At 39.5% G+C, this 141,387-nt stretch overlaps 5 protein-coding genes across 12 annotated transcripts; all 5 read right to left on the minus strand.

Annotated features, from left to right (window-relative positions):
• Positions 1-24,642: 24,642 nt before the first annotated feature.
• Positions 24,643-44,547, minus strand: zdhhc18a (zinc finger DHHC-type palmitoyltransferase 18a). 2 transcript variants are annotated; one of them, XM_057834459.1, is made up of 10 exons: positions 43,933-44,547; positions 43,698-43,858; positions 43,383-43,532; positions 41,499-41,636; positions 41,352-41,403; positions 37,304-37,406; positions 37,108-37,220; positions 35,668-35,767; positions 30,629-30,699; positions 29,948-30,096 (listed from the first exon to the last, which is right to left on the minus strand). In XM_057834459.1, exons 1-9 carry the CDS (start codon positions 44,166-44,168, stop codon positions 30,658-30,660), a joined length of 1,095 nt encoding a protein of 364 aa, XP_057690442.1. In that variant the 5' UTR covers positions 44,169-44,547; the 3' UTR covers positions 29,948-30,096; positions 30,629-30,657. The 2 variants fall into 2 exon arrangements, with proteins under 2 accessions (XP_057690441.1, XP_057690442.1); XM_057834458.1 differs by lacking the exon at positions 30,629-30,699 and having other exon boundaries at positions 24,643-30,096.
• Positions 44,548-49,086: 4,539 nt separating this feature from the next.
• pigv (phosphatidylinositol glycan anchor biosynthesis, class V) lies at positions 49,087-58,649 on the minus strand. Its single transcript, XM_057835455.1, has 3 exons — positions 58,432-58,649; positions 57,086-58,252; positions 49,087-50,332 (listed from the first exon to the last, which is right to left on the minus strand). Exons 1-3 carry the CDS (start codon positions 58,495-58,497, stop codon positions 50,045-50,047), a joined length of 1,521 nt encoding a protein of 506 aa, XP_057691438.1. The 5' UTR covers positions 58,498-58,649; the 3' UTR covers positions 49,087-50,044.
• A 988-nt stretch (positions 58,650-59,637) lies between these two features.
• Positions 59,638-96,528, minus strand: arid1aa (AT-rich interaction domain 1Aa). Of its 7 annotated transcripts, none has more exons than XM_057834250.1 (20): positions 95,294-96,528; positions 90,119-90,334; positions 89,485-90,048; positions 89,311-89,406; positions 88,711-88,951; positions 84,857-84,946; positions 84,612-84,782; positions 83,423-83,711; positions 83,194-83,339; positions 83,017-83,102; positions 81,577-81,786; positions 81,290-81,494; positions 81,024-81,159; positions 80,762-80,928; positions 80,492-80,669; positions 79,915-80,040; positions 74,584-74,680; positions 73,634-74,471; positions 72,753-72,883; positions 59,638-62,694 (listed from the first exon to the last, which is right to left on the minus strand). In XM_057834250.1, exons 1-20 carry the CDS (start codon positions 96,188-96,190, stop codon positions 60,853-60,855), a joined length of 6,726 nt encoding a protein of 2,241 aa, XP_057690233.1. In that variant the 5' UTR covers positions 96,191-96,528; the 3' UTR covers positions 59,638-60,852. The 7 variants fall into 7 exon arrangements, with proteins under 7 accessions (XP_057690233.1, XP_057690230.1, XP_057690229.1 ...); XM_057834247.1 differs by having other exon boundaries at positions 89,302-89,406; XM_057834246.1 differs by having other exon boundaries at positions 80,762-80,931; positions 89,302-89,406.
• An 883-nt stretch (positions 96,529-97,411) lies between these two features.
• Positions 97,412-110,704, minus strand: gpn2 (GPN-loop GTPase 2). The gene is made up of 5 exons (XM_057834251.1): positions 110,092-110,704; positions 107,655-107,811; positions 106,680-106,840; positions 101,087-101,217; positions 97,412-98,268 (listed from the first exon to the last, which is right to left on the minus strand). The coding sequence occupies exons 1-5, from the start codon at positions 110,509-110,511 to the stop codon at positions 98,196-98,198; spliced, it is 942 nt and encodes a 313-aa protein (XP_057690234.1). The 5' UTR covers positions 110,512-110,704; the 3' UTR covers positions 97,412-98,195.
• Positions 110,705-113,638: 2,934 nt separating this feature from the next.
• gpatch3 (G patch domain containing 3) lies at positions 113,639-127,254 on the minus strand. The gene is made up of 7 exons (XM_057834333.1): positions 126,810-127,254; positions 124,213-124,664; positions 117,306-117,480; positions 114,420-114,479; positions 114,188-114,309; positions 113,972-114,099; positions 113,639-113,891 (listed from the first exon to the last, which is right to left on the minus strand). The coding sequence occupies exons 1-7, from the start codon at positions 127,237-127,239 to the stop codon at positions 113,708-113,710; spliced, it is 1,551 nt and encodes a 516-aa protein (XP_057690316.1). The 5' UTR covers positions 127,240-127,254; the 3' UTR covers positions 113,639-113,707.
• Positions 127,255-141,387: the final 14,133 nt, after the last annotated feature.

Raw genomic sequence — 141,387 nt, forward strand, 5'->3', positions numbered from 1 at the left:
GAGTGAGTGACTACGTGATCGGATCCGGACAGCTCTATAAAATACTGCATTTGACTATTCATTTTGTATTAGGAAAAAAAAATCCACGATGGACTGAGGGCCTGAAGTTTGAAGCGCGAAGTAGCGAGGGATCACTGGATAGATGATCCGCACGTCTCATTTTCACGCCGTTAAAGTTAAAAAGAAGTTTACAATATATTGATAAGCTGCTATTGTTAGATAACTTACCAGTAGTTCGCTAATTTGTCAGCGTCACTAATCTGGGTAAACTATTGCGAGCATTCTGAATAAAATACTGAAATCTGGCACTTCCACATCATTGCATTCAGTTTTTTTTGTTGTTTTGTATTACGCATTAGGTATTAATAAAATAATTATACGAAGGTAGTTAAACTTTGTTTTAATATATTTCAAAAGTTTGCCTCAAACGGGTACTTGTGGAAGAAGTAGCTCTCCATTTCAAAAAGGTTGGTGGCCCTTGCACGAAACTAATGAAACAAGAGTCACTGGATCCTCTGTTTTTATCCCTGAGTTGACATCCTGTCTGATCCACGACAAGTGACACTGTGAGTCTAGTAGGTGGGGTGAGGTTTCTCGTATTTAAACACACCCTAGACAAATTGGCCATTTAACTGTTCCTGTCTCAAGCAAGGAAAACATTTGGAAATTCTCAGGCACTGAGCACAGCGCAATGAAGAGACTGATTTTGTCCTTTCCGTCATCTTCAGTTTGTCATGGGGAGGATTGAAAATGTGTTCCTTCAAAACCTATTATTAAAACAATTCTAACGCCGCATGTCATGTTTCCTCATTAGCACAGCACATACATGTTATACACGAAGGACAAGTTGCATCTAATCCAATTACAGTACTTCCGGCATTGCAATATAGCCTTACAAATTTGTCTAGCAGTCCCTTCAGCCATAGTACCTGTGGCACCAAAAGCAGGTTGAGCTGACCACTCCGCCAGGGACATCCGGACCTACTGTATGCCTGCTGTCTTATCACATGCAGAGAAGGTGTGATAAGGGCTCCGTTTACTTTTACGGGCTGCCCCAGATGATAAATCTATCGGAGAGTGGAGAGAGCTTGCGTAAGCAGGACGCGGTACTGACGTCAGGAATGGCTGCTTGATTAATTACAGTAGTGCTCAGCATTGTGTTTACAACAAAGCACAAAACTAGCCCTGGGTTCAGTCCAAACCAGTGCAGTGAAGTTAAACCTGTCATTAGTAAAGCAAATCATTCGCATTTTCAAAGGCATTGTCTTCCCACACATTTCACATTGGATGCCTGAGTTCATCCTGTTTGTAATTTTGCCCATTTTGCCCAAAACCTTCAGGTTAACCACATAGCCTTTTCTTAAATAATTTCATTAAGGAGATGTGAAAAAACTGAGTTTAAAGCAACACTTTGTAGCTTTTCAGTTTGGGTCGATTTTAGCGATGCCGGTGGACAAAAGCGGTAGTGGTTTTCCTTTAGGAAGACCCATGAGGACCAGCATACACCCGCACAGTGTCGTAAAATCATCAATCAATCAAAAATCAATCTCCTGGTCACCTGAAGATGGGTTAAACAACATTTCTGTTTCCAACAGCTGTGTGAAGGATGAATAGTAATAAGGAAATGAATCCAGTTGTGTCTAAACAATAGCATATGACGATTAGCAAACGTGTGGCTTAGAGTTGCTAACCCGCCGCCCATCAACCGAACTCGTCACGCCAGCGAGTGAAAGCCGGCCCAGTGTTTATTCTGTACGTCCTGGTAGCCTCCCTTTTTTTCTCCTCAGACAAAACTTTTTGTCTCTTTTGTTGCTCTGCCAACTTTGCAGAATTTGCGCGAAAGTGTTCGCATCGACTTTCATCTTTATAATGAATGGAGAAAGGGGGAAGTGACGTATGTCGTAAAGCAGTCAGCACATTTGTAGTTTATTTTGTGAGGCAGGGTTCCTGCCACCCTCTTCAAAGTTAATTAGTGCCGGTGAAAGCAATACAGGAACCCTCAAGATATAAAAGGGGTGTAATTCAACAAGTTGTCAGTCGACATATTATGACAAATGTTCTGAAAATATTTTATAAAGGTTGAAAACCTAGTGTTGCTTTAAAGTGCCTATGAGAGCAAAACGCATGTTTATTTCATATTTAGAGTGGTATTTTATGCTCCTGAATAAAATGGACGACTTGGACGTGTGTGGAAGCGATCGATGAAAATGAGTGACTTCCTGGATTGAGGAGGAATGCAGTGTGACGTCACCCGGGTCAGCATCTCACATTACAGCATTGCTTTATAGCATGCAGATGGATTTTTTTTCAGCTGATTTTGCGGATAAATTTTGTTTATTTTTCGCATCACACTAGCCAAATGTGCTGCAGGGTTTTGTTGCTGCACCATGGAGAGGCGTGTGAGCCTTTTTGGGTTTCAAAAAGTTCCCGTTCCTAAGAGATTGGCCAAAACAAGTCCGACAACTGTGGGACCATTGGACTTAAAAGGAAGTGATAAAACATCGTGCTTTGTATTATGTCAAAAACTGGGATCATGGCACACGTTTTAATTAATAGGGGGCTTGCATGTTGTGGCTGATTGTCCACCGAGAAGGCCACACGACCGAAGACCGGTAGCTTGTCGCACACCCTCCTCGGTCCGCTTCGCGTGCCGGTCAGGAGAGCGCTATACTCGGCTTATGCTTATACGGCTCTCCATATCGTCCAGACTTCCAGCCCCCTCTGCCCTCCTCGTGTGCCCAGCAATAGACCACTATCCTCGGGTTGGGCTTGGGCAGCTATGTGCTCCTCCGACGTCGGCCGGTTTGCCTGGTGGTCATTATCCAGCTGCTACCCCGGCAAATGAGCTCTCCTGCCCGCAGCAGGGGAACGACGAGCTGTAACTTGCTCACCAACAGGGGGTTGCCGATCGGTGAAGACAATTGACAACCCCCTGCCGTGTGACTTGATCCAGGGTAGTTTTTTTGTGATTTTTCACTTGCGAGAATAAGACTTGGAAACGCCGCTTGGTCCGGTTAGCATGTCAGCTAGCTGTCACGCCTCCTGGTTTGTTTATGCTCTCCGAAGAAGGGGCAGGGAAATGACAAAAGCCAGACTAACACCAGTGACAGAAAATCGGGAGGTGCAAGAAGTTGACAGTTTTGACCATTTTTTATTTATTTATTTATTTTTCATATTCCATTTAGCACAAGACTGTTATTTGTCATGACCATACCATTTATTTAGCAATTGGGGAAAATACTTAGATAAAAAGAATATCCTGTAAAAATATTGGAGAGATTGAAACAATGACATTTTGCTGCTCTCTTCGTCATTTTTTCCTCGTTCTGAATAATTCCCCCCAAATGGGCTGAATTCTAAATCAGATGAAATAGTAACCCTGTCAACGTTATCCTTCAGCTGGGGACGCTAAAGCGCTATAATGACAGGCAGGGCTAAACGGCAGATTAAAAGACTAATTTCTCATCATCTGAGCTTTGTCAAATTGTTGTATATAGTCGAATCGTCTCAAAATATGATTCTAATTCACATAATAATGCTATTTAAGATTTTTTTATGCTGTCACAGGCACATAAATGTCAATCTTAAATGTGCTGTTGTTTTCATAAAGCATTTTGTGCATGAGTTTAAAATATACTTCATTTGCTGAGGACACACAGATCTTCATATTTCAAGTGATTTTTTTTTAGAGCATTGTGTACAGTCCCGGTCATCACTTGGTGAGATGGGATAAGTTATTGCATAGTTGATGTGATCTGAAGCTCAACGGTCAAATATAGTGTTGGACTATTATGTAACACCAGTTCATTTTACTCGCTCAAAGGACAGGGGGTTAAGCGATGGTGAATGGTGACCCGATTATAGAACAAACAAAAATGTCATGCAAATAGCAGTCTCGCAAGATAGGAAATTCCTTCAGAAGTTGCGATCAAATTCACAATAAATCAACTCTCTGGTTTTCATTCGGCACATCAGAAGAGTGAGGAGATTGTGGCTGTGTGTCAAGCCCATATTTTATCCATGTGAAATGTCTCTTTATTTCCCCCTGGAAGCCAAAAAGCCAAGCACACATGTGGACGAATGAGTTATAGGGGAGGCTGTGTCGAAGACAGGAATGTATAGCCTCGCTCATAAAACTCCTTAACTCGCGCTCGCTTTGGCTAGGAGGTTCTTACTTGAACGGATTCCTTAACGGGAGCTCAAATCATTCGATACGACCATCTCATAATGACTCTGAATGCACCCGTATAAGTGTTTCTACACACAAATCCTACACAAAAGAAAACAAACCCCACATTGCTTTACTTTTCACTCTACATGCCTCTGTATATGACCCCTCTAGACAGCTAACCACAAGCACAGGCACCTTGCCAAGAATATCATTAAAAAGTAAAAATAAAATAGACAGAGATCTGCCATTTTCCCAACACGTGACCTCGATGTGGGACGTTGAATATGAAAGACTTCCAGAAGCGGTGTGCTGGCTGCTTTCAACCTCTGCAGAGTTTACCAGAAGTGAGAGGGAACCCCTATTTAGCAGGGAGCTCTGGTTTCCTTCCCAGAAATCCTGCACCCCGCTGCCCTTCTGACGCCGGGAGCTTAAACTCCAAGCCCGAGTCACACACAGGGGCCACTCAAATCAGTGGGATGTTTCCAGATAAATTCCCTCAGAAGCCATATCTGTTAAAATCATCCCAGGGCAGGTTGACTTTAAATGGTTTTAAGGCCAGAGGCGCATTTTTCCAACCTCAGTCTTACCATCATCCAAGTGAATGTCCAATAATTTTTTTAATTATTTATATATATATATATATACATGCAGTATATGTATATGTACTGTATATGTATATATATGCACTACAGTACACTTTGCAGCACATTTCTCAGGCCATTATCTATATTTTGTATATCTCCTCTCCTGGAGGGCCTCTAGGGAAATTTGTCAGCTGCATCTGGATGCCATTATGTGCTTCATGCAGGGTTTCACCTAACTTTCAGCAAAAAAACAAAACAAAAAAAAAACAGTATTTATATAATGCATTTCCATAATGTTGATGTGAACTGCACATAGTAATGATTATGAAAGAAAGATTAAGTACACAACAGACAGAAATGTATTACAACAGAACATAGACTTCATAAAGTATTGACGGGACATGGGGCCGATAAATAGGGGGCCTGCATTGTTGGGTTGGTGAGGCCATCAAAGCTGAGCGAGTGGAATCAAAAACAAAGAGCTTTTTATCGTTCCCCGAATTCTTTATAGATATGGGCGGAAAACAGTCTCGATTCTTGGTTAAAAAGCCAACAAAACGTGCAGTTAATTTTTTTTCCGTAAAATATCAAAGTACAATGCTAGTCTGTTTGTGAATGTAGCTAGTGGCCGCCTTGTGTAAACAGAGCTTTTCCGGTGAAATTTTTTGTGAATAAATGCTTTCATCCCCGAGTTCTTTATAGATATGGACATAAAACAGTATCGATTCTTGGTTAAATGCAAAAAAAAAAAAAAAAAAAAGTGCAGTTAGTGTTTATTTTACGTAAATATTGCGACCTATGATGCCAAAGCAGTAATGGCTAATTTCTCACATTGATTTTTTTCACGTTTCAAAATGCATGCATGGTACGAAAAATATAATAATTACCTTGAATCCTCGAACAAATCACTCCTGAGACATTCCTTCCTGTTTGTATGTGGTACAGCTATTGTATTTTTTCAAAAGAAATCCGGCGTTAGATCATTGTGTGCGTGTGTTTGTGAACAGCTACTTTTGATGTGGGCGGCCCCCTATTTGAAGGCGAGGCACAGTGCATGACCGATCTGACCCGTCAATACCATTATGAAGTCTATGAACAGACATTAATTTTAAAAACAATTTTTGAAATACGTTATCTATACAAGGTGTGTCATTTATATATACAAGCATATCAAATCAACAGAATCCTCCATCTGGTCACCTGCCGCTCACTCTCATTTTGTCGTCGTCCGGTAATAGACTTTTGTAACGAAGTGCATCCGAATCATTTGTGCTTGCAAGTGAACATTAAACATGTCCCTCAGGAAAATGGCAAACGAAGACAATGGTGCGAAAAAGAAAAGAATGCTCGGAATTGAAACAAACCAAGAAATTATCTTCTGGAAAAAAAAAAAAAAAAATGTAAAGAGTATAAACTTGGCTGGCTCGCACTTTTGTTACATCACTAGAAGATTCCAGCCCTCACGGTAAGTGCTTGTATATAAATAACATTGTTTTTATACTTTTAATTTCTTTTTTACATGATTTAGCCCTAAAAATGTCTTGAAATATTATTTAAGGGTAACATGGGGGGTCATGGGAAGTGTTGCCACATTAACTAGCATTCAATCATTTCTAGTGGAGAAAATACATTTATGATACAAGCACATTCACCTTACGAGTATGATCGTGGAATGGATTGTGCTTGTATTATGAGGGTCCACTGTTTGAACATACAGTTGTGGTCAAAAGTTTACATACACTTGTGAAGAACATAATGTCATGGCTCTCTTAAGTTTCCAGTTATTTCTACAACTCTGATTTTTCTCTGATAGAGTGATTGGAACAGATACTTCTTTGTCACAAAAAATATTCATGAAGTTTGGTTCTTTTATGACTTTATTATGGGTGAACCGAAAAAAGTGATCAAATCTGCTGGGTCAAAAATATACATACAGCAGCGCTAATATATGGTACTATGTCCCTTGGCCATTTTCACTTCAATTAGTTACTTTTCAAACACAGTAAATTGTAAATTAATTTCATTATAATTTTAAAAAGTAATTGATTCAATTGAATTCAAGTAACTACCCCAACAGATCTCAAAGCACCGCTGTATTTTATTATAGGAGGCAAAAGGCGGTTTGTCATTAGTTCAGAAGACTCATGCAGTGTCAAGCAGGTTTGACTTTCACAAGCAGCGAAGAAAAGAGGAACACATGGCCAAAATCTGCTGTGAGTTACCATCCAAGCGGCGAGGCTTAGAATAGCAGCTGCAGCTCAGATGCCCGACATCATGTTACAGAGTAAGGAAAGAAATACACTCATACATACAGTACTGTATGTACACACATAGAATTTTACTGTACATTTGATGTATTTTTTGGTCAGATATGATGACTTTCTGCCATTAATTTCCTTTTCACTAACAAAATCCTTATGGAACATTATTCTTCTGTTGAAAAACAATATAGCACGCAAAAAGTCAAATCAGTGTTATGTCTGGTCATGTCCTTACAGTGACTCAGCATCAATCAGCTATCTCCCGGTCACCCCGTCCCATCTCTCTTTCCCTTCCTGCTCTCATTTTATTGTCATTGCTACATAAACCTAAGCCAGATCCAAGTGTCTGAAGTCCGACGTCCTTTAATGCCCATTGCATAACCACACTCCTTACCAAACCAAGTGTTTACCATTTTTTTAATCACAGCACTAAGGTGGTGCAAGCACAAGTACAGTGTATTTAATACCAGAAGAAACATAAAAGGGTGTAGTGGTGTTACCAGGATGTGGGTGGGCATTAGTCTTACCTGGGGGGGGGGGGGGGGGGGGGGGGGGGGGGGCAAAAAAAAAAAAAAAACGTAGGTCGAAATCCAGCGCAGGGCTACTGCACCTTACAAACATGTTTTGTTTTCTCCTTGAGATAACTGTTGTTGTGATTTGGTCTAAACAAATAAAAGATGATTTTGACAAAGAACCAGGGGTGAAAGTGGGCCAGAACTGTCAGGAACACAGTTCCGGTATAAGATTCAGGGCCCTGCGTTCCGGTATAAGATTAAGGGCAGGAATGCTGTTCTGATACACGGTGCTTTGATTCCGAAAATATGACGTCAGCTGTCAAAACGCTATGTTTAAAAAATAAAAAAAAATGCTAAGCTGCCACACATGCATTTCATCTCCAAGAAGAAAACAATATACCAACATCAGATTTACATACACAACTGTTAACAACAAGCATAATAAAGTGCTTGTGTAGCGTAATCCGTTTCCACCAATATTTATTATTTATTTTATTCCACGGACGGCATGGAGGTTTCCCCAGCTGCTGCATCTTAGTCTGACTATGATGAGTCACGCCAATGTGCGAATGCACGCAGCAAAGCAAAACGGCTGGACTCATTTATCCGTTCAGTTGGCTGACATACTGACATGTGATCAGCGGAGATAGTTAGCTCTGATTGGTTCCAATGTGGATGTTCTCTGGAACAGCAAAAAAAAAAAAAAAAAAGGTTGTTGAATTGATGCGACAAAAAAAGGGCAATGCAACATAAAATGGATCAAATCTTTAAAAGCAGGGAAAGAGTTGAGGAGGATTATTTATCATATTTAGTTTTATAATATTTAGTTTTATTTGCTTTGATGGGAATGTTCAGAAAATCTTAGCTGTCAATGTGCACTTTGGACTAATATTTGTTCATTTATGTTAGGCTACTTATTCATTCCCTTATAGTTTAAAAAAGTCAATGTTTGCGCGATCTTCAAAATATATTCCATTTCACTCTGCATAATATAAGTCATTTGTACCTATTTTTCTGAACGTATGTTACTAACATCTTATTTTTTAAAAAGTATATGTTTACATTAACTTCAATTTTAATATACATCCTATGTTCTTAAGTAGTTAAAATTGAGATTTGGCATTTAGTATGTGAGGAAATGAGGGAAAATAAAAATTAGGAGATGGAGGTTGGGGTTATAGCTGTTTTTTTTTTTGTTAACTTTTATTTTGCTGATCGTTGAAAAAAATACCATTTTGAATGAAAATCAGTTTTTGTATGTGTTATAAAAATAACTGTGCCAAAACAGTTTTCTTTGCATTTCAGCCGTGGTAGTGACGGGATCTGTCGTTCACTTGAGTAAACGAATCCATTCCGGATCGTTCAGTAAAAAGATTCGTTCAAACGAATCGTTCAACGAATCGTTCGCCCCCCTCATCTCCCTCCCCGCCCAAATGAATCGTTCGGTTAGTGAACGGGAAGTGACGTTGCCGAACGAATCACCAAAGACCGCTTCGCAGTATAACTGAACGGGAAGTGACATTCTTGGTCCCTCCCTCTCTCTTGCACACAGGCTCCTCATTGACCGCTCGTCGTAGTTTCAGTAATGAGTGACAGGCAATATCATTCTGCTTTCACAGACAGCCTCGTCTCCCTCCCGCTGCTGCAAAAGCGAGGGAGAACTTCCGCGTCGTCTGTCCTAGTTTAATGGGATCAAAGTCATGGCTCGTGCTTGCATTTCGATTGAGGACACGGTTAAACATTTTCCTTTTGTGGGGGGAGCGGGGGGTTGGGGTCGGGGGCGCACGGACTTTCTTTAGCATGTTCTTAATCACATTTACAATGCTGCTGCTACCAGCCAACGCAGCATGCTTGCTGTCACGAAAATAAAAATAAATCGAAAGTTTAATTTCTAAATATGGAACGACCAACACATCATATTTACCTCTCGCTCTGTTGTATTTTTGTTTTTATGCTCATCACTATTATTTTTAGTTACTATTGTTAAAACTATAAGTGTAAATAGCTAGTTGTCGAATGTGCTGCTCTGAAATAAAGACAATACTACATTTTGATATTTGACAGTTTAATTGCAAACCAGTATTAAGATGATCATATTTAATTTTTGCACTAATAAATAAAATAATAAATAAAATAATCCGGTCAACTCCCCTGTCGTCCCCGCATCTCAGATCGTCAAATGCTGACGAGAAATGATTGCTTGCTCTTTACGATGTCGCCTTTCTACCCTCATTAGTCTGTTAAGAAAAATGTAGACATATTGCGACATCTCCCGTGCCCGCGTGCGTTGTTTTGGGGCGCTCGAGTAGCGCATGATGGACGGATTGACATAATTTGTCAAATCAACCAACACACTCTGACACGAAAAATAAAATAAAATAAAACACTCGGAAAAAATTGACATGTATATACAGTTTCATTGCAAATCAGTATTATGGTGATCGTATTGAATTTTTGCACTGGTATTAATAAATAAAATAATCCGGTCAGCTCCCCTGTCGTCCCCGCATCTCAGATCGTCAAATGCTGACGAGAAATAATTGTTTGCTCTTTACGATATCGCCTTTCTACTCTCATTAGTCTGTTAAGAAAAATGTAGACATATTGCGACATCTCCCGTGTCCATGTGCGTTGTTTTGGGGCGCTTGAGTACCACATGATGGACGGATTGACATAATTTGTCAAACCAACCAACACCTGACACGAAAAAAAAAATAAAACACTTGGAAAAAATGGACATGTATATACCGTTTCATTGCAAATCAGTATTATGGTGATCATACTAAATATTCTTTTTTTCTGTGCACATATGAGGTAAATATCGCTGCCATGAAGCCTCCTTATGGTGACAGTTCTTTGCCCCCTTCATTGCCGTCACGCAACCGCAGCTCAGCTTTTGCTTGCCTCGTAGCTACCCGTGTTTTAAATTACTGTAAATTTGATAGTATGTCGTAATAGGTAGTCACGAGTCTGTTGAAAAAAGTAGTACACTAAACCATGCTCGCTAGATTTGTGTGGTGTTTTTGTCTTTTTGAGCTGCATTTGATAGGCTCCACGTTAACAAATACTGTATGTGACAAAGTCCTTTCCTTTCATTTTTTGATTCGTTCACCGCATTGTCATTACTGAAAAGTCAAGTTAGCAGCAAGCTAGGTCAGGAACCGGAGGACCGAGTCACTGAACGGGAAGTGACAAAATTCAGTCTTGCCCCCCTGCCTGCACGCTGGCTGCTCATTGGCCACACGTGGAAGTGAGTGACATACGCCCTGATTCTGTTTCCGGTCCCTCCCCTGCCCGCGATGAGACTGGCGTCTGATTGGTCGTGTGCGATGTCAGAAGACGCTGCCGCTTGCTCAACGCCCTCCCACGCAGTGAACAAGCACCAACTTCATAGAACGAATCAGTGCAGATGGTGATTAGTTCGGTCTCGTTCACCCAAACAATTCGTTCAAAAAGAACGAATCGTTCGCGACCGATACAACACTAAGCCGTAGTAGGATCGGGAGCAAAAAAACATGATCGAAACAACCCTAATTAAATTAAACCCAGATTTCCATTCTCCATGTCAAACAGCTGACCAGGACAGGTTTAATGAAAATAAATAAATAAATAAAAATTCTATATTAAAATAGGATTACACAGATGTGGATTATAATTATTCAATCTAAACGTTATTTGCTTTTGGCGACATTTAAAAGTTCCTGTTAGTTGGTTCTTGAGTTATTCAAGTGTGTCTACAAATTGACATTAAGGAGTAATGAGGTGAGTAAAATGACCACCCATTTTTGATGGTGAATACTCACATGAGTATGTATTGCTAAACGACCTTTAGTAACAGGGAGTCAAATATTTGAGGATGTGAACTACTTATCACTACTATATAGGACAACAAGATTTTTACTAGGGAGTAATTGTCCATCCATCCATTTTCAACACCACTTTCCAGGTCAGGGTCATGGGGTGCTGGAGCCTATCCCATCTGAATTGGAGCGAGAGGCTGACTACACCTAAGACTGGTCACCAGTCACACATAAGGATCACACAGAGACAGACAACCATTCACACTCACAATCATGCCACCACTGAGTGGGACTCAAATCAGGCAAATGTACCGCTACACTATCAGCGACTGGAAGTACCGTGATTTTCGGACTATAAGCGGCTACTTTTTTCCCTCCGTTTGAATCCTGCGGCTTATAGTCCAGTGCGGCTAAATTGTTAATTTATTTGGGTTAATAGGTAACAATTTATCTGATAGCGGCATCATTAGACTGTCATAACACCGTCATAATTATGACATGACACTGTCATAAGCATCAATGAGTGCTCATCAATAAGTGTCATCCAGCAAATTTGGACACTAACTCACTTTATTTCCAGTTCGGAACCTTTACATCCATTCAAAAGTGAGATAATTTGCCTGATGACACGAAATGACATTATTGCTAATGATAGTGTCAGTCCTAATTATGATGCCGCTGTCAAATACAGTGTTACCGGTTAATATCTTTTGGTATAAATATCCTATAATACAGTGAGGACAGCCGCGGTTTATAGTCCGGTGCGCCTTATAGTCCGAAACTTCCGGTAGTTGGAAACTGAGCAAAAGGATTTTATATTCTAATTGCCTCAATAAATATTTTTATGTTGTCTATTGTTCAACCCATCAGTACCACCATAAGAAGACCGCCACAGCCACCCAAAAGCTTTACAGAGTGAGAAAAAACAGAAAGCCAGCTCTGAGAAGTCGGATTTCTGACATGATGTAAAAAAAGGAAAATATCTGGCCTTCAGAGAGTTTGTAACTATAGGACTAAGTAAATTTGATGACCAGGCTGAGAGTTTTACATCATGGCATTTGAACTTTTCAAATGCCACACAAGGATTACCGTAAACTGCCAGTGAAGACCTAGACCTGGTCATTAAGTGGCTGGGAAAAGACCATGTTAAAAGAATCCAAGATCCAGAAGCAGCTCTGCATCTGTGCTGGACAAGACTTCAAGAGATTTTTTCTAAACCCAAAGTGACAGCGAGCGCTCTGTTCAAGCAGCTACGTAGATGGCTGCCCCATAGACACGTCCATCTTCTCAAACCCATGTGATCCCAAAAACCCACACTCACCAAAAGGTTTGTACTGAACATTTTGGAGACATTTGTATCCATAGCCAATGTTACTGGGCTGACAAAAATATTTGCTAATTCACATCAATCACATGTCACTATTTTACTAGAAAATACTTTTTACGTGTTCTTTCAAACAAAGTGCCAAAAATTAACATGAGCAGCATGAAAACATTCTCATGCAATTTCTCCAGAAATTTTCTAGTTCAGTAGAGATATCCATTTACATAAAGTGGGCCACCATATAAATATGGCCAGAAATATGCAACGTTTGCCTAAGACCTGGATCTCCAGTGTGTTATAGTCAGGGAAGTCACAAACATGCAGCAAGCAAGTTGCAGTCAGTTAAAGGCCTGGCAAAGCATCAACAGGGACCAAAAACACAATTTGTTGAAGTCCATGGACTCTAGATCTTTTCTGAACTTAAAGTGTATATGATACGAAAAAGCATGTTTATTTTATATTACACGCAATATTTTATGCTCCTGAATGAAATAGACCGCTTGGCTGTGTGCGGATTCAATTGATATGTTTACTCAACTTTTTGAATCCTATGCCATGCAAATGAGTGACTTCCGTTCAGTCTCAGATTGATGAAGAAGCCGGATGCAACATCAGTGGATAAGTGCTTTACCGTGCGGCAACATTACTTTTGCTTGAAGTTCTGTGGATTTTGTGGAGTTTTCCTTTTACAGTGGTATGAAAAAGTATCAACCTTTTGGGATTTCTCACATTTCTGCATAAAATTACCATCAAATGTGATCTGATCATTGACAAAATCACACAGATGAAAATACAATGTCTGCTTTAACTAAAACTACCCAAATATTTATAGGTTTTCATATTTTAGTGAGGATTGCATGCAAACAATGACAGAAGGGGGAAAAATAAGTAAGTGAACCCTCTGCCTAAGGAGATTTAAAGAGCAATTAAAACTAATTTTTACCAAACATTTTAAACCAGGTGTGTGCCCAATCACTGATGAGTTGTTTATAGCTGCCCTGCCCACTATAAAACACACACCTGGTAAGAAATGTCTTGAGGAGAAGCATTGTTTGATGTGCATCATGGCTCGGTCAAAAGAGCTGTCTGAAGACCTGCGATCAAGGATTGTTGATTTGTATAAAGCTGGGAAAGGATACAAAACCATCTCTAAAAGTCTGGATGTTCATCGATCGACAGCCAGAGAAGTTGTCTACAAATGGAGAGAGTTTGGCACTGTTGCTTCTTTCCCAAGGAGTGGCCGTCCACCAAAGATGACGCCAAGAGTTCAGCGCAGAATAATCAGAGAGGTAAAAAAGAACCATAGAGTGTCTGATAAAGACTTACAGAAATCACTGGCAGAGTCCAATCACTCTGTGCACACATGAACTACAGTGCTGGCCAAAAGTAATAGCACCCCTGCATTTCTGTCAGATAATGCTCAATTTCTCCCAGAAAATGACTGCAATTACAAATGCTTTGGTAGTAATGCCTTCATTTATTTTGTTTGCAATCAAAAAACACAATAGAGAATGGGGGAAAAAATTCAATCATGATCATTTTACACAAAACTCCAAATATGAGCCGGATAAAAGTATTGGCACCCTTTGAAAAATCAAGTGATGCATCTATAATTTGTGTAATAAACAGTACCTGTTACTTACCTGTGGCACATACAGGTGGTGGCAATAACTAAATCAGACTTGCAGCCAGTTAATATTGATTAAAGTTGACTCATCCTCTGTCCTGTGTCCTTGAGTGTACCGCATTGAGCATGAAGAAAAGAAAGAAGACCAAAGCACTGTCTGAGGACTTGAGAAGCAAAATTGTGAAGAAGCATGGGAAAACTCAAGGCTGCAAGTCCATCTCCAAAGACCTGAATGTTCCTGTATCTACCGTGAGCAGTGTCATCAATAAGTTTAAAGCCCATGGCACTGTGGCTAACCTCCCTAGATGTGGACAGAAAAGAAAAATTCATAAAAGATTTCAATGAAAGATTGTGCAGATAATGGATAAAGAACCTCATCTAACATCCAAACAAGTTCAATGTGTCCTGCAGTCCGAGGGTACAACAGTGTCAACCCGTACTATCAGTCAGCGATTGAATGAAAAGGGACTCTACGGTAGGATATCCAGGAAGACCCCACTTCTGACCCAGAAACATAAAAAAGTCAGGCTAGAGTTTGCCAAAATTTACCTGAGAAAGCCAAAATTGTTTTGGAAGAATGCTCAAAACAGACAAAAGTAGGGCTTTTTGGGAAAAGACATCAGCATAGAGTTTACAGAAAAAAAAAAAGGCCTTCAAAGAAAAGAAAACAGTCCCCAAAGTCAAACATGGCGGAGGTTCCCTGATGTTTTGTGGTTGCTTTGCTGCCTCTGGCACTGGACTGCTTGACCGTGTGCATGGCATTATGAAGTCTGAAGACTACCAATAAATTTTGCAGAATAATGTAGGGCCCAGTGTGAGAAAGCTGGGTCTCCCCCCTCCTGGGTCATGGCTCTTCCACCACGACAACGACCCAAAACACACTTCAAAAAGCACTCAAAAATGGTTTGAGGGAAAGCACTGGAGATTTCTAGAGTGGCCAGCAATGAGTCCGGACCTGAATCCCATATAACCCTTGTGGAGAGATCTGAAAATGGCAGTTTGGAGAAGGCACCCTTCAAACATCAGAGACCTTGAGCAGTTGGCCAAAGAAGAATGGTCCAAAATTCTAGCAGAGCATTGTAAGAAACTCATTGATGGATACCGGAAGCAGCTGTTTGCAGTTATTTTGTCTAAAGGTTGGGTGCCAATACTTTTGTCCGGTCCATTTTTGGAGTTCTGCGTAAAATTATAATGATTTTTTTTTTTTTTTTAATTCCCTTTTGTGTTTTTCCATTATAAGCAAATAAATGAAGATATTAATACCAAAGCATTTGTAATTGCAATTATTTTCTGGGAGAAATTGAGCATTACCTAACAGAATTGCAGAGGTACCAATACTTTTTGGCCTGCACTGTGTACAGTATGTAAAACTAGGTTTGCTGGAAATTCTGCGGCAGTCTGTCGGACAGTTGAAGCTAAAAAGAGGATGGGTGCTGCAACAAGACAATGATCCCAAACACAGAAATAAATCAACTTCAGAATGGTTTCAGAAGAACAAAATACACATTCTGGAGTGGTCCAGTCAAAGTCTAGACTTGAGATGCTGTGGCATGACCTAAAGAAAGTGTTTCATGCCAAACATCCCAGGAATCTGACTGAACTGTAGCAGTTTTGTAGAGAACAATGGGCCAAAATTAGTCCTGATCGATGCACCAGACTGATCTGCAGTTACAGAAAGCGTATGGTTGAAGTTATTACTTATTTTTCCACCATCTGTCATTGTTTTCATATTTTAATGAGGATATTATGCAAACCTATAAATGTTTGGGTGTTTTTAGTTAAAGCAGACCGTTTTTTTCATCTGTGTGATTTTGACAAAGATCAGATCACATTTGATGGTGATTTTATGCAGAAATGTGAGAAATTCAAAAGGTTCAGATACTTTTTCATACCACTGTATTTTTTGTGTGATGCCACCCCGATGTGCTGCAGGCTTTTGTCGTTACACCAGGGAGACTAGCGTGAGCCTTTTATGGTTCCTTAAAGATCCTGCTCACTGCAAAGAATGGGCAAAACAAGTCAGACAATCGAGCGACCATTGGACGGAAGGACAGGCAGTCGTAGTGAGTGAGGTAAGTGTTTTATATTATGTCAAATACTGGGAACATGTCACACTTTTAAATAAGGAGGTGGGTTGCATTTTGTGGGTGACCATGCTCGCCACCAAATGCTTGCCCGTGAAGGCGAGCTCTCCAGCCGTGCCCGCCTTCATCGGCAGACATCCATGGCGTGTGACAATGAGTCAATGAGCTCGCTCGCCGCTGGACTCCGTCCGGTATGTCCACCAAGAGCGCTCTATTTTCGGCTTGGGCTTGCGTTGTCCCTATAGTTCATGGAACTTTTTCCTTTGAGGGCCACATAACTTTTCCCTTCTCTGATGAGGGGCCGGGGTCAATTTTTAACAAAAAAATGTGTGACGATTGCAGGAGTGCCTAAATGTAAAAATGTATTGTTTTTCAGAAAGCCACAATCACACAAGCCACAATAACCCTTGCCGGATTCTTCACGGAACAAAAGCAAATAAAATAAAAATAATAAAAATATAATATAATATAATAATACAATATAGTATAACTAGTGCTGTCAATATTATCGCGTTAAAGCGCGGTAATTAATTTTTTTAATTAATCACGTTAAAATATTTGACGCATTTGACGCACATGCCCCGCTCAGATTAAAAAGACAGCACAGTGTCATGTCCATTTGTTACTTGTGTTTTTGGTGTTTTGTCGCCCTCTGCTGGCGCTTGGGAGCGACTGATTTTATGGGTTTCAGCACCATGAGCATTGTGTAATTATTGACATCAACAATGGTGAGCTACTAGTTTATTTTTTGTTTGAAAATTTTACAGATTTTATTAAAACGAAAAAATTAAGAGGGGTTTTAATATAAAATTTCTATAACTTGTACTAACATTTATCTTTTAAGAACTGCAAGTCTTTCTATCCATGGATCGCTTTAACAGAATGTTAATAATGTTCATGCCATCTTGATTTATTTTATAATAAACAGATACAGTACTTATGTACAGTATGTTGAATGTACATATCCGTCTTGTGTCTTATCTTTCCATTCCAACAATAATTTACAGAAAAATATGGCATATATTATAGATGATTTGAATTGCGATTAATTACGATTATTTTTAAGCTGTGATTGACTTGATTAAAAATGTTAATCGTTTGACAGCCCTAAATATAATATAATATAACACTATTAATCAAACAGATAAGAACCAAACAACCCTCACTGGGTTCTTCACAGAAAAAGCCAGAAAATAAATAACACAAGTAAAAAAAACAATTTCTTTTTTTTTAATTGTTCAGGGGGCCGGACCAAATGTGGAGGCGGGCCGTATCCGGTCCGCGGGTCGTAGTTTGGGGACCCCTGCTATAGTTGAATCGTCTCAATGTATAATTTCAATTCCAATAGGAATGGTATTTAAGATTTTTCATATCATATATAGTTCACATGATCACATTTAGGTTTTTCTATCTAAATACATATGTTGCTGTTATGAAGGCATGCATTAAATTAATGTAACATGACAATCAAATGTGAAAGGTGTAGGTGAACCTAAGTGAACCAACTAATCCACCTAGACCTGAAAGGTTTAAGTTTTTGTTTGGACACAGTTCCAACAAAAACAGTTAATTACATACATGTGACATTTTAATTCCCTTGCTGTCACAGCACAAGCCCATACACATAACTTTTTATTGTGTGAGCGAATCAAAAAAGCATTCTCACACTTGTGCTCAGAAGGAAGCAATGCTAAACATTCATCTTTTTTGTCTGTAGTCAAAACAAGTTATAGTTACAGTTTGCTTGCATACATTTTATTGTTGCAGAAGAGTAGCATGTTATTTGGTTGTACAGAAATGCAACATTGACAAACATTAACCTCTTGTTAAATGTTAGCTACTAGATTCCACAGCTTCCCATTTCAGTGGAAGGGATTGCTGATTCCTTCCACTTAAGCTGAACTAGCAACGGGCTCACTGCACAGCACAGAGACACTTGACACACTTGATGTTACACAGCATAAAGTGATGCAGAATAACTTGTGAGTCTTAGTTTTTTTTTCTGCAAATGCACATACGAGACCAGGACAAATGTGTTTTCTGACTAAGAATGAACATATTAACTTGGATTTTTCCAAGAGATGGTCAGATGTATTGAATAACTTAATTTAATTTGAACATTTCTCTTTTCCAAATAAAGTCAGTAAAGCTTATGGGATTTCTCTGAAAGAGTACCCTGAGTGATTATTCCACAGTGTGGAGTAAGTTAAGCATGTGATTGTTTTCTTTCACGATCGGCTTGAAACAATAATAAATATGCATAGACTTCATAATGATATTCATCACATTCGCCACCTTGAAGTAGGGGGCCATCCTACACTCCGCTTCTGTCAGTCGAAGTCTGTCGCAGTTATTTAACACATGCAGCGATCCAATGCCGGATTTAGTTTGAAAAAAGTATGAAAGCTGTACAGCATAAAAACAGGAAGGATTGTCTCAGGAGTGATTTGTTCGAGGATTCAAATTAATTCTTATATTTTTCGCATCATGCATGCATTTTGAAACGTTGTGAAAAAAATCAATGGGAGAAATTAACCGCTACGCTACGCATTGGCATCATAATTCACAATATTTACGTAAAATAAATGCTAACTGCCAGTTTGTTTTTTTTTTTTTTTTGCTTTTAACCAAGAATCGAGACTGTTTTACATCCATATCTATAAAGAATTCAGGGATTTAAGCATTTATTCCCAAAAATTTCAACGTAAAAAGCTCTTTGTTGTGTTAAGGCGGCCCCAGTTGCTTAAAGAATAGCAGCACATTCGACATATTTGCGTAAAATAAATGCTAACTGCCCGTTTTTTTGCTTTTAACCAAGAATCGAGACTGTTTTACGTCCATATCTATAAAGAATTCAGGGATTTAAGCATTTATTCCCAAAAATTTCAACGTAAAAAGCTCTTTGTTGTGTTAAGGCGGCCCCAGTTGCTTAAAGACTAGCAGCATATTCGACATATTTACGTAAAAATAAAAGCTAACTGCCAGTTTGTTTTTTTGCTCTTAACCAAGAACTGAGACTGTTTTACGTCCATATCCATAACAAATTCAGGGATTTAAGCATTTATTCCCAATAAGTTCAACATAAAAAGCTCTTTGTTGTGATAAGACGGCACCACATTGGCTTAAAGACTAGCAGCACATTCAGCATATTTACGTAAAATAAATGCTAACTACCCGTTATATTGTATTTTTTGCTTTTAACCAAGAATCGAGACTGTTTTACGTGCATATCTATGAAGAAGTCAGGGATTTGAACATTCTTCACAATAATTTTCAAGGTAAAAAGCTCTTTGTCTGTGTTTTTGTCTGTGAGATAGGCCCCCTATTAATCGGCCCCGCATCCCGTGTCTCGTCAATATCATAATGAAGTCTATGAAATATGTTCAATATTAACTATCCTTTTATGTGTGGTTAACACAAAGTTGCTTCCACAAATTTTCTGCTTATTTTCGTGCCAATATGGAAGACATGTGAACGCATGCTGCTTCTCACGGACCATTCCAGAAGGGTACATGTGACATTTTGACAGCTGTAAGGACACCTGTGTCAAAAAAATTTTGATGATAATAAAAAGGGAAAAAATCTTGAAAAGATGGTTTATGAAGAAAGAAGACATCTTGTAGGTGTGCGAGTGAGATGTGTGGATTCTTCTGCTCTGAAATACTTTGAGTGAAGGGCGTAGGTTTGCATAGGGACGGTAGGGTCATTACATTAGCAACTTTTTAGGATGCTCAAATTGTCCCCACCAACTTTTAAGCGACCTTATTTGCATTATATATTGAGTTCAGGTATATAGGTGATTTAGATTGTCTTCCCATATTTTGCAAGGAAAGAATTGACCCTGCCATTACTAACGAATTCTTTTCATTATGTTCAGACTTACATTTATCCCTTTTCACTTGCTGAATGTGACAGTAAATTTTTTCCCCTCATACACACGTTTGATTGGCTGATGACTTGCCCCCCCTCTCCCATAGCCACACACACATGCAGTCACAGCCCTGACAGAAATACAACATGTCGACAACATGCCACCTCCTCTGCCCCCTTCAAAGAGGAAGGATATGAGAAGTTTTTGTTTTTTTTTCCGGCCAGCAGCAGTCACTGTAGGTATTGTAAAAATGTGAAGGTGGGGAACACACTCCTAATTTTGCTACTGAAAGTACGACCTGCATCATAGTTAGCATAACATTAAACTTCGTGAATTTGCTGACCTGCGAAACTCGAGTAGGAAGCTGCTAAGAAAGGTGTCCTCCTGTAAGTGTTTTCTACTGTTAGCGTTAATTAAAACTTAGAAATTTAGAGAACCGAGGTTTACCCCCTTCTCCCCAATTTTCATTTTTATTTTATTAATGTGGTTTTAAACCAGCCCAAAGGAGCTTTTTTTTTTTTGTTAAGTCTGGCTGTGCTTTTGAACAAAGGCAGTAGTGTTTTACCCGAAGGAAGGCTCCATTTTTGTTATTCCCTAAGACATTTTTTTCCCCTCATTTCTTTATTTAGACAGACCATGTTGAGTGGCAAATGTTTATTTTTTATTTTTGCTTTTCTGGATAGTTAAGAGATTATTAACAAGTTGGTATTTATTGTGTATGTTATATAACATATGTTCAAATATTGCTATTTAAATTTACCAATAAAATCCAGACATTTATGCTGGAAGTTATCAAAAATGTTTCTATAGTAGTTAAAAAAAAAAATGTACATGCAGGTTATGCTGTTATATCGTCCCTACCAATGTTGATACCAAACCTACGCCCTTTCTTTGAGTGTCCCCACGGATGTGGAATGCAGCAAAGTCTGCTTCTCCCAACATACAAATTATCCTTGCTATAGAATCTTATTTGGACAGATTTATGATCCATATTCTATACCACTTGTCATACTGTAAGTTAAAGGCACGAGTCACATCGGGTGAGATAGAGTTTATCCTTGCTGACTTTGGACAAGAGGTTATTTAAATTCTGTACTGGCCAGCAAATCACGGCACGTTTGTTTGCAATTTTGGCCCCACAGTCAAAATGGTTTGGACATCCATCGTCGTCAGCGGCACCAAATGATTTAAGAGTGAGTCAGAAAATCCCCATTGAAGGTGTGGTCCAAAAAAACACAAGTAATCCACTGATTAAAACTGAGTATGATTATCTTTTGTCTAGGAAAGCAGAATTTTTTCAAAATTTGATTACAGTGCACAGCCGTAACCAATGTCTTGAATCGAGTCACGAAAAAGTGTGAGAGACTGAAATCATGTCTGCATGTCCCTTAGAATTGTGGATCTAAAGTGGCAAAGCTCAGCACTTATTCTAAGCCAAAATGTCTGCCTGATCTAAGCTCTTCTTTGGTATAAAAAGTCATCTTATTTTAACTTTCAGCGCACCCTCTTATTCTGAAAGTTGGCCACTGTCCGGCTGACTGGGTGGCCTTTTCTGTCTCCAGTTGAGGTAAAGAGCACGACACACTTTAGCAAGCGAACAATCACCTGTGGCTGCATCAAAAGGCAACTTTCTGTCATGTTTGGAGAAGTCTTTGTCAATCCTCTAGCAAACTATTTGTATTCCTCTTGGCAACAGAGGGCCCTGCTTCACAATACAACACAGCTGTTGAGTCTATGAAGCTTTGGCATTTTCCCTATGAAAGGAACTAAGCCTGAATTTGTGCATCTGTTTGATGTTTGGCTATGATATAGTGCTTGCCAAACGGGCAAGACTTACCATGGACTCTTCTGAAGTGGTCGTATAAGTAACGTTTTACAGAAATCCATGGAGATGATCAGATTTAAGATCCGTGTCCACAGAGTCTAAAGGAGCCTGGTAGCCATAAAATGTGGTTTGAATGCTGTTGACATGTAAGTGGCTTTGCGTTGCCCATGGGTATGTCTAATATGATATGGTTTTGGGTGCAAAAGCTAACAGAAATGTAAGAACAAGTTCTGTATACTGCAATTTAATTCCCACAATTATGTAAGAGAAACAATATATGGCGGAACACACAGACAAGACTGATAAAGCAGTTTCTGCTCTGGCACTCCTCTTTAAAGGAAACTGCTGTATTTTAAGCCAAAACAACTGTTGTGTTTGATAGAAAAATATGTCTATATGCTGCCATAGCAGATTCATGGCGCATTAAGCCCCCGAACTTTTTTTAATTTGTCCGTTTTACCCTGGAAACCCCCGTTTAGACGCCGCGCGAACCGCTTTTGTTTCAACCCAGCCATAAAACGAAGGTAATTAATTATATTATTCAAAACGTCTGTCATTTTTAGCTCAGAATCATTAATTGATTTCTAATATTTCTTTTTAAAAAAAACCACACAACTTTAAAAAATTATTCACTCGCATATTTTACACTTAAACAAATGATGTCACAATAAAAAAAATGGCGTCTGTAAAAAAGTCACAAAAAGTCCCAGATATCTACCTCATAACTATCGCTTAATTGTATTTTTTTTCTTACTGTCGCATTTTTCCCCCGATATGTTAGATAAATAATTGACCCAAACACAGAAAACTTGAAAAAAATAAAAGTTTAAAAGGGTAAATATATGAAAAAGAACATCTCGACCACTCCTTGATGTCTGCGATTTCTGCATCGCGACCCTTGTTATATTACCATGTTTCACCCATAAAATCCCCCAAAAATCTTGACACTCGGTGATACATGCTACATGGAGTTTTTGGATAGAAAAAAGGTAAGTTGGCGATAATATCTCGTTAAAGTCATGGCGTCTGTAATTCTGCTCTCTCGTGCTCGCACCTCCAGATGGGGTTTTGCTGTTTAAATATTTCAATGTCTCACCACCCACAACATCTAGTCATTAATTGATTGCATAACTGCATAACTTATTTTAACCTGCCAAAATATGTAATAGTTTGGAACAATGTGAGTCCTTCACGCCAACATAATCAGGGAATGGTTTGCAACCCACAACAGAATGGTAATGAAGTTCCTACCACTATCCACCCCATTCCTCAATCCTATAGAAGATTTTTTCTCCACATGGAGGTGGCAAGTGTATGATCGCCAGCCTCACAATCAGATGACTCTCCCTGATGCCATGAATGTAGCATGCAGTGACATCACAGCAGATGCCTACAGAGGCTGTGTAGGGCATTCAAGATGATTATCTCCATGCTGTATAGTTGGAGAGGACATCCACTGTGACGTGGATGAAAATTTGTGGCCAAACAGAGGAAAGTCTAGATATGTAGAAAGAATAGGTGAATAATCCTGACAGCATTTGAAGTTTATTTGTGCTGATTGTCTTATGTTCACGTTCATGTGTAATTTTGCTTTTGTTATGTTTCATTGTGATTCTCAATGCTGTCTTTTGCTTTCTGTATTGCAATGCCATGGTCGAAAAAGGTTGTAAAAACAGTAAGTGTAAACTAAATCTTGTCCAGTCTCTTGCAATCAATCTCCCACACACAAAGGTGTAACTTGCAATTTTTATCAAAACTTATGTACACAATCTTCAGCATCAGAGCCTTCCACTGAGAGCATGACTAAGCAATTTGACCGTCTTGTCTGTACACAATGAAACAAGGACTTGTCGTTCTGACAGCACCGACATGTTCATTGACACAAAATTTTTATTTTCGAGCGATAAAGTATTTTGCACAGAAAACTGGCTTTTGCAGGTAATCCATGTTTTGCTATTTGTGTGACGTGAGGATTAAACAAGTAGTTTTGAGAATTTCAATGCAGATCTGAGAAACATACCAAAGCAATTGAGAAAAACTGTAAACCTTGACCTGAGCCCCCCGCTATCCAGCCATCAGTACCCTCAGCTTCCAGACAAATTTTTCCTCAGTTTTTCAAACTGGGTAATTACAGAGTGATGGGTCTCTTAAAGCATAACTGGGCACAGAATAAACACTGGGACATTGGGTATCTTGCCAAGCAAAACCAGTTGTGTTATTGAAATACTGTCTGTTGAATTGTGTATGGCAACTCCCAAAGAAATTTTCAAACACTGCTAGTTTATCTGTTGTGCTGAAGTTGACCACGAGATGTTTTATGTTGCATATACTGTATCTCAGCAACACTCTCAAACACATTCCTCACCTGTCTTCCAGTGTAGCTTTAGGGCGCCTGTAATCCACATCGTGAGATCACACATCACACGCATTCTGAACACGTGTGTTCAACATGCGCCTCCTCCATTGTTTCCATGAGGCCAAGTATCACTGATTTACTGTCACCGCAATTGGAAAAACTCATTCTGAGGAAAGGAGAGGAACAAAGAGGAGCAACACAAATCAAAAAAAGTGATTGTTTTATTAACAACTGTTAGTGCTTAACAGTTACATCGTCAGTCAGACAAAATCTATGTTCAGGTTTATAAAATATATATATAGAATATCAAAGGCCTTTTGGTCTACTTCTTAGAACTGCTGTCTAATCATACTGCGCCATTCTTGAGCAAACTCTGGCCCCTAGTGGCGAAAACTAAATATTACCATCTAGTGTGACAGGTTTGGACGAGAAACTGGGTATAGCCTAGGCTGGTCACTAGCCAATAGCAGATAACAAACCAGTGATTTTTAAATTCACACTCATGGACAATATAAATTCCTCAATGATCACACATGCCTTTTATGTAATGTGGGAGGAATATAAGCCATGCAAGCACAAGAAGAACATGCAAAATCGACGCAAGACCAGAGCCAACATTCAAACTCGAAAGCAGAATTGCAATGCCGATGTGCTAAGAACATAAGTACAAAGACATTAAAATGACTGGTGCAGCGACCTCAGCCACATTCCAAACATATCTCTGCTTCAAAACTATCAAACGCTTTAACCACAAACACTCATGTCAGTTTTTTATGACGCCAATTGCCCAGAGCCAAATGAAACACAGGTTTTAAAATAGCTCTCTGAGGCTCGGCAGAATATTAAATACTAAAGAAATTAACATTTGTTTTTGATTGAAATTCAATACGACTTTAACGCAAAATACAGTCAGCTTAAGTTGAAAGGGAAACGTGCTTGATGGCTGCAATGAGCTAAGCGTTTATAGAATGATATTCACTTTCAGCAGCCTAACTCCAAAACATTTTTTTACACCAAAAAAAGTATTCTACATGGACACATTTAGCCAAATAAAGAATTCATTCCCAGAGAGCAAGTAACCAACAAGTAACGAATAAAGAAAAAAATGTAAACTGGCTTACGTATTGCATTGTTACTCTGTCTTTGGCGCATTGGAACTCCTTCACTGAATCTCATTCATAGACCCCTTATCCAGTCCATCACAAAACATATATAGTTTAGACAAACTATTGACATACTCTGATTCACTTTGAACAATTTAGTCCTCAAATGACAAACACAATAGCATTTTGGACCTGTAACAGAAAGCCAGAATAAGTCTTACATGGGTATACAGTGCTGGCCAAAAGTATTGTCACCCCTGCAATTCTGTCAGATAATGCTCAATTTCTCCCAGAAAATGACTGCTATTACAAATGCATTGGTAGTAATATCTTCATTTATTTTGCTTGCAATGAAAAACACAAAAGAGAATGAAAAAAAATTCATGATCATTTTACACAAAACTCCAAAAATGGGCCAGATAAAAGTATTGGCACAGTCAGCCTAATACTTGGTAGCACAACCTTTACACAAAAAAACTGCGAACAACCGCTTCCGGTATCCATCAATGACTTTCTTACAATGCTCTGCTGGAATTTTAGACCATACTTCTTTGGCCAACTGCTCCAGGTCTCAGATTTCAAGAGTGCCTTCTCCAAACTGCCATTTTCAGATCTTGCCATAAGTGTTCTATGGGGTTCAGGTCTGGACTCATTGCTGGCCACTTTAGAAGTCTCCAGTGCTTTCTAACCATTTTCTCATGCTTTTTGAAGTGTGTTTTGTCATTGTCCTGTTGGAAGACCCATGACCTCTGAGGGAGACACAGCTTTCTCACAATGGGCCCTACAATATGCTGCAAAATTTGTTGGTAGTCCTCAGACTTCATAATACCATGCACACAGTCAAACAGTACAGTGCCTGAGGAAGCAAAACAACCCCAAAAACATCAAGGGAACCTCCTCCATATTTGACTGTGGGGACCGTGTTCTTATCTTTGAAGGCCTCGTTTTTTTCCCCTGTAAACTATGTTGATGCCTTTTCCCAAAAAGCTCTACTTTTGTCTTATCTGACCAGAGAACATTCTTCCAAAACATGTTTGGCTTCCTCAGGTAAGTTTTGGCAAACTCCAGCCTGGCTTTTTTATGTCTCTGGGTCATAAGTGGGGTCTTCCTTGGTATCATACCATAGAGTCCCTTTTCATTCAGATGCCGACAGATAGTACGGGTTGACACTGTTGTACCCTCAGACTGCAGGACAGCTTGAACATGTTTGGATGTTAGTCGAGGTTCTTTATCCACCATCCGCACAATCTTTGTTGAAATCTCTCAATTTTTCTTTTCCGTCCACAGGTTAGCCACAGTGCCGTGGGCTTTTCACTTATTGATGACACTGCGCACGGTAGACACAGGAACATTCAGGTCTTTGGAGATGGACTTGCAGCCTTGAGATTGCCCATGCTTCCTCACAATTTTGCTTCTCAAGTCCACAGCTCTTTGGTCTTCCTTTCTCTTCTCCATGCTCAATGTGGTACACACAAGGACATAGGACAGAGGTTGAGTCAACTTTAATCCATTTTAACTGGCTGCAAGTGTGATTTAGTTATTGCCATCACCTGTTATATGCCACAGGTGCTGTTAATTACAGAAATTAGAGAAGCATCACATGATTTTTCAAAGGGTGCCAATACTTTTGTCTTGCCCATTTTGGGAGTTTTGTGTAAAATGGTGATGATTAAAAAAAAATCCGATTCTCTTTTGTTTTTTCATTGCAAGCAAAATAAATGAAGATATTACTACCAAAGCATTTGTAATTGCAATCATTTTCTGGGAGAAAATGAGCATTATCTGAAAGAATTGCAGGGGATCCAATACTTTTGGCCAGCACTGTATTAAGAATCGCATTCTGGCCTGTGCCTCTTAACACACCAATTTGCCGGTTTACTCTATAGATCTAATAATAAAACCAGCCACGATTTCGTAACAGAAATCCATTGGCGCTAGCATCCTTTTTTTTTTTTAATATATCTATGTGTTCTTGTCCTCGATAACGAATGTATGACCACCACAGACTTCACTATCAGTTGACAAAACAGCTCCTACAGACATTGTGCCATGGTTTCCCATAGGGGGCCGGGCCTGGCAGTGTGTCGTGGTGGGTTTCACTGTGATAAACTCAAACACATGCTGCGTTCAAACTCCGGATTTAGGTGGAAACAGGACGAAAGTTTTAGTGCATACAAGCAGGCAGGAGTGTCTCAAGAGTGATTTGGTCGAGGATTCAAGGTAATTATTATATAAAATAGCACCATGCATGCACTTTGAAACGTGGAAAAAATAAAATAGAAAAAATTAGCATAACTTTACCTTTAAATATTTATGTAAAATGAATGATAACTGCCCGTTTTGTTTTTTTGTTTTTTGCTTTTTAGCAAGAATCTAGACTGTTTTACATTTGTATCTATAGAAATTCCTGGATTTATGCATTAATTTACAAAAAAATTCAACTTAAAAAACTTTTGTGATGGCTGCCAAATTGGATTTTGTATCATACACAATAGCATAACTTTACATTCAAATAATCAGGTAATTTTCGGCCAGCTGCCCATTTTTTGGGCAAAAAAAAAATAGTAATTTGTACATTTCTGTGTCGATACAAAAAAACTTTTACGCGTTTTATGTAACATTTCAAACTGAAAATGATGAGGACCAGACAGCCAGCAAGATGTGCTGAGGCAATAGTAACATCAGAATTCGACCAAAAATAAGTTACGATTGTATACAGAACAATAAAAAAATTTCTTTTGCTGAGTAAAATTAAGATGATTTTGCATGCTTTCCTCAAGTATTAAGTTTGATGTGAAAATTAAGTGATGTCAAAATTGCACTAAATTTTTAAAAATTAGGTCGCCATTTCAGGCAAAAACTTCATTAAATATGGCTTTAATCCTGAATATATAGGTGATCATCTCTGCATTTGATTTTTGTGCTTCCAGCGTAAAATCTGAGAATTCAATAGACATTTTATGTTTTGTTATACTTATATAAAAAATAATTAATCTGGATTTTATTAGGGAACGACTGATTTTTTTATGCCGCTGCTCATGGAGACATATATGCCTAAGGGAGATGCTTGTTTTGGTTTTAGGTCGCGAGTGGCTTTGAAAATATTTGAAGTTTTTAAAAATAGGCCCCCTACGGAGCAGCCCTATCCCCTCATTCCCGTCAACTGATAGTGAAGTCTATGGTATGACGTAGGCGCATCAAATTTGTTCCTGGAAATGATAAGTCCGCACGCTAGCGAATATGACTGCAAAAACAGACCCCTTTGAACAGCTTTTTTACAGGTAAAGAGCCAGAAAAGGAGCCTACAACCTCCAGGAAAACAAAACCTCTGTTAACAGACAATACCAAGAATCCCCACCTAAAATATGGGTTTGTTGCAACAGGGGACTCTGAGTCTCTAAAGTCAACTCTACATAATATGAGGCCAAAAGCTACCAAACGAGGAAATGAAGCCTTCAAAGCTGCTTCGGCACAGAGAGACTAAGCACCCTGGAATAATAGATAAGCCTTTGGAATTTTTTGAAAGAAAAAAGCGCAACCACGAAGGACAGAAACAAAAAAAACAAAAAAAAGCGAAAACGCGAACGCACTGAAAGCGTCATACCTCGTGGCGAACCGGATTGCTAAAGTCTAGAAACATTTCACGATTAAGAGAAGACCTTCTTATGCCTGCAATTTTGGATATTTGATGTCAAATTTTAGCAGAGGCCGCTGTTAAAAAAGGATGATTCAGCGTGAGTTACATTTTCCCTGCACTTAATGTTCATTTTCAGCCCCGTCATGTTATTTTATATTGACTGTATTTTTCTGCCACACATTGCCGTTACATGAAAAAAAGACCCACATCACACCAGTCTGTAGTGCAAAAAAGATTGGGGACCACTGGGTTAGACCACTGTTGGTCATTAGAATTAATTTATCTATGTGTGAAACGTTTAGTAACCAGTGATCAAACCCCATCAAAATCAGGAGTACTAACAGGAGTTTTCCCTAAAATGAACCACTGTCGGTACAGTGACATTTTCCTTCTATCATCTAGAATCGAATCTCATTTACATGTTTTCAGAGCGGTTTGCATAAGATACCTGAGCAGGAAATTAAACACTGGCGTTGACCTGGATCAATGGCTTGATGTTCTTTACTGTAGAAATGTAGAGGAATGTGGTGGGTTCTTTTAAAATTAAGAGTCAAATATCCACTTGCTGTGCTTTTATCAAACTTGAAATCAAAACCTCCAAGTTGATACACTCAAGGTAATGGGATGAACCCGATGTCAGGTGCCTCATTAAGAACCAGCGTGGCTCGACCAAGCGACGGCGAAGGAGATGCCAAACGAAACGCGGGGTTGCTGGACTGCATCGAGTCGCTCGTGCTGCTTCTGGAGAACAGATGACATGAAGTGCCTGCGTGCTGATGCGGGCACCTCGCTGTTGAGGGTGTCTCAGGGGCGCGTGCTGGAGCACTGGTAACCTCCAGACCCAGAGGAGTGGTCTTTGGAGTGCCGGGAAGGCAAAGACCATAAAAGGCGGAGGAGTGGAGCATCCTCTCGAGCACGCCTTTGGTGCCCTGTGTGCACTTTGGGAAAATAAAAATAAAACTCAAGTCAAGAGCAGACAAAGAAGTGCTGTTCTCAAGTGTCATTTCGGTTAGTTAGCTTGGATAACTTCCAGCAAAATTGAAGGCAATAATGGGACTGATGACAGCGCTTGATATACTAGAAGCAGTCTGTTGAGAAACAAGGCGGATGGTTAAAGGCATGCATAAGGAAACCACATGAAACAAGGTGAGGATGGATGTGAAGCTGCAACGCTTGCAGACTCCTATAGCGGTGAGGGGAACGAGAAACAAGTGTTTGCTTATCATCATGCATGCAAAACCCAATAAATATAGATTCAAAGAGGACAGAACACAGTGGTGCCAACACATCAAAAGTGGTTGTCATCCATCTCAACATGGGTGAGTGAAGCATGCGCACTTGCGTTAGTAAACACACCCAAAAGTTAAGATAAAGAGATCACAAAATCGGACCAAACTTGATTCGCACAAAAACTGCAGCACGTCATGGAAGGAAGAAAGGTGGTGGCGATATGATTGACCCTATGCTTACCATCCACCTTATTCGCGCTGCATTGTTTTTCAGGCTGTGCAGGACAAAGAAAAATCCTGACAGGTTTCCTCCTGTTGAGTGGAATGGATACAGCACAACAGTGAGCATTAAAAGTTGCTCTGGACAATTTGGGTGTTTGGACATGTAGTGGGAATGGAAATTCATAGCACAGTTTAAATTAGGAGTGGGAACCTCTTGGTACCTCACGATACGATACAAAGCTCACGATAACGATGATCTGGCGATATGGTGATACAACGATTATCGATACGTTGGTCAGGAAATCATTCTCGGATATCCTACAAACAACTAATAAACAGAAAAACAAGCTTCTGCTGTGGATTGGAGTGAGTATCACTAGTAGACGTCCAATCCATTTGAACTGGGAGAGTGGCAGCGAATGAACATTCGTTCATTCGCTGCCACTCTCCCACTTCAAATGGATTGAACGTCTATGGCCATCAGTGGCAGCCAATGCCAGGCAATGAGGTAATTTTGGGCCATTTAAAGACCAAATGTGAAGTAAGGTTGGCCAACTATGTTTTTGAATAATATCAATGGCTAAACAATTATAAGCATATTTTCGTTATTTTTTTTAACGCAACCCTTCCAGATTATTTGTTTAACCCATAGCAACGCCCTTGACAACGAAAATGCTTTTCTTCGACAATCTTCGTAAGTCTTTGGAAATTATGTCACACAGAGAACTGCAAGGAAAGTCCGCCATAGAACAGTATTGCTTCTCGGTAAGAAGCCACGGCGGGGTGTGGCGATGTATTGTTCTCAATCTAAAGAAATGTTGTATGAGTGGCCAAAGGATAGCAGGCACGTACACGGACATGAATTTCACGCCATCATCGAGTAGTGTTCTTTGCTACAAACACTTCGAAGATGCCTGCTTCCTCAACCCGTCTGCTTATGATCAAGGATTTGCAAAAAAGTGTGATTTTTGGACAGATGACTGATGACTTTGTCAAAGCAGAGCTGCCAACTGTTGTGGAATGAGCAGTAGAAGGTAGCGACATTAGCCGAAAGGTAACTCGAGGCAAAACCCCAATCGTGTTGTGGAATGAACAGTAGAAGCTAGCGACATTGGCCGAAAGCTAATTCGTGGCAATCCCCGATCATAGTTGTATAGAGTTCATTTTGCCTACACTTATAAATTCGTCAAAACTTTTCTTTTATCCCAGGCAATAGTAGGTGGTTTATTTACCTGACATGTTTTAGCGAAAACTTCGGCCTTCGTCAGAGGGTTCAAAGGGAGAAGTGTTCGACGAAACATGTCAGGTAAATAAAAGCTAACGTCGCTAGCTTCTACTGTTCATTCCACAACATGATCGGGGATTCGTCAAAACTTTTCTTTTATCCCAGGCAATAGTAGGTGGTTTATTTACCAGACATGTTTCGGGGAACACTTCCGCCTTCGTCAGAGGGTCCTCGAAGGCGGAAGTGTTCGCCGAAACATGTCAGGTAAATAAAAGCTAACGTCGCTAGCTTCTACTTCTTCATTCCACAACATGATCGGGGATTTGTCAAAACGTTTCTTTTATCCCAGGCAATAGTAGGTGGTTTATTTACCTGACATGCATAATAACAGCCTATATTTTACCAATCTTGTAATCTCGATGGGTCTTGTCTCCATTCCAGGTAGTCAGGTAGTCTGGGCACATTGTTTGCATCCTGATTAGCGTTTGGCTAATACATGTACGGTCCAACATAAAATTCCAACCTCCTTCTCTTCCTCCAACTCTTCAAAAACTTGGATCTCCTCACTTGCGCTCGATTTATCACTTATATCGCTGTTTCAATCATTGTTTGAAGGGCTTTGTATGGCGGCCGCATGGAGCACTGCCATCGCTGTTCTCGGTGTGACGTATCACTTCCGGTTCGTCCCCTTTCAGGCTCGAACTTCGGAAACGCGACTATTTTGTCAAATATACAACATATAAATTATTTTTTCATGCTTTATTTGTTGGACAATGTTTAATTACTTTAATTGTGACCCTATTTGGCATTTTATGAAATTACTTCACATTTGGTCATCAAGGTCATTTACCTGTTGATTTTCAGTTACTTCCTGTTGAGTTTGGGGTATTTTATGGGTAAATTCCTGTTTATTTTGAGTTATAGAAAAGGAAGTGACCTAGGAATCACCCAAATAAATAGGCAGTAACTCAAACTCAGCAGGAAATGACCTGTAAATGCCCTGAGAATCGGACAGAATGACTGAATGCTCTGGTTTTGAATGAACGAACGTTCCCAATCTAAATGTATTGGGCGTCGAGCACCGTCAATGCAGTCTTAGAGTTAACTGAGACACTTTTATGGTGGAAGAGTTTGGTAGCAACTTCTTGGTTCCTTTTTTTTTTTTTAGAAATTGACACCTTTTTAAAAACAATATCTCGATTCTTGGCAGGTGCATATCGATAACCTTTTGGGATACAACGTATCACGATATATCACCATTTCGATATTTTGTCACACCCCTAGTTTAAAGGGTACCTTGGATAGAAAGACATGTTAGTACGAGTTACAATAATTTGATATTAAAACCCCTTTTAATGTTTTCATTTGAATAAAATGTGTAAAATTTTAGATAAAAAAATAAATGATGAAGTGCACCAACCAAAAATACGACATAAAGTGATAAAAAGTTGGCAGTTTTTGGCCGACTGGGTCACCGCTTCGTGTGGCCACTCGATTCCGAACACACACGTCTCGGTGGTTCTTCCATTTTTAAAAAAAATCGCGCCCCCCCCCCCCCCCCCCAAATCGCCGACCTTGCCATTTCGCAATCACAATAATGTCTTGACGAGACTTGCTCTTCGATGATACTCCCGTCTGCTTGATCTACAGTGCCTTGCAAAAGTATTCGGCCCCCTTGAATCTTGCAACCTTTCGCCACATTTCAGGCTTCAAACATAAATATCTGAAATTTAATTTTTTTGTCAAGAATCAACAACAAGTGCGACACAATCGTGAAGTGGAACAACATTTATTGGATAATTTAAACTTTTTTAACAAATAAAAAACTGAAAAGTGGGGCGTGCAATATTATTCGGCCCCTTTACTTTCAGTGCAGCAAACTCACTCCAGAAGTTCAGTGAGGATCTCTGAATGATCCAATGTTGTCCTAAATGACCGATGATGATAAATAGAATCTACCTGTGTGTAATCAAGTCTCTGTATAAATGCACCTGCTCTGTGATAGTCCCAGGGTTCTGTTTAAAGTGCAGAGAGCATTATGAAAACCAAGGAACAAGGAAGGCAGGTCCGAGATACTGTTGTGGAGAAGTTTAAAGCCGGATTTGGATACAAAAAGATTTCCCAAGCTTTAAACATCTCAAGGAGCACTGTGCAAGCCATCATATTGAAATGGAAAGAGCATCAGACCACTGCAAATCTACCAAGACCCAGCCGTCCTTCCAAACTTTCTTCTCAAACAAGGAGAAAACTGATCAGAGATGCAGCCAAGAGGCCCATGATCACTCTGGATGAACTGCAGAGATCTACAGCTGAGGTGGGAGAGTCTGTCCATAGGACAACAATCAGTCGTACACTGCACAAATCTGGCCTTTATGGAAGAGTGGCAAGAAGAAAGCCATTTCTCAAAGATATCCATAAAAATTCTCGTTTAAAGTTTGCCACAAGCCACCTGGGAGACACACCAAACATGTGGAAGAAGGTGCTCTGGTCAGATGAAACCAAAATTGAACTTTGTGGCCACAATGCAAAACGATATGTTTGGCGTAAAAGCAACACAGCTCATCACCCTGAACACACCATCCCCACTGTCAAACATGGTGGTGGCAGCATCATGGTTTGGGCCTGCTTTTCTTCAGCAGGGACAGGGAAGATGGTTACAATTGACGGGAAGATGGATGCAGCCAAATACAGGAACATTCTGGAAGAAAACCTGTTGGTATCTGCACAAGACCTGAGACTGGGACGGAGATTTATCTTCCAACAGGACAATGATCCAAAACATAAAGCCAAATCTACAATTAATGGTTCAAAAATAAACGTATCCAGGTGTTAGAATGGCCAAGTCAAAGTCCAGACCTGAATCCAATCGAGAATCTGTGGAAAGAGCTGAAGACTGCTGTTCACAAACACTCTCCATCCAACCTCACTGAGCTCGAGCTGTTTTGCAAGGAAGAATGGGCAAGAATGTCAGTCTCTCGATGTGCAAAACTGATAGAAACATACCCCAAGCGACTTGCAGCTGTAATTGGAGCAAAAGGTGGCGCTACAAAGTATTAACGCAAGGGGGCCGAATAATATTGCACGCCCCACTTTTCAGTTTTTTATTTGTTAAAAAAGTTTAAATTATCCAATAAATTTTGTTCCACTTCACAATTGTGTCCCACTTGTTGTTGATTCTTGACAAAAAATTAAAATTTTATATCTTTATGTTTGAAGCCTGAAATGTGGCGAAAGGTTGCAAGGTTCGAGAGGGCCGAATACTTTTGCAAGGGACTGTATTTTTGCGTGTAGAAAATAATGTTTGATTCTATTCTACAATGGCGGTGATTTCGCGCTAAACCGGAAACAACAGACTGAGCGGACCAATCACAGTCCGTTTTCGCCACGTCATACGTGACGCGAAGGTTAGAAAATTCGAGAGGCGCGCGTCAGGCTACGGCGTAGGGTCGTAACTCGGTTCTTCCTTGACGGCGTAGGTCTGACGCGGCATATAACTCGGCCTTTAGACTGGTTGAACATAATGCAGTCCAACAAGCTCAACACGCATTCAAACCTTTTTTGAACAAGCATATGGCAGGGGAATTGACTTTTTTCTTTTGAGTAACATCCAAGACAGATACAAGAACAAAACAAAGAAAACCATTAATTAATGAGATTATTTAGGCATCATCGAAACCACTTAAGCAGCAAGCATTAAATGTTTGAAATTCCATCTGATCAAACGATCCACTGTAAGGAATGGGTATACAAACAAAAGCCGAGGGTCATATACATGGGAGATCCTTTTTAAATAAATGAGGGAGGGATGGGGGGAACATACAGGTTCACCCTACCATGTTTGCATCATTCTTGGCTGCGAAGGAAGGCAGTTCGATCTCTGACGCTGAAGGGATGGACTCCTCAGACGGCACGAAGCCTCTCCTGTCAATCAGGCTGCCGAACATAAATGACGTCAGTGTTTTATAATTTGCTGTGTCAACAAGTTAAACAAGTTACGGAACTTAAAAACCTGTGCAGGTGAAGTTTATGAGTAACAATATACATGATCATTAGTTATTTGAGCGAAACTTACTGTTGATTGATTGGAATGTGAATTACTTGGAAGCAACCATTTAAGACACAGGTGCCAAACAGATTCCAGAAAGGGTCAAGTGGGTGCAGGTTTGCTTTCCAACCAATGAAGAGGACACCTTTTCACCAATCAGATCTTTTACATGTGTAATCAGTTAAACTTTGTCAGGTGCTGCTTGTTTCAGTAGGAAGTTCATTGGTTAAACTCTCTGCACGGTATCGGTTGGAACAAAATCCAGCACCCACCTGGCCCTTTCTGGAATCGGTTTGACACTTGTGATTTAAGACATTTTCTTTTCTTAAAGATCCTTTTGTGTATTCTATAGTTAAGTACCAAAAAGAGAATGTAAAAATGATTTCTCCAGAAGCGAAGCAAAAAAAGGTTACCGTATAGTGCTGCAACTATTAATAGACTAACTTGAGTAATTAGATTACAAAAAAGATTTGAATTAAATTTTGCTGCTTCGAGTATCGTTAAAGTGGCGTTGATTGATTGGGGTGATACACTGCCCTCTCGTGGCAACAGTGAATATGATGTAACTCATTTCACATGGCTGAATTGAGCTCCCCGTTTAGGACAACATAAGCCAAGTTTTTGTTTGAGCTAATGTTTTTTAATGCATTCTTAATTTAGTTTAAGGGTATACTTAGCTGTTTTGTAGAATAGAATAGTTTGCATTTTATAGCATTTAAGATAGCGGACTTTTGCCATGTAAGTTAGCCAATTGTTCATTTGTTATACATAGGTCCTCATTTATGACTTTTTTTTTAAATATAGTTTGAGGCTCAGCTCAGGTATTTTAATTTTTTATGTTCCTTACCCGATTACTCGATTATTCGAATGAACTACTTCATCGATTAATCGATTACTAAAAAAATCGATAGCTGCAGCCCTGTTAACATACAAAAAGTAAAAAAGAGCAGAAATTATCTAAAATTATACAACAGATTTGTTAAGTTATTAATATGAGACACAGTTCGGCTTAAATTGGCTGCTGCCCAGAGCAATGAGCACTTGGGGTGCCACTGTGGGTTTCGTCAACTAATCAGCAGGAGAACATAATGTCATACAGTATATGTGAAGTTGAGTTCCATCTGTCATAGCAACTTCGCCAGGCAGCATTATTTATTTATTCAGTGCATCAATTGTTAGTATACGACACATACATATGCGCAGTTATGAGATAATTACTTTCACACACCTAGGAGGCATGGGCCCACATAATGTCACACAGCAGTTGGCAAGGATGCTATTGTAGGTGTATGGATTCCCAGACTCCTCTGCACCCCTTTTACTTGACCAGGAGCCCTTGATCTATAGAATAAACATAGAAAGACACATGATAGTTATTGGATGTAGTGGAGAAATTCATCTTTCGTCACGTTAGGTTTACTTACATCTTCGTTTGTCGTAAGGTTGGAGGCTACTAGGTAGGTATGGAATCCTGAGAGGCCCAGAATGGACCAGATGGAGAAGAAACAAATAACCAACTCCACCACAGTATATAAGTTAAAGAAAAATACCAGTATTACCAATAGATTATAGAAATATTTCTCTTAAATTACTTATGATACAGCTCTGGTATAGCAAATCATTGGACAGTTCGTATCTACCTACTTCTAAAATCTCCTTAAATGCGTCTGACACAATCAAAAATGTCAAAGAAAAACATTTCAGGCATTATATATTGCAAAGTCAAATCTTACTAATTGAGTTTGTCATTATATCCACTCTTATTGTTGCTTTGCAATATGAGAGGTTTGGGGCATAAAAGTGTCATAGTGCAGAAACTAAATGTAAACATCCTAAAACCAAGGGCGTAGGTTTGGTCCGAACATTGGTAGGGACAGAACTGCATAACCTGCATGTACACTTTTTGCTGGGGACGGGAAATTCCTAACGATCAATGCAAAATAAATCTGTATTGACTCATACTAACTTTTATGTGTATTGGTTCAGCCTACACCATTCAATTCAAACCTTTGTTTTCAAAAACTACCAAAAAAAATAATTCCAGAAAAATGTCTGGATTTTATTAACAAATTTAAATTGCATTATTTTTACATACACTCACCGGCCACTTTATTAGGTACACCATGCTAGTAACGGGTTGGACCCCCTTTTGCCTTCAGAACTGCCTCAATTCTTCATGGCATAGATTCAACAAGGTTCTCGAAGCATTCCTCAGAGAGTTTGGTCCATATTGACATGATGGCATCACACAGTTGGTGCATATTTGTCAGCTGCACATCCATGATGCGAATCTCCCTTTCCACCACATCCCAAAGATGCTCTATTGGATTGAGATCTGGTGACTGTGGAGACCATTTGAGTACAGTGAACTCATTGTCATGTTCAAGAAACCAGTCTGAGCTGATTCCAGCTTTATGACATGGCGCATTATCCTGCTGAAAGTAGCCATCAGAAGTTGGGTACATTGTGGTCATAAAGGGATGGACATGGTCAGCAACAATACTCAGGTAGGCTGTGGCGTTCCAACGATGCTCAATTGGTACCAAGGGGCCCAAAGAGTGCCAAGAAAATATTCCCCACACCATTACACCACCACCACCAGCCTGAACCGTTGATACAAGGCAGGATGGATTCATGCTTTCATGTTGTTGATGCCAAATTCTGACCCTACCATCCGAATGTCACAGCAGAAATCGAGACTCATCAGACCAAGCAACGTTTTTCCAATCTTCTATTTGTCCAATTTCGATGAGCTTGTGCAAATTGTAGCCTCAGTTTCCTGTTCTTAGCTGAAAGGAGTGGCACCCGGCGTGGTCTTCTGCAGCTGTAGCCCATCTGCCTCAAAGTTCGACGTACTGTGCGTTCAGAGATGCTCCTCTGCCTACCTTGGTTGTAACGGGTGGTTATTTGAGTCACTGTTGCCTTTCTATCAGCTCGAACCAGTCTGGCCATTCTCCTCTGACCTCTGGCATCAACAAGGCATTTCCGCCCAAAGAACTGCCGCTCACTGGATATTTTTTCTTTTTCAGACCATTCTCTGTAAACCCTAGAGATGGTTGTGCGTGAAAGTCCCAGTAGATCAGCAGTTTCTGAAATACTCAGACCAGCCCGTCTGGCACCAACAACCATGCCACGGTTAAAGTCACTCAAATTATCTTTCTTCCCCATACTGATGCTCGGTTTGAACTGCAGGAGATTGTCTTAAACCATGTCTACATGCCTAAATGCACTGAGGTGCCGTCATGTGATTGAATGATTAGAAATTAAGTGTTAACGAGCAGTTGGACAGGTGTACCTAATAAAGTGGCCAGTGAGTCTAAATTATAATAACATGCACAATACATACAAGCTTGTTAATCATATCTTAACTATTCAGGAATTCAAGAAAATAAACATGTGTCTTAAAACCACTTAACATTGTCTAAATCAGACCTGTCCAAAGTTTGGCCCGGGGGCCAAATGCGGCCCGTGGTCAAATTTCATCTGGCCCCCTGCCTCTGTCATAAAATCAATAACGTCTGGCCCGCACACAGACTTAATAAATTGGTCAGCAGTACTGCAACCAGCATATGAAGTAGCTTACACACGGAATGCTGCTCCTCATTTACCCACTAAAAGGCAGCAGCACTTTAACCCTTTATCGCCAAATGTATCACATTTGATACGCCTCAAAATTTCATGATTTTGAGATTTAGAATTTTGACGTTTTTGAAAAAAAAATGATGGATGCAAGTTAACACATGCATCTGCAGGTTCCATGAGAAAAAAAACATGATTTAGCATGGGTTATAGATATTAGAGTGCTTATTACACATATTCATTTTGACATTTCGTTTTACAAATTTGAAAAAATGGTTTCATTAGGACCTTATTTTTCAAATTTTGGGATTCTCTGATAATTGCTTCATGTTGTAGGTATTTAAGGGCTAAGCAACATTACTCCGTGTGACCCATTACTTCCATTTTCTAAAATGGCGACAATCAACATAAAAAAAGAAAGTTGTGACAGCCGACACCTCAGGGATAGGTGGAAATTGGACTATTTCTTCACTAAAATATGCAACAACTGTGCCTTGCCTCATTTGCAAAGAGACAGTTGCTGTTTTTAAAGATTTCAATGTTAGGCGATATTACCAAACAAGACACGCTGACATGTACGACAAGATTACAGGGACGCAGTGAGAAATTGAAGCAACTTAAAGCTAGTTTAATTTCGCAGCAGTAGTATTTCGCAAGAGCCCGAGAGTCGAAAGAGAACGCCACAAAGGCTAGTTGGGACATTGTTGAAATTATTCATTTAAAAAAATTATAAAGCAAATGTGACACACTGAATGGCTAGCTAAATTTTGCTTAAATATATTGTTCTATGTAAAGGACATCAGCCCCCCACATTTGTACCACCCCAAATCTGGCCCCCTTTGCAAAAAGTTTGGACACCCCTGGTCTAAATAAAGAGATTAAATATAACTGAAAAAAAAAACTTCTTTGTCAGGGAATAACAAAAATAAATAAAAATGGAGCTGTCCCTTAGGTAAAACACCACAACAAAAAATGAAAGCTCCTTCGTAAGCTGCTTTAAGACGACATAGATAAAAAATTAACATTTCTCAGTTAATTTAACGTTAACAGTAGAAAACACATACAGGAGGACACTTCTCTCTAAGCACCTTCCTACTCGAGTTTTGCAGGTCAGGTTCACACAGTTTAATGTTATGCAAACTTTGATGCAGGTCGCACTTTCAGTAGCAAAATTAGTGGTGTGTTCCCCACTTCCACATCATTGACATCTTTTTACATTTCTTACAGTGACTGCTGCTGGCTGAAAAAAAACATAAATATCTAATGTGTGTGCGTGTGAGTATATCAGGGGGTTGGGGGGGTCAAGTCATCAGCCAATCAAATGTGCGTTTAGGAGGGGAAAAAATGGACCAGCACATTCAGCAAGTCGAAATAGGTACGTGTAAGTCGGAAGATAATGAAAATAATTGACTTAATATCAGTAGGTGCAATTCTATCCTTACAACATATGGGAAGACAATCTGATTGACCAATATAACTGAAGTCATTACACTGTATAACGCAAATAAGGTTGCTTAAAAGTTGATGGGGACAATTTGAGCATCCTGAAAAGTTGGTAATGTTTTGTCCCTACCGTCCCTATGCAAACCTACGCCCTTGCCTAAAACTATTGGTATTTACTAAAATGACTTGATGACAGCATCCACAAAAGTCGAAATGGTTTCCTAGGAAAGCAAGTGTACATTAAATGATGACGTCAACTCAGTGACACGAGGTTGCAATCCTCCTGTTTGAAAGCCATCTGCGTTGCTGTATGCTAACACTGATCCAATTAAACACTGGCTTAGAAAGGAGAACAGCTTGACAGCCTGTGTTCTTTCTGGCCACAACTACACAAAGTTCTAAAATAGTTGAACAGAGCCAAAAAGTAAACTTGGCACATGTAAAGGATATCTGGCAGGGCTCTCCTGGATTGCTTGGATGAGGTTTTTACCCGATTGAGAACCTGCATTATTTAAAAAAAAAAAAAAAAAAAGATTTTAAAAAAAAATACAGCAAAGTATTGCACTAGGATGATATAAGTTATCTCAGTTAACTTACGCAAGGTGATATGCGCTATGACGCAGCCAAATATAAATGACGTCAGAAAAGACAGGGAGATGATGAAACTGTAGAAAAATCGGTAATTGCGCTTGCCCACACAGTTCCCTACCCATGGGCAGTGATGATCAAATCTCTCTGAAAACAGAACACACACACAGCGGACATTGAAAGGTTTTTGTGTTACTAACACAGCAAGATGAAAACAGTTGGCCCTAAGGTTGTACGTTTATGTATGATGAAGAATGTGAAGGGGTAGAAAATTATTTTTGCTGTAAACTGCATAGATTATCTGGAAAATTTTGGAAAATTCAAAAACACAGAATAAATGTGTAAAACACATTAAATTGTCTATTTGAGTTTGAACATTTAAACAAAAGTAACCTTATTTTGTGATAACTATACAGCCACAAAAACGTTTTTTGCCATGAGTGGTCAATTTTGGAATTCTCAAAAATATGTCTGTTTCTCTCACTGATTAACCAGATATTTAGATGGGGCTTTGCAAGGCAAAGGCCCATATGGTAAACATTTTTTTTTTTTTTTTGAATGGCGTTTCTTCGGTATGCCGCACGGCCCAAACAGTTTGATTGACCGTCACCGTTTCCAATATCAACAATTAACATGGCCAAAATTTTAGTGCGACGCAGGGAATTTTTCCAACGACTCCCTAAAATTTTTCGTTCGCCTGTAAATGCAGTTTCAAAAAAAAAAAAAAGTTTCAAAACGCTACTTGTCCTCGAATTTTCGACCAAATCACATTATTTCCTCATCAAAAATTCCAGGACAGTAAGGGACATAAAAGTTGTATACAAAATTTGCCAAAAACTGTCCCATTCATTTCTAATGGGTTACCATTGACAGCCATGTAAGTCTAAATTTCCTATTCCCTTTTGGATGGAAGGAAAACATAGGTCCTTGTGATTTTTGACCATTTGCCATGACAGCCCATTGACATTCAACTGGCCCCTAAGTACAGTAAGTCGATTCCATTGACGGCCACGTGTGGCCAAATTTCCCATTTATTTTAAATGGCTGAAAACCCTGTGTGGTTGTGATTTTTGACCAAAACTTACCATGACAGCCAATTGACATCCAACTGGCACCCATGTAAGTCCATGCCATTGACAGCCATGCAACAGGACGTGTCCCCGAAATATCCACAAATCAACAGGAAGTTCCCTGATATCAACAGAACGTGTTCTCCATTTTCCCCAAATCAACAGGAAGTGATCTCATATCCACAGAACTTGTCCCCCAAACTACCCCAAATTAACAGGAAGTGATCTGATAACAACAGGACGTGTCCCCCCCAAATTAACAGGTCAAAGCCCCATTGTAATTTGTCTTCTAGTTTGAGATTAACATTCTTTCTGAATGTACTTTTCCAAATTTTTTTAAATTTTTTTTTTTATCATTTGTACGTAAATTATTACAACGTTTTGACGATTTGTTATAACGGTATCAACTGCAGAAAAATATCTCAATCTCAAGTGAGTTCTTTGAGCTAAAGGTGCAGTACACAGACCAAAAAACATCCACACAAATTTTTTGAATGTGCAAACAACACAGGAAGGCCATAGCCTAGATTTTAGACCCAAGCCTACAAAAGAAAAGATCTTTATTATATATTGTATTTTTAAAAAAAACTTTTTAAAAAATGTTCCAAAATATGATTTTCAGCTTTTCCCTATACAGTACTGCTGTAACACCCATTTTCAGTAAGTTGTCCTTTGCAAACTAACCAGCATACCCTCGTATATTTTTCTGAATTCCCACTTTTTTCCCAACATTGTGGCCTTTATTACAAGCTTTTTTAAATGGTCCACAAAAACAAAGCTAAAATAATGTCATGGAGATTGCAACTTCTCACCACATCCTTACCCACACAGTTGTCACAAAGGCTGCAGTGTGACGTCCGGGGAGGGCGAAACATTTTACAAGTAAAGCAGTACTTGAGCTTGACCACCTGCTGGTTGATGAGGATCTCCTTGGTTCTTGGAGGGGGGCGATAGGACGAGGATCCTGAGGTATCTTAAAGAAAACATTCAAATGTTGTGTGTACAACTATAAAGTCAGGAGCAAATACAGTGGTGATGTTAGAGTAAGCTGCTTAGGTTTGGGAGTGTACTGTAGTCCCTCATTGACATATGGCCAAGCTCTTCTAGTCCATCTGCCTATAAGACCAGAGCATCTTACCTATCTGCTTTTCTATGTCCGCAGCCTCATCTGAGGTTGCCCTGGGTAGGATGCCTGGGTCTGTAAAGCTGGTTCTCAGCAAGGAGAGGACCACAAATACAAAAAGCACTCCGCCAATCACAGGGATGAAAACTGTCAGATGCGCCACCAGAAATGGGCAACTAGAAGAAATGAACGGAATGAACTGAAACATTTGACAATCATAGCCCAAAATAAGCAATGCATGAACACCTACTCGAATGCAAAGAAAAGGCCACAGGTGACAACAATAAGTCCCAGTGTGAGAGGGAGGACGCCGCTCTGTCTAGCCACGATGACCCGTCCGTCGCAGAAAAATCGGTTCTTCCCCGGGAACACTTCCCATTTTTTCCGCTGCCTCTCCACTTTCTTCTTTTCGGTTTGGTTCTGAACCGAAGCGGGCGCCACCGACAGCGCCAGCGGGTCGATTTGCTGGTACTCACAGTTTCTCATCCTGGATGTGGAACCGCCGCGCGTCGGGATAGCCAAAGGCACGACCGACGGTGTTTTCTCAGAAGGGCTTTCAAAAGATCAGGATTGGGTCATTGCAAAAAGGGGGGCTATTGGGGTTAGCGTCCCCCGACGTTTGTAATCACCGATGCTAACATTTCCTAGCGGAACCTCATAGACATTCCTCTTCGTTCCTGAATTCTACCGCGAAATTTCTTCCCAGGCACCCACAGGCTCATTAACATATTATTGAATTAATCCACAAATGTACGCAAATAATAGTCGTCATTTTGCTTGGGGGAGCAAAGGCAGGCGTCCAGCTTGCTGCGGCTGTGCTGTATTGCCTTCTCGCTTTCCGTCGATTTTGACGTCATTACGTAAATGGCGTACCACTTACCACGCGAAACTTTTTTTATTTTTTATTAATACATTTATACACATTTACAAACAAAAACGGGCTCACACATTTTCAACATTCTAACAAGAAACCACAAATAACACACTCCATCATAATATACAAATTTGTACTTGTTTGCCATGTTTGTAATCATACACACGCGTCACTACACAACATACACGCACACACTCGATCACAGGGCTTTACAAAGAAATATTAACTTTCTCAAACAATGAAATCAAATTTAGAGCTTTTTGCTGCTTGATCAATTTCAGAGATCTATACCAGACGAAACTATGGAGGTAGATTAGTGTCTTTATTATTCAATTTAAAAAATAAAAGTTTTTCAATCAAAATGTATATTTTCATTAAAAAATAATAATAATAATAATTTCAATAAAAATATATTTGAATAAATGCAAAAATAAATTTGAGACTCAAAAAAACATTTGAAAACTTTTTTAAAATTTTAGTTGTTTTTTTTTTTTTTTAATTGAAACAACTTTTTTGATTGAAGTAATGTTGTTTTGCATTTGGGCCACATTTGGGCTAGAACATTTGTGTCTTTATAATTCAATCAAAAAATAAGTTGCTTCAAACTAAAATATACTGTATATATTCAAAAGAAAAATCACTTCAATTGAAAAAATGGAAGTTCAAAACTTTTTCCACTTCGATTAAAAAAAAGGTAGTTCAACACTTTTTTTTCAATCAAAGTCAATCAAAAACAAAAATCAAATAAAAATAATATCATTATTATATATATATTAGGGCTGTCAAAATTATCGTGTTAACTGTCGGTAATTAATTTTTTTCAATTAATCACGTTAAAATATTTGACGCAATTAACGCACAAGCCCCGCTCAAACAGATTAAAATGAGTGTCATGTCCATTTGTTACTTGTGTTTTTTTGTGTTTTGTTGCCCTCTGCTGGCACTTGGGTGCGACTGATTTTATGGGCTTCAGCACCATCCATGAACATTGTGTAATTATTGCCATCAACTACTACTACTACTGCTACTAGTTTATTTTTTGTTTGAAAATTTTACAAATTTTATTAAAACGAAAACATTAAGAGGGGTTTTAATATAAAATTTCTATAACTTGTCCTAACATTTACTGTATCTTTTAAGAAATACAAGTCTTTCTATCCATGGATTGCTTTAACAGAATGTTAATAATTTTAATGCCATCTTGTTGATTTATTGTTATAATAAACAAATACAGTACTTATGTACAGTATGTTGAATGTATATATCCATCTTGTGTCTTATATTTCCATTCCAACAATAATCTACAGAAAAATATGGCATATTTTATAGATGGTTTGAATTGCGATTAATTACGATTAATTAAGTGTTAAGCTGTGATTAAAGCGATTTATATATCCGCTCTGAGACTCCCAATCTTGACGAATTTCAAAATTGTCCTATGTGCATGTGTGATACATCATTGGAAAGCTTAAAATCTCAATTTTCTGGGGGAAGAAAAATTTTGAACAGGAGGGCATTTTAAAAAATTAATTAATTAATTAATTAATTAAACAGCGAAACCCTATCTGGAGGTGGGAGCACGCGAGAGCAGCAGTACAGACGCAATGACTTTAACGAGATATTATCGCGTACTTAACTTGTTTGGATCCAAAAACTCCATGTAGGATGTATAACTGACTTTCAAGACACAGCTGTGAAAGGCCACAGCTGGATTTTGGGGGGATTTTATGGGTGAAACATGGTAATATAACAAGGGACGCGATGCAGAAATCGCAGACATCAAGGAGTGGTCGAGATTTTCTTTTTGAAATATTTACCCTTTAAAAAGTTTTTTTTTCAATTTTTCTTTGTTATTTATCATCTAAAATATTGGGGAAAATGCGACAGTAACGAAAAAAATACAATTAAGCAATAGTTATGAGGTAGATATCTGTCTTATTTACAGACAGCAATTTTTTCATTGTGACGTAATTTGTTTAAAAGTTTAAAATATGCGAGTGAATAATTTTTTTAAGTGAATTTTTTTTTTAAATCTAAATATTCCACATCAATAAATGATTCCAACCTTAAAATAACAGACATTTCGAATAATAAATATGATTACTTACCTTCTTTTTATGGCTAGGTTGAAACCAAAATGGTTGCTCAACGTCTGTAAACAGGGGTTTCCGGGGTAAAACGGACAAATTAAAAAATATTTCGGGGGCTTATTGCGCCATGAATCTGCTATGGCAGCATATAGACATATTGTTCTGTCAAACACAACAGTTCTTTTGGCTTAAACTATAGCAGTTGACTTTAAAGAGGGGTGCAAGAGCAGAAACCGGTTTTTCAGCCTTTTCTGTGTTTTCTGCCATATATTGAGGGCCGCAGTGGGTCCTGGTCTTTGTTCCAACTGATTCAGCAAAGACAGTTTAACCAATGAGGTTTCCGTGGAAACAAGAAGCACCTGACTGCAATCAACTGATTGCACTTGTAAGAAACCAGATTGGTGAAAGGCTGTCCTCATGATGGGTATGAACAAAAACCCGCACCCACTGCGGTCCTTTGTGGAATAGTTTGCCCACCCCTGATTTAGACACAAATGTCCAACCCATATTATGGCCCAAACACAAAAAGGATTGCTTCAATCAAAGAAAGCATTTTCAATGAAAAATTAAGTGTTCATATGCAAATTTTTGAGTCTGAAATATTTTTTCGCAAACTTTTTTTTTGCTGTGATTTATTATTTGTTTTCTTTAATTGAAGTGATATTTCTTTTGAAAATATTTGTTTGAAGCAACTTATCTTTTGATTGAATAATAGACACAGATGTCCTAGCCAAAATGCGGCCCAAACGCAAAACAACATTACTTCAATCAAAAAAGTTGTTTCAATAAAAAAAAAGCTTCTTAAATTAAAAATAATAATAATTCAAAGAAAAATTGTTTTCAAATCTTTTTTTGAGTCAAATTTATTTTTGCATTCATTTTTTTGATTGAAGTGACTTTTTTTAATTGAAAATATATATTTTGATTGAAGCAACTTTTTTTTTTTGGGGGGGGATTGAATAGCAAAGACACAAATATACCTCCATACGAAACCACTTATTGTCTGGAGATGAGAAACTGGGAATTGATTTATTTGATTTAAAAAAAAAAAAAAAAAAAGATTCTTGCATTTGGGAAGAAAAAAAATAATTAAAATTGTATGTTTCATTTAAATTACATGCAATGCCAAGTGGATAACACATCAAGATATTATTTTAATCTGCACATAAAAAATTTCATTCTTTTAACATGTGCAAATTGCTCATGTGGATTAGGATAAAACAGCACATGCCAACGTTATGGACATTCCATTTAACTGCTTTTTTTTATATATACGTATATGTATGGCGGAAAACACAGACGAGGCTGAAAAAGCAGTTTCTGCTCTTGCACCCCTCTTTAAAATAAATTCTGTCAAACACAAGTTCTGGCTTAAAATACAGCAGTTTATTTTAAGCCAAAACTGTTGTGTTTGATAGAATAATATGTCTATATGCCGCCATTGCAGATTGATCACGCATTAAGCACCCGAACTATTTTTGTTTGTTTTACCCTGGAAACCTCCGTTGACACACGTTGCGCAACCGCTTTTGTTTCAACCTAACCATAAAAAGAAGGTAAGTAATTATATTTATTATTCAAAATGTCTGTCATTTTTAGCTTAGAATCATTAATTAAGGTCTAATATTTCGTTTTAAAAAAAACTTTAATTATTCACTCGCATATTTTAAACTTTTAAACAAATTACGTCACAATGAAAAAATTGGCATCTGTAAATAAGTCACAGATATCTACCTCATTAACTATCGCTTAATTTTATTTTTTTCGTTACTGTCGCATTTTCCCCGATATGTTAGATGATTATCGATCCATACAAAGAAAAAATGAAAAATGTTTAAAAGGGTAAATACTGCATGTGAAAAAGAAAATCTCAACCACTCCTTTATGTCTGCGATTTCTGCATCGCGACCCTTGTTATATTACCATGTTTCATCCATAAAATCCCGAAAAGATCCGGCTGTGGCCAATCACAGCTGTGTCTTGACACTCGGTGATACATGCTACATGGAGTTTTTGGATCGAAACAAGGGAAGTACGTGATAATATCGGGTTAAAATCATGGCGTCTTTAAATTATGCTCTCGCGTGCTCTCACCTCCTATTAGGGTTTTGCGGTTTCATTTTTTTTTTTTTTTTTTTTTTTTTTTTTTTTTATGTTTTCCTGTTCAAAATTTTTCTTCCCCCAGAAAATTGAGATTTTAAGTTTTCCAATGATGTATCACACATGCATATAGGACAATTTTGAAATTTGGCCTCTCAGAGCGGAACTTGAAGTCACCTGAGTGTTTTCCGCCATATATATTTTTAAGTGCATCTTATTTGTATGTTTTATCAGCAGAGAGGTCTGTATGCCAAAGTGTATCTTGGTAAAGGGAGGTAGGTTAGCACGAGAAAAAATCATGGGGCCATGACATAAAAATCGAAAATTTTCAGAGAATGCATGCAACCCGATGCTATATTTTCCATTCACATTCAAAAATAAACCCACTTGTTCAAAACTACGCACATACGTCACATTAACATTTAGTGCCATTGACAGCCTGAGAGGGGCAAAATGTGAACAAACATACATTTGATGACACAGACTGAATGCCTATCTAGTGACAAACTAATTTAAAATCACACTAAAGCGGTGAAAAGAGCCACATGCAGCTCTTGATCCACAACTTGCAGGCCCTTGTTTGGATATCTATCATCATCAATGGCACTGAAACAGTTAAACACATACATGACACACATTCAATCACTTGCATAAGTGATAAAATGCATATTCCCCGGAGTTATTGTTGAGATAACAAAGACAAGAATAAAGTAAAAAATATTTCATGTGCAGACATTGCTCGAGTTTGCTTTAGTTATGCAACAACAAATACTTTTACTACAACAAACCAATCAAAATGTCTAATTGTTTGATCATGAATCAATGAATTCATCAATGAGAATCCAGTTGTTACTCCTATGTGAAACTACTACTTGATTAATCATAGTGTTGTAGCAAAACTGAGCGGACTAATAGGATACAACCAGCCTACTAGTTTCCTTTAGTGAGCTGTCCATATATCACTACTCCTCCTCTAGCATTATTCACATCAAAACATCAGTACAAAAGCTCAGAACTTCAAGGTTCTTCCATTACACAAAAATGTTGTTTAAATAACCATTGTTAAATATTCTAATCAAAGAAATTTAACCCAATGTCCATCCCCAGAAAGGGTTTCACAAACATATCTACTCAAAGTTCTTCCTAGAACCAAAATGAGGCACAACCATTGCTCCTTTTTTAAAGTTTTGTTATTTTTGTGAAAAAAATCTGAGTGTTCTGGATTACATCGTGTACCAGTGTATTATTAAAATTAGTAGTCTCACAGGAAATATGGCATTCTTAAACCATAGCTCCCATCAAGTCCACGGTAGAGAGTTACAATGCATCGCCAGTCCCAGGAACCAGTATGAGAGAAAGTATCCCAAGATGCTTTGTGTGGTGGGAGAGCACATTTTAATGTACGGTATCAGTGCAACGACAGGATTTGGAGGAGTGTGCTTGCATCCGTTTTTGTCAGGAGTCTTCAACTGAATGTTGGGTTTTGAGGTTTTCCGTCGGTGGAGAAGTGGTTCGTTAAGTAGAAGCAGATGAGCACTGATCCAGAAGGGGACAGGAGATGAGGAGGCCATGAATCTGGTTAGGACCTGGTAACACATGAAGCATAAAATGAATTGTTCACAAATCATAACATGCTTTAATACAGTAAAAGTCCTGCTATTTTGTGGTTCATTGCTGCACCCAAACTACAAGCATTGCCAAAAGTTTGAACCATTCTTTATTCATTCATTCTCATCTTTTCTCGTATTTACTGTTCGACTGTTTGTATTACTTTCTTAATATAATCAATCAGCGAATACTCTTTTCTCCTATTTACTATTTGTACTCCTCTAACACACCCAAAATAAAATAAATAGCATTTTACATCATGGTTTAGGAAAACCACGCGAAATATATTTAATATTATGAGCAGTTGCACTTGGAATGATTAGAACTTGCAGTGCCAAGACAACGTGCAAATAAGGACGCCTTCTGACCACGGAAGACCAACGCGCGCGTCATGCAGCTGGCTGAGTAACATTGACGCTGACGAGGCCAGACATCTACAATTACACTTCTGCAACACCAAATCACGCAATCAGCTCTTTAGGATAGTCCAGAACAAGTGGCGGGACGTCCTAACACAACACCCGATAACAAAAAGCACGCTAAGTTTGATAGCTCAGCGCCTTTCAGACGCTGAGGCGCGCCGAACCTCTCACCTCCTGCCCACAGCCCACCCCACGAGAGCCTTCAAAAAGACAATGTTTAACGAATCGTTTTCATTTTTCTCAGGAATCTTTTGTTGCCTTGTAATATGGCGACCCTCGAACCAGTCTGCCTCCTCGCCTGGGTCTGTTGTTGTTTTACCTTGCCATTTGATCGCTGTCGACCTGAATAAATGATCAACTTGTGTTTCAAAGCCTTTTTCCAGCTTTCAAAATGGAGTCAGTACAATGGGTTAAGACTAAGGTGAACGCAGATTTGGGCCTTTTGGCCGGGTCGTTGGACCTGCGCCAGCACGGGTCCAGTGGTTTCAGCTGGCGTGATTCTGGCAATCTGGCTAAAAGGTCAGATTCCTTCAATCTCTACGGTATTAGCTTTTTATGTCCCCCAAAAAATATTACCGTATTGGCCCAAATATAAGACAGCCCTGATTATAAGACGACCCCCCCTCTTTTTCCAAGACTCAAGTTTTAAAAAACTTGAGTCACACCAAATTTTTATACAGAAAATAATTACAGTACATCCGAAACGATTATAACAATATGAGAGAAAACGCATGTTATTTAGCCTCATTCAAATCTTAATATCTGAACATTTAAGTATGTAGACTAAAGTGCAATCATATTCGTAAATGAATGGCTTCTGGTTTTTGACATGTAAATAAACCAATCTATTGTGATAAAACAACAAAATTGCAATAACTGCATTAACCATCAAAGTGAAGTCTAACTGTAACTGTAGCCTTGAAACAAATCTGAATAAGGAAAAACATTGCAATAAAACACTGAAACTATTTAAACTTGGGAGTAGCTGAGATCTATCATGACAGAACATCGCTTCAATGATATCTGGCGCCATCTAGTGTCGTGAATAGGTATCACGTCTAGACCGCGAATATCAGACGACCCCCTTTTTCAGTCTTATTTCAATGCAAAAAACACTGTCTTATATTCAGGCCAATTTGGTATGTCCCAAAAATGCAAGGAGAAATCCCTCGCTTGCAGCTGCAAGGCTCAACCCTCCTCCACCAGTCGTTGCTCATTGTCAGTAAGTCAGCTGTGCTACACGATGGCTGGAGGAGGTAAAACTCCTGAACCCCCCCCCCCCCCCCCCCCCCCAAATCGAAGAAAACGAAATCGCTAGTATGGGAATACTTCAGCTCCAGAAACGGCTGCAGCTTTAAGAGGAGGAGGGCCAACCGACATGTAAAACATGTTTGCAAAGGGTTGCTGCCAAGGAGGCAATACCTCCAATAGGATTTCTCATTTATACAAAATTAAAGGTTAGCAAACACTCTCACGAACGTTTCCCACTAGCTAGAGTTAACTCCAGCGTGTTCAGTGTGTCTAGCTGTGGTAACCCATATTTTTTTTTTCTCTCTGGCAACTGTGTTGAGAAAGAGTGTGTGCATAATGTAAACATGATACAAGTCATACACACGTGCTTTTTATGGAAAATCAATTATTTTTGTTGTGATGGTAGTAATGTTGAGCTGTGGCTGGTGGTTTACGGTCTCCTAAAGAGCTGCATTTATTTTAGTTTTATTTAGAACGTTTTTTTTTTCTTCTTCTTTAATTTAACTTAACATTGTACTTATGATACAAATTGTTGAAAAGTTTTGAAAAATAAAAATTCTATTGAATGGAAAACTTTTTTTAACCCAGATATATCAAATACACATTTTAAAGCCGTTACCATGAAACAGTGATATTTTGGCTTAAGGTTATCATACCGTCAGATTCTCATATCAACGCATGCCTAGATTCAGCAAAACCAGATGGTTTTCACAGTGTCATAAAACTTTTAAAATATTTCCAAAGTATTTATGAATAAACTCACCTCCCAACCTCAGGGCACATGCATATACACAGACATTGCAATACCTACTTACTACCGTATTGGCCCGAATATAAGACGACCCTGATTATAAGACGACCCCCCTCTTTTTCAAGACTAAAGATTGAAAAAAAGACTAACACCAAATTAAATTTTATACAGAAAATAATTACAGTACATCTGAAACAAATGATTATAACAATATATTTGAGAGATAAAGCATGTTATTTTGCCTCATTCAAATCTTAATATCTGACCATTTAAACTTGTAAACCAGACATGTCCAAAGTCCGGCCCGGGGCCAAATGCGGCCAGTTGTCAAATTTCATCCGGCCCCCAGCCTCTGTCCTAAAATCAATAACGTCTGGCCCGCACACAGACTTAATAAATTGGTCAGCAGTACTGCTACCAGCATATCACGTAGTGGTGCAACGGTTCAGTTAGCCCACTGTTCGGTTTGAACCTCGGTTTTGGGATCACGGTTTCGGTTCGGTTTCGGTTTTGCTTTTTTTTTTTTTTTTTTTAAACTGCCTTTATTTTGCTTTTTAAAAAAATGAAATAAACACTTAAAATGTAAACATTTTTGACTGTTAAAATGCCTCTTAGCGCTTTGGCAAGTGTAGTGACTGACTACTGAAATACACACACAGTAGTAAAAAAGTTACTTGGCAAAGTAACTGGTGATACCTTTCATGTTTTTTTTTTCCATTAAAAAAAACCAAAACAAAAAAACCCCCAAAACATAGTAACCTTTGCTATGTTTGGAGGTCATTTAATGTTGTGAATCAACCGATAAAGTTGATAAAATTGCTCCCGTTTTTGCCTTAGTTCCCTTCCGTCTACTTTCGACATGTAAAAACTGTTTCATCCTTTAAAGATAGACTCAAGTCAAGATTTTGCCGATTTAGGAGTATTTTGGATAAAAAGTTGCTTTAGGTGCGCTCGGAAGGTTTACTACAACAGAGCCTTTCTGAGAAGTATACTGCTCTAAAATGGCGGCTGTTTACTAACGCTACCGAGTGTCATTTCGCTTGTAGTTCTATATGCATGAGGTATCTAGGCGTAGATTGTATGATGTCGGCCACGGTCAGGAAATTGGAGCCACCTAGCCTAGCATCGCGTTTGCTACAGCGTCTCAACAAACACTCTTCCCTCTCCGTGTCTGACTTTTCTCGTGTCATTCAAGTATTAACAAACATTGGCTTCTTGCAGAAACGGTGACCAAATCCGAACGGATGAAAAAAAACAAAAACGCAATGAACGAAAAACGTGCAGATTTTGAACGTTACGGACGGCGTACACATTTAAAAACCAGTGCTCACGTGTACAAATTACGACGAGACCGTACAACTTGACAGGTATGAATTATAGTGGACCGTCACAGTTAGGTAGTAGCACTCTGTAGCACGGGACGTCCAACTATCAGCGGGCAGGGCGAAACTATGTGCTTTCGTGAAATCATCTTCAATGGCTTTGCGTGCCATTTCTTAAATGTCAGGGATTATGTTGTGGGCGAAATATGTCCGCGAGGGAACAATATAACGCGGGTCAAGCGTTGCAATTAAATTAACGAAGCCCGCATCTTCAACCACGGAACATGGTTGCATGTGTTTTGCAATGCAAATCCCCACTGCGTGGGTTATTTTCTTGTGTTTTTCTGACCTGATATTGTAAGGCTTTTGGAACGCCTCTTCTATAGACCCGTGTGTTTTCACTGGTGTCATCTTCGGGGTTGTCCTGCTCTGAGAAAACGATGTCTGTGGGTGATGCCGGTGTTCTGTCAAAATTTGCTCCCTTATAAAATTTTGCTCCCAAAGCTTTTGTGGAGCTGAAAATGCCCTCCTTTACATTCAGTTGGACTCTCAATGTTATCCAAAGGTGCTAACTAAACTAGATACATCATAAACATACATGTGCAACACGAAAATGGCGTAAATTAATACTTAACGACACGGCGACGTCATTAACAGTGAGAGCGCGGGGTGCAGTTGCTGTGTGCAGCTAACATGGTAGGATGTGTCTGAGAACTTTTGTACATGCCTTTACATGGCCAAACTTAAGTAAATATTCCTTTCTTTAAAGAAAGTTTGTAGTGTTTACTTTGGAATCTCTGCATTCGCGGCCATTTTTAACGTTACGCGCATGCGCAAAACCGCAAGGTAGCAATTTTTGATGGGTTGCAAAATTTGTCAGAACACTGGCTGAAGTGCTGACTGCTGAGTCATGTTAGAAGTCTTGCCGTTAGCATAGGGAACAAGCGCTGAGCAATGCTTGCAAATTGTTTTATGTTTTTTTCAATATTTTCTCTCCGTCTGCATTATAGTCCACGGGGAAACCGAAATGTTGCCACACAGCAGATTTGAAAGAAGCCGGTGCTTCCTCAAAATTCGGTCTGTCGACTCCTCCGCTCGCCATAACTTTTTTTGTTTTCTTGTTTCACTTTCACCTCGCTCGTAAGCGAGAGAGGGCGTTACTCGGCTCCTATTACACAGGTGCTTGACAGCGACTGGACATTTACTCGTGGGGCGGGAATTTCTCCACAGTTGCGCTTCACGTCACACACAGGCACACAGAGTTTGACCAATTCATTCCACAAGCGTTCGGAATAAATTACTGTAATTGCAAAACCAAAAAGGCGCGGTTCATAAAGGCGTATTGAACCGAACAGGGCGAACCGTTCGGTTCGGTTTTGAACCGCGAACCGTTGCACTGCTAATATCAAGTAGCTTACACACTAAATGCTGCTCCTCATTTACCCAGTAAAAGGCAGCAGCACTCTAAGCAACATTACCCCATGTGACCCTTTACTCCCAATTTTCTAAAATGACGACATTCAACAACAAAAAAAGTTGACTGACGGCCGACGCTTCAAGGATAGGTGAAAATTAGACTATTTCTTCACTAATATACGCAACAACTGTGTCTGCCTCATTTGCAAAGAGAGTCACTGTTTTTAAAGAGTTTAATGTGAGGCGATATTACCAAACAAGACACGCTGACATGTACGACAAGATTACAGGGAAGATACTTTATGAGAAATTGAAGCAACTTGAAGCTAGTTTATTTCACAGTAGTATTTCGCAAGAGCCCGAGAGTCGAAAGAGAACGCCACAAAGGCTAGTTGTGAGACTGTTGAAATTATTAATTAAAAAACATAATAAAGCATATGTGACGCACAGAATGGCTTGCTAAAATTTGTTTAAATATATTGTTCTTAGGGCTGTCAAACGAGCAAAATTTTTAATCGAGTTAAATCACAGCTTAAAAATTAATTAATCGTAATTAATCACAATTCATACCATCTATAAAATATGCCATATTTTTTCAGTAAATTATTGTTGGAATGGAAAGATAAGACAAGACGGATATATTCATTCAACATACTGTACACAAGTACTGTATTTATTATAACAATACATCAACAAGATGGCATTAACATTAACATTTTGTTAAAGCGATCCATGGATAGAAAGAGTTGTAGTTTTTAAAAGATAAATGTTAGTATATTATTATAGTTATAATATAATGTTAGTATATTAGTATTTTATATTAAAACCCCTCTTAATGTTTTCGTTTTAATAAAGTTTGTAAAATTTTAGTACTAGTACTACTACTGTAAAACTTTACTAACTAGTAGCTCGACACTGTTGATGTCAATAATAATTACCGTATGGTGCTGAAGCCTAAAACCCATAAAATCAGTCGCACCCAAGCGCCAGCAGAGGGCGGAAAAACACAAGTAACAAGTGGAAATAACACTTTGCTGTCATTTTGATCTGTTTGAGCAGGGCATGTGCGTTAAATGAGTCAAATATTGTAACGTGATTAATTTAAAAAATTGACGCCTGTTAACGCGATAATTTTGACAGCCCTAATTGTTGTACGTAAAAAAACGTCAGCCAATAAACCAATCTATTGTGATAAAACAACAAAATTGCAAAAACTGCATTAACCATCAAAGTGAAGCTTAACTGTAACTGTAGTCTTGAAACAAATCTGAATAAGGAAAAACAATGCATCTAGCGTCGTGAATGGGTATAATGCCTAGATCGCGAATATAAGAGGACCCCCACTTTTTCAGCCTTATTTCAATGCAAAAAACACAGTCTTATATTCAGGCCAATACGGTATATTTTCTACACCTTTTAAGGCTTGAAATTGTTGGTGTTTTTGTTTTTGATCACATGTGAGAGTGGTAAAACGAACACAAAAAGCTAAATTACTGATTTTCAACTCTAACGGTTGGGATGTTTCAGTCATCCCTCTGTGATAAACAGGGATTCACTGTCAATTCTTACCTGCACATGCATGCACAGGGTTCCAAACACCAGCAGAACAGTCGAATGTACAACATAAACAAAAACTCTGGGGTTTAAAAATCCCGGTATGGGTTTGTCCAGGCTTTTCTTTGAATCTGCCTCCCAAAGTCCGAGTCTGAAACACAGCTCTGGGTTTGCTTGGAAATAGGCATAAGCTGCCATTACACCCAAAGTAGCCATGGGTAGAGCAAGAAGGAAGTTCGGTATTTGTTTCAGTTCAAAGTAACGGAGGAAGCCCGTGTTCCAGTACACGTCCTGGATATGGGAATAAATTATGGGGAGAGGTCTCATGCACCACAAAGGAGGAGGACTATTTTCATCTGCAATCCGATACCCCTTCTGCTCAGCCAAAGAGATAAGAGCAAGAGGGATACGGTCCAAAGAAGATGTAGGTGTACAAAACGTTCTATAGCCATAGTATTGAAAAGCGCAGAAGGGAAGGGCAATAACTGCTGTTCCAAGCAGTGACGTAAGCAGGAGGCGGACAATGACCCAAATGTAATGGAAGAACTTCCTGTGGCCTTTGGCAATGGAACGGTATAAACGGATTTGAGAGATGGCATATACTGATGGAAGATACAGAAGAAAGCCTATATTAACCAGGCCATTGGATCGTGCTGCAGTTGCTGTACTCAACGCCAGGCAGGCTCGAAGGATGAGCCCTTTTTCCAGGAGAAACAGACCCCCAAAGGTGAGTGCGGCAAACAGACTTTCCGAATAGCCTGCAGTCATGAAAACATTGGCAGGTGTGATGCAGTACAGCAAAGTGGAAAGCAGGGCGAGACGTCGGTCCTGCATAACCACTCGACTGAGGGCGTGCAAGGCCACCACGCTCAGCAGGAAAAGGGTACTATTTCCAAGGGCGACTGCCAACAACAAACGGCCTCGCAAGCTCAACCAGTCACCCAGGGGCCACAGCAGCGTGTCAGCTAGACCCCGCAGAATGATGGGGTAAAGGGGGAAAAAAGCAAAGTTGTGCTCGTAGAGGTATCCTCTCTCAGCGATGTGGAGGAAATGCTCGGCGTCCCAATGGCCGAGACCGCCGAATAACCACTCTACCGCCGAGTCCAAGTAGAGAGGGTCTTCTGTCCGTGGGGGCCTGAACGCCTCAGCATCGTGATCAGGGATGGCAGCGTTCAATAGAGCCTGATGGGACAAATTCAGGTGTCATAAAAAAAAGGTAACTAAAAAGCTAAATAACGTGCACTTGGGTAAGTGTATGGATACTGTTATTTCTTCTCCATTTGGCTAGTAGGTGAGCTATCAATATAAATGTGGCTTACTGACGACAATAACAACCAGGTAAAAGACCTCCAGTGGCCTACCTGCAAACACAATGAGGCAGCTCTGGTGACTGTTGCGAACCGCAGGACGGCTCTATAGTCCATCATAGTCGGCGAAGGAAAGGTCGAAAGCTTGTTTTAATAAGCCAGTGCATTGTCAGAGACTACGAACAGGAGAATTTTCGCATTTTATATGAAATACTGCTAGTAAGCAAGGCAGTCAGCCATTCTTTCTTTAGCAATCCACTTCCGGTATTATAGCCAATATCGCATTCAAAATAAAACTTCATGGATCGTACACAGCTACATAGACAGAAACGTGGCACGCTTGGAACTGGTTGGGTCTACTCAACACGTCAGTGGGTTCGCCATGTTGGAGGTGGAAGAACCGATGCGTGATTGTGACAAACGGAAAAGCGCTTAAAGCTTATGCCTCAAATTCACCCATTGACACGCTTAGATATTTTCGACGCGTTCATCAAAAATAAAACACGCATGCAATGTGCTGAGATGAAATAAAATGTATTAAATTCCGGCGACTCCTTGTGGTTCATTGGTTTCTGCGGGCACTCCAGCAGGTGGCGCTTTTGGACTACACTGACCCAGGACGCATTATTTAGTTAGCTAACAAGAATCTTGAGTTTTTTGTTTAAAAAAAAAAAAAAAAAAGGGTCTCCAAATAAATTATGTTTCCATAATCCAGATATCATCCCTGCAACACACCTCACAGACAGACATGACAGAAGTATAATTTAATTACAAATATTAGGAGATGTGGTATGCCTTTGGTCATCAAAAGTTCCTTGACTGTTCACATCAATATTTTAGCATGTGCTTTTCGATCATAAAATGCTGATGCTACATTTGGAATAACAGCATGATATAATCAAGTCAGAAAAATATTATTTCCATGTGGGAAAGTAATTTAATTTGGTAGTACTTGCCAATTTTTTATTTGGAACGAAAGCTTGTAATTGTTACTTAATATATAATCCAAATAAAAGTGATGTTTAACTTGTCTGATGAATACCCAATTTCAGTAATTTATTACACAATTCGGCGTTAAGGGCGCGATCAAAACCAGTGTACTTATTTCTGAAGATGGAAAAGCTTCTTCATTCTCCAATTAGAGGACTATAGCAAAGCTTGCTGATGTAATTTTAAAGTCATTGGCAGATAACTTGTAGAACCCCAAAGTGCATACAATAATTCCTGAGCAAATAAAGACAAAACATGAAACAGCTTAGGAAGATTTAATGTACATTTATTCTTACCACGTGGAACATATAGTATAAAGATTTCATACTGAATAAATGATATTCATTGAGCCAAAAAAGGGTAAAGGGGGAATTTACATGTCTTAGCTACATAGTCTGAAATACAAATATGAAGAATCCATGACTGAAGAAAAATTGTCAAATGTGTACTTCATCTAGTTTGTGTTGTACCAGGAAACAACAGGTCAGAGCAGTGTCTGTTGCACTAGAGCTGTGGGGAGACCAGAGGAGTGGGTCTAATCAGCAGGAAGTGGAGGTTGCAGTCAGCCTCCATCCCTCACCAATAATACATGTGAGAATAGTGACACAGACAGACAGACACAGAAAGAAGTGTAATGTACAACATTATATATATATACACCACAGCAAAGCTGTATTTGAAGTTGAAAACCAGTCCTAAGAGGTGATTTCTTTTCATAAGGGTATTCATACAATCAAGGGATAAGAGGAGGTAAGGGTGTTCTTGATACTTTGGGGAAGAAAGCCATTTTCTGTTTACCACCAAGTTATGATGACCTCCAAACTCTAGTTGCACTGCACCCACTGCTTCTGTGTGAAACACAACGCTGTCACTCAAGGAGCAGAACGGTACAGAAAATGTCCTACAATCTACTGCACACTGCACAGGCCTCCCCGGTAAAGTTGTCTATTGACAGCGTTTGGCTGCCTGGCGATAATCCATCTACAGCAACTAGAACCCGTAGGCCACTTTCGTCAGTCTGCTTCACCCCTGAACATCAACCAGTTACAGACTCATTGTGCCCTCTAGAGGAGAGCTTCAGGGCACACTGCGTCTCCCAAACTCACTGTAAACGAGACAGCAACTTTGGTTACAGTTTTTGTTTTTCAGCTTTTTATTTAATTATATTTGTTAAAAATTATCCCCACCCCCACCCCCGAGTGCAGAACAGTTCCCCAACTGTGGCGGCGTTCTGCTCTCCAGTTGGCATTTATTTCGCAAGCAGTGTCACTTGGTGCGGCTTCTGTTTGTGTAATCCAGCACAGCTCTGTGATGACAGTCTAGGAGCAAGGATGGAAATCTGGAATCTGAAGATTTTCATAAATAAGAGTCACTTTTAAACATTCCTTGCCCTGTTACACACAAGCCAGGATACCAAAGGAAGGGGTTGGGAAGAACTTCCCCATCCGCCTTCCAGACACGAGGAGCCACGGCTCCCTACAGCTGTCAGGACTGGCCAATCAAAAACAGTACATCACAGATAACATGAGAGACCAGCGGGTTCATGTGGGGAGACACCGAAAGGTCAAGGAGCCGGGACTCGTGTAGTGTGAACTCTGAGTGGTTCTCTTCCACCTTGGCTAACGCGTGCAGTGCCCGGGCTGCCCGCCTCATCATGTCTGGACTGGTGGGCTCAAAGTGCATCCCCTGTATGTGTGCAAAAGAACTCTGGCTCTGATGGAACTGGGTGGCTGCCAGACTATCTTCCAGGAAGCCCAACAAGTTGCCCACACTTCCTTTCTGAACAGCGATGGCCCGTGCTGCCATAGTGTCACCCTGGGCCAGGTTGGCCAGTAGAACCACAGCCATCTCCCTGCAAACCGCCACCTTCCTCTCTCCGACTAGTCGCACGAGATTCCCGTAGAGCTTCTCCAGTCGACCAAATGGCGGAGTGGCCAGGATGAGGTCCACGTTGTTGTCTTGGATACTTAGTTTGCTCAGGGTCTCCAGGACCAATCTCTGTGGGGACAAAGCACTGTGTGAGCCCAAGGTGGGGAAGGGGTCCTGGGCTTCTGCTGAAGGGCAAACTGCCCAGTGGAGAAGACCATCCAACAAAGGCAGGCAGATGCTTTCAGGGTAGATGGAAAGATCTAGTTGGCCTGAGATGTTTGCCAATGTGACCAGTGTGTTTTCCCTCAGGAGCTCCAAACAGTCCCACCACCATTCATCCCTCTGGCCGGCACCTTCTTCTGTATCCTCATCTTTCTCGTAGGTGAGAGGAGCCTGTTTGCGCTCTGGGTGCCGGTGGTGGAGGAGGATCAGGCGACCCAATAGTAGCAGCAAGCCTGGATGTTTAGACATTTCGTGGTCGTTGCCCGGGACGAAGGAGAGGCTCCGAATGATATTGGAAATGCAAACGCAGCGTCGGGCTAAAGAATCCTGCCAGTTCGCTAGTGAGACAAGCGGCCCCTCATCTTTACTGTGAGGCTCATCCTCCAGGATGGCGTTGACCTGACGCGTCAAAACACAAACAACAGAAGGAATGGGTCTGTTATTCTCCTGGTGACTTGGCTCAATTGTCTTTGCTTCAGATTTGTTCTCCTCATTCAAGAGGGCGGGCCTGTCTTCTGAAACGCTCTCTTTCCCTGAGGAGGATGCCTGCTTTGACCCGTCGTCATCCTCATTCTTTTTCTCTTCCGTTGGGAAATTAAAATCAATGAAATCCTCTCTAATTCGTCGTTTCAGCACACTTTGGGGCACAGGTATTCGTTGTCGGCGTTTTAAAAAGTCTTTACGGGGTTCAAAGTGTGTCTGAATGTGCTCTGTTGAGTCGCCTCCTCCAGCACTCCAGTGAAGTAACCCACTGTCAAACTCTTGGAGTTTGCCATGATTGTTGGCCTGTGCAGAAACAAATGGTTCTCTCTTTCGTACCACCTTTACAGGAAACCTGTCAAACTTGCTGCCCTGTTTGGGTCTGTCCTGGGTCACCGAAGACGGCAATGATTCTGCTTGGTCGGTGGAGGGTCCCTTGCATTGTCTGTCCTCGTCCCCGGATTTCTCATCTCCTTCCCGTGACTCAGAACAATCTTTATGCTCGTCCTCCTGTTTTATATGAAGTGACCTTTCTGTGTCGTGTTCCTCCTCGTCCAGGTCATCTTCATCCTCCAGATCGACATCTTCTGGATGTGGTTCCTCATCTTCTATGTCATCCACGAGTTCTTTCAACGCATCAGGATCAAGTAGCGTCCTCTGACCAGGGTCCCCCACCTCATATTCTCGCAGAATGCCAAAGATCTCAATGAGGCAACGTCTGAAATACTCAACCACCAACTCGAGTAGGCCAGGCAACTAATGGAGAAAAAAATTGCAAAATCAGACTCAATTACCATTGTCAAAAGTATTGGAACTGCAAGTTCACTTACTTAGTCATTGTTGCATAATGAAGACATTTTGGGTTTCAGATATAAAGATGAATATGACACAAAAGTTCAATAGTCCAGCTTTTTTTGTGGTTTTGACATCAAGACGTATGAAACAACCCAGGAAAGATACCTTTTCTTTGAAACCGCTCACCTTTCAAGTGAACATGACTGATGAGTGTTTCTAGTTGGCACTGTGTTGTCTTTTAGATTGAGGGGCATAGGGAACGCTGCACATACTAGTCCTTCTCAAAAAATTAGCATATTGTGATAAAGTTCATTATTTTCTGTAATGTACTAATAAACATTAGACTTTCATACTGTATATTTTAGATTCATTGCACACAACTGAAGTAGTTCAAGCCTTTTATTGCTTTAATATTGATGATTTTGGCAAAAAGTCAAGAAAAAGCAAAAATCCCTATCTGACTGCTTCAATGCGGCATGGCATGGAGGCAATCAGCCTGTGGCACTGCTGGTCTGGTGTCTCAACTTCCTCTTCAGCATATCCCACAGATTCTCTATGGGGTTCAGGTCAGGAGAGTTGGCAGGCCAATTGAGCACAGTAATGCCATGGTCAGTAAACCATTTACCAGTGGTTTTGGCACTGTGGCAGGTGCCAGGTCGTGCTGAAAAATGAAATCTTCATCCCCACAAAGCTTTTCAGCAGATGGAAGCATAAAGTGTTCCAAAATCTCCTGATAGCTAGCTGCAGTGACCCTGCCCTTCATAAAACACAGTAGACCAACACCAGCAGCTGACTGTGGATACTTGACACTGGACTTGAGGCATTTTGGTATTTCTTTCTCCCCAGTCTTCCTCCAAACTCTGGCACCTTGATTTCCGAATGACATGCAAAATTTGCTTTCATCTGAAAAAAGTACTTTGGACCACTGAGCAACAGTCCAGTGCTGCTTCTCTGTAGCCCAGGTCAGGCGCTTCTGCCGCTGTTTCGGGTTCAAAAGTGGCTCCAGCACACGCCTGTGTCCGGTGGCTCTGGATGTTTCTACTCCAGACGTCGTCCACTGTTTCTGCAGGTCCCCCAAGGTCTACAATTGGGCCTTCTCCACAATCTTTCTCAGGGTGCGGTCACCTCTTCTTGTTGTGCAGAGTTTCCTGTCACTTTTTCCTTCCCACAGAGGTGCCTTGATACAGCACTTTGGGAACAGCCTATTCGCTCAGAAATTTCTTTCCGTGTCTTAGCCTCTTGCTTGAGTGTGTCAATGATGGCCTTCTGGACAGCAGTCAGGTCGGCAGTCTTGCCAGTGATTGCGGTTTTAAGTAATGAACCAGGCTGGAAGTTTTTAAAAGCTTCAGGAATCTTTCGCAGGGGTTTTGAGTTAATTCGTTGATTAAGATGTTAGGTTAGTAGCTTCTTTAGAGTATCTTTTCATGATATGCTATTTTTTTGAGATAGGGATTTTTGGTTTTTCTTGACTTTTTTGCCAAAATCATCAATATTAAAACAATAAAAGGCTTGAACTACTTCAGTTGTGTGTAATGAATCCAAAATACATGAAAGTAATGTTTATCAGTACATTACAGAAAATAATGAACTTTATCACAATATGCTAATTTTTTGAGAAGGAATAGTAGAACAGACAACCACCCACGCACACACTCACACCTATGGACAAGTTGGGAGTGTTCAATCAGCCTGCCATGCATGTTTTTTGGGGATGTGGGAGGAAGCTGGAGTACCCAGAGAGAACCCATGCAGGCACGGGGAGATAATAAACTCTACACAAGGTGGCCGGAGCCGGGATTTAACCAACAATCTCAGAATTCTGAGGTGGACGTGCTAACCACGCTGCCACCATGCCAATATTTGATCAGTTGTCGAGACATTAAATAGGTCCCGTTTTTGGCTCTGTGACAACTGCATTTTCTGCTAAAAGCAAACATGAATACTTCAAGAGAAGGAATAAAGAGGCCATACCATAAAATAAACCACTCATCAGAACAAAGAATCCAAAGAGCAGATTGGATTTTGCAAAGAAGCAGAGAGATCAGCGACAAAGGTTTTGGAATAAAATGTTAAGGACTGATGAACTAGATGTAACCTCTGCCAAAGTGATGAAAAGACCAAAGTATGGAGAGAGAAAAGATCTGGTTATGATCCAAAACATACAAGCTCATCTATGAAATAGGGATGTCCCGATCACATATTTTTGAACCCGAGTCACCTGGTTGAGAATTTGCCGCTAAAGAGTCACGATCAAATACCGTAGTCTTTTTTTATTTATATATTACCTATATATCTATTTGGGCTGTTAAACGATTAAAATTTTTAATTGAGTTAATCACAGCTTAAAAATTAATCGCAATTCAAACCAGCTTTAAAATATGCCTTATTTTTCTGTAAATTATTGTTGGAATGGAGAGAGAAGACAGATATATACATTCAACATACTGTACATAAGTACTGTATTTGTTTATTATAACAATAAATCCACAAGATGGCATTAACATTATTAACATTCTTTCTGTTAAAGGGATCCACTGATAGAAAGACTTGCAGCTCTTAAAAGTTAAAATAAATGTGAGTACAAGTTATAATTTTATATTAAAATCCCTCTTAATGTTTTCGTTTTAATAAAATTTGCAAAATTTTCAATCAAAAAAATAAAAACTAAGAGCTCGCCATTTTTGACGTCGCCGAGCAGGACGTCACATGGGCTCCCTGCCCTTCTTCCACAGTGTCTAACTACGTAAGGTAGTGATTGAAATACACCACAAGGTGTCAATGGCAAGTTTTAAATTAGAGATCTAGCCAAGGCAAAGTCTGATTAAGTTTTATGTGTATTTTGCATAGCTATTTTGATTGGGAATGCCACTTCTCTTTGCATTGAGCGCTTTTCTTTTTGTGAATATAATTTTTTTGAGAGATAGGAATATTATTTTTGTTGTATTTCACTAAATGATAATGTAGCGACTTAACTGTTCCACCTAAATGCATGATGGGAAGTTGGGCAGCCATGACTGTCAGTGGAGGCTGCAAATGGTATATGTTCTGCGTTGTGTGAATTAAAGCGTGTTAAGAAAAAGATCATCTCCTGTCATTCTTCTCCACGTCGCTCGCCACAATAGTTATGTTTGTTGTGAAAGAGTTGCCAAAGCTTATGCCAATAAAGGGCGTGGTCCAATGAACGCCTGTGTTCACTCGCATTTCTCCGTCTCTCAATGAGCAAAAAATGGTGTTGTGGGTCATTCCGCGCATGCGTTAAATGCATGAAAATTTTAACATGATTAATTAAAAAAAATTATTACCTCCCGTTAACGCGATACATTTGACAGCACTTATACATATACATACATACATACATACATACATACATACATACATATATACACATGTACAAATATATATATATATATATTTCTTTTTTTTTTTTTTCTCTCCATAATTATTGGCACCCCTGGTTAAGATGTGTTTTTAGCTTCTAATATTTTTTTTAATCCAAATAATATGGGACCTTAATGGAAAAAAGAGAAAAATCCAACCTTCAATTGGAAGGTTGGAAGAATTCGATTGAGCTTTTTGAAACCTAACACTCTAAGTGGATCTGGCGTGCCACGAAAATGCGCATGCTGAAAAGCACCTCATACCCACTGTGAAGTATGGGGGTGGGTCAGTGATGCTGGGGGCTGTTTCGCTTCCAAAGGCCCTGGGAACCTTGTTAGGATGCATGGCATCATGAATGCTTTGAAACACCAGGACATTTTAAATCAAAATCTGTAGCCCTCTGCCCGAAAGCTGAAGATGGGTCGTCACTGGGTCTTTCAGCAAGACCCAGACCAAGACCCTAAACATATGGCCAAATCTACACAGAAATGGTTCACCAGACACAAAATCAAGCTCCTACCATGGCCATCTCAGTCCCCAGACCTTGTTTTGTTGGCAAAAGGGGGTTATACAAAGTATTAACACTAGGGGTGCTAATAATTGTGACACACATTATTTGATGTCAAATAATTTTTTCTTTATGTGGGATTTTTTTCCCCACAGAATAAATGCACCTGTATTGAAGGTTGGATATTTCTCTTTTTTTCCATTAAGGTCCCATATCATTTGAATTAAAAAAATATATATTAGAAGCTAAAAAACACATCTTAACACCAGGGGTGCCAATAATCATGGAGGGCACTGTATATATATATAATTTTTACTAATAATTTTTCCCGATTAGTCAGGCGACTATCTTTACGATTAGTCGACTAATCTAATAATTAAAAAAAAATAAATAAATAAAATTTATTCCCCCCCTAATTTAGCAATTAAATTTTTGTTGATATTTTTTTTACTAATTTAACAATTAAATTTTTGTTGATGCTTATCAATTAACAAAAACATTTTGGAACACTATTTATTAAAGTACAAATAAACACGTAAATAAAATAATCCCAAATAATGAGTTCAAATGCTGATAGAATTAACTAGTGCAAAAGAATGGAATGTAAACAGATTCAGAACACTCACTTCACCTTTCCAACATGATTCAAAACAATTTGTAAAAAAAATACCTAGCTTCAATATTATAGTACTATACTGTATATAATAGTATTATAATAATTATTCATTGTCAATCAGATTTTTCATAAAGGATGTCATTTTAAAGGTATTCTTAGTTTAGAATCTGAATTCTGAAGTATGTGGTCGACAGATTTAGGTCATCGATGACGTCGACTATGTTGATTAGTCCGGACAACTCTAATATATATATACATATACAGTGGTACCTCGACATATGATCGCTTCGACACACGATCTTTTTGACATTCGACGTAAAATTTGACTCGCAATTTGTTTCTACATCCAACGACATGCTCGAAATACGACGACATGACAGCATCGCAGACTGACGCACGGCGATTTTCTGTTACAGAAATCAACACAGGTTTCAAAAAGGTTGGTACAGGTGGTGGAACAACCATTGAAATAAAGATGCAAAAGATAGTAAAATATGAACATGGTGTGCGCATCCGTGAAATGGCTCAACAATACAGCCGTAAAATGTGTACGATCTCAAGGTCTTCCTCTAACCACCGTTGCCATGTCAGCCACGCGGTACGTTCAGGTACAGCAAAAACGTCTACCACATTAGAACCAGATTCGTTACATTATTACAGAAATTATTTGTATTATTATTATTCCAAGCTGTATTTTTTTGTTAGTTAGTTTGTTTGCTATGAGTAACTGCCATTTGTAATAGTACCGGCAATATTTATTAAGGATTTAGTGTAGGTTTTTGGGCTGTGGAACGAATTAATGGAATTATAATGTATTCTTATGGGAAAATCCTGCTCGACATACGACCATTTTGACTTACAAACAAGGTCCTGGAAGAAAACAACTTCGTATGTAGAGGTACCACTGCATATATTGTATTGCCCTAAATGAATTTCTGTTCCTTCCACCACGCGAAAAGCCCACTTTGCATACATAACAAGTCACTGTCTCCCCGTTCAATTGTAAAATATTTCCACACAACAGACATGACAACTATAGCAGCTACCCATTAAGTTCCCGCGTTAGCTTCCAGAATGTTCTCCTATTGGGGATGTTACATTACTTTCGATTTTCTGTGACTGTTGCGAAGTATAAAACGTATATATATTTGTGTTTCTTTTAGCAATGCCATTGTATTTCTGGTTTATTTTGTTACTTTCTACCCTAAAATTAAAAACTCGATCCATTTCACCTGAGTCGGATCCTCCGAAAATGGCCCGATCAGCCAGATTTATCACGTGATCAGATCAGGGATATCCTAACTATGATACATGATGTGTCCTGGCTTGGGCTTGCATGTCTGCTTCTGGAATGGGCTCACTAGTCCTTATTGTTGATGCAACTCATAATGGTAGTGACAGATTCAATTTTGGTGTTTACAAAGCTATTTTGTTTGGCAATTTACAGAAAAATGCATCCAAACTAATCAAAAGCTTCATCATGCAACAAGGCAATGACCCAAAGCACACAGCCAACACACAGGCATGAAAATGGGTCAGGGGTTAAAAAGGTGAGAAGGGTGTGGAGGAAATATGTTCCAGTACACTGTATTGTACACCCCAACAAAATATTGAGCTCTGTCGACCCACACTGTGTTTCAGCAGGGCCATGCAGAAACCGGTGGAGGGGCGGGTGCTCGTAGATCAAAAGGGGCACATGAACAAGTATTTAATACACCTTAAAACAACATAACTTCAATTTTAACCAGCTTTAGATAATAATTGGCTGCGACTGTGACATACTTTAATTGGGAGGGGGCAACAGTGAATAGAAATCAAAACTGTCATCAACACTTTCTGGCTGTGACTCAGTCAGTCTGCCTCTTTTCTTCCTTCAACCTCTGCATCAAAACTTCCTTCCTCAACTTGTTCATCTGAGAACAAACCACATCAGATGGTCACTGAGCCACCAACAGCACAGTTTTCTTAAAACTATTATTTCATTATTATCCATACTTAACAACTCTAGCACCTAATGATTAATAAAGCAATGACATAAAAATCTTATAGAAAAATAACATTGTAATTGTGTTTATAATTGGATTTAATACCCGACTATCCTTGCAAACTTGTTCTTACCAGGTCTGCTATTCACCCAGCTGATGAGGTATCCACTGCCTTTAGCAGCCTCATCTAACTCCTTTTTTTATCCCTCAATCTCCCTTCCCTACGACGCATGTCTATGTAATGAAATATAAATATATAAAAAAAGACTCCCCGGTGGCTTTTAGTTTTAAAGCTTTCTTAATTTCTTTCTCACTCAATAACGATGGAGTTAGATTTGTGTTTTTATTATTCAATCAAAAAACAAAGTTACTTCTATCAAAAACAAAGTTGCTTCAATCAAAATACAGTTTATACTTTTAATCCCAAAAAGTAGCTTCAATAAAAAATAAAAAAAATGTTTTTGATTGCAATAATAAATTTGAGACAAAAAAAGCATTTGAAAACTATTTTTCATGATTGAAACAAATTTTTCCATTTAAGTAATGTTTTGCGTTTGGGCCACATTTTGGCTAGGACATTTGTGTCTTTATTATTCAATCAAATAAGTTGCTTCAAACAAAAATATATATATAAAAAGAAAAACTTTGCACATGTGCCAATCACCGTTTACCAAAGCCTGAGAGGGTTTGAGTAGACTCACTATGAAGCTTTTAATAAAGCCAAGCATTTTCTAACTACTTTATTCTTGTTTTAAAATAATTCGGTGGGGCAGTAACATGTTTAAAACTTATCATAATTCTTACATTTTGAAGTGCTTGAAAACCATTTATAAATGATACTTTGGTGAAAAAAGTGAAAAAACATGTCTTATATATATGTATCTTTTTTCCAATGTAAAATCTGAATACATGCATTGAACACGCACAAAAAAATGTGGGGGGTTGGGGCGCTACTTCGCGGTTTTCACTTATTGCGGCGGGTTCTGGTCCCCATTAACCGCAAAAAACGAGGGATCCCTGTATTTCTGAAAAGCTTTAAGAAGCAGGACTCATTCCCACCACTCGTCGGGCCGCTGTTGTGCCGACACCGGCCGTCAGCTCAAATCCAAGCCGAAAATAACGCGTCTCCGGCGGACGACGGGAGCGATGTGAGGCGCCCCCTCCATCCGAGAGAATGCCGCTTAATTTGACTCAACAGTGTGTTTCTTCGTTTATATTACCGCTAAATACACAAGCTTGACGCCAATTTAACGGGAGCTATTTTTTTCATGGGAGATTTGGCTAGCTCTGGCAGTGTTCAACGCAAGCTGCAACGAATGGCAGTAACTTTTTTGTATCGCAAAACGTGAAAACGATTGAAACCATTACTCACCAAATTCAATCTGCTGGCAAATACAGGCAAGTGTGTATGCTGCGCTCTGGTCTGCCCCGATGTGGATAAGGCCTGCTTTTTGTTTTCGCTGCTTTGCAAAGCAAACGAAGGCTCTCCGAACACTCCATGTACACGAGTAAGGAGTGCGCGCGTTTGGAATAATGGAACGCAACTTGGGCCGATGATTGGTTCTCGTCAGCGAAGCATCTAGAAGGATTTGCTGACTGTGTTCTTAAGTGCTCAGTTTAATCACATGATGATAATAATAATAATTAAATAAAATACTTTTGCTCACTTGAAAAGAGGGTATGTTCAAAGAAAAGGTCATATGTCCTGGGTTATTTAAGATACAGTGCCTTGCAAAAGTATTCGGCCCCCTTGAACCTTGCAACCTTTCGCCACATTTCAGGCTTCAAACATAAAGATATAAAATTTTAATTTTTTGTCAAGAATCAACAACAAGTGGGACACAATCGTGAAGTGGAACAAAATTTATTGGATAATTTAAACTTTTTTAACAAATAAAAAACTGAAAAGTGGGGCGTGCAATATTATTCGGCCCCCTTGCGTTAATACTTTGTAGCGCCACCTTTTGCTCCAGTTACAGCTGCAAGTCGCTTGGGGTATGTTTCTATCAGTTTTGCACATCGAGAGACTGACATTCTTGCCCAGTCTTCCTTGCAAAACAGCTCGAGCTCAGTGAGGTTGGATGGAGAGTGTTTGTGAACAGCAGTCTTCAGCTCTTTCCACAGATTCTCGATTGGATTCAGGTCTGGACTTTGACTTGGCCATTCTAACACTTGGATACGTTTATTTTTGAACCATTCCATTGTAGATTTGGCATTATGTTTTGGATCATTGTCCTGTTGGAAGATAAATCTCCGTCCCAGTCTCAGGTCTTGTGCAGATACCAACAGGTTTTCTTCCAGAATGTTCCTGTATTTGGCTGCATCCATCTTCCCGTCAATTGTAACCATCTTCCCTGTCCCTGCTATAGAGAAAGCAGGCCCAAACCATGATGCTGCCACCACCATGTTTGACAGTGGGGATGGTGTGTTCAGGTTGATGAGCTGTGTTGCTTTTACGCCAAACATATCGTTTTGCATTGTGGCCAAAAAGTTCAATTTTGGTTTCATCTGACCAGAGATCCACATGTTTGGTGTGTCTCCCAGGTGGCTTGTGGCAAACTTTAAACGAGACTTTTTATGGATATCTTTGAGAAATGGCTTTCTTCTTGCCACTCTTCCATAAAGGCCAGATTTGTGCAGTGTACGACTGATTGTTGTCCTATGGACAGACTCTCCCACCTCAGCTGTAGATCTCTGCAATTCATCCAGAGTGATCATGGGCCTCTTGGCTGCATCTCTGATCAGTGTTCTCCTTGTTTGAGAAGAAAGTTTGGAAGGACGGCCGGGTCTTGGTAGATTTGCAGTGGTCTGATGCTCCTTCCATTTCAATATGATGGCTTGCACAGTGCTCCTTGAGATGTTTAAGCTTGGGAAATCTTTTTGCATCCAAATCCGGCTTTAAACTTCTCCACAACAGTATCTCGGACCTGCCTGGTGTGTTCCTTGGTTTTCATAATGCTCTCTGCACTTTTAAACAGAACCCTGAGACTATCACAGAGCAGGTGCATTTATACGGAGACTTGATTACACACAGGTGGATTCTATTTATCATCATCGGTCATTTAGGACAACATTGGATCATTCAGAGATCCTCACTGAACTTCTGGAGTGAGTTTGCTGCACTGAAAGTAAAGGGGCCAAATAATATTGCACGCTCCACTTTTCAGTTTTTTATTTGTTAAAAAAGTTTAAATTATCCAATAAATGTTGTTCCACTTCACGATTGTGCCCCACTTGTTGTTGATTCTTGACAAAAAAATTAAATTTCATATCTTTATGTTTGAAGCCTGAAATGTGGCGAAAGGTTGAAAGATTCAAGGGGGCCGAATACTTTTGCAAGGCACTGTATCCTGATGTAAAAACCACAAAATAAAAGCTAATACTCCGGAACCTTTGTGTCATATTCATCTTTTTATCGGAAACCAAAATGTCTTGAGTATTCAACAAAAATAAAGGAATTGAACTTGCTGTTCCAATACTTTTAGAGGTGACTGTATATGACATAAGAATGACAAAGCACACAAAGCCTCACCGTATTGAGATCAAAGGTAGAAACACTGCCATCATCATAAAGGAGAATGTTGATTGTATCCAAAGCCCAGGTACTTTCAGCCAAAAGACCGGATTTTAAAGACATCATGACTCTCCAGGCTTCTGGGGTTCCTATGTTTGAAAATAAACAAAATAGAACAATTTTAGCATAAAATACTTTGAGATTCACTCACCTACACTCTGAGACTGAATCAAAGATGGCTGTTAGTACAGTATTGGGTCGAATATAAGACGGCCGTGATTATACGACAACCCCCTCTTTTTCAAGACTCAAGTTTGAAATGGTAAATGGTGTTATACTTATATAGCGCTTTTCCACCTTTCAAGGCAAAGACTTTTTGAACACCAAATTAATTTTCATACAGAAAATAATTACAGTCCATCCGAAACAAATGATTACAACAATTTATTTGAGAGAAAAAGCATGTTATTTTGCCTCATTCAAATCTTAATATCTGAACATTTAAATATGTAAACTAAAGTGCAATCACATTCGTGACTTAATGGCTTCTGTTTTTTTAAATGTAAATAAACCAATCTTTTGTGATAAAACAACAAAATTGCAACAACTGCATTAACCATCAAAGTGAAGTCTAACTAACTGTAGTCTTGAAACAAATCTGAATAAGGAAAAACATTGCAATAAAATAATGCAAACTGGTCAAACTTGAGAGTAGCTGAGATCTGTCATGACAGAACATCGATTCAATATCTGGCGCCATCTAGAGTCGTGAATGGGTATAACGTCTAGACCACGAATATAAGACGACCCCCACTTTTTCAGTCTTATTTCAATGCAAAAAACACCGTCATATATTCGAGCCAATAGTTTTTTGTTTTTTTTTTGCCAGGAAGACTTACCGATATCTTTCATGGTGAGTCTGCGACGTGGTTTGAGGACAGGATGGGATGCTTCGACAGAGCCCATGGGAAAAGGCATGTCTCGTCTTATTAAAGGTGACTGCGCTGCAGAGGGCACTATGTGTGACGCAGGCACGGGAGGGCCGGCCTTTTGCATTTTCATCACTCCGTGCATGTATGGGGATTTACTTGGCGAAGTCCTACTCTCCATCGGGCGGGACATGGAGGCTGGGCTACTAACTTGTGGAATGTGGTTCTGCACGCCCTGAGAAGACTGGTAGTTGGACTGCACAGAACGAGGCATGGGCTGACCTGGCCCTGCAGGACCGTAGGGAGGCTGCCGCGGGCCCATCTGGCTGCCCCACTGGCCATCGTGATTCATGCGCTGTTCTGATGACATCATCTCTTCAGAGCGGTTCAAGCCAGGGTAACCCGGCCCCTGTGGTGGGCCTCCAGGGCCACCCTGCCTGCCGTGGTAGTTCTGATAGTTAATGTCTCGTGGTCCCTGCCACATGCCTCCTTGAGGACCTTCTGGGCCCGACGGCATCATCTGTTGGGGCATGGAAGCTTGAGCGTTGGGACCACTAGCTCCCTGCATCCGTTCTCGGCCAAAGGAAAATGGAAACTGATTGCCTGGACCAGGGGGGCGGCGGTCAGAACCCGGGTAGGGGCCACTGCCGCTGTATTGATTGTACGGCTCTTGTTGTCCCGAAGAGGCTGCAGGGACACCGCCTTGCTGTTGTTGCTGTGGTGGTTGTCCACCAGGGAAAGCCCCACTGTATTCGACCTCATGACGTTTTGACGGAGGGTAGCCACCTTCCACAGGCCTCTTGTAGCCCTTAACATGGTAAACATGATTGTGTGAGACAAAATTATTGCAACAAACAAATAAGATTTGATATAAAGCAATGGCAAGCCTTTTTGTTATCATGGGGCAGTTACACAGATACCTGCGATTGATGGGGGTACATTCCAGGCTGCTGATTAGGGTAGGAGCCAGTAGAGGGCGTTCCCTGTCCAGGATACTGATTACCATAGGAATCATGTCTGCAATGTGACATTTTTTAAATCAGCTTGGCCATGAAAATATTAAGTCCAAAAGCATACATGAAAAATTTCAAACCTGACAGTCAGGAGTGCATGATTATTTTTCATGGTTGAATCCAAACATTTCAAATCATGCCCCAAAATGTACAGCTTTTGTCCAGATTAGACTTAATCGTTTCTATCCTTGTTGGTTTAAAACAAAAAAAAAAGTGTAGGATTCAACTAACAAGCACGTTATCATCAACTCAAATTCTCCTTTGAGTTGAGCCTGGTGAGTAGTTTGTAGGCCATGCTTCTTAACGTCCCCCCTCAAGAGACAGTTGTAACTAAGTTATAAAGGTCTTTATGTCGTATTTTACAATTAAAAACTATAAAATGTTTATTTCCTTTCTCAAAGGGATCCACAGATAGAAAGACTTGTAGTTCTTAAACGATAACAATATTATAAGTTAAAATAATTTGATATTGAAACCCCTCTTGATGTTTTCGTTTTTATACAATTTGTAAAATCAGTTTAACTAGTAGGTCGCCATTATTGTTGACGTCGCAGGGTCACATGGTTATGCGGCCGGGCTTCCAGACTATGACTCTGGCGACTTAAACATGTCATCTGTTCAACCTTTTCAATTTGAACCCGAGAGGAACATTAATGAGCATGACAGCACTGTCGATATTTCACAAAACGAGCAGCAAAAGCAAAATGAACAGGAAAGACGGGATGAGACAAGACGAGAGAAGCTGTTTTGCCAAAATATGCTACACAGGCGAAACGTCCTACAACAGGCGAATTTGACACCCATAGTACTATCGTGCGCTTTCAGCTTGTTTTGTTTAGATGCATACAGACAACATACTAAAGATGCCTTAAGAAAATATTGAAACGTAATAATATTAAATAAGGGTGGTTTAAATATGCTACATGACTAATGTGGTCAACAGATCAACAATCTGCTTTAAAGTTAAGTATGAGAGGGAAACACATGCTGAAAGTATTTTAAGGCAATGAAAAGGTAATAAAAGACTCAATAAAAACACAAATAGTAACTACTCGCCGCTTTTAACCGATGTGCGCATGTGTTAGACGTTTCGCCGCGTCGAAGGAATTGCAGTAACCCGGTAGTGTTCGCCTAGTGAGAGTGACAAACTACGTCATCACCCCGAGCTTCCATTGCGCACATAAAACATGGCGACTCCGTAGGTCGAAACATGTACTAAATATTATAGATTTTTAAATCAATGGCAATATTTTATGTGTTTCTAATAACATATTAGAACTCAGCAGCACGCCTCATCACACGAACCCCCGCAACACACCACATTACCCCCATCCTCCGTCAACTTCACTGGCTTCCCGTCAAACAAAGAATCAATTACAAAATCCTCATCATCACCTTCAAAATACTCCATGCCTTGGCCCCTCCCTACCTTTCCGAACTTCTCAATCCAAACAATCCAACCCGTTCACTTCGCCCTACCATTTCCCCCCCCCTCTCCGTCCCCCGTGTCCGCCTCTCCACCTTTGGTTCCAGAGCTTTTAGTCATTGCGCCCCCCAGCTCTGGAACTCCCTACCCCCTGATCTCCGCAACATATCTACTCTATCACTTTTCAAACCTCGACTGAAAACACACCTGTTCACTCTATCTTACCCACCATAACCCCTAGCTGTCATATTTTTTACCTCTTTTTATTGTGCTTTTAAGTTTTTAATCCTTTTAATACCTTTTTATCGTACTGTAATTCCATGCCTCTTGTGAAGCGTCTTTGTGTATCTGAAAAGCGCTCTAGAAATAAAATGTATTATTATTATTATTATTATATTCTAGTAAAAAAGAACAATTGTGGCCTATTAGAGCATACAAGTCTTTTAAGTCCGAGGTTCCCTTTAATGTATCAGTGATCATTCAATAGAAAAACTGCATAGGGTTTTATTTCCCAACTAGTTCTTTTCGGCTGACTTTCACTTGAAGTGACTTGTTGAGTTTTAATTATTCCCGTTTTACAGTTCGTATAAAGAGAAAGAAAAATCCTAGTACTTTCTAAAGGTAACATTATTTAGGTTTTGCCCGTATTGACACAGTAAAATACGGCTCAACCGGACAAGCACAATAAACTGAAATTCTCCACATTTCACGTTTTTCATTCCAAGTCCATAACCAATATGAAACGTAGTTATTAATTTAAAAACGGTATACATTTTTAACTTAAGTATTGGTGCGATTCATTAGGGAATACAATTTTTGAATTGCAGCAAAACTAGTAGCAGACTGCCTGCACATATGGAAAGTAATTGCAGAATCCCTCAGTCCTGTTTGACTGCGTCACCGTTTGTGGCAGGCGCCATATGCATTTCCCCATATCATGGACAGCCATTATCATGTCACACGCTTAGTGACTCTGGCATGCAACTTAGTAAAAGCATTGCCATGGGCCGTTACACTCTTCAAGCAGTGTGTACAACATGCTCTAGGTGAGGTTTGTTCACACTGAAAATTGTTAGGTATGCAGATATTCTTTGATATCAGAGATATCTAGTGGTTCATTTTTAAGGTAATTATTGTGAATAAATTGCCGGGGTTTTTTCTTAAAGCCATCACTATGAAAGTTGTCAAAGAGACAGTGTGTCTTTAGTGGACAAGGCTCACACATCTTAGGAGGGGATTGTTCAAAGAACGAGTTTCCTCAGACCTCACTTTGTTTTTTTTTTTCTTTCTCATTTATTTCCCAAGGGATTTCCCATATATTTTCAGTATTTTCTATCAGCCCTCTTGATTCCTAGTTTTGAGATACTGTATCGTGGGAAATCGTACGTTACTTCAATTTTCACTTATTCTTTAATCTCGATATATTAGGAAGAAAATAACGTATCATGTTCTGATGATCTGTTGGCTTGTCCAAAGGCATATAGCTGGAAAAGCACATCCTAAGTTATTGATTGGTAGAGTCCTGGGGTTAAAGCCACATTCTTACGACAAAAGTTCTCTAAAATAAAAACACAAACAATATAGAGTGAGGAAAATAAGTATTTGAACACCCTGCTATTCTCATACTTAGAAATGATGGGTGGATTTGAAATTGTCATGGTAGGTGCTTGTCCACTGTGAGAGACAATCTATAGAAAAAAAAATCCAGAAATCACAGTGTATGACTTTTAACAATTTATTTGTATTCTACTGCTGCAAATAAGTATTTGAACACCTGTCTTTTAGCTAGAATTGTGAACCTCAAAGACCTGTTAATCGCCTTTAAAAAGTCCAACGAAAGTGGAGAGGAGGTGGACTTTTTGAGAGTCTTTTGGACCTATTTGAGGCGGCTAGCACCTGTCCACACCATACACCCCAAACAGCTGTCCAAAAACACCAGAGACAAAATTGTCTACAAGGCTGGAAAGAGTTAAGGGGCAATTTCCAGCGGCTTGGCGATATAAGATCCACCGTTGGAGCAAATGTTAGAAAATGGAAGAAGCTAAACATGACTGTCAATCTCCCTCGGTCTGCGGCTCCATGCAAGATATACCTCGTAGGGTCTCAATTGTCCAAAGAATTCTGAGAAATCAGCCAAGAACTACAAAGGATGAGCTGGTCAATGACTTGAAAGGAGCTGGGACCACGTTTCAAAGGTTACTGTCATGTTATACAAAATCATGCATGGCATTGAATGTTCCCCTGCTAAAACCAACATGTCGAGGCCTGTTTTAAATTTGCCAATGACCACTTGGATGATCCAAAGGAGTCATGGGAGAAAGTTATGTGGTCATACTATGAGATCAGAATGGATTTTTTGGTCTTAATTACACTCAGTGTTTGAAGAAAGAAGAATGATGAATACCATCCCAAGAACACCATCCCTACTGTAAAGCATGGGGATGGTAGCATCATGTTTTGGAGGTGTTTTTCCACATATGGGACTAGACGACTGCACTGTATCATGCAGAGGATGACCAGGGCTATGTGCTGTGAGATTTGGGGGAATAACCTCCTTCCCTCAGCTAGAGCATTGAAAATGGGTCGCGACTGGGTCTTCCGACATGACAGTGGCCCGAAGCAGACAGCCAGAATAACCAAGGAGTGGCTTCGTAAAAACCATATCAAGGTTCTGGAGGGGCTTAGCCAGTCTCCAGACCTAAACCCAATAGAAAATCTTTGGCGGAAGCTTCTCTGTGACAGCCCAGAAACCAAATTGATCTGAAAAGATCAGGGGAGCAGTTGGGCAAAATCACTGCTGCTCTGTAATTGTAATCAAAGGCTACTGTATCAAATATTGACATTGATTTTCTCAGGAGTTCAAAAACTTATTTGCAGAATTACAATACCAATAAACTGTTAAAAAAAACCATACATTGTGATTTCTGGATTTTTTTTTTTGTTTGTCACAATGGACAAGCACCCACCTTGAAAATTTCAAACCCGCCCATCATTTTTAAGTGGGAGAATTTGCAAAACTGTAGGGTGTTCAAATACCTGTTTTCCTCACTGAATACGTATATACTGTATAAATTAGAAGATTGCAATATCATATGATTAGAGTATAAATTAAATGGGGCAAAAGCCATGCAGTAGTCACACAATCACATCAAAGTTCCCATCTTAAAAATTACCTCATGCAGATGCGAGTATTTCATTATTTTTTAAACATACTAAGAAATCGTTTGACATGATCATCTACATTATTTAACTGTATGCAGCAACCAAACAGCACCACTTACACTTTCCTTTTAGTTCCACTCATAAAAATACCACTTTCTTCTGATTTAAGAATATTGATCTAAACCCACCAATACTTTTATCTTTTTGTGAGAGGCTGCACAGGATAATTCATATTTACTGTTTGTTAATTTTGTATTTAGTTATTCTTTTGTTATTTCACTGTGTAACTATACAAGCAGTTGCTCTTTCTTTGCATAATTTATTACATATGACAGTATGCTAGCAGTCAACAGTAGTCAGTTCAAGTCTAAAGAGATTTACAAAAAGCAATGTCAGAAGAGTGTTAATTATGAAGTTAATAAATGTGTGCTACACAAAGAAAAAATAATGCTTCCACCCATTCAACACTCATATGCATCTGTCCTTGAAAAATATGACTTTTAAATACACAACTTCACTCCCTAATAATATCACCATTTAAATCTAGTTGTATATTTTTTTCTAATGTGACCCTAATAACTGGGACATTTTTTGTAAAATAAAGAATTCAACAATATGAGTTTAGAAATAAAGAGATTCAGTTAACCAACCGTGGCTGCTGTGGTGGGAAGCGGTTTGGCGAATACATCCCAGTGTCGGCATTGGCAGGCATCATAGAATTCGGCTGAGGAGCACCAGATCCCATGTTGCCTTCTGGACCCATTCCTGACTCAGACCTGGGCAACAACATATTCGACATTTAACACCGATATTTCGTGAACAAAGTTATGCCTATAAAAATACAATAGAGTCCTTTTTTTCCCCCCTCAATCGCAGAATAGTCAAGTGTGGACATAAACAATAAAAAATATCCACAAACAGGGGAAGCAGTTTGGCTTTAAAGTTCAAATGAAACTATTATTTTGGCGCTTTATCTTATTCATTCAAACTTGATAATAAAAACAAAATGAGATGCACATTTTTATCTGTGGGACTTTTTCAAAGCAGTATAACAAATCAATGACTAATTAAGATTAGTGTGTGAGAAGAAAGCAGATCCCTTTGTCAACTTAAGACAGTATTAATTACATATCTTTCCCTGACCCACAAAGGAAATTAGCCTCTAGTTATTATTAACTGGATTTAATGACCTTTGAAATTCTAAATACCACTCAGAGAATTTCTTACCTCCTGTCATACCCTGGCCCATAAGGATATGGTTGTCTGGGCCCCATTGGCATTGTGCCCATGGCCCCAGGTGGTCCTCGATTGAATGGTGGCTGCTGCTGCTGTTGTGGCGGTTGCTGTTGGTGGTCACCCGCCCCGCTGTTAGGGCCCTGGTTAGCAGGAAGAAACTGCTCCCCAACTAAAGGTGTAGTCAGAATTAAAGCCATTTTAGTACAACTTAACTGAGCAGTTCATAAGGAAAGCATTTTATTGGCTTTTCCATGTGCTCACCTTTTCGCATGTTGCTAAAGGGGTCCTTGTTGGGTTCATAGGGGCCCATGCGTCCTTGCATGTCTGGGGTACTCACACCAGACTGATAGGCAGAGTTGGGTGTCATGTTTTTACGTGGATAAGCAGGGTCGCTTCCTTCGGAAAAGGGGTCCTGCAGGTTAACACTGCTTCTAGGAGAAAAGAAGAGCAAAAACAGTAAGACTACATTGAGAAGTTATTTATGTCAATTTTAATTGTTGTAAAATTGTGATGAAATAGTCACCTGGAAACCGGTGGCATTGGGGGCATCTGGGTATGAGGAGTGGAGGCCGGGGTCGGAGGTTTTAAGTCTCCACCCTCAGCCATTGAGCTGCTAGTAGACTGGGGAGTCTGAGGGCCCTGCAAAGAGCCTGACCCAGCTGTGGAGCAGAGGGACGCTTCAGTTTGAAAGTAGAGAAGCAGACAGATGTGGCACATCAATTTAATGACATGGAAACAAAGGGAAATTATTATATTTTCAGACAAAAAATGTATGAGTGTAGCTCAAACCTGGCGAGGGGGGCTGGACCTTGGCAGTTTGGTTCTTCTTGTTATCTGTAAAAATCTCAGGAGGAGGGTCTTCGCCACGCTCAATTTTGCACTCAAATGCGTACAAACACTGGATGTACTGTTTCTTCAAAGAACTGGCAGCACTGCTAGAAGTACCCACGTTCAAGGATGTGGCCAAATCTCGCCATTTCTTGTTTTTATTCACCTGAGACAGGCAGTAATGCGTAAGTCACTTAAACATGACATGAAATTACGTTCAAATTGACAACATTTATACTTAACAATACCTGTGTCATGCCTCCAATTTCTTTTACTGACATATAGAGTCGAAAAAGGTCAAGGGGTTTGCGTCCCACAGCAGGCAAGTTGGTCATTCCCATAGCTTTCTCATCAATAAAAGCCAAATAACGATCCACCCACATCTTCCTTTCAGGTTCAGGTCCTAACTCATACAGACGCGTTATCATTTCGCTGGTTGTCGTAGAGGAATTTGACTTCTGTTTTGTTGGAAAGAAGTGGAAACACTGCTTAGTGCATTAATTTTTCCAAAACCCAACACATTCGTTGCCATTGCCGACATTAATGACCTACAGTCCCTGACAAAAGTCTTGTTGCTTATCCATTTTGTAGAAACAACCGCTAATAGCCATTTAATTACCGTATTCAATTGGTTTAAAAAATGGCTCATATGAAAGCTGAGACCCTCCCAAATGATGTTGAATGTATAAAAATATATTTGTTTCACTAAAAAAAAAAAAAAAAAAAGATTATTTAATGAAGACAAAGGTCAAATTTTGGCAAGACAAAAGTTTTGTAGCCTACAGAAAGCAGTGTGAAAATTGTACAAAAAATGTACTTCAAATACAAAAATATGTTACATAACATAAGCGAATTAAGTAGTGGTGCTGTGAGATCCAAAATAAATATTTTGTATGACTTCCATGGGCTTAAAGGACTGCATCCATGCGGTTCGGCAAGGTTTCATACAATTTATTGATGAAGTCTTCAGGAACATCAAAGAAAGCAGTCTTGCATGCCTCCCAGAGTTCAACAACATTCTTGGGTTTCGTCTTCCATGCTTCCTCTTTCATCCTACCCCAGACATGCTCAATGATGTTCATGTCTGGTGACTGGGCTGGCCAGTCCTGGAGGATCTTTATCTTCTTTGCCTTGGGATTGAATTATGCGATGGAGCACCATCCTGCTGCAGAATTTGTCCCTTTTTATGGTTGGGAATGTAAGAGGCAGCTAAGATTTGTTGATATTTCAGACTATTTATGTTGCCTTCTTTCTTTGATGTTCATGATGACTTCATCAATAAATTGTATGAATCCTTGCCAAACCGCATGGATGCAGTCCTTCAAGCCCATGGAAGTCATACAAAATATTAAATTTGGATCTCACAGCACCACTACTTAATTCGCCTATATTTAGTAAGATATTTTTGTATTTGAAGTACATTTTTTGTTCAATTTTCACACTTCTTTCCATAGGCAAGAAAACTTTTCAAAAAATTTGACCTTTATGTCTTCATTAAATGATCAATCTTTTTTCAGTGAAACATATATTTTTTGTACATTCAACATCATTTGGGAGGGTCTTAGCTTTCATACGAGCCATTTCTGAAGCCAATTAAACAAAAGTCAGGTTATTAGCAATTGTTTCAACAAAATGGATACGCAACAAGACTTTTGTCAGGGACTGTATAGTAACAATTGCAACTTTACCTTCGATTTGGACTCTTGCTTGGGTGCTCCACTTCCATCTACTTTGTTATTCATCTTATTGTTCATCTCTGGACTGGGAGCCATACCTAGAAATGTTTATAAGTTAGGAAACATTCAGTTAATGCAATTCCAGTAACAAAAGGCTAAATGAAATTGAAACCAATTTGTAAAACGTACCGCTCGAGTTGTTGGCCATGTTTGGCCCCATGGGATAGGGGGATCCACCTTGAGTGTTCATCATTCCAGGCATGTTGTTCATAGGAGGACCATAAGGAGGGCCAGAGCCCATCATGCCCGGCGGCATGTTAGGATAGCCAGACATCCTGAATGTAGGGCGACAATCTGAGTGTCTAGTATGGCAGGATTGTCCAAAGTCAAGAAAAAGTTGGATCGGCCATCAACCAACCTGTTGTGCAATGAGTTAGACGCAGGGTGCTGCATGGCTGCAGGATCCTGGGGTTTTCTGTTCATACCAGGAGGGGGACACATCGTTGAACTAACCTGGGATGGCATGTTGCCCATGTTAGGACCCATGCCGGGGCCATAAGGGCGTGCTCCCATTTGATTTGGTGGCATCCTTCCTGGGGGCATGCCAGCATACGGTTGTCCCCCACCTTGACCTGCCATTGGCCCCATACCCGTCCCAGGGTAGTTTGCATTAGGCATATTGCCATAGCTTGGTTGGCGTGGATAACCTAAAGCAAATATGGTAAAATATGAGCAATCATTAGAAAAAAAACGCGGGCAAAATCTTTGTTTTGAAACTAAAACTACAAAAAATATCTTTTGGCTGTGTGAGCCACACTTTTCTCTCTCCAGTGTGCTAGCAGTGAGAGCTACGTTCCCCAAGCAACAAGCCTTCGTCACAGTCTGAGCTCTACTGACAGGAGGCACTGCTACGTCAGCTGACTTTCTGCTTCACAGCTATTAATAGCAGCAACAGAGTTAAGAGGGAGGGAGCAGTGATAGCTTGCTATGCTGTGCGCTGAAGGGATGGAACCAAAGTGGATTTTTTCTCAATAGCGAATGCACAAATAAACTTCTACATTTTACATAATTATGTCTGGATAAACAAATCATGTGTCTAAACAACACACTTTTTGTTGAAAACGGGGGATGTTTGAGTTTAGCCGTTTTTAGGGCAAGTGACTCTTTGATAATTAAAACAAAAAAATTAACTCCGTAAAGACCTGGCATCCACATATGTGGACATCACATTTTGGGTCATGTACGCCATGATATTAACATTTGGGATGAAAGTGTGGTCTACATGACCCAAAATGTGATGCCCACATGTTGACGCTAGGTCTCAATCATTATTATTTTTAAATAGATTTTATTTTAAAGATAAAAAGTATATATATATTATTATTATTAATCATTTTAATTTTTTTTGTCCACACAAATACACAACTAGTAAAATGATCATAAATCAAAACAGATATGCACTCTGGTTATGGCCGTCCAAAACACTGTAAAGTTGGATTGTTGTTTTTTTTTTTTCCATAGTATTTAAACGACAGGCCTATAAAGGGTTTTAAAAAAAATAAATAAAAATTAAAGAAAAGAACAAAATATATGGTAAGCATACTCACCCTGGGGTCCATATTGTCCTCCCTGTTGTCCATAACCACCCATGGAGTTATTTTGTTGATATGGACCCATCCCAGGATGCATTTGTCCGCCTGAGGACTGACGTGGTGACAATGCAGAGGCTGACTGTGGGGAACCATAAGGGGGCATCTGAGGGTTTCTCTGCATAAACCCTAAATGGTGAAAGAGACATGCCTGTTGAGAGCAAGCTAAACACAACTGTACTTCACAACATTACACAGTATACCTCGGTCTGGGGCCAAAGGAGATTGGCTCATGCCAGGGTGGAGGCTACCATCGGACTGCACACTTGATGGTCTTGGGGGCATCTGGTTGCCTTAAAAAAAAAAAAAAAAAAAACATTTAAGTTAAGTCAGCATGCATTTGGTTAACAATTGATTCAACAACAATTCATTCACGTTAGCACCCCCATTCTGAACAAATTTAAGTGAAAACAAAACAGTCACTTCTGGTTTTCCCAAGTTGACTACACTTAAAAAAAATAATAATAAAACTTTCATAAAATTTTGCTCACATAAGATTTAAACTCTTTATTGCTAAATGTATAACATTTGATACACTTTGAATCTCATGATTTTGAGACCAATTCTAATTTTTAAATTTCTTTCTCAAAAATGATGGATACAAGTCAACACGTGGATCATAAGGTTTCATGAGAAAAAAAATCTGGATTTAGCAATTACATAGCATATTACAGCACTTATTACACACATTCACTTTGTTTTTTTCTTTTTTACAAATTTGAAAAAGAAAGTTCCATTAAGACATTATATTTTTAATTGTGAGATTCTGTGACAATAGCGTCCCACACAAATGTTATTTTTAGACCGTGACGTCACCATCGTAACGTGGAAGTTGGACATTATAGACACACCCTCGCATACAACCCATGTTATTTCCGCGTGTTTTCTCCGTTAATCTTTTTTTTTTTTAAAAAGAACATGCCGATCAAACACTGCTGCTCTGGAACTTGTAGACACACTCTAGACATTACGACATATGAAGGATGTTTTCTTCATACATCGGAGGAAAAATGTGAAGAATGATTCGACTTGAGCGGACGTCCAAAAGACCAGTTTAACGCCAGCAAGGTGAAGCCATTCACATTTCATATGCAGTAAATATTTTGTTGGTTGCTATGGTCCTACAGAGGACAAAGATGTAAGCCATTTTGATATTTTTACTAATTTTTTAGTGTGGCGTTTTGCTGTTTTACTTCTGTCTGACAATGAATGACCTGCAAAAAATTTAAATGGTATCTGACTGCCACTGTTAGCTTTTCTGTTGTAAAAAACAACTTTAGTAAGAGGGAAGTGTAAATAAATTATAGAATTAAGATTTGTTCTTAATGAAAAAATTAAAAGTGTTCGTTGGCTGTCACTGAGTAGCATTTGCGATCGCTACACAAAAATAGCAATGTAAATTGCCCTCAAGAACGGTCAGAAGCGTAGGACAACCAGAGGATATAATATACAAGAAAGACAGGGCATATGTTGGTAAAGGATAGATTGTTGAAAAAGGAGAATATCATTGTCAGAGGCGTATGGCAATGCTGACAAGAAAACGTGTCGATATATCAAAAAAGCTAACTCTGGATCAGGTCGGCTCTTTTTCAGCCCTCGACACTCAAGCAATCTCTTTAACTGAACATTTGTAAGTTCTTCCACATCTTTACCAGTGAATTTGGCACCAGGGACATCATTTTCGGACAGAATTGGTAGGTTTAGCTCAGTAAACATCTCGTTCGTACACTATTTCCATTTACTATTGGGGACAAACGGGAGGTTGACCCGCTTAGCAACAATTGCTAAAGTCATGAATATTAATGAGCAAAAGTGACGTGTTGCTTGCGGTACACCATTGCTTCATGTTGCAGGCCTTTAAGCACAACTCAAATTTGCAAGTTTTTGTGCGTAATTTATTTTGAGTATTCATGATTCATCAAATCAATTTAACGCATTTAATTACTCAAATGTGCTGTGCTAACTTGAGAATTATCAGGTTTCAGCGGAAAACTTACATTTCTGAGTAGAATAGATCTTTATTGTCATTAGCCACGTTTACATGCTGACTTTTATTCATACCGATTCAAATCATTCCGAATGGAAATTTCATATCAGCTGTTTACATGTCACTTCATCTATTCCGATCCAGCGTTTACATGTGACTGCCTTTATTCCGAAAGGACGTTTGACAACTGCCGTCTGACATGCGCAGATTAATCAAAACAAAGCGTCACGTTGCAAAACATGGAGATCGATCGTCAGATCAGCTGCTGTTTTAACTTTTCGAGTGGAAACAAAACTTCAGAATGATACGCCGTTCATTTAAAAAGTTGTGTGGGTGCGCTGTGCGTGTGCTTGGAAGCCATGTTGCAAGTGACGTTACTTACATCACCAAGTGACGTCACCACGTCAGTACGGAGCATGTGCAGAAAGAACGCAACCTGCCACCATTCCGCTTCCCTGTTTACATGATATAATTTTACTTCTAATCGGTTTGGGAAAAGGAATATTCCACCCCTGTGAATCAGAATGAAATTCCATTCGGTTTGGGCCTGTTCATTCCGAATGAGGTGTTTATATGGAACACATTTATTCGGTTTGAACAAATATTCCGATTGTAATTGGAATATTTGGCTCCATGTAAACGTGGCAATTGTCAGCAATGAAATTTGATGTGTCACTCCAGCATAGTATGCATAAGTCATCAATTTAACGGTATTTAATTTCTCAAATTTGCTGTGCTAACTTGAGAATTATCAGGTTTCAGCGGAAAAAAATTCTGAGAAGAATAGATCTTTATTGTCATAGTCAGCAACGAAATTTGACATGTCACTCAAGTATAGTATATATAAGTGTTTAATTAAAATAAAAAATAGGAAAATATATACTCTGGGGCTATAAGTGAGTAATTATAGCTTGCTTAGACTGAAATACTGTATGTGCAATACAGAAATAGTGCAATGTGGTCCTAAAGTTAGCGCCGCCATTTGTGCAAAACAAGAATAAAATATGAATAAAAATTTCTATAGATAGACAAATGGTCCTAGTAATGTGCACTGTTAAGTTATGCCAACTTAATGTAAGTTGAGCTTACTTGATATGTTAAGTTGTGCGAACTCGGCCTTAGCCTAACCCATGTTGCATTCAAAAGAATGCGCTGGCAAAAGCTTAGTCAGCCAGACTGTGAAGCTCACTTCACTATTGCACTGCCACTCAGGAGACCCAGGTTTGAATCTCGCTTGGGTTACTTTTATGTATATGTACTTTTAACTTTATTTCAGCTTACTTAAAATGTTACCTTCTTGTTACCTAAAATTTAGTTTCCAGCGAAAACTTGCAATTGTAAGTTTTCCATCAAAACATGCAAATGCAAGTGGACTACAATGATTAACTGCTAACTTTTTTCTTATAACAGTTTAGTAAATGTTTCAGGCAAAAATACACAAGAATATAATTGCATCTAGGGCTGCAGCTATCGATTTTTTTAGTAGTCGATTAATCGATGAACTAGTTAGTTCGAATAATCGAGTAATCGGATAAGGAACATAGAAAATTAAAATACCTGAGCTGAGCCTCAAACGGTCTAAAAAAAATTAAACTTTGTATAACAAAAGAACAATTGGCAAACTTACATAGCAAAAGTCCGCTAGCTTAAATGCTATAAAACGCTAACTTCTTTTTGTTTACAATGTTCTTAACAAATGGTTCAGACACGCATTCCCACAAAAAAAAAACAGCTAAATATACCTGTAAAATACTGTATGAACGCATTAAAAAAACATTAGCTCAAACAAAAACTTAGCTTATGTTGGTCTTAACAGGGAGCAGCTGGATCCACGTGAAATGAAGGCAGACTAGAGGGCAGTGTATCCACCCAAATCAATAAAACTAAATGCAAAAGCTTTCAAAACAAACCATTACAACACCACTTTAATTAAAATTAAAATTAAAGCTGGCAGAGTGTTACTAGGTGTCACAGGAACATTTAAAAAATGTTTGTTTTTTTCCCCTCCGTTATTCCATATGAATTACAATAATGGAAAATTTTTAGCAGATTCAAAAGAAATCCGCCCACCTGGCATGTTGGCAGGTGACAGCGGTCCAGCGCGAGGTGTACTGGCACTGGCTGGGGAACCCGTTGGGGAAGGCGACGGTCCTCGAATGCCCGGCAGGTGGGGAGACGTGTGGGGTGAGAAGGGCGATTGAGCCGGGTTGCTCTGCTCACCCTGGCTGCTGGAAACACCAGGCGTGCTCACTCCGGGACTCAGGGCACCATCTGTACCAGTCGGCAGGTCGTCAATGGATCCCGACAGGTCCTATAAATGTGAGAGTGCAAAGTTATTAGAGTACATCTTGATGGAAAACGGATGTAACCACTCTTCTGTCGTAACCAAAGTATTGAATTTACACACTCACTAGCTGTGATTTTGGATAAACTCCAAAACAAGAGCTGTATCAAAAAAATAATAATAATAATACTAAAAATTAGGTTTACAATAAAGTTTTGGGATTACAGTTCATCATACCGAGATGTTTCTATAATTTTGCTACTTCATTTAATTATGAAGAGGAGGGAGAAAAATGCTAAAAACAATCCTGAGTAAAATCCATCTTTTGAGTGGACAAACGCTAAGAAGGGGAATAGAATTCGAGCATTGATGCATACATGACTGACCGGAAGGCTGGAGGGACGGCCCTGACTGTCCTCTGGACCACCTTTTTGCTGTGAAGATGGTGTAGCATTGGACTGAAATGAGTCTTGGGGTAGTTCCTAAAAAAGAACACAATGTGGATGATGTTTGTGAACTAAGCAAGGATTACTACTATGGTCCTGATCGGAAAACGGCACCTGTTGTTGTGGTGGAGGAAAACGTTGGTAAGGTGACTGCTGTGCTTGCTGCTGAGGATTCTGTGGGTATGCTCCTGGCTGGCTCTGTGGGTGCTGTGGTGTCTGTGACTGTTGTTGCTGTTGTGAGGATGGCTGCTGAGGAGGCTGCGTAGATGCAGGATAGTTGCTCTGTCCCTGCGACCCTGGGGGAGCCTGAGAACTTGGCTGTTGGGAAGCCTGACCGCCTTGTCCCTGCTGCTGGTAGGGGGACTGGCCAGGCTGTGGGGCCGATGCTTGCGAATATGGTGGCTGAGACTGTGCGGTGCCTTGAAGTGGAACCTGGGACTGTGGGGGAATATGTGACTGCTGATAAGGGGTTCCTCCTTGGCCATGTGGTGCTGACGCTGGAGGCTGGTGGGGTTGTCCCGCGTAAGGTGCTTGACCTCCTGGCTGTCCAGGTTGGGGCTGAGAGTAGGGTGTCTGATGCTGGCTTGGGTGGGGACCCTGACCAGGCTGACCATAATATGGGCCCTGGCCCTGTGAACCAGCATATCCTCCTGGTCCCTGTTGTCCATAGGACCCCATCTATCATAAATTAACCATTGTGAGTGTAACTTAAAACAACTCCAAAAATATACACAAAGGTGCAATATACCTGTGGACCATAGGGCATGCCACCCATGCCTCCAGGAGTACGTCCTTGCATTCCAACTGGATATCGTTGAGGACCTTGGGGGGCATACCCCTGGCCAGGGTACCCTGGGCCTTGCTGCCCTGTGGGAGGTCCTTGCTGTGACTGCTGACTATAGGGGCTACTTGCGCCATATGGCTGCCCTCTCATTTTCGACATTGGGTCCATGGAACCAGGCGGCTAGGACACACAAGAGCGGAATTAAGTTGGCAAAATTTTTTAATTCGGTCTAAATAAGGCACCTTGTTGTTGAACTCTATGGCATTTTTTACCTACCTTTATTAGTAAATTTTTAAAAATCTAACAAAAACAAAAATTTCATTAAAAAGTATTAATGCTGAATTGATCTAGTTTACCCATTCTCAAATTGATTCTGTGTAAAATCTGGCCTGATAAATCGAATGTGCAGCTGATGTACTTGCAGGAGTCATTATTTATGCTGTGGTATGAATAGCAACAGATGGATAGAGGGTTACTGAACCTTTCACATCTGACAGAAGAGCATTTAAATGCCCTCACTGCCACGACGTGATGCCGTCATAGATGAAAAATAGTTTCTGGCACAGCAATCAATAAGCAATTCTCTAACAACTTAAGTAGATCTCACTGCGCCAATGCACCCCCGTTTGGAATATCTCATATATGATATAGGGCTGCACAGAAAATACTTTAATAAGACATTGATAACTCTTGTTTTTAAATACTTTTTTCCCCCTCCCTGTTATCTATTTAACTATAATGATTTCATGTGTAAACAGTGCTAAATATACCTATTTCTAAATAGGAGGCAGTCTGCCCAATTACAAACATTTCCCAGCTGTGCTCCTGTTTTGAGCCTTGTCCAAGTTTTTTTTTTTAACCGTTTGGCTCCTGATGAATGGCACCATAAATTAAAGATGTATTTTCAAAAGAAAGAGGGAGTAAAAAGGGAACAAGCACAAACTAGCAATATTTTCATACATATTTCACTTACATGGATATTTCGAATGCAACGTCTTCCTTTCAAAATGGCCATAATACTACACGACAACAAGAGAGTTCCCAAATGTACCAGAGAAAAACTCTCGCCAGCTTAACAACCGTTTTTGCAATTGGTATGCCTTGCGTGACATTTTGCAGATGCTGCGTAATGAATTGAAATAAATAAAAGAAGCACATGGCTAATCTGCATAAGACAAACTCCCATGGTGGGTGAGAGATGGTGGACTGCTTTCTGATTGGCTTAAGGGGGGGATTGGGGGGAAATTCTTTGGAGTCAGACTTGTGTGGTATGCCAGCCAGACACAGCAGCCTCATGTCATACACACATCTTCGCAGGCGGTACAAAAATATGTTTTATATTTTGTTAACAGAAACTATGCATTTAAAAAAATATATGCATACGCATAATATCCCAATAGTTTATATTTTATACAATCTGTAAAATGTCAGGAATACCCAAAACATAAAAGTTGTGACAACTAGACTAGTCTATAGTAACAACTGCATTATAAGCAAAGCAACTTTTGCTTGGATGCAACCAAGAAAAGATTTGTCTGGCTAAAACAGATATTGAAAATATTATTGTGTATATGGCGGAAATCACAGACAACACTAAAAAAGCAGTTCCTGCTCTTGTACTCCTCTTTAAAAGTAACTGCTGTATTTTAAGCCAAAACAACTGTTGTGTTTGATAGAACAATATGTCTATACGCTGCCATAGCAGATTCATGGCGCATTAAGCCCCCGAAATATTTATAATTTGCCTGTTTTACCCTGAAAACCCCCGTTTGCAGACGTGCAACCGCTTTTGTCTCAACAGAGCCATAAAACGAAGGTAATTATACTTATTGTTCAAAATATGTCATTTTTTAGCTTAGAATCATTAATTGATGTCTAATATTTAATAATTATATGTAAAAACGTCACGGATATTTACCTCATAACTATCGCTTAATTGTATTTTTTTTGTTACTGTCGCATTTTCTCCCGATATGTTAGATGATAAATAATTGATCCAAACAAAGAAAAATTGAGAAGAAAAAAAAAGTTTAAAAGGGTAAATATATGAAAATCTCGACCACTCCTTGATGTCTGCGATTTCTGCATCGCGACCCTTGTTATATTACCATGTTTCATCCATAACATTCCCCAAAAATCCAGCTGTGGCAATTCACATTTGTGTCTTGACACTCTGTGATACATATGGAGTTTTTGGGTCGAACCAAGGTAGGTACGCGATAATATCTCGTTAAAGTCATGTCGTCTGTAATTCTGCTCTCGCCTCCAAATAGGGTTTTGCTGTTTAAATGTTTTAAAATTTTTTTAAATGCCCTCCTGTTCAAATTTTTTCTTCCCCCAGAAAATTGAGATTTTAAGCTTTCCAATGATGTATCACACATGCATATCGGACAATTTTGAAATTTGGCCAAATTGGGGGTCTCAGCGCGGAAGTCACTTGAGTGTTTTCCGCCATATGCATATCGTTCAAAATCATTGGGGTGACCAAGAAATGTCCTTGGTTTTCAGGAGGGGCCCATTTTCCTAATGAAAAATCTTTCAAATTTGACACAAACCCAAACTACCAGTAGATATACCTCATGTTAGCATTAAAAATGATTCAGGACTGACCCCTGAACATTTGAACAGTAGTGTAAATATAAAACAGTGTATTTTGGTGGAAAATAAGAAATTGTCTGGGTGACCCCAACCTTTCTGAAGAGACGTGACAACAGTATTCACACTCAGTATCATCCATTTATTTATTTGTTCATTCATTTATCTAGGCAATTACACTGTTTTGTTTTGCTCCCATGCCCCCACAACACTACTGTGCCTTTTAAGTCCCTAGAACCCATTTAACAAAGCTCTCATCTTAGGTTAACTGTACCGTTCTCTATTATTTCGATGTCATGTTGACAATGTCGTGTTGCCATCCACAGCATTTGAATAGAGTAACAAGCCAATTTTATTTAGCAAGGAGCAGATGAAAGTGCATATCAGTTTGAAATTAGGAAGAATCAATTTAAGAGCAGTATGGAAGTATATTTTATGTACTTTGTTACTTCCTAAAAGGGTCAATTAAATACAGTAACACAAAATAGATTTACCGTAATTTTCGCACTATAAGGTGCATCTTACTATAAGCCGCCACCCACTAAATTTGGCACGAAAACAGCATTTGTTCATAGATAAGCCGCACTGGACTATAAGCTGCAGCTGTCCTCAATATATTATGGGATATTTATACCAAAAGATATTAACAGGTAACTCTTTATTTGACAGCGGCATCATACGACTGTCATAAGCCCAAATGAACCACCATGAATTCAAAAAAGAAAAAGATTCATTGCTTCAAGAAGCTTCATTTGGCCATCGCTGCTCGCTTGGGGGAGGGGGTCAACCTCTGCTGCCACCTGCTGTCAACACTGTTCTTCTCCAACATGCCTCCTAGTATGAATTTCAGCGCTACAGACGTAAATAACAATCAAAATTCATGTTATGTGCTAATTATTTATTCAGTTAATGTTCCAGTTGTTTCATTAATTACTTGCTATGGTATTTGGTAACACTTTATTTGAGAGTGGCACCATAAGATTGTCATTAAACAAATCATAATTACGACATGACGCTGTCATGAGAAGAAAAAAATGCTAGCGTTACCCATTAACCCAAATAAATCAACAAAGTCAATTCCGTTTATTTTGGGGCATTTTATGGGTACATTCTTCTTGATTTTGGGTTACAGAATAGGAAGTGATCTGTAAATGCCCCGAAAATTGGAAAAAGTGACTGAATGCTCTGGTTTCGAACAAACGTTCATTCGTCCTGACCGGTCTTGATGGAGTGGGTGTAAATAGCCGTCAATGGCAGCCCTAGAGTTAACTGAGACACCATTGTGGTGAAAGATTTTGATAGCAACTTGTTTGTTTGTTTTTTTAAACATTGACACCATTTTAAAACAAGATCTTGATTCGTGGCATGAGCATATCGATAACCTTTTGGGATGGAAAGTATCCCGCTATATCACCATTTCGATATTTTGTCACACTCCTAATATTCTATGTACTTTGTTACTCTCCAACAATGGTCGATTACATTCAGTAACACAAAACTAGATTTAATTGGTGATTTCAGAGGGTGTTTTTTTTTTTTTAAGCAGACATAATTTATCAGTTGAGGATGTATTTCATCATTTAAAACATCCATGATCTGAACCAACAATTCGGGATGTTTGGGAGAAAAGAAACAGAAGCAGTAATGCCTCTGATGACCCTGGGATGATTCAATGCTGCTCTTATCAGCAACTGTTGCCTTGCATCACATGTAATTATAAATGGCCATGAGCTGCGGCCGAGGAACCAATCAGATCGGAGCTAGCATGTCAACCCGAGACCAACTATCTCCTGTCTTTGACAGGCCGATTTTACCTCCACAATTCAAATCCCTGTTGCACGCTGCAATCTTGCAGCCACTCGTTTTATGTGGCCCGAGCTTTTGACCGTTTACGGGCAACGACACGCATGTGGAACTCCGCATCTCCACCGCACTCACATAAGCGATCGTGTTGCAAATATTTACGTCATTTTAGTGACATATTACACAAAGCTTTGAGTTGTTTTTTTACTTTCGATCTGGAAAAAAACAAGCGGTCACTTATCTAACAGTGAGGTCGATTCCTTATTATAGCTTCGAGCCAAGAAAATTAGCGAGCGTAGATTCTCCTGTTGGCTTTAAGCAACTGAGTTACAGTACGTGGATTGAAATCATTTGATCGAATTGCACAAAAATATGTTTTTAACGTTAAGCTTGGTGTGCGTGGCAATGCTAAACGAACCGTCGCCCCTCGGTGTGCTTTCTAGCTCGTTCTCGAAGTCGGGCCTGAGCGGCTCCGCCAAAGTCCTCGACGTTGTCTACTTTCGACGACTTCCCCGTCACAACGCCGCGCTCTCCTGACCGTTTCTATCGCTCAAAGTGACTGAAATAACTATCATTTAAGGGACTGCTATGAGGGGAAAAACACACGAGAGGCAGCCATTTTAGAGTCTTAGCGAACTAGTGTAGCAGACAATGGCTGGCCTACTACGTTGACACTTAGTTAGGAGAACGGAGGGAGACGTGGGGAAAAAACGGTTGCAGGGTGTTGAAATTTAATTTTACCTGGCTTCGAGCGAGCGGTTGCCCGCCACTTCCCGGGCTCATAGGCGACGGGTGATGGCTTCTTTGTTGCCAAGCCGGATTGCTGCCTCCATACTGAGCGCTAGCGCCCATGTCTGCTGCTCCCTTGCTAGCTCCCTCTTGGCTGGTGTAGTCGTTCGAAGGGTAGTTGGAATAAGCCCGTGTCGAGCTCGGCGACGTGAGCAGTTTATTAAGAGTCGGTGTGGATGTAGGTTGAGGGTTTCCGATATTATATCTCTGGTTATAAGATCCAGCCATGACCGCGGGTCCTCCCGCTGGTGCTTGCTGCTTAGCTGGCTGCCCCCCAGCAGTCGGCGCTTGGCTAGTGCGAGGCGAGTTCATAGCGTACGCTTGGCCCGGATACGGAGTCCTGTTGGGGAACGGGCTGTAATTGTTGAACTGGTGGTTCGAAAAGTCATGCGAGTTGGGTTGATAAGGGTCCATGATGTTGCCCGGCTGAACGACCGGACCCGCAGCAGCTGCCATGCCAGGGCTTTGTTGTCCGCCATGTTGATGAAAAGGGGCCCGACTGTAGTGCTGACTGTATCCGTACGATGGTGGAGGGAAAGCGGGGTTGTGGTGGTGCACCATACCCGGGTGGTTGTTTCCCTCCGGTCCGACGGTGTCATTCTGGTTATTATTGTTAGCTCTGGGCGGGTTCCCATTCCCGTTCTTCATCTCGGGCTCCCCTCCTCCTCCTGCATTTCCAGCGTCGGCGCCGTCCTGCAGATCCCCCCGACCCGGCGATTCGCCGTCCAACCCGGGCTGCTTCTTGTCCGACTGCTTGTCCCCCGGTACCGTGTCCTCCTTGGGCTCTCGATCCGGCTTTTTCAGCTCAGACGGCGGGCTTGTGTTCAGACTGGCGACCTGAGCGGCCATGATATACCCCCCACCTCTCTCCCTCTCTCGGCGAGTCAGTCACAATCAAAAGCTAGCATGGAACATGAATAATTGTTTAGAACCATTTATCCCGGCGCCGATTCATCCCCACCCGCGAACCGGACCGAATCCGGCTGCCACCCCTTGGTTCCGTGAGTGGGTTAGAGAAACGAAGGGCGCTCCATACAATGCGTAAAAAACGAGAGAAATTGTTGTGGGAGTTGTGTTACTGAGCCCGGGTAGAGGCAGGGAGAGAGCCCAACCAACACGAGGCTTCGTTAGATACAGCCATTTTACTGAGCCGAGCGGCGTAGTGCAAAACGCGGAACGGATCGCACCCTGCAACAGAAGATGAACCGGATTTCCGACGTCCTTATTGTCTATTCCTACTACAGTAGTACATTATAGCAGCGTGAATGTACATTAAACGAGATGACGCCTAACTCACTATTATTGACAGCGACAGGCATCCAATCCATTTGAACTTGGATGGTTGGCAGTGAATGATCACGATTCAGTGCCATTGACGGTTATAGACGTCCAATCCACTCGACTTGAAGCATTATCGCTGTCAACCCTCCCATTCAAAATGGATTGGACGTCTGTCGTAGCCAATGGCAGCCAATGAGTTAATGTTCACTTTGTATTCAACTTGATTACAAATCGTTGTTGAAATTGTCTAATCAGTGGAATCTTCTTACAGAATGTGTAGATATAAATACTGTATTTCCTGTCACCACGTGAATATAGATGAATTCCTGCTTTTAAAAGCATTGTTTTTCATGCTATATAAATACAACCCACACAGCAGAAGGAGGAAGCCTTGCAGCAATAGAGACTAGCAATGCACATTCCCTCTTCATTCCCTCCTCCCCTCTGTCTCTCAGTGCTGTGCAGTGTGGGGGATGGGAGCAGGCAAGGCTGCAGCTCTCCCTCTCTCAACCCAATAACATTGAACCAGCAGTCAGCCAGACCTTATCTAGCAGCCTGGGTGAGAGGAATTGAGGGGGGTGTTAGTGCAAGCTTGTTTCAAAAAGTACTGAAAAACAGACCATTTTTGTCGTTTGCCTTCTTGTCCTCGGTGAAAGCAAAGACTGTGGTATCCATGAAACGCAGAAAGCAGCAGGGGAGGGGTGTGATGAGAAGTGTGTGTGCGTGTGCAGTGGGCTGCTAGTTGCTGATTAAACAAATGGAAATACACAAGCCATTATCAAACTCTTCTGTATTTTTATTTTGTTTAAAAAAATCATTTTTTAACTTCACAACTCTCCCTTATAAAAAACACACATCATCCGATAGGGGGCTTAAGGAAGAGTGGGGGCATGGCAGGAGGCATACTTGATCACATGTGCAAACATCAGAACAATTTAACAATGTGCCTGACACACCCCCTCAATGCATGGAAACGAAACTCCACGCTCACCACCTTGCGGTGTCATTTCAGGAATACATTTAGCTCCACTTTGATGAAGCATAAAAAGTGTTTGCCTGACACTATTTTTACTACTTTGTGCAGAGGGTGAGTGTGTGAAATGTCAAAGTATTTGAAGGAGGGGGTGTGAAAATGAGATTACAACAGCAGTGGTGGAAAGAGAGAGTTTGAACAGAGAGAGAGGGTCTTCCATCCCATAGAGCAGACACAGGGCCAGTTGTGCAGAAACACAGATTTAATGTGGCTTCCTCTCCCCGCCTGACTTATTTTTTTTTCTGCTCTGGCTGCAGGGAAAAGCTGGAGCAGCTTCTCGGAGAGCAGCCAGACTCAACCGTTTGGGAGCACGGCGGCTGCCACCCGCTGGAGGAAAGCGCGCATACAATCCAAAAGGACACGCTCTCATCAGCCATCCTAGTGCACGGATTTAACATAATTTCTTGAATGTGTTTTCATTCCGAGAAAAACAAAAGACATGTCCTTCCCATGTGCCTGAGTTGCTTTCATGGAGATTCAGTATTGAGTTGAGGTAAACTTAAGAGGTAGTGTTCAGGCACCCCTACACATTTCCTTGATTCAAAGGTCCATCATCTCTTCCTCCACAGTCTTTCCACTAGTTTCGAAGTACCGCTCTTGAACTCCAAGTGTGCTGGAGAGTCAGCTGTCAAGGCAAACGTTGATACTTTGCACCGTTTATTTAAACATTTTAGCTCACGACCACCATTGGACTCAAGTTAACGCTTTCAGTGCCATTAAAGGTGGGGGCAATGTGAATGGGTCATTCCAAAATTGGAGGACATTTCAGCTTCACACGGTTTCTTCTACATATTTATCACTGTAATAAATGACCAAATACTTAAACAGTTACTGTAATTTTCGCACTATAAGGCGCACCTGACTATAAGCCGCCACCCACCAAATTTGGCACGAAAACAGCATTTGTTCATAGATAAGCCGCACTGGACTATAAGCCACAGCTGTCCTCATTTTACTATGGCATAGGTGTCCAAACCTGTCCTCAAGGGCCGCTGTGGGTCCTGGTTTTTGTTCCTACCAATCGAGCACAGACAGTTTAACCAATGAAGTTTGTGCTAAAACAAACAGCACCTAACTGCAATCAACTGATTACACTTGTGAGACACCAGATTGGTGAAAAAATGTCGTCTTGTTTTGTAGGAATGAAATCCAGCACCCACTGCGGCCCTATGTGGAATAGTTTGGACACCACTATTATGGGATATTTACACTAAAAGATATTAACCGGTAACACTTTATTTGACAGCAGCATCATACGACTGTCATAAGACCAAATGAACCACCATGAAGCTTTGAACCAATTGGCTGCAAAGCTTCAAGAAGCTTCATTGCTTCAAGAAGCTTCATTTGGCCATCACTGGTCCCTTGGGGGAGACAGTCAACCTCTGCTGCCACCAGCTGTCAACACTATTGTCATCCAACATGCCTCCTAGCATGCATTGCAGCACTACAGAACAATCAAAATTCATGTTCTGTGTTAATTATTTCTTCAGTTACTCTTCCATTTGTTTCATTAATTGCAAGTTATTGTATTTGGTAACACTTTATTTGACAGTGGCGTCATAAGACTCATTAGACAATCATAACTATGACATGACATTGTCATGAGCATCACTTAATGCTTATAACATGTCATCTAGTGTTATCCGGCAGACTATCTCACTTTTGAACGGATATAAAAGATCAAAGATGGATATATATGGAGTTCGTGACATAAATGCCTACGATAGTGTCATGTCATAATTATGACGGTCTTATGACGCCGCTGTCAAAGTGTTAACTATTAACCCAAATAAATTAAAAATAAGGCGCAGGATTCAAAATGAGGGGAAAAATAGTGGCTTACAGTCCAAAAATACTGTAATCTTATATCATTGTATTTGATGATTTGCTATGTAAAATATTTAGGGTATAGGATGACAATTCCGTCAGAATCAGTGTGGTCTTGATCCGATACTCAGTATTGGTATCAGCGCCCAATGCGGCTATTTTTGAAGTTTCAGATTTGGCCATAGTATTGGATCCGATCTAGTATTCACATGTATTTTCAGAACTGTTGCATTTTTAAGCTGCTGTAAATCAACTAGAAGGCTAGGCAAACCATTTCGGTTTAGAAACGAATGATATTAAAAGAGCATTGTGTAATATTTTTAAACAGAGCATTTCTCGAGAGGGTACTAGCAGGGCTTGGTCTAATACAAAATACATGATTGTCATTTACAACGGAGTCATCTGTCAAAGTTAGCACCAGCACTTTTGAAGAGTTTTGATTTTTGAGTTATTAATCTCTTTTGTAAAACTGAGTTGTATATAGGTTTTGAGTTTGAACTATATGGGATTTAGACTTATTATCTGATATATTCAGAGGTGGGTAGTAACGCGTTACATGTAATGTACTCTGTTACATTTACTTGAGTATCTTTTGAGAGAAATGTACTTCTAAGAGTGGTTTTAGTACTATGTTCTAAGCCATACTTTGCTTGACTAGATTTTGGAAGAAATAACATTATTCTTACTCAGCTACTTTGGGCTATACAAGAGTCGTTACATGTTTCCTCTTTATTCTACATATTAATTATTTTTTTGCCAGCGATGCCAACAGTAGCTCTAGCAATATGACTTCTGCCGAGATGTCGCAACATTAATCACATGACTTCATTACACCAATCTGAGGCAAGCTTGCCGTTGAATGATCACGCCGGCCTGTTCAATCACGTGGCATCTTTAAAGCCCCGAAAAAATGAAGTATTTGACATAGAGCGCTGCCGTCAACATGACTTTAAAGCATGGATTTAAACCTCTCTCCCGGTTTTTATTTGGCATCGATTGAACATGGAAAACCGGAGATATGATTCTTTTAATTTCATAACAGTATCTATGAATGAACGATTCATTATTCAAACTTGGAACAATTTTCTCCACTCGAGGGTACTCATTCTCTTTGGACGAATAATGCTTCATTTCTGTAAATTTCTTTCTTTCGCCGGAAATTTAAATTTTTTTTCCTTTGGCTTATGTGTCCCATTGTTAAAAAAAATATATATCACAAAAAGAACCAGTTACTTACAATGCTACTCATTACTTGAGGATTCTTTTCACCAGATATGTTTGTACTTGTACTGTAGTACATTTTTGTGTGACTACATTTACTTGAGTAATATTATTTTGAAGTTACGCTACTCTTACTTGAGTAAAATTTTTGGCTACTCTACCCACCTCCGGATATAGTTTTATAACCGCCAATTCATTGCTATGCTGTGAATTTAAACGTCTCCATTGGATGTCCAAATGGATTGGACATCGCTTGCAGTCAATGGCAGCCAATGAGGTAAGAATGAACGTCATCTTTTCAGCCAAGTCCGGTAAATGGTGGGGGTTCATTAAACAACATGAGTCAGCACTGAGTCACCAAAGCTGCTAGAAAAGGATACGAGCCGAACTGGAAGTCTGCCCCCACGGCGGCTGACATCATGGCCTGAAGATTCCTCTCCTCCAGGTCTCCAAAGCAGCAGCCATTGGCCTTGTCTACGGCCCGCAACACCTGCATCATGCTCTCTTTGTCCTGTGTTCACAATGCACAATTATCTCAACTTTTTGCAGCCATTAGATGAGAATATTACAGACTGATACGTGAGAATGATGGACAGCTGTGAGAGACTGTTACCTTGGTAGCCGGATCGGCTTCACACTCAAAGCTCAACTTAGGTTTCTTTTGTGTTTTTCAAGTTAGAGCTGATTAACATAGGATACCATGGTAACAATTGTTCATTAAAGCAGCCTAACTAATGCAAAACATCTCAGCACTGTCAACTAAATATTATACACTAGTGTTTGTCATTTTTACACGAAAATGTTAGTGTATTTAAAAAAAACATTTTTTACAATTTAATGTAAATAATTGAAAGAATGGTGTTACTAATACAGCATTCTTATCTATGTATATTTCCCCAAAAACTTATTACAGTAATTTTTTTGTGTGGGAATGACAAGATGGTGACAAAACACAGCAGAATGAAAATATAAATTTCAATTATTTTAAATAATTTATATACTCCAGACACTTTCTGGAGAATAAATGACTATGTTCTAACAGGGGTATAACGATCCAGATCAATATCAATCAAAGGCTCATGAAACAAATCGTTGCAGACATTTTAGCATCATCAAATATCGTATTATAATGAAATCAGCGATTTACACGACTGACAATTCATCGATCTGGATCGATAAATAGAGTGGTTAAGTAGTCCCCACAGGAATCCATGATTTCACGATCGAGGAATTTACCGCAGATTTCAACGCCTTCTGCCAAAATCAAAACGGTCTGCGGAATACAGGGCGAGGGGCAGTATAATTCATTTTACCTGTAGTTTTCATTCTTGCCACTAAATGTCACAATAAAATAGTACCAGCAACTGGGCCCTTGTTATGGAAAGATCACTTTTTTTTTTTTAATTAATGCTGCAGCCTCACTTAACTAAGAGTCAAGCAAACTGCAAATACCAAAAGACAAACAAAAAAAAAAACACAAATGCAAATAGCCGCAACACAAACACAAAAAGACCACAACCGATGTACAGACTTACAACAGATGCAGGTAGATGCACTTCTGAAGATCTCTCTTTGTGACCATCTCTGCTCAGAAGTACCGTATTTTTCGGACTATAAGTCACACCTGAGTACAAGTCGCAACTAAAGCTGAAACGAATACTCGAGGAACTCGAGTAACTCGAGTTTAAAAACTGATCAGTGTAATTTTATTCACCTCGAGGAATCGTTTAATTTTGCCAGCTCTAAGCATCATGTTTTGCCCGGACTACTTTTAATGCGTGACAATGCGCTGACATCACGTGCGTAGAGGAAAAAGCAAAAAAATATAAAAAACCTTTCTGCAGCCGACAGCCGCTCCAAACTACGCCGACGTTGCTAAAAACTAGCCCGCATGATGTTACGGTGGTAACAGGTAGCATCTGATGCGTCTCATAGATATCACATGTATGTTGAACTAGATGCGAAACGACAGAGTCAGTGGTGTTAGTAAACAGCCGCCATCTTAAAGCAGTACAATTCTCAGCGCTAATAAATAAGATTAACGTTACGGTCACTCGCTCACGTAATGTTAGCCCTGCGGAGGGCTAGGTTTCTATTAAGACCACTGTCGATGCGTGGCTAACATGTCTTACATACAGGCTTTATTTAATCTGTGAAAACATAGCGCTGTAGAGTGATGAGGGTGTATAATGAAAATATGATAAAGCTAACTGTCAATTTTAGCTCAGTAGTCATTGCTGGATAAAACACCAAGTAGCACTGGTCCCTAATGTGCTCCATGGTCCCTAATGTGCTCCAATACAGCAGGTATCATACTGTAACGTTGACAAAGAGTCACCCGCTTTGTTAGGTTGCAATTATTTCTTTTTTGCGAACTTGTGGAACGACAACAACAACAGGAAGGCACATCTTTCGCTCTCCCGCACTTCCCTCACCCCCGCACGTCCCGCGGTGCATTCAGGAACGCGTGCAAATATCCCCGCCATATTATACGCTGATATGTTACATTTGTTTTGACCACTGCAAAAACTCAAAATCCTATCAGGACTTACAGTTTAGACTAACTTAAAACTTAACTAGAATTTAAAAATGGCTCGACACAAATGGAAATTCAATTGAAACACGTGGGAAAGACACTTAACTTTTAAGTGATGTGTGTTATCAAGCGTAATGGCATTTTTAGGTAAGAAATATATATATTTATAATATATATGTAAGATATAAAGTTTTTGGAGTGAAAGCAGTGAATTGGGTTATTTTTATTCTAGTCACATTGAGAGGCAATTGTTGGCTGTTTTCAAAAATGTACATAAAAAATAAAGACATTGATTGACTGAAAATGGTTCAATATTAGATGAAATGTCTTTTATCATGTATATTTATAATTGCTCTTTACCTAAAAAAATTATGTTTTATCAGATTACTCAGTTAATCGATAAGATTTTCAGTCGATTACTCGATTACTAAAATATTCGACAGCTGCAGCCCTAGTCGCAACAGACCAAAAATGCGCAATGAAGAGGAAAAAAAACATAAGTCGCACCGGAGTATAAGTCGCATTTTGGGGGGGAATTTACTTGATAAAATCCAACACATAGAACAGATATGTCATCTTGAAAGGCAATTCAAAATAAAAATAAAATAGAGAACAACATGCTGAATAAGTGTACAGTATGATAATGATACATGATGCATGAACAACAAAATGCAAACGTGGCCAGTATGTTAATGTAACATAGCTATTAAGAGTTATTCAGATAACTATAGCTTAAAGAACATGCTAACAAGTTTACCAGACCGTCAGTGTCACTCCAAAACACCAACATAACATGTGAAATGATATAATAATGTGTTAATAATTTCACACATAAGTCGCTCCAGAGTATAAGTCGCACCGCCATAGCCAAACTATGAAAAAGACTGCGACTTATGGTCCGAAAAATACGGGTGTCATCCGTAAAGTGTTATGAGCAGCTGACATTATCCAATAGAGCTCAGTTGTAGCTCTGACAATAGCAGCTAATATTAATGAGTCAGTGGGTGCTTACTTTCATTGTAAGCCTTACGGATGCTCTGTGCTTCTGAAAGAGCAAAATTATACCCAAAACATTTTTCTTGTTGTGTTTAAAATAAGAAAAATGTTGATCAAGTAGATAGCTTGCATTTTGTAATAATTTTCCTTCAATTTCACTTTTGCCTCAAACCCATTGTTTGATTAAAAGTTTTTCACTATATAAATAATGCAAATAAACGTGCCCAAGAGTGAAATAGACCACATTTGATATCAGTTCATTTGCAACCACAATACTTCGCAGTGTTTTGGTATTGAAAATCATGTCATTAGAGAATTCTTAAATCATTCTTGCATTCATTTTAACTAGTTATTTTAAGTTGTTTTTTTAATGCTCGCCCAAAAACAACTTCCAAACTGCGGAATCAAGAATTGCTCTCTGTAGAACTCAGAATTGTTGTCCGTGGAGCCAACACTTTTTCGCCACTGATTCCTGGGCTAACTATATATTAGTGTCCAAAGAGTCGATAATGTACCGTATCGCCATTAAATGCGTCAGTTACAGCCATAAAGTTTTTTTAAAAAATCAGCTATACCTTTTTGTGGTGGAAGAAAAATATAAAAACAAATGCAAGATAGTTCCTTAAACCATTTGAGGGAGGAATGATTTAGGGCTTGACTTTGTGAGTAATCTATAAATGTATATTCATCCATTTTCCAAACCGCTTATCCTCACAAAGGTTGTATAAATGTATATACAGTAGGGCAAATAAGTATTTAGTCAACCGACAATTGTGCAAGTTCTCCTACTTGAAAAGATTACAAAGGCCTGTAATTGTCAACATGGGTAAACCTCAACAATGAAAGACAGAATGTGGGAAAAAAAACGGAAAATCACATTGTTTGATTTTTAAAGAATTTATTTCAAAATTAGAGTGGAAAATAAGTATTTGGTCACCGACAAACAAGCAAGATTTCTGGCTGTCAAAGAGGTCTAACTTCTTCTAACGAGGTCTAACGAGGCTCCACTCGTTACCTGTATTAATGGCACCTGTTTTAACTCATTATCGGTATAAAAGACACCTGTCCACTCAGTCACACTCCAAACTCCATTATGGCCAAGACCAAAATTGTAGACCTGCACCAGGCTGGGAAGACTGAATCTGCAATAGGTAAAACGCTTGGTGTAAAGAAATCAATTGTGGGAGCAATTATTAGAAAATGGAAGACATACAAGACCACTGATAATCTCCCTCGATCTGGGGTTCCATGCGAGATCTCACTCCGTGGCGTCAAAATGATAACGAGAACGGTGAGAAAAAATCCCAGAACCACACGAGGGGACCTTGTGAATGATCAACAAAGAGCTGGGACCACAGTAACAAAGGCTACAATCAGTAACACAATGCGCCGTCTGTGACTCCAATCCTGCACTGCCAGACGTGTCCCCCTGCTGAAGCCAGTACACGTCCAGGCCCGTCTGCGGTTCGCTAGAGAGCATTTGGATGATCCAGAAGAGGACTGGGAGAATGTGTTATGGTCAGATGAAACCAAAATCGAACTTTTTGTTAGAAACGCAGGTTCTCGTGTTTGGAGGAGAAAGGATACTAAATTGCATCCAAAGAACACCAAACCCACTGTGAAGCATGGGGGTGGAAACATCATGCTTTGGAGCTGTTTTTCTGCAAAGAGACCAGGACGACTGATCTATGTAAAGGGAAGAATGAATGGGGCCATGTATCGAGAGATTTTGAGTGAAAAAATCCTTCCATCAGCAAGGGCATTGAAGATGAGACGTGGCTGGGTCTTTCAGCATGACAATGATCCCAAACACACAGCCAGGGCAACAAAGTGGCTTCGTAAGAAGCATTTCAAAGTCCTGGAGTGGCCCAGCCAGTCTCCAGATCTCAACCCCATCGAAAATCTGTGGAGGGAGTTGAAAGTCCATGTTGCCCAATGACAGCCCACAAACATCATTGCTGTAGAGGAGATCTGCATGGAGGAATGGGCCAAAATACCAGCAACAGTGTGTGAAAAGCTTGTGAAGAGTTACAGAAAACGTTTGGCCTCCGTTATTGCCAACAAAGGGGACATAACAAAGTATTGAGATGAACTTTTGGTATTGACCAAATACTTATTTTCCACCATGATTTGCAAATAAATTCCTTACAAATCAAACAATGTGATTTTGTTTTGTTTTTTTTCCACATTCTGTCTCTCATGGTTGAGGTTTACCCATGTAGACAATTACAGGCCTCTCTAATATTTTCAAGTGGGAGAACTTGCACAATTAGTGGTTGACTAAATACTTATTTGCCCCACAGTATTTGTGAAAATTGGTAGTAGTCTCACCAACCATGTTTTCTTGGAATTCTATTTAAAATTCCTTTCCGTTTTTAAATAAGCTGTTTTAAAAGCTCAAATGTTCCACAGGAGACATCCGTAGTAATAAATAATAATACCTGAACATTTAGGGACACGAACGAAACAAGGCTGTAATCTTGAACGACCTCTGCCAGCTTTTGGTTTAGGTGATGAAATTTTTTGAAGAAGGGATCCGCAGCCAGGTGATCGAGAAGATACGTCAGGTCCATCACTTCAGTGTAGAAATCTAAGTTGAATGCTGATCAAGAAAGAAAACAGTGAATTGGATCGTAGTACTACAATGGAATTTATAGCAAAACTGGACTAAAAATAATAATAAACACCCGTGAATGACCAACATTCGCAGTGAACGTGGCGATCAAAAGCTCAGAGATCGGGACCTTTGGTGAGGGTAAAAGGATTACCACAAATTAGTTTTTTGTTGTTTTAAATATGCATTCTAAACAGTTGCAAAAACTTCTGTTGTTATAAATGAGAACATTTCCTAGCCTACAAAGCCTCAGGATTAAGTGGTTTGTTTTGGCTTCTTTTGCAACACTTAAAAAAGCTCAGCCGCTACAATGTGTGTAAACATATGAAGAACGTAAGAAGAAAACACACATAGGAAGTTACTTGAAGTGGATTAACAGTCAAAACAGTCAACCTTCATGGGCTGTTAACAAAGTAAAGGTAGAATGTTTTTACAGCAGTCAACTTTTTATAAGTGACTACTAAGAACGTTAAAACAGCTAAACTGTATGAAGTGCATCTTTGTTTCTCGTTCATCAAACTACTGAGGTTTAAATACAAGTGCAAGTCTTCCTGTGTGGTATTTTTTATGATGTCCACGTGCTAGCGTGGGTTTTCTTACTTCCTCCCAGATCGCAATAATTTGTCATTTAAGATGCTAAAATTTGCCTATGAGCCCCATCACCTCAGAAAGGATGAGTGTTATACAAATAGGATGGATGATTATTATTTAACCTTGGTTCAATCTCTTACATTTCACTGTAGTCTTGAACATGGCACACTGATATTTTTCTTTGTCCTTAGTAATTTCACAAAAAACCTACCTAGTTTACCATACTGCTCAATCAGGTCCATCTTGGAGAGGATGTTGACATGAGGGAGCTCCACATGCAGCATAGTGGACAGTGAGGTGCAAAGTACAGAGATGAACTTGGCTGGGTCTGCGCAGTAGTGTGAGTCCACAAGATGGACGCATGTTAGCTGAACACAAAAAACAAAAATACGTCAACTGAAGATAAATACAAAAGCATGAACAAGTTTTGAGTTGTTTATTGGCTGACACTGGCAACGCGATATGTCCAATCTATTGAATCTGGGAGGGGCGGCAGTGATCCTCGCAGTTAACTCTTTCAGTGCCACTGACGATGATAGACGTCCTATCATGTGGCTCTTTTAATCCTTCTACTACAAATTATGGGGAGGGGGTCTAAACCAAGGATCCTGCCCTTTTACGTTGGGAAAAAATCATTACGTCCACACCAGCACGTTTGTAGAAAAAAAAAAGCTTCCACAGCCAACTGCATTCATTCATTTTTAAGTAAATTCATAACAATGCGTGAAAAATAATTGACCATAATACCCCTATCTTTCGCATGTGTTTTTCAATATGAAGTACTGAAAGTTTTTAAATAAATGGCAGCAAAAAAGCACCTGTATAATTTAATCCAAATATAAACATTGGTCTCATTGTGACGTAGGGACAAAGGTTAATTTGTACCGGATCCTTCCGGAACAAGGTCCGGCACCTCTTGATTTTGGCCTCGCTGTGTCCGGGACTTACTGTATTTGGGCAGATCTGGCACCTCTCGTGTATAGAATAATAATATAAAAACGTTTTTAAAAAATGTATTGTAATAGCCCCGAATAGGAGGAAAGACTGAGGAGTCGTTGATGGCTTTCTACACTTTATTGTGGCAACAATAAGAAAACAATAAACAAAATAAGAGCAGGCTGTCGCCACAGTCGACCGCTATCTTGTGCTTCTCGCCTGTCTCCCCCTCGCTTCCTACTACCTCACAGCTCTCCAGTCCCAGCGTCTCCTAAAGGGACTGTGCATAGTTACGGACATTACAGTATAAAATAAAATAATAGGACAAATTCCAAGAATTGCATGTTGTTTATGTAGATTTGTTGATGCACTGAAAAGCGGGACCAACAAATCACCCTACTGAAAAAAAAAAAAAAAACTGGAAATTTGCGGCATCTGGGGAGCAAGCAGCCAGGATCAAATGGTATTTCAACATGCCAAAAACACAGTTGCAGTTACTTTTTTCAAAAAGAAGGAAGATGGGTCAAAACGAGTCAGAAAAGCAACAACCGGCGATGAGGGCAGCTGCAGCGATCGTGCTAATAGGCAGGACCGGTTGCAGCAGGAGGCTAGCACCACAGCAGCTAGCCAGGTTCACGGACAGCCAGCCAAGCTGGGATGGTAGGCTACTACCGTCGCAGTAGCTGGTCAGGTTCAGCGCCACCCGGAGTGGGGGCCAGCTACAGCGCCAGCAGTCAGCCAGGTGGACCATCAACAGCCGGAGCAACAGGCCAGTACCCTTATGGGAAATTCGGGTTTGAGCTGTACTATTTGTAAGGCGGTAAGAACTTTGGAGCCAGAGAAGACGGGGGGATGAAACTCACGAAAGATTGGGTTTGTGTATTTATTGGAATCTCAGAGTTAGACCAGGGGTAGCCAACTCCGGTCCTTGAGGGCCCCTATCCAGCTTGTTTTCTCCTTTAAAACACCTGAATCAAATGATCAGCTCACCAGTAAACTCTGCAGGAGCCTAATAACGATCTTGATTATTTGAATAGGGTGTGTTGGAGAAGGGAGACATGGAAAACAAGCTGGATCGGGGCCCTCGAGGACCAGAGTTGGCTATCCCTGAATTAGACTGTACGTTACTGTAAGTCCCACTGGTGGTTACGTGGGCAATTGCCCGTGCTGTGCAGAGTATAGCCTAAATAATTGTAAAATGTTGTCATAACATTTATACCATGGATATTATCTGAGATTGAGGCTAGTAATTCCCACAGCATGGCAAGTGGGCATTTGTGTGTTGTTGTTTTCAGCACCATTTTCTCCGTATGTTCCGGGACCTGTGCCCGTCTTGTCATTCCTGCGCTGTCATATGTAATCTGTGTTCCGGCACCTTATGATTTACAAATTAAGCTCTGCGTAGGGACAAAGTTTGTCGCAGTCAGTGACGTTTCCACAGTTTAATCTTCGGTTATCAGCGTCCACATGATGGCGCCACAAACGCAGAATTCGCATATCTTCTCTTTGGACGGCGTTTTTAAGAACCCTCGTTTAAATAAGCATCTGCGTGTGGACGATAGGCCAAACTGTAGAAAAAGTTCTTTTTGCGAAATACGTGTAGCCATGGCCTAAGTAAGTCTGTCACTATCGCCGTCAATGCCAGCCAATTAGCTTATATGGATTGGACGTTCATCGCCGTCAGTGGTATCAAATTAGCTCAATACACTTACCCTGAAATTCCACTTTCCCAACTGCGAGAATATGTTTTTCACTGAAGTCTGGTGTGTGTAGAGCTCTACCTGCCCAGGGCAGTCAAACAAGAAGTAGGAGTTCGGATGTTCCTTCAGTTTGTTTTCCAACCAGTCCAGGTTGGCCTCCACATACTCCATGCAGTAGAGGAGCCCGCCATTGGGCCCCAGCTTCATGCCGCTCATGACATCATCCAAAGTGACCAACTCGGAGATATCCACGGCACAATTGTAGGGTAGTCTATCATTGGCCGGGTCCATGTTTACTACAACTACCTTGCGCCCGAGATGGGTTAGGAACTCCTGCATGGCCTGACAATAAGTGGTTTTACCCGAACCTGGCGGTCCGATCACCACTTGGCCGAAACGTAAGGAATGAGTTTCTGATTTGTGCTGAGACATGCCGTTGCAATTACATGATCAAATATAAATCTGCGATAATAATTAAAACAAGGGAGTACACTGACCTACGTTTGATACAGGCCGCTATCGAAGCAACAACGTTGAAAGTATTCAAGAGAAATGTGTACGCACATTGGCCACCTGCTGCTCATATGTTATTTACATGCGTAGCAGCTAGCTGCCATGCTACTATCAAATATATCCGGTTCACTGAAATTAACTTTTCAAAGTAAAAGTCCTTGAAAGCGCCTAATCGTAAAGTGGAAGCACGGTAACCAGGGGTGAAAGTGGCAAGAATTTCTTGCCGGAACTCCCCGACGTCGCCACGGAGCCAGAAATGTTTATTTATTTGTTTATTTATTTATTTACTTTCTTTTTTTTTTTGGGTGGGGGGGTCAAACCTCCTAAAATTACTGAAATAAAAAGAAAACTGTTTTGGGACAGTTATTTCTAAAACACATACGAAAACTGATTTTGATTCAAAATTGAATTTTTTTCACTGATTTGCAAAATAAAAGTGAACAAAAACAACCTCCATTTCCTAATTTTTCCCCCTCACTTCCTCACATACTAAATGCCAAATCTCAATTTTAACTACTTAAAAACATAAGATGTATATTAAAATTGAAGTTAATGTAAACATTTACTTTTCCTCTTTTTTTTTTTTTTTTAATAATAAAGATAAAAGTAACATACATTCAGAAAAATAAGTACATATGACTTATACTATGGAGAGTGAAATGGAATATATTTTGAAGATCGCGCAAACATTAACTTTTTTAAATCCTAAGGAAATGAATAAGTAGCCTAACATAAATGAACAAATATAAGTCCAAAGTGCACATTGACAGCTAAGATGTTCTGAACATCCCCATCAGAGCTAATAAAACTAAATATGATAAATAAGCCTCCTCAACTCTTTCCCTGCTCTTAAAGATTTGATCCAATTTCTGTTGTATTGGCCTTTTTTGTCGCATCAATTCAAAAAACTTTTTTTTTTTTGCTGTTCCAGAAAACATGCACATTTGAACCAATCAGAGCTAACTATCTCTGCTGATCACATGTCAGTATGTCAGCCAATTGAATGGATAAATGAGTGTAGGTGTTTTGCTTTACTGCCTGCATTAGCACATTGACGTGACTCATCGTCGTCAGACTCAGATAGCAGCAGCAGCTGGGGAAATCTCCATGCCGTCCGTGCAATAAAATAAATAATGAATATCGGTGGAAACGGATTACGCTATACAAGCACTTTATTATGCTCGTTGTTAACACTTGTGTATGCTAACCTGATGTTGGTAGATTGTTTTCTTCCTGGAGATGAAATGCATGTGTGGCAGCTTAGCATTTTTTTTTTTTTACATACCGTTTTAACAGTTGCCGTCATATTTTCGGAATCAAAGCACCGTGTACCAGAACAGCATTCCGGCCCGGAATCTTATACCACAACTGCGTTCCTGACCGTTCTGGCCCACTTTCAACCCTGACGGTAACCATTGATTTACCCTCAGTTACGTATGCTTCAATTTTAAAACGATTAATGTACATTAAATACTGCATGTTTTACTTTATAATTCATTGATCACCTGGCGTCATAATGAGTTACATGTATTTAAAAATATATATATGGCGGAAAACAGACAAGACTGAAAAAGCAGTTTCTGCTCTTGCACTTCTCTTTAAAAGAAACTGCTGTATTTTAAGCCAAAACAACTGTTGTGTTTGATAGAACAATATGTCTATATGCTGCCATAGCAGTTTCATGGCGCATGAAGCCTCCGAACTATTTTTAATCTGTCCATTTTACCCTGAAAACCCCCGTTTACAGACGTTGCGCAACCGCTTTTGTTTCAACCCAGCCATAAAAGGAAGGTAATTAATGATATTATTCAAAATCTCTGTCATTTTTAACTTAGAATCATTAATTGAGCTCATATTTCGTTTAAAAAAAAAAAAAAAAAAAACTTCAAAAAATTATTTACTCACATAATTTAAACTTTTAAACAAATTATGTCAAAATGAAAAAAAATGCTGTCTGCAAAAAAGTCTCGGATATCTACCTCATAACTATCGCTTAATTGTTTTTTTGTTTGTTTGTTTGTTTCTGTCGCATTTTCTCCGATGTTAGATGATAATCAATCCAAACAAAGAAAAATTGGGGGGGGGGGGGCGGTTAAAAGGGTAAATATATTAAAAAGAAACTCGACCACTCCTTGATGTCTGCGATTTCTGCATCGCAACCCTTGTTATATTACCATGTTTCACCCATAAAATCCCTCAAAAATCCAGCTGTGGCCATTCACAGCTGTGTCTTGACACTCAAGGATACATGCTACATGGAGTTGTTGGGTCGAAACAAGGTAAGTACATGATAATATCTCATTAAAGTCATGGCCTCTGTAATTCTGCTCTCACCTCCAGATAGGGTTTTGCTGTTTTTTTTTTGTTTTTTTTTAATGCCCTCCTGTTCAAAATTTTTCTTCCCCCAGAAAATTGAGATTTTAAGCTTTACAATTTGAAAGGTGGCCAAATGGGGGGTCTCAGAGCGGAACTTCAAGTCACCTTTGTGTTTTCCGCTATATACCGAACAGCGAAAGGCACAGTAGTTATATACTTTACATTTTACATTATTAATGGAAAGTTGCTTGTGGCCTCTTGAGGACATTTTGCTGATGTAAACTTCGGTTAAAAAGTCTTGTCCTTGCAGGTTATATAATTTAAAAAATACAAAGCACGACAAAAAGTAGTACAGGCAAATTAATAACCAAAAACTATGCCTGTTTTTATTTTGAAACATTATATGTGACCCGAATGCAAATCTTGATGTTTCAAAATAAAAGTGTAACTGCTCGTTGCCTAGTTAGACACACATTACCAGATATATCAATCGTCAATATGTATTTAAAAATCTAGGCCAGCGCAGAGTAATTTAGAATATTTTTAACATTAAAATCAAACCACGTAGTACGTACTGTACTTTCTTTTCCAAAGGCCAACTTAAACTTGGTCGGAGGCCTGCAAATCCCTAGAATCTATTGTGCTCATATGAGTGTGATGCATGTTCTCTAAAATTAAAATCAACGAAATAAATAAAATAACAAGAATCACATACAACAACACAGGCAAACAGTGTGGGAACTGAATTTTAATTCGGCACGGTTGAGAAAATAGAAATTCTTGAATTAGAGAGTATTGGTCATCTTCGTGGGCCAACGCTGCCCCCTGGCTGCCAGCCTCTATACTTCATGCAAGTGTTTGGTTGGCGCCTGAGCAAAGAGTCCCCCATATCAATGTCTTTAGGTTGATCATAGATTGTACTTATGTGGTAGTCTCTCCTGGCCTTTTTACCAGGGTGCAAGAGTAGCTTTTCACCATGATATCTGTAAAATAGATATTTTGTCACAAGATTATATCTTTGGACGTACAAACAAAAAAAATGTTAGGTTATTTTGAAACTTACCCAAACCCTCGTTTGCAGTGTGGATGTTTGCCTTCGTTTTCCAGGGCATCCGGAATCCCATTTTGACTGCTCCCTAACCCTTCACCATCCTTCCAGCCTTGCTTCTCCATCACACGGCGGCCAAAGCCCTAACCAAATAATGTAAATAAGTTAAAGGGGCAAAATTCCTCTACAAACAAGGTTCTATACATAGTATAGTGTATATAAATGCACTACCTTCGTAAACCTCTCAAAACTGCCAATGGCTTGATTATGTGTAGAGCAATCTTCAAGACCATCCCTAAGCCTTTTCTCCAGTCGCATTCGGACATAGTCCCGGGCATCCATATCACCCCCATCTGTAAGATGAAAATAGTTGGAGAAATGATGTTAAGGGAAAATATTCCTATCTTGAGAATCCTTGCATGACCAAAGAAATAACATATTAACGTCAGGCAATACAAAATACCTTTGTCATAGTAGACGCTCATGTCAACGTCCCAGTCATCTGCCGTTTGCTCATCAAAATCTGAAGTAGGGGCACAAAATAAGACAAAAGTGGTTAGTCTGCTTTGATTTGCATAAAATTTACAAGATATAATTTTGTACTCATCCCAGTGAGTATGTGCTATGTCAGCACAGCTGCGGGCATTGAAGTGTGTGAACGTGTAGTTTGCTACGCAAATTAAATTGGACACTGACCATATATAGGGCTTAAAAAAAATTAAAAAAGCGCTTTTTTCCCCCCTTTGTCAGTCATTTTTTATGTTGGTTCATACTGGTATAGTTGAAAACAAAAACAAAAAAACACCTCAAAAACAAAGTTCAAGAAAAAAAAGGTCTTGTTTTTATTTGTACGGTGGTACCTTGACTTATAAGCAGAGGTGGTAGAAACGAGTTACATTTACTCCGTTACATTTACTTGAGTAAGTTTTTGAGAAAAATGTACTTCTAAGAGTAGTTTTACTAAGCCATACTTTTTACTTTTACTTGAGTAGATTTGTGAAGAAGCAACGCTACTCTTACTCAGCTACTTTGGGCTACACAAGAGTCATTACATTTTTCCTCTTTATTCTACATATTACATTTGTTTTTTTGCTAGCGATGCTATTGCCAAGAGTAGCGCTACTAATTTCACCAATGAGACGTCGCAACAATAGTCACATGACTCCATTACACCAATCAGAAGCAAGCTTGCCATTTTATGATCACGCAAGCCTGTTCAGTCACACGTCTTTAAAGCACCGTAACAAATCAAGTATTTGACATAGAGCGCTGCCCTCAACATGACTCGAAAGTGCGGATTTAATCCTCTCTCCCAGTTTTTATTTAGCACCGATTGACCCCGGAAAACCGGAGATATGATCCTTTTAATTTCATAATAGTAACTATGAAGGAACAACAGCATTCACTATTCAAACTAGGAACTATTTTCGCCACTAGAGGGCAGGGCACTCATGCTCTTTGGACGAATGCTTCATTTCGGGGGGGGGGGGTTGTTTTTTTTTTTCACTCTTGCCAGAATTCAATGATTTTTTAAATTTTATTTCTCTGGCTTAATGTGGTTATGTAATGGGTTATTGAACAGTATCATTATAACAATAGTTCATAACTTCATATAGATAAGTTTGTGCTGAGAGAAAAAAAATGCTATTGTTTAAAAAATTTTTTTTAAATCAAACAAAAATAAGCAGTTACTCAAAATGTTACTCGTTACTTGAGTATCACTGGATACTTTTTTTACTTGAGTACGTTTTTTGGATGACTACTTTTACTCGAGTAAAAATTTTTTTAAGTAATGCTACTCTTACTTGAGTAAAATTTTTGGCTACTCTACCCACCTCTGCTTATAAGTTTAATTCAGTCTGTGAGTAAACTTTTGACTCAAATTAACATGAAAAGAGACCCAAGGGTTGATAAGAAAAATACCACTTTACAGTATTGTACTTTATGAAAACAGTTATGAAATGATTACTACATAGAATCGAAAGAATCAAACCGCTAGTGATAAGATACAGTGCCCTCCATAATTATTGGATTTCTAATAATTATGTGTTTTTTAGCTTCTAATATATATATTTTTTCTAAACAATATGGGACCTTAATGGGAAAAAAAAGAGAAAAATCTAACCTTCAATACAAGTGCATTTATTCAGTGGGGGAAAAAAATCCACATAAAGAAATAATTATTTGACATCAAATAATGTGTATCACAATTATTAGCACCCCTGGTGTTAATACTTTGTACAATTCAGTTCAATTCAATACAACCCCCTTTTGCCAACAAAACAGCACCTAATCTTCTCCTATAATGTTTCACAAGATGGGAAAAGACAGAAAGAGGGATCGTCAGCCATTCCTCTTTGCAGAATCTTTCTAAATCATCCAGAGACCTGGGTACTCTCCTCTGTACTCTCCTCTTCAGCTCACCCCACAGGTTTTCAATGGGGTTGAGGTCTGGGGACTAAGATGGCCATGGGAGGAGCTTGATTTTGTGTCTGGTGAACCATTTCTGTGTAGATTTGACCATATGTTTAGGGTCATTGTCTTGCTCAAAGACCAAGTAACGACCCATCTTCAGCTTTCGGGCAGAGGGCAACAGATTTTGATTTAAAATGTCCTGGTATTTCAAAGCATTCATGATGCCATGCACCCTAACAAGGTTCCCAGGGCCTTTGGAAGCGAAACAGCCCCACAGAATCACTGAACCCCCCCCATACTTCATAGTGGGTATGAAGTGCGGGCTACACGCCAACAAGCTGTCTTGGAGGCATGCACGGAGAAAACCTTTCCTCACTCACAGTCATAAACGCAAACGTCTGGAGTTCGCCAAGCGGTATTGGGGCTTCAACTGGGACCGTGTGCTTTGGTCAGATGAGACCATGATTGAGCTTTTTGGCAACAAACACTCTAAGTGGGTCTGGCGTGCCACGAAAGATGCGCATGCTGAAAAGCACCTCATACAGATTTTTCCCCACTGAATAAATGCACTTGTATTGAAGGTTGGATTTTTCTCTTTTTTTCCATTAAGGTCCCATATTATTTAGAAAAAAAAGTAGAAGCTAAAAAACACATAATTATTATAAATTCAATAATTATGGAGGAAACTGTATCATGTGTTAATTCAACGGGAGTTCTATGTCTAAGGAGTAATGCCTTGTCCACCAGAGAGAAGTAGAAGCATACTGCACGGACGATGCTTTACAGAAAACTCACAAGCTACAGTTATAGTGGAGCGGACATAAAATATGCCCAAATATTGTATTAATGTGTATGTGTTTAAATAAACATTTAGCCGGCACGAGTTCTTATCTTACGTATAAAATAAAAACAGTATCATCACTGCTGTGCTTACCTCCTTCTTCTTCCTGCCAGTACTGGGCATCTGTGTAGAACACCAAGCCTGAACCACCCTTTTCCCACTTTAACTCAATTTCTTCCTCAAACAGCCTTTCTTTGCTTCGCTCTTGGCTCGTCACATCTTCATGCAATGCTTCATGACGCTCCCACTCCTCACAGCAGTCATCGTCCTGCAAGCAAAAGAGCTTGGTGGTCAAGAGAGCTGCAATCTCAACCAACTTAGGGTCATATATTTTGTTCAACACTCTCCATGCAGATAGACATTCTCTGCTAAAAGAATTCAGCATGCTTTTGAGCATCGAAGTGTGTTTTAAGTATGTGTTGTTGTTTTACCAACTACCACAACACATTGTCTATTAGGGGTGTGACAAAATATCAAAATGGTGATATATCGTGATACTTTGTATCTCAAAAGGTTCTTGATATGCTCCTGCCAAGAATCGAGATATCGTTTTAAAAAGGTGTTTAAAATGTTTAACAAAAAATAAAAAATAAAAAGGAACCAACAAGTTGTTACCATAATTTTCCACCATAATAGTGTCTCAGTTAACTCTAAGGCTGCATTGACGGTGCTCGACGCCCAATCCATTCAGACTGGGAACGTTCGTTCATTCGAAACCAGAGCATTCACATTCACTCTGAGTTTCAGGGCATTTAAGGGTCACTTGGTGTTCATTTTAGGGCATTTACAGGTCATTTCCTTTTGAGTTTGAGTCACTGCCAATATATTCATTTGGGTGATTCCCAGGTCACTTCCTGTTCTGTAACTCAAAATAAACAGAAAGTGACCCATAAAATACCCCAAAATCAACAGGAAGTAACTGAAAATCAACAGGTAAATGACCTTAAATGGCCCAAAATTACCTCATTGCCTGACATTGGCTGCAACTCACGGCCATAGACGTTCAATCCGTTTGAAGTGGGAGGGATGACAGCGAATGAACATTAGTTTATTCGCTGCCACCCTCCCAGTTCAAATGGATTGGACATCTACTAGTGATAAACTTCCAATTCAGAGAAGCTTGTTTTTTTGTTTATTAGTTGTTTGTAGAATAACCAAGAATGATTTCCTGACCAATGTATTGATAATCGTTGCATCGCCATATCGTTAGATCATCATTATCGTGAGCTTTGTATCGCAGATCATATCGTATCGTGAGGTACCAGGAGGTTCCCACTCCTATTGTCTATGTATTAGAGCGTCAACTAAATTTTATTTTTATAATCGATTTATCGGACGGTTAATCAATAAATGTCACTTTTTTCAATTACGTTCACAATTTAACTTAACGTTGTTTTAGGCATGTTGTAAGTAACAATGAAAATGGATGACTATTTCCTTCAAAAATAATTTTATAACAGCTTCTTGACTTAACTGTAGTCTACAACTGTACAATTTTTAGTACATAAAACTTGAAGTTTTAAATAAAGGTTCTGGTTTAAAACATAAAAAGGATATCGCAGCACATAAATAAAACAAAAGTCCTGATCATTCAAATTTAAGAAAAGGGCTACTGATTGACTTTTTTTTTTCTTGTGGGCAAAGTACTGATATATATTGTGTCAATGACTTATTTTCTTTAAACAAACTAAATAACACAATCGAATATAGAGGAGTCTGACTGTCTGACTGTAATTAATCAGTTTTTTCATCAAACAGTTGTTCATAAATACAATCCAAATCCAGTTTCAAAGCACACTCTTTTATATGACAATTTACAGTTTGAAATGGAGTTTGTCCTGAAAGGAAACTCTAAGCCAGAGGTGGGCAAACCGGTCCTCAAGAGCCGCAGTGGGTCCTGGTCTTTGTTACAACTGATCAAGCACAAGCAGTTTAACCAGTGAGGTGTCTGGGGAAACAAGAAGCACCTGACTGCAATCAACTGATTGCACTTGTAAGACACCAGATTGGTCAAAAGGTGTCGTCTTTATAGGTTGCAATGAAAACCCGCACCCACTGCAGTCCTTTGTGGAATAGTTTGCCCACCCATGCTCTAAGCTGTTATATGAACGTGTTGGTGTGTGGTTTCTGTATAAAAAGAAATGAGACATCTTTACTATCTAACAATAACTCAAGTGCAAAACACAACACAAACGGATACTTAAGACACTGCTTAGCATAATCACTAACTAAGCGCTTCGTGCTAAGTAGTAACGTCTCATCAACAATACAAACAATACAATTGGCTTCATTTACTCACTTCTGACAGGGGCACACTGGATCTAACAACACAAAAGACTAACTCTCGACACTTCGTAATACAGTATTATTGACCTGAGTGTAGCAGTGAACTCTCTGTCTCTATTGCTCTAATCACTGGCGCGCATGCAGCCTCCCATTACACACAGGAGTGCTCATAGCTGCCGGAAAAATTGATTATCAAATTCGTTGGCAACTAATGTATTGATCGATTTTAATCGATTAGTTGTTGCAGCCTTACTATATATACTATAGACCTGAAATGAATACTCGAGACCTGATCCGAGTAATTTTAATCACCTCGAGGAATCATTTAATTTTGCCAGCTCTAAGCATCACGTTTTGCCCGGACTACTTTTAATGAGGGACAACGCGCTGACGTCACGTGCGTAGAGGAAGAAGCAATAAAATAAAATAAAAACCTTACTGCAGCCGACAGCCGCTACAAACTACGCCAACGTTGCTAAAAACTACGCTCGCATGATGCTAGTGTGGTAGCAGGTAGTGTCCGATGCGTCTCATAGATATCGCATGCATTTAGAACTAGATGCGAAATGACAGACTCGGCCGCGTCTGGGCAACGTTAGCAAACAGCCGCCATCTTTAAGCAGTAGACTTCTCAGCACTAATACATATAACGTTACTGTCACTCCCACACGTAACGTTAGCCCTTCGGAAGGCTAGGTTTCTATTGATTATGACCACTGTCGAGGCGTGGCTAACGTGTCTTACATACAGGCTTTATTTAATCTGTAAAAACACAGCGCTGTAGAGTGATGAGGGTGTAAAATTCAGGCAGGAAAATGGATCAGGGGTTAAAAAGGTGATAAGGGTGTGGAGGAAATATGTTCCGGTACACTGTACAACCCAACAAAATATTGAGCTCTGTCGATCCACACTGTGTTTCAGCAGGGCCGTGAGGAGATCGGTGGAGGGGCGGGTGCTCGTAGCTCAAAAGGGGCACATGAACAAGTACTTAATACACCTTAAAACAACATAAATTCAATTTTAACCAGCTTTCGATAATAATTGGCTGCAACTGTGACATACTTTAATTGGGAGGGGGCAACAGTGAATAGAAATCAACACTGTCATCAACACTTTCTGGCTGTGACTCAGTCAGTCTGCCTCTTTTCTTCCTTCAACCTCTGCATCAAAACTTCCTTCCTCAACTTGTTCATCTAAGAACAAACCACATCAGATGGTCACTGAGCCACCAACAGCACAGTTTTCTCAAAACTAATAAAGCAATGGCATAAAATCTTATAGAAAAATAACATTGTAGTTGTGTTTATAATTGTATTTTATACCCGACTATCCTTGCTATTCTTTCAAACTTATTCTTACCAAGTGTGCTATTCACCCAGCTGATGAGGTATCTACTGCCTTTAGCAGCTTCATCCAACTCTTTTTTTTTTTTTTTTTTAATCCCCCAATCTCCTTTCCTTACAAGGCATATCTATATAATGAAATGTAAATCTTAAATAAATAAATAAATAATCAAGACTCCCCGGTGGCTTTTATTTTTTAAAGCTTTCTTAATTTCTTTCAGTAACTATGGAGGTGGATTTGTGTCTTTATTATTCAATCAAAAAAAAAAGTTGCTTCAATCAAAATATATATTTTTAATCCCAAAAAAGTCACTTCAATTAAAAAAAATGTTTTTGATTGCATAAATAAATTTGAGACAAAAAAACTATTTGAAAACTATTTGTCTTGATTGAAACAACTTTTTCTATTGAAGTAATGTTGTTTTGCGTTTGGGCCCTATTTTGGCTATAGGACATTTGTGTCTTTATTATTATTCAATCAAAAAATAAGTTGCTTCAAACAACAACAACAAAAAACCTCCCCAAAAAAAAAAAAAAAAAAAAAAAAAAAAATCAATCATAGAAAAAGTTTGCACATGTCAATAGAGCTGTCCCGACTAGTCGACATAGTCGATGTCATCGATGACGTAAATCCGTCGACGAGCACAACATCCCGTCGACGGTTAATGAAGGGTTAAAAAAATATATGCGTGGAAAGTTAGAATGTCGGATGCTCTGTTTGCAAGCGGGGAAAGCGGCACAAAGCCAAAAAAAAGCGCACCAGAGTGTCCAAAACATTGCCTTATTTCAAAGAAACAAAGGAGAGTACACTCTTCTGTCCTGTCTCTTCAATGCCAAGCTTGGCTGCACGTCGGCCGTGAATAAAAACCTCAAGCGCCTTCACGCAGTTTGTAATTTTTTTTTTTTTTTCATTTTTTGTACACCAGAGGGTGCTGTCGCCTTACTAAATAATAATGTTTCATTGACAATGGGCCTATAAGTGCTATTACTATTGTTCTTAATGCTAATTGAAAGGTTTATTTCATGTTATGGTTTATTTTATGGTATAGAAAATTATATAAGGTTAAAAGGTCATAAATATATACAGTATATACAGTGATTGCACTCAAGGGAGAGATTGTCAATGATAAGGTAATAAATTAAGGTAAATGCAATTCATATAGGCAATTCATTGATATATAAATAAGGTTTAAAAGGAAAAAGGTGAAAAGTTTTTGTTAATTTCTAATTATGTTGCTTTATTTGTGTGCACCGTAGCTCTTACAGTGTGTTTAAATCAAGGATGGAATAAAAGTTGTAAACCATCAGTTTAAGAGACCATCTTTTCAATCGGGAGGCTACACTAGTTAATTCTATCAGCATTTGAACTCATTGTTTATTTGTGATTTATTATTGTTATTTACGTGTTTATTTGTACTTTAATAAATAATTTGAGTGTTCCAATATGTTTTTTGTGAATTGATAAGCGTCAACAAAAATTTCATTGCTAAATTAGTAAAAAAATAAAAAAATAAAAATAATAATAATAATAATTATTAGATTAGTCGACTAATCGTAAAAATAGTCGGCTGACTAATCGGGAGAAAATTAGTCGTTTGGGACAGCCCTACATGTCAATCATCGTTTAACTAAGTGAGCAGCCTCAGAGGGTTTGAGTAGACTCACTATGAAGCATTTAATAAAGCTAAGCATTTTCTTACTACTTTATTCTTGTTTAAAAATAATTCGGTGGGGCAGTAACATGTTTAAAACATCATATTTCTTACATTTTGAAGTGCTTAAAAACCATTTATAAATGATACTTTGGGGGGAAAAAAAGTGAAAAAACATATCTTTTTTCCCCAATTTAAAATCTGGATAAATACATTGAACACGCACAAAAATATTGACGGAGGGGAGCGCTACTTTGCGGTTTTCACTTATTGCGGCGGGTTCTGGCCCCCATTAACCGCGAAAAACGAGGGATCACTGTATTTCTGAAAAGCTTGAAGAAGCAAGAATCATTCCCACCACTTGTCGTTCCGGTGTTGTGCCGACACCGGCCGTCAGCTCAAGTCCCAGCCGAAAATAACGCGTCTCAGGCGGACGACGGGAGCAATGCGAGGCGCCCCCCTCCATCTGAGAACATGCCGCTTAATTTGACTCAACAGTGCGTTTCTTCATTTATATTACCGCTAAATACACAAGCTTGACGCCAATTTAACGGGAGCTATTTTTTCACGGGAGATTTGGCTAGCTCTGGCAAGCTGCAACGAATGGCAGTAACTTTACTATATCGCTAAATATGAAAACGATTGAAACCATTACTCACCAAAGTCAATCTACTGGCAAATACAGGCAAGTGTATATGCTGCGCTCTGGGCTGCCTCGGTGTGGATAAGGCCTGCTTTTTGTTTTCACAGCTTTGCAATGCAACCAAAGGCTCTCCAAGCACTCCATGTACACGTAAAGAGTGCGCGCGATTGGAATAATAGAACGCAGTTTGGGCCGATGATTGGTTCTCGTCAGCGAAGCATCTACAAGGATTTGCTGACCGTCCAAGTGTCACTTTTTTAAAGGACCGATTTCTGAATTGCTCAGTTTACGTACTAAGTTAATCACATGATGATAATAATAATAATAATTAATTAATTAAATGAAATCTCCCGACCCCCCCCAAAAGAATTTCTCCTCGGATCTACGCAATTCACGTAGGTCACCCTTTTTGACTTCAATACGGCGAATTTCGCCGAAAGGTGAGAGATTTTCATGCCTGAAAATTAAAACATAATAAAGCTAACTGTCCGTTTTAGCTCAGTAGTCATTGCTGAGTAAAACCCCTGGTAGTACTGGTCCCTAATGTGCTCCAATACAGCAGGTATCATTACATTTATCTCACTGCAAAAACTCAAAATCCTATCAGTACTTACAGTTCAGACCAACTTAAAACTTAACTAGAACTTAAAAATAGCTTGACACAAATACGTGGGAAAAACACGTAGCTTTCAAGTGATGTGTGTTATCAAGTGTAATTACATTTTTAGGTAAGAAATATGTTTTTTTTAATAAGATCTAGACGTTTTTTGAGTGAAAGCAGTGAATTTTTTTTCTAGTCACATCTGAGATGCAATTGTTGGCTGTTTTCAACAATGTACATCGAAAATAAAGACATTGATTGACTGAAAATGGTTCAATATTGGATTAAATGTCTTTTTTTCTCATGTATATTTATAATTGGACTTTACCTAAAAAAAAAAATGTGATTACTCGATTAAGCGTTAGAATTTTCAGTCGATTACTCGATTACTACAATATTCGATAGCTACAGCCCTAGTATACTATATTCATGGGCTGGCAGTGAATAAATTAAAAAGCTCTAGCCTTGAACTTACATCATCTGCATTTGACTGTACATCCTCCTCTTCGGTGTGTTGATCATCGGTTTCTGTTGTCTCGCAGCGGTCATCGCGCTGCCTCCACGTCGATGATGGCGCTTTCAGAGCGCCCGGCCCAGATATCTCATGGCCGGCAGCTGTTAATACAGTCTCTTCTGTGGCTGGTAGAGTGCAAGTGTCCTGGTAATGGAAAGGCACGTTGCCATAGCGACGGTTGGAGCCCGTCTTAGGGAAGGTGAGGCCTAATTTACGGATGAGTCGGGGAGGCAGGCGGCACGACTGGATGAGCTGGAGAAAAACCTTGACGGACGTGCCCACGTTGCCATTTTGCATCAGAGCGGGTGGATTGAGTTCAGATAATGCCTTGAGGTCCGAGAAAGTGAAATGTTCCGTTTGGGACATCCGGTGTCGCTGCTCAAACCTCGTTTTATATGGGAATTGCGTTTCATCTGTGGAGGGAAAAAATTGACCTGTCAGGTGATCCAAAAGTAGTTTGCAGTGTGTTTACTGCAAGTATGACTGTATGTATTGGATGTGATCTGGTTCTTTGAGTTGTTCAAACATTTGTGACTCACATAGAAAAGTCCTTTATATTGAACGAAAAGAATATAACACCAGAAATTCAATACAGACATTGTTAGTAGGGGTGTGACAAGATATCGAAATGGTGATGTATCGTGATAGTTCGTATCCCAATAGGTTATCGATAAGCTCACGCCAAGAATCAAGATATCGTTTTAAAAAGGTGTCAATGTTTTAGAAAATAAATAAATAAGGAACCAACAAGTTGCTACCAAAATCTTCCACCATAAGTTTCTCAGTTAACTCTATGGCTGCCATTGATGGCATTCGACAACCAACCCATTAAGACCGGGAAGGGCGAATGAACGTTCGCTAAAAACTAGAGCATTCGCTGTCTCTCTTTCCGATTTTCGGGGCATTTACAGGTCACTTCCTGTTGAGTTTGAGTCACTGCCTCAACATTTCCAGGTCACTTCCTGTTCTGTAACCCAAAATCAATAGGTGACCCATAAAATGCCCCAAAATCAACTAGGAAGTGACTGAAAATCAACAGGTAATGACCTGAAATGGCCCAAAATGACCTCGTTGCCTGGCAGCCACTGATGGCCATATAAGTGGGAGGGGCCCGTTTGAAGTGGGAGGGGTTCATTCACTGCCACCCTCCCAGTTCAAATGGACTGGACGTCTACTAGTGATAAATTTACAGCAGAAGGATGAAGATAGCTTGTTTTTCTGTTTATTAGTTGTTTTGTAGAATGATTTCCTGACCCATGAATCGATAATTCGTTGTATCGCCATATCGTCAGATCATCGTTATCGTGAGCTTTGTATCGCAAATCGTATCGTATCGTGAGGTACGAAGGTTCCCACCCCTAATTGTTAGTGTAGTTGAACAACAGTGCATAGCTCTTGAAGAAAAAAAAACTGAATTATAGGTAGGATAAGGCTTTTGAACAGTATTTACTCGAGGCGTGCGAAATTTCCGATTCTTAGATTATTCGCGATTCGGCCATGGAAGATTCGAGAACGATTCACAAATATCCAAATTCCGATTATTGAATTATACCAGGTAAAGCGGAAGTAAAACACAGTCAGCGCGGTCTTTGGGATGCAAAGAGGAACGGACCGAGAGTAAATATCATGTTCAACTCATGCCGCTAGATAAAAAAACAATCATACCTGACTGCGGCTGACAGCCGCTACAAACAACGCCCAGTTGCTAGTTGCTACAAACATACGGCTACAGTAGATATCATATATATGTAGAACTAGATGCAAAATGACAGACGACGTCGGTGTTAGAACATGTATTATTGAACAGAGATGCGAAATGACACTTTCCGGCGTAAGTAAACAGAGGCCATCTTAAAGCAGTAGACCTCTCTAGAAGGCTCTGTTGTAGCGAACCTAATTAACTTTTTATCTAAAATACTCCTAAATCTTTAAATGATGAAATAGTGTTAAAACTTTGACAAAAGTAGACAGAAGGGAAATTATGGAATAACGGGAGTAATTTTAACAACTGTAACAGTTAATTCACAACAATAAATTAATTGAATGTAGTTTAAAGCTGCTGATACAGAATGGGGACTGGAGTTTTTTATTTACTGTTATTTTTGTATATTTGTTTACTGTTATATGTTAACTTGATACTGAAATAGTAGTTTGGTTTAGCCTGAGAGGATTTTTGAACAATTTTGGAACTAATGTACAAAACATTTTTTAAAAATAATAATTAAAAAAAAAAAAAGGAGGGGGGTGCATCAATAATCGTTTTATAATCGAATCGGGGCCTCTGAATCGTAATCGAATCGTTAGGTGCCCAAAGATTCCCAGCTCTAGTATTTACAATGTACTGTATATTAAAAACAAACAAGATTATCAGATAAACGTCTTTGGGTAATGATGACAGCTAACCGTACTTGGGTAATAATAAGAGAATAACAATAAAGAATATTAAAAATAAATGTGAGTGGAATTTCCTAAACAAAGAGAGAATTACTGCAATAAATGTACAACGGAGTAAGACAGTGTATTTCTTTATTCCTAAATTTTAATAAACCGTAACTTACCATTTTGTTGCGAAACCCTCACTTTCTTAATAACACATCTTCTGGACAACCAGTTGCCTTTAGAGTCGATCCAGTGGTTCCCTGCGTACATTCTGACGAATCTATCAGCGTGTTCATCGTAAACGGACACGACACAACAACAAGTTTTAGCCGTCTGCTTTCTTTTTTTGATGCAGTTGTCATCAGACACAGTAGCCGTTGGTGCTAGCTCGCTACCGGACGATTTCTCGCCGTCTTCCTCGCTGTCGCCGCACGCTTGAGTCTCCCGGTGAATTTCGGGCCGGTGGCGGTAATGAAAACAAATGAAGCCACCGCTTTCTATGAACTGACTAAAATAATTTCGAAGGTCAGCCGAGCGAAAAGCGACGGGAATGTTACTAATAACTAAGTAAACACCTCCATTGTCCGCCATGTTTTCCTTAGTAACCATTTCTAGCTACACGAAATGACGACACTTCCGATGTAGGCGCCTGTAACTGGATATGACGTAATCAGCTGGTGTTGATTACAGGCGGGGAGAAATATTTATGTACCGTATATGAAATACACTATGTGATATCTATATGAAATGCTCTGTGATATATATGGACATGGTTGTGAAAGTGGCTGGAATTTCTTGCCGGAACTCCCTAAGATTTTTTTTTCTTGTTTTTTTTTTTTTTTTTAATAGCATTATTATTAATATTATACAACAATTTGGCAAAGCGCAGATGACGAGAAATTAGTCTTTTAATCTAGCGTTTAGCCACGTCTGCCATTCTCGCAGTCGGACATCCAGACATTAATGACGTCACCAGCCACAACAAAGCGTTCCCATATTAAAATGGGGACAAAACACGAGTCACAAGCAGTTGCTCTGTTGTGCATTGTAGTACAAACGCGTTGAACTTTTGTCTTATTTGCGGTATTTTTTTCCATCGGAATTACTAAAAGTTGCCATGTTGCGGGTTGTAACACAATGAAGAGTTCGGAGCCGCAGTTGAAGTTCTTCATTCTTCCTCGTGAGAAGAAAAGGACAAGCAAATGGCTGAAAGCAATCAATCGAGGAACTGTAAAAGAAGACGGTTCCGTGGACCATTCTCACCAGTGGGAACCTAAATCCAGGCACATTTACGTTTGCAGCCGACATTTTATTACTGGTGAGTAAACTTTAATCAATTTTATTTTTTTTGCCCCAATTAGCTGGTAGGATTCAATAGACTAGGCAGTGGTTATTATTACTGTAACCGACAACTCGCAAAGCGTTATTCTTCTTTTGCCGTGAACTGCTCTGATCAGTCAATCGGTATATTATTGGCCTGGTGGGAATTGGTTATTTTGCCGTGACGTGTTCACGGCTAAATAACGGTTGGAGGCGAATTACCGGTTACGGCAGAAATAATCACTCCGTATATACTACCAGTTTTCTTAGTTCCACACAGTACATATACCACGTAATTGATAAAGGTCAACTTACTGGGTGACTTTATGAGGCAGTTGTAGATGTTTCCGAACTCCACTGCAGGCAATTCCTTTGGATTGTTTATCCAGCTATCAGCTATGGGCAGATTTGCAGGCCAATGCACGGGAATTTTAAGTTGTATTGCCTCCTCGCGTCTGTCGGCAGTGACTCGTGATAATAATAAGTCATGTTTAAGACATTTTTATGAAAAAAAGACGCAAAACACAGCTGAAATATACGAATTTCAGACAACGTTTGTCTACGGATGTTTACCTGTGCGTGCCCCCATCTCAAAACGGCGACACGTTGCTATGCGAGATGACGTCATCGTGACATCACACCGACTGCGAGAATTATAGGGTGCTAGTGTCCCCAACAGCAGGATGATGTTGGCAGGGTCATGGTTTCATCTGATTTAGAATTCACCCCATTGAGGGGGAATCATACAGAACGAGGAAAATGCGACGAGGAGAGAAGCAAAATGTCATTGTTTCAATCTAACTACTCCAATATTTTTACAGGATATTCTTTTTACTAAGTATTTTTTCCCAATTGCTAAATAAATGGTATGGTCACAACAAAGAATAGTTTTGTGCTAGATGGAATATGAAATATTAAAAATGCATTCATTCAGTATGACATGGCAAAATTACTCCATTATGGTCAAAAACAGTCAACTTCACCTTACCTGTCGCACCTCCCGAACGATATTTTATGCCACCGTAGTTAGACCGGCTTTTGCAATTTCCCTGCCCCGGCTTCGCAGAATGTAAACAAACTAGGGCTGTCAAAATTATCGCGTTAACGGGCGTTAATTTATTTTTTTAATTAATTACGTTAAAATATTTGACGCAATTAACGCAGATGTCCCGCTCGGGGGGGGGGGGGGGGGTGGCGGGGGGGGGTGCGTTAAGCCGCCGGCCACGTGGTAATCTCGGTGGACAAGAAGCATTGTCAGCCACAAAATGCAAGCCACCTCCATATTAAAATGTGTGCCATGATCCCAGTATTTGACATAACACAAAACACGATGTTTACTCACTTCCTCGTTGTTGTCAGACAGTTGTCGCACACTTGTCTTAGCCAATCTCGGGGTGAACCGGAACTTTCTGAAACCCCAAAAGGCTCACACGCCTCTCCCTAGTGCAGCTACAAAAGCCTGCAGCCGTTTGGCTGGTGTGATACGAAAAATAAACTAATTAATCCGCAAAATCAGCTGAATCAGCAGTCCATCTGCATGCTATAAAGCAATGCTGTATTGTGAGATGCTGACCCGGGTGAGTCACATTCGCATTTTTCCTAAACCCGAGATTGGGGCCGGAAGGTACTCATTTTCATGGCGTGGGAGTCAAAATTATAAAACGATCGCTTCCACACACATCCAAGCGGTCCATTTCATTCAGGAGCATAAAACACCACGTTAAATAAGCTTTGGCTTCTCCCGTCAGCCCTTTTCTTTTCGGGTTGAATTAATTGTAAACACATATAAATGCTGTATGTTTGTTTGGATTTGTCATGCCTGAAGGGAATAAATAAATATGAAATACACATGCTTTTTTGTGTCATACGCACTTTAAACCTCATAAAACCATTGAAATGCAAAAACTGCTTTTGGCACAGTTATAAATATAGCACACAATAAAACACGACAGGTTTCAAACACACAGCGGTTAGCACGTCCGCCTCACAGTTCTGAGATAAAGGGTTTTTAAAAGGCAAGATCGGGCCCAAAATGTCAATCATTTACGTTTGGGTCGGTCCGGACTTCTTGTAACATATTTATGTCACACTGCTGTTGCCATAGTGTGCACTTCCTGTGGGTGTGGTGTTACAGTATAAAAGGAATCTCTGTGATGTGTCGGTGGCAAATATGCTGAGAAGCACGCTGAATAAAGAAGTGTTGTTCCATTCAAGTCTCAGCCTGATATGTACTTAGATTAAGGAAATACATAACAAAAAGGGGCGACGAGGACGTCTGGACCTGCGTCAGCTCGGACGTGCTGTTTTTGGAGGTTGCTGCGGGTTGCGGTGCCCCAGGGGACAGACGGCGCTGACCTCAGCTTCCACGTCGTGACTTCGTGGGGAGAAGGACGAGCGGAGATCTCAAAAGGAGCGTGAAAGTGATGTATAACCAGGCGCTATGACGGGAGTTATCGGCTCTGTTGGTCCTTTTGATGAGCTTGTGGAACAGTGGAGCTCATACACGGAGCGGTTTGGTTATTTCGTGGCAGCTAACACATAGCGGAAGAGAAAGTGGTGCCCACGTTTTTGAGTGTTATTGGGCCAAAGACTTTCAATTTGCTGAGAAACTTGCTTCAACCTGATAAACCTGGCAGTAAAACGTACAGGGAAATCGTGGAAACTCTTAATGGACATTTTTCACCCAAGCCCCTTGTGATTGCAGAGAGATTCCGCTTTCACAGGAGAAATCAGGAAGAGGAGGAATCTGTCACTATGCTCGTAGCGGCGCTGCGGAAGCTGGCTGAACATTGTGAGTTTGGTGATGTTTTAGAAGACACGTTAAGAGACAGATTGGTCTGTGGGCTGAGAAATGAAGCAAACCAAAAGAAGTTACTCTCAGAAAGTGGACTGACATTAAAGAAAGCCTTTGATGTAAGTGTGGCTATGGAAATGTGACTTCAAAGGAGGCGCAACAACTGAACATGACGAGCAGGATACATCAAGTGGCAAGTACCCAAAGCAGTGTTGCTGGTCCCTGTTTTAGGTGCGGTAAAACGGGGCACCTTACCTCCACCTGCTGGTGCAAAGAAATGAAATGTAATTGTGGAAAGAAGGGTCATGTTGAGCGTGCCTGTCGGAATAAAACAAGGACAGAAAAAGGAAAGAAAATGGTTGACAAGAAGAAAACAAATATGTCCAAGTAGTAGAGGGTGCCTCTACTTCCGAAGATGACAGTGACGTGCACACAGTGCATGAAATGAGCTTGGACGGAAACTCAGAGTGTTACTGGGTCACACCAAAGTTAGAGGGTCACCCAGTCAAAATGTAAATAGACACTGGATCAAAGGCATCGCTTGTGTCTTACCAAGTCTACAAACAGTGTTTGAGACACCTTCCATTAAGACCGTCAGACACTGTGTTAGAAGCGAACACTGGACACAAAATGCTCATGAAAGGAATGCCTGACATTACTGTGCAATCCAATGCATTGAGCAAACTGCGAAACTTCCAGTGCCATCACTCCTATCTGAAAGAAATCTGGCCTAGACCCTGATATACCAAGCAATTACCGCCCCATCTCCAATCTCCCTTTTCTGTCAAAAATCCTGGAAAGGACCGTCGCCACCCAACTCAGAACCCATCTCACCAATAATAACCTGTTTGAACTTTTTCAATCTGGATTCCGATCATAGCACAGCACCGAAACAGCCCTTCTCAAAATAACCAACGATATTCTTCTCTCCTTGGATTCCGGACAACTCACCATCCTCATCCTCCTGGACCTCACTGCTGCCTTCGATACAATCAACCACACCATCCTGCTCTCCAGATTAGAATCTTTACACATCACTGGTACCGCACTTTCCTGGTTTCGCTCCTACCTCACTGACCAACAACAATTCATCGCCATCAATCATTGCACATCCCCTCCTGTTCCCCTACCGCAAGGTGTCCCCCAAGGTTCAGTTCTAGGTCCCCTCCTCTTCATTCTCTACATCCTCCCCCTTGGTCAGATCATCCGCAAACATGGACTCCAATTTCACTGCTACGCTGACGACATCCAAATTTACAGAACCACACAACAAATCTCGCACAGCACCCAATCCACACTTCAAAACTGGCTCAGTGAAATTAATTCCTGGATGCAAGAAAACTATCTTCAACTCAAGAGTAACAAATCAGACATAATCATCTTCGACCCTGCAGCCCACATCATAGACAGTCAATTTTCCCTCACCCTCAAAAACTGCATCCTGCCTCTCTCAACACATTCCCGCAACCTTAGTATCATTTTTGACAATAAACTCAGATTCGACCACCACGTCAACCATATCACCAGAACTGCCTTCTTCCACCTCAAGAACATAGCCCGTCTTCGCCCCTCCCTCACCTTCTCTATTGCTGAAATCCTCATCCATGCCTTCATAACCTCCAGACTTGACTACTGCAACAGCATTCTCTTCGGTTCTCCATCCAAACTCATCAATAAACTACAATATATCCAAAACTCCGCTGCACACCTTCTCACCCGGACCCCCTATAGGAACCACATTACCCCCGTCCTCCACAAACTGCACTGGTTTCCTATTTCATACAGAATTCAGTTCAAAATCATCCTTCTCACTTACAAAGCACTCAATAACTTGGCCCCGCCCTACGTCTCAGACCTTCTCTGTCCCCAGACCCCTTCCCGTCACCTCCGCTCTTCTCATGGAAACATCCTCGCACCGCCCAAACAAAGAACACACCGAACTAGGGGGGACAGAGCCTTCTCCGCTGCTGCCCCCTCCCTTTGGAACTCACTCCCAAAACCCATTCGTACCTGTTCAGACCTTCCCACATTCAAAAAACTGTTAAAAACTCACCTTTTTAAACTAGCTTTTAACTTATAATTATTTTCTTTGTTTTGTTCTGTTCACGTTGTTTGCTGTTTCTGTTCCTACTGTAAAGCGTCTTTAAGCATTGGTAAAAGCGCTCTACAAATAAAATGTATTATTATTATTATTTAAAAAAAAAAAAAGGCCCTGTATGGTAATTGCAAACAGGAGCCGCAAAGCCACTGCATGCCTGCGCACGTGAACGCCATGGCCCCGCCCCCTTTTTAATCTTCCGCTCCTTTCCTGGCGCCCTCCGAAAGTCCGCATCTTGGTATTTACTTTTCGATATGCAGCAGCACGAAGTGAAAAACAAACTAAAGACGAAGGGATTGAAAAGGCAAATATGCACCGGTAGGAGTGGGGTATGGAAAGGCTTCAAATAGATTGTTGAAGATGCTATACAGAAACCTGTGTCGGCTTTGCTGAATGTAAACAAATATGGCGCTTTGCTTTCATATGAGAAATATATTAAACAAACTTTTCCAGCGTTATTTCGTTGTGTAAATGCATTTATAATCATCACAAAAATATGTAGACTATTTAAACATTAAGAAAACCTGCGTTTTTTTTTCCTGCACACTCAAAGAAATTAAAATAAATGTCAACTATCCGCCTGATAGAACAGGCACACAAATATAGAAGACATAAATGTTTATTTAAATATGCATCTTACAGTCTTGTTAAACCGAGAAAATTCGTCACAAAAGACAGGCTTTAATTTGTTATCATTATGCGAAGGCATCATCACAAATGTGATCACACAAAACGTAACCAGTCACTACTCCCTTTTTCCAAGCAGTGCTCTGTCCAGGACTGACTGATGCATTGCATTTCCTCCTTCTCCTGAGTCCTCACAAATAAAACATAAAATTTTGGGGAGGGGTGTTCGGGTTCGGGATCGGGGATCAAGTGAATTGATCAGGCCGGATTGAGTCGAGCTGGATTTTTTAGGCCCGATCTTACTTCCAGGTTCAATCCCGAACTGCGGCCTTCCTGTGTGGAATTTGCGTGTTCTCCCCGTGCCTGCGTGGGTTTTATCCGGGTAGTCCGGTTTCCCCCCACATTTGACCTTATGTATGTCATTAATGTAGCTGCTTCATTTGAATTATACAACATTCTACACTCGTAGTTAAAAGTTTTAAGACTGAGAAACTGTCTTAAAACTTTTAACTGCTGGTGTATTTTGAATTGAGTGTCTTTTTTAGTTGTGGGGCAAAAGGATTAATGAAAAATGTTCCACATTTTGGAAATTTTAACTCTTCATTTGAAAATAATACAAAAAAAATCTTATGTGGAAAGTTTTTTTCTGTCTTAAAAAAGACAACCAAGAAATGTATACTACCAGAGTTCATTAACCCAGAGTCTAACTTTGCTTGGCCTTCACCTTAGCGTTTATCGGTGTGTTTTGATAGTAATAGGCAGTAAAACTGTCCTCATGTGTCTGGACCCTGACATCACTCCACATCATTTACACTGTGTTTTACGCTTCTCTAGTACATTAGTCACAACCCTTGTACTTTTGAAATGTCCAAATTCACGTAATAAATGTGTACTATATTTGGAAGGCACAGTTTGTATTAAAAACATTTCAGATGGTGAAACTGGAATGATTCAATAGTTGCTAGTACACTTGAGAGTAGTCATTATGGCCCCACCAAAATTAATATTAATGTACTTTAAGAATATATAAACAGAAGGCCATCCTGAGAAAATGCTAAAGGATTATTTGTTGAAAGCATCTTACACACACAGAAATAACAGAAATTCAAATGAGCTTGATAACGAATGTGCTTGATGATTGCAATACAAATTTGGACTTTCATTTGTAAATACAGGTATAATGATACCATTCTTCATGCTCTAATTTGAGTATCTTGTAGCTAAACAGGGCCCCAAAAGTGTGTGATAAACATGAAAAAGTTAAAAAAAGAAAAAGAAAAATTATTTATTTAAAGCAAAACGAGGTAACTTTTAAATTGGTCAATTTTAGCGACGCCGGTAGACAAAAGTGGTAGTGTTTTGCCTTAAGGAAGACATGATCATGATCTCCCGGTCGCCTGCAGAGGGATTACATGACATTTTTGTTTCCAGCTGCTGTGTGAAGGATGAATAGTAATAAGGTAATGAATCCAGTTGTGGCTAAACAATAGCATATGAAGGTTAGCAACCATGTGGCTAACCCCCACCCCACTCGAACTCGTCAGCATTGACGAGTTCATTTGAAGGGGAGGGGTGGGTGTAACGCCAGCGAGTGGAAGCTGGAAAATGTTTATTCTTGAGTATCCTGTTAGCCTCCCTTTTTTCCCTCCTTAGACAAAACTTTTTGTCTCTTTTGTTGCTCTGCCAGCTTTGCAGAATTTGCGCAACAGCGTTCGCATCGACTTCCGTCTTTATAACGAATGGGGAAATGGGGAAGTGACGTATGCTGTAAAGCAGTCGGCACATTTTTAGGGTTTTTTTGTGTGCCAGGGTTCCTTCCACCCTCCTCAAAGTTAATTAGTGCCGGTTAAAGCGATACAGGCCCCCTAAGGATATAAAAGAGGTTGCATTCAACTAGTTGTCAATCGACGTATCATCACAAATGTTATGAAAATAATTTATAAAGGTTGAAAAGTTACCTAGTATTGCTTTAAGTTTTGCGAATAATACACAATGTCTATTACCTTGTGCATGTGCAATAAATTACAATATTATAGGAAAGTCTGTTCATTTTACAAGTTCAGTTCAAAATGGGAAACTCGTGTATGTATGTATCATTCCAATTCATTACACAGGAAAATACTTTGAAGAACAATTCCTAACGAATGTTTGTCTTAAAAATAATTAGGATTATTTCATATCTAATATTTGAATTTCTTGAAGTAATTAATTCGTTTTTTCCCTTTTTGAAAGCTGTAACCATCATGTTGTATAGTCTTACATTATCATGAATATATATAAAACAATCAATTATTTTACTCGATGTATCACAACTACTTTACTCTGTGTGTCCCAATTTCATTGGCATTTCGGATGTGTAACTATTTTCATAAGGCTTACTGCTTACGAAACAATTATTATAGCTCTAAGAAGGTTTTTTACCGTGAGAATTTGACTTTTTTTGGTTCCCCTTTGCCTTACTAACCTGAAGGTGATGGAGCCATCCAAATGACCCCTTGTTACAGCAGTAGGCCAAGGTCAGATGTCAACTACTAGACATGGCGTTCACATCATTGTGCACTCACAAGAGTTCATTGACCTGAGAAAATTGGGAAACCCCATCAGGCTTATGAAAAACAATATACTGGGGGGACAAAAATATAAGTATTAAGTTGTATAATTTGCCCCTCACGTCTTGTTTAGAATATACTCATGAATATACTTTAGATAAATGACTACATGTATTTGACTGTAAAATTTGTGCCTCACTTCTTGTCTGGAGTAACTGAATTTGGACATTCCACACCAGCCATTGCATAATGCCACTTTTCACATGAATACTAGTATATTCACTTCCTTGATCACAGCAGTTGCTCCACTTACAGATTGAAGGACACTTTTATTTAAACTTTACAGTCATGGCGCTGATAAGTGTCTGTCCTCCGTGTCGGTCTCTGCCTGCTCCAAACCTCTATAAACAAGAGTCTTATCACAAGCATTTACAATTGTCAGCATGCTTCATCAATCCCAATGGCTACAGAGTGTATTGTAGGGCATTTCGAGGGCCACACATACATATTGTGTTTTTTTAAATTTCAAGTGGCAGCTCTTTATCATATGTAAACATTGTGTTTTTTAAATTTCAAGTGACAGCTCTTTACCAATTACCGTATTGGCCCGAATAGAAGACGGCCCTGATTATAAGACGACCCCCTCTTTTTCAAGACTCAAGTTTGAAAAAAAGACTTTTTGAACACCGAATTAATTCTTATACAGACAATAATTACAGTACATCTGAAACAAATGATTATAACAATATATTTGAGAGAAAAAACATGTTATTTTGCCTCATTCAAATCTTAATATCTGAACATTTAAATATTTAAACTAAATTGCAATCACATTCGTAAACGAATGGCTTCTGGTTTTTGAAATGTAAATAAACCAATCCATTGTGATAAAACAACAAAATTGCAATAACTGCATTAACCATCAAAGTGAAGTCTAACTGTAACTGTAGTCTTGAAACAAATCTGAATAAGGAAAAACATTGCAATAAAATAATGCAAACTGGTTAAACTAGTAGCTGAGATCTGTCATGACAGAACATCGCTTCAATGATATCTGGCGCCATCTAGCGTCGTGAATGGGGAGAGTAGCTGAGATCTGTCATAACAGAAAATCGCTTCAAGAATATCTGGCATCATCTAGCGTTGTGAATGGGTATAATGTCTAGACCGCAAATATAAAACGACCCTCTCTTTTTCAATCTTATTTCAATGCAAAAAACACCGTCTTATATTCGGGCCAATACGGTACAATACGTACTATTCCGTCATGTGGCACTTGTGTGTACATTATGAACACAAACGATTTCAAATTAATTGTCAGAGTCAGATATGATTACTCAGAATTGGAAACTTTTTTTTCTTTTTGGTCGAATCAATGAATAAGCTCATGAAGTAAAACAAATAGGTTGATGGTATTTATTTAGTCTTTTAATGAATGGACAACGAAGAGGGAAAAAAAACAGTTGCACTGGAGTGAATCGTATTTATGGGAGTGATTTTATTTTATCCGAGACAAAGCACAAACAGTAAACAATACATTATAGTAATAACAATAAAATGAAGAACATACTAAATGAGCGTGTGTTTACGCAACATATAACCAACCCAACATAACTTGTTTACCACTTTCAAGCTCACTGCAAATCACGACCAAGTCATTAAAGTCTTCATCTTCAAAAAAAAACCTCTGGACAACTCCACTCATTTGGGAAGTAAATGGCAAATATTGAGCGCCCTTCTCACAGCTGTGGGAAAAAATATATAGGTTGCACCTGAGTATAAATCACAGGCCCATTGAAACCATGAAAAAAACATGTGACTTACCATAATTTTCGGACTATAAGCCGCTACTTTTCCCCCTCATTTTGAATCCTGCGTCTAATAGTCCAGTACGGGCTATTTGTTGATTTATTTGGTTTAATAGGTAATAGTGCTGCAACAATTGATCGATTAACTTGAGTAATTCAATTAGAAAAAAGATTCGACTTAAATTTTGCTGCTTTGAGTATTCTCAAACTAAGTTTTGTTCGAGCTAATGATTTTTTTTTCTTATGGAGTATGTGTTCAAACCATTTGTTAAGAGCACTGTAAAAAAAAAAAAAAAAAAAAAAAAAAAAAAAAAAAACATTTTATAGCATTTAAGCTAGCAGACTTTTACTACGTAAGTTAGCCTACTGTTCTTTTGTACTTAGATCCTCATTTATGTTTTTTACCATTTGAGGCTCAGCTCAGGTATTTAAATTTTTTATGTCACTTATCCAATTACTCAATTATTCGAACTAACTAGTTCATCGATTAATCGACTACTAAAATAATCAAGAGCTGCAGCCCTAATACGTAACACTTTATTTGACAGCTGTTTGACAGATGTGATCAAATGTCATCCGGCAAATTATGTCTAGCAACTAGAACTTTTACATCCATTCAAAAGTGAGATAATTTGCCGGATGACACAAAATGACATCTGTCATAAGCATTCATTAATGCTCATGGCAGTGTCTTGTCATAATTATGATGGTCTTATGACAGTCTTTTGGCACCCCTGTCAAACAAGTGCTACCAAATACCATAACTAGTAATTAATGAAACAACTGGAACAGTAACTGAAGAAATATTTATTTTCATCTGTAGCGCTGCAATGCATGCTAGGAGCCTGTTGGACGACAATAGTGATCAGCAGAGGGTGACTGTCTCCTCCAAGGAAGCAGTGTTGGTCAAATGAAGGTTCTTGGAATAATGAAGCTTTGCAGCCAATTGATTCGAAGCTTCATGGTGATTCATTTGGTCTTATGACATCTTATGAAGCAGCTGACAAAGTGTTACCAGTTAATATCTTATGCTGTAAATATCCCACAATACAGTGAGGACAGCTGCGGCTTATAGTCCAGTGCGGCTTATCTATGAACCAATGCCGTTTTCGTGTCAAATTTGGTGGGTGGCGGCTTATAGTCGGGTGTGCCTTATAGTCTGAAAATGACGGTATAGTCAGGAAAATACAGTACACTTACATACTGTATAACTGATTCGAAAAGTGTTGTTCCTTCCGTTTTACTGAACATTCATTTTTGTTTTATTCCCAATGAAGAAATACTGTGTTATCTTTAATGTAATCTGTAAGACTGTGAACAGACATTTGTTGAAACCAAAGACAGACACAGCGTGAGATAGTAAATCAATTATCCAACCACTTTTTTCTGTTTATCGGGAAATGGGGACACAGGGGTATTCCGGGGTTGTCCTGAGGCCTTATACTGTTGGGACACGGCCGTAACACCTCACCACGAAGGCATTCCGAAGGCATCCTAAGCAGTTGCTCGAGCCACCTGCTCTGGCCCCTCCCAGTGCAGAGGAGCAAAACAATAACTTGATTTTTCAAATGGTACAGTATTTGAAAGCTTTGTCTGGTCCCTTACCTCAGACCTGTTTGCCCTTGGGTAACCCTGCCACAGGCATAAAGCCACACAACTTAGCTCTTGGGATCATTGGAACACAGAAACCTCTTTACCTGATAAGGATGAAGGCTCAGGTAGGATGAAACAGAAAATGAGTCATTGAAATGGAGCCGTTTGTTTATTTGCGATAATAATAAAGTCATTTTCTTATCAGCGTTATGCCTCCGTGCCAGGCACAGCCAAGATAACGTTTTGGGCTTACCTTAAGTAAATGACAACCTGGAACGTGGTACGGCCTGCCTCCGACACTACAATAAATAAATAAATTCCTTGGGTTTTGTTGATTTAGTTTAACGTACAGAACACAACAGGTGCACCATTGCAACAAGAGATATCTTGGTTTTAGTCATTCAATGGGGCTATATCAGCTGTATTATACATACTGTATGAATATATAGTACACTTAATTCTAATTGGCATGCTTATATCAAGAAATTATGAAATTTGTTAAAAGATGAAATTTTTAGAGTTTTCACAATGTGCTGATTAAATAAAAAAACAATGAAGTCAAAGTCAGGCAAATGATTCAAATTAACACCGTATGGGTGTCTACTTTAAGTACAATCACAGAATCACTCAATGCAACTTAATGAATGAAAAGTAAATTATAGATTTTGGTCTTAAGAAAAAAAATACTCTGACAGCAGATATAATCATAAATGTTTTAGATTACAAATTGGGTTGAAGTACAGCAAAGCATTGCATTGCTTACATTTTTGTAGATATTTATAATCAATTTTAAAGAGAAGCTATAAGTGACTACGAGAGTACATGTGAGAGTGAGTAATGTGAGAGTACAGTGCTTGAAATAAATTACTGTACTAGACCAACTGTAATAAAAACGGGAAGAGGCCATATTGAATTGCCAAACCTGTATGTATTGCAGGTATGCACCTTTTACAACTATACAATACAGTGATTCCTCGCTACTTCACGCTTCAAACTTCGCGCTCTCACCCCATCGCAGATCTTTGTCAATTAAAAATAAATGAATACAGTATTTTATTTAAAAAATGTTAAGATAAATGCATGTAAAAATCATTGTTTTAGATATACAGTACACACACACACATATATATATATATATTCATATATGGCGGAAAACACAGACAAGACTGAAAAAGCAGTTCCTGCTCTTGCACCCCTCTTTAAAACAAACTGCTGTATTTTAAGCCAAAAGAACTGTTGTGTTTGATATAACAATATGTCTATATGCTGCCATAGCAGATTCATGGCACACTCAGCCTTCGAACTATTTTGAATTTGTCCGTGTTACCCTGAAAACCCGTTTACAGATGTCGCGCAACCGCTTTTGTTTCAACCTAGACATAAAAAGAAGGTAAGTAATTATATTTATTATTCAAAATTCTGTCATTCTGTCATTTTTAGCTTAGAATCATTAATTGATGTCTAATATTTAGTTTGGAAAAAAAAAAACGAATTAAAAAAATTATTCACTTGCATATTTTAAACTTAAAAAAAAAAAAAAAGACATCACAATGAAAAATTTGCGGTCTTTAAAAAAGTCACGGATATCTACCTCATAACTATTGCTTAATTGTATTTTTTTCCTTACTGTCGCATTTTCCCCAATATGTTAGATCGATCCAAAGAAAAATGGAAAAATAACGTTTAAAAGGGTAACTATATGAAAAAGAAAATCTCAACTACTCCCTGATGTCTGCGATTTCTGCATCGCGACCCTTGTTGTATCACCATGTTTCACCCATAAAATAAAATAAAAAAATCCGACTGTGGCCATTCACAGCTGTGTCTTGACTCTTGACACTCGGTGATACAGTACATGCTACATGGAGTTTTTGGGTCGAAGCAAGGTAAGTACGCGATAATATCTCGTTAAAATCGTGGCGTCTTTAATTCTGCTCTCGCGTGCTCTCGCCTCCAGGTAGGGTTTTG

The sequence above is a fragment of the Corythoichthys intestinalis genome, chromosome 4, assembly GCF_030265065.1.
Source record: "Corythoichthys intestinalis isolate RoL2023-P3 chromosome 4, ASM3026506v1, whole genome shotgun sequence".
In the NCBI taxonomy this organism is placed as follows: domain Eukaryota; kingdom Metazoa; phylum Chordata; class Actinopteri; order Syngnathiformes; family Syngnathidae; genus Corythoichthys; species Corythoichthys intestinalis.

Bases quoted from the DNA above. Each gene is read 5' to 3' on its own strand.
- gpn2 (XM_057834251.1), bottom strand. From the start codon at position 110,511: ATGTCTCAGCACAAATCAGAAACTCATTCCTTACGTTTCGGCCAAGTG. The intron at 107,812-110,091 runs GTAAGTGTATTG...TTTTGTGTTCAG, and splicing joins TGGGAAAGTGGAATTTCAGG to CTAACATGCGTCCATCTTGT. The intron at 98,269-101,086 runs GTATCCTTTTCT...CTGACTCTCCAG, and splicing joins GCAGACTTCCAGTTCGGCTC to CACACTTGGAGTTCAAGAGC.
- arid1aa (XM_057834243.1), bottom strand. From the start codon at position 96,190: ATGGCCGCTCAGGTCGCCAGTCTGAACACAAGCCCGCCGTCTGAGCTG. The intron at 74,472-74,583 runs GTATCTGTGTAA...TACCATGTTAAG, and splicing joins TGTACCCCCATCAATCGCAG to GGCTACAAGAGGCCTGTGGA. The intron at 72,884-73,633 runs GTAAGTCTTCCT...TTTCAAACATAG, and splicing joins ACTCACCATGAAAGATATCG to GAACCCCAGAAGCCTGGAGA.
- gpatch3 (XM_057834333.1), bottom strand. From the start codon at position 127,239: ATGGTTACTAAGGAAAACATGGCGGACAATGGAGGTGTTTACTTAGTT. The intron at 114,480-117,305 runs GTAAGCACAGCA...CCCCTACTTCAG, and splicing joins CTGGCAGGAAGAAGAAGGAG to ATTTTGATGAGCAAACGGCA. The intron at 113,892-113,971 runs GTAAGTTTCAAA...TCTATTTTACAG, and splicing joins CACTGCAAACGAGGGTTTGG to ATATCATGGTGAAAAGCTAC.
- pigv (XM_057835455.1), bottom strand. From the start codon at position 58,497: ATGATGGACTATAGAGCCGTCCTGCGGTTCGCAACAGTCACCAGAGCT. The intron at 58,253-58,431 runs GTAGGCCACTGG...TTGTCCCATCAG, and splicing joins CTGCCTCATTGTGTTTGCAG to GCTCTATTGAACGCTGCCAT. The intron at 50,333-57,085 runs GTAAGAATTGAC...ATGTGTTACCAG, and splicing joins CCCTGTGCATGCATGTGCAG to GTCCTAACCAGATTCATGGC.
- zdhhc18a (XM_057834458.1), bottom strand. From the start codon at position 44,168: ATGAGAAACTGTGAGTACCAGCAAATCGACCCGCTGGCGCTGTCGGTG. The intron at 37,221-37,303 runs GTAAGTAAACCT...TTTATTCTATAG, and splicing joins ACCTTACGACAAACGAAGAT to ATCAAGGGCTCCTGGTCAAG. The intron at 30,097-35,667 runs GTAGGGTGAACC...ATTTTCCCAAAG, and splicing joins CCAAGAATGATGCAAACATG to TGCACACAGGGCACCAAAGG.